Raw genomic sequence first — 121,896 nt, 5'->3', positions numbered from 1 at the left:
TCCTTCCCACAAAAGTCCCTGACCCTTATCCACTCACCCACTATGACCTCAGGCAAATGACTTCATTTCTCTATTCTTCCACAAACTAAAATGCTACAGTTGACAGCTCTTATTAATAATAATAATTATTATTAATGATAATAATAATGGTATTTGTTAAGTGCTTACTATGTGCCAAGCACTGTTCTAAGTGCTGGAGTTGATACAAATCATTCAGGGTGGACCCAGAGGAATGATGCTGCGGAGGTTTGCTGTTGTTCCAGCTTATAGAAAGCATCCATCCATTCAAGGGAGAAGAACTCAAGTCACCCTAAACTTATTCAACTTCAACTCTATTCAGACTACATTCAACTTAGAAATGTACCGTTTATTTTTAAATTTCTCAGTGTACTGCAACACAATTTGACATCACACACACAGAGTTCCATATTTGGTAATTCTGGATCAGATTATTGATGGCATTCCTGTAAATTCCATGGGCTTTAAATCTTCTTTCTCCCAACTTCCCTTTCCATCAAGCTTACCTAGAAATCATAGATCATTAAAGACACATATAATGTACATATTCACAAAGAATGACTATCAGTGCAAATATGTGGATTTTCTGACAGCTTGCTGCCCCCCCATTTTCCCTTGCCTCCTCCTACCTCACCTCGCTACTCTCCTATTGCAACCCAGCCTGCACACTTCACTCCTCTAATGCCACCCTACTCACTGTATCTCCTTCTCATCTATCTCCCCACTGACCTCTCTCTCATCCACATCTTGCCTCTGGCCTGGAAAGCCCTCCATTTTCATATCTTACAGACAATTTCTTTCCCACCCCCCACTCCCAAAAGCCTTATCAAAGGTACATCTCCTCCAAGAGGCCTTCCCTGAATAAGCCCTCATTTCCTCTTTTCCCACTCCCCTCTGTGTCACCCTGACTTGCTTCCTTTGATCTCCCCCCTCCCAGCCCCACAACTCTTATGTACATATCTGTGATTTTATTTATATTAATGTCTGTCTCCCCCTCTAGTTTGTTAGCTTGTTGTGAGCAAGGAATGTGTGTGTTATATTGTTGTCTATCCTCTCTCAAGCGCATAGTTCAGTGCCCTGTATAGAGTAAGTACTAATAAATGCGAATGATTGATTCCCCCTCACCTCCCATTTCTCCCTTCCCTTAACCTGTCCCCCTGAGGTACCATCCTGGTAATTCAAGTCACTCAATGGCTAGTTCAACCGCAAACCAGAGACCAGGATGAACATCCCCCCCCCTCAGTCCCACAGCATTTATGTGTATATCTGTAATTCATATTAATGTCTGTCTCCCCACGTCTAGACTGTAAACACATTGCAGGCAGGGAATGTGTCTGTTTATTGTTGTATTGTGCTCTCCCAAGCACTTAGTACAATGCTCTACACACAGAAAGTGCTCAATAAATACGATTGAATGAATGGTGTCAGTCTAGTCTTTGGTTTAATAATAATAATGGTATTAAGCACTTACTATGTGCCAAGCATTGTTCTAAGCTCTGGGGTAGGTACAAGATAGGTTGTCCCACGTGGGTCTCACAGTCTTCATCCCCATTTCACAGATGAGGGAATTGAGGCACAGAGAAGTGAAGTGACTTGCCCAAGGTCACACAGCAGACAAGTGGTGGAGCCAGGATTAGAACCCACGTCCTCTGACTCCAAAGCCCAGACTCTAATCACTGCTAGTGATTGAACTAGCCATTGAGTGACTTGTAATTCCCACCTTCGGTAGCATGTTCATGTTAAGGCAATTTACATTAGGTTGGAAAGGGGGAAGATGGGGCAATGTTTAAATTGAACTGTTTATAGATTGTCCAGGCCCTTTGCTTTTTTTTTTTTTGATGTTTATTAAGCACTTACTAATTGCCAGGCAATGTACTAAGCACTGGGATAGATACAAGATGAGCAGGTTGGATATAGACCATGTCCCACATGAGGCTCACAGTCTGAATCCCTATTTTCCCGATGAGATAACTGAGGCACAGGGAAGTGAAGTGCCTTGACCAAGGTCACCCAGCTGATGAGTGGCAGAGCCGGGGTTAGTACCCAGGTCCTTCTGACTCCCAGCCCTTGTTTTATCCACCAGGCCATGCTGCTTTTTGCTTCTGTTTCCTCCCCTCAGCCACTTTGGGATAATTGGGAGCCTATCCTCTCAGAAAAAAACTCAATCACCAGCTCAGACCCTTGCTCTCAACTATTTTAATCGATCCCTTGAGGAAGGAGACATTTGAAGCTATTGGCTAAAATGCAGATTTAGGATTATTGATGCACTTCCCCTCTAGACTGTAAGCTCATCATAGGCAGGGAATGTGTCTATGAATTTGTTATATTTTACTCCCCCAAGTGCTTAGTACAGTTCTCTGCACACAGTGAGCACTCAATAAATACAATTGACTGACAGCTGACTATACAGAGGCTGGCCTTCCCCAAACCTCCTGTGTGCAGAACACTGGTAGCCAACTGCAGCCTCTCCCTCCTCCCCACAGGCAGCATCCGATCCGTCTCCTCATTCTTAGGGAAGCGTAGGTGGGCTCTTGCCAGCTAGAGAAGATCAGCAAGGGCTGCTCCAAAAGCCGGACCGCAAGTAGTCCAGGTTGGCAAACCGCAAAGCTCAGTGGGAAAACTAGATACTGCTTCCAAGGGGTGAGAGCAGCAGTGGAGGCTAGTGAGTGGGGCTGCAAACCTACCACAGTCGGGGGCCAGGCCCCAGTACCAGAGGAACAGTCTGTTTCCTTCTGGGGGAAAAGCAAATGAACTCCTGATTGACTAATGTCTTCCCGGCCAGAGCTCCCTGCCAACCCCGAAGCCACGAGTGGAGGGAGGGGCGGAGGTGCATTCAAAGGGCTGACTTTTTGCTGTGTAAAACTCGACCCCCCTCTCAGGGTCACACCTGGAGAGTTTCCAGGACTCTACCAGTCTCGACTACAGGAGGGAGAGTCAAGCAGAGGCGTGAGAAGCAGCATGGCTTAATGGAAAGAGCCCGGGCTTGGAAGTCAGAGGACATGGGTTCTAATCCCGAATCCTCCACTTGTCTGCTGTGCGGCCTTGGGCAAGCCACTTAACTTCTCTGTGCCTCAGTTACCTCATCTGTAAAAGGGGGATTAAGAGTGGGAGCCCCAAGTGGGACAACCTGATTACCTTGTATCTACACCAGTGCTAAGAACCGGGCTTGGCACATAGAAAGCACTTACTAAATACCATAATTGTTGTACCCATTCCATTTCTAGCTTGGGCAGCGGCTAGCAAGTGGAAGGCAATCTACTACAAGTCAAAACTCCCCTGTGCTGGGCAGCAGCGGCATGGGAGAGAGTCGAGAGTGGAGACCGAAGCTTACTGCGCAGAGGGAGGCAATGGTAAACCCCCATCCGTATTTTTACCAGAACAATTGCAGATGGAGGTGGGGTGTTCTGGGAGAGAAAATAATAATGATGGCATTTGTTAAGCACTTACTATGTACAAAGCACTGTTCTAAGCGCTGGGGAGGATACAAGGTGCTCACGTAGTCCCACGTGGGGTTCACAGTCTTAATCCCCATTTTACATATGAGGTCACGGAGGCTCAGAGCAGTTAGGTGACTTGCCCAAAGTGACACAGCTGACACGTGGCAGAGCCGGAATTAGAACCCATGACCTCTGACTCCCAAGCCTGGGCTCTTTCCACCAAGCCACACTGCTTCTCAATAATGGTATTTGTTAAATGCTTACTATGTGCTAAGCACTGTTCTAAGTGCTGGGGGAGATAGAAGGTAATCAGAGGAACTGAGGCACAGAGAAGTTAAGTAACTTTCCCAAAGTCACACAGCTGACAAGTGGCAGAGCCGGAATTAGAACCCCTGACCTCTGACTCCTAAGCCTGTGCTCTTTCCACTGAGCCACACTGCTGCTCAGTGACTCTGCTTCTCAGAGAAATGTGTCCATGGCGTCTCTATGGGTCGGAGGTGACTCGACGGAATAAGACAAAGACAAAAATCTTGACTCACCAGGGCTGCTTTTAAATTGCTGAGGGGTTGCTGAGGCTGAGGCATAGCGCACATCAAGTTTCGCATCTCTGCCGGATTATCCATCCTGTTGGCCATCTGTGGGGACAAACAACATCATCGTGGCAAGGAGGGAGCCTGGCCACTCCATCAGGCAATCAATCAATCAATCAGTTAATGGGCTTGATTGAGTGGTTTCTCTGTGCAGAGCACTGTCCCCAGGCTTGGGAGTGTACAATAGAATAATCAATCAATATATGATATAAATTGAGCACTCCCTAAGAGCAGAGCACTGTATTAAGTCCTTGGGAGAGTACAATGCAACAGACTTAGGAGACACATTCTCTGACCACAGACAGCAGGATGACCTAGTGGAAAAATCACGGGCTTGGGAGTCAGAAGACCTGGATTTTAATCCTGGTTCTGCCAATTACTTGCTCAGTGACCTCGGGCAAGTCACTTAACTTCTCTGGGCCTCAGTTTCTTCATCTGTAAAATGGGGATTAAGTACCTCTTCTCCAACCCCCTTAGACTAGTGAACGCTTTGTGGGATAAGGTCTGTGTCCAACTGATAAACTTATACCGCCCCCCCCCCCCCCATATACTCCAAACCATCCCTACCTTCAAAGCATTATTACGGTCACATTTCTTCCAAGAGGCGTTCCCTGATTAAGTCTTCTTTTCCCCGGCTTGCTTTCCCTTCTGCGTCATCTAACACCTGGATCTGTGATCTTTGGGGATTTGGTATTCAACCCACCCTCTACCCCACAGGACTTAAGGACATACATTTAAAGTATATATTATAATTTATTTATATTAATGTCTGTCTCCCCTCTAGTCTGTAAACTCATTATGGGGGGTAAAGTATCTGCTAATTCTGTTGTATTTTCCTCTTCCAAGTGCTTAGTACAGTGCTTGGCACATAGTAAGTGCTCAACAAATACTACTGATTGATTTACCTCAGCACTTAGTAGTGTTCTGCATGTAGTAAGTGCTCAATAAATACCATTAATAATTGTTTAACAAATACCATAAAAAAGTGAATTTACAGTCTAGGATAAGTAAACATGATCTCTGCACTCAAAGAGCTTACCATTTAGCTGGGGAGAGAGGCATTAAAATGAAATACAAGTAGGGGAAGCAATGGAGTACAAGGATCTGCACACTCTGCTCCTCTAAAGTCAACCTACTACTACAACTAGTAATAATAATTATGGTATTTGTTAAGCCTTCACTATGTGCCTAGCATTTTGCTAAGTGCTGGAGTAGATACAAGATAATAATAGTAATAGTACTTGTCGAGCACTATTTTCCACTCACTGAACTAAGGGCTGGGGTAGATGCAAGATAATCAGGTTGGACAGAGTCCCTGAGGCACAGAAAAGTGAAATGACTTGCCCAAGGATACACAGCAGCAAAAGGTGGAGCCAGAATTAGAACCCAAGTCCTTCTGACTCCTGGGCCAGGGCTCTTTCCACTAGGCAGCACTGCTCCCCAACCTACTCTGTGTACCTCGATCTCCATCTATCCCACCCCAACCCCTGGCCCACATCCTCCCACTGGCCTGGAACTCCCTTCCTCTTCATATCCGACAGTCCACCGCTCTCTTCACCTTCAAGCCCTCCGAAAATCACAGCACCTCCAAGCGCCTTCTTTAATTAAGTCCTCATTTCCCCTTCCTGCCTTTCCCTCTGTGTCATCTGTGCACTCAGTTGTGTACCCCATAAGCACTTTGTTACTCACCCCAGTCCCACAGCACTTATGTCCATATCCTTATACTCTACCAGTTCCCCTTATTTCCTGTAATATCCATTTGCCCCTGTAAGCTCCCTGTGAGCAAAGTCATGTTTAACAACTCTACTGATTTGTACTTTCCCAAACAGTACAATGCTCTGAACACAGTAAGCACTCAAGAATATCATCAATCGATTGAAATAAACATACCACATACAGGTACAATCGAGGCCTTCCCCACTTAGCCTCTCTTTTCCCCTGCTTGCTCTGCCTTCTGTGAGGTCTTTGCATTTCAATCTATGACCTTTGGACACTTGATACTCACCCCACACCCACTCCCAACCCCACAGGATTTATTTACAATTATTTATTCATAGTAATGTCTGTCTCCCCCTCTAGATTGTAAGCTCCTAATGGGCAGGGAAAGTGTCTGTTAATTCTGTTGTACTCTCCCAAGCACTTAGTACAGCGCTCTGCACATAGATTTTTCAGAACAATTGTTCTTGAGGAGGTTTTGTCTATCCATTGTTCAAAGATCTGAGACTCAATTAATTTCCAGCCTCCCCCACCCCTAGTTGTTTGTGACCCCTTGTAAATTTCAAGCCAAAATCTGTCCTTTGGCCTGCAACCCTCCCTCTCATGCCCACCCTCCTCCCACCTTCTGGATGCTGTAAGAGGAAATGAGATCATGACTGTAATGTCTCTGGACATGCTTGGAGAACAATAGCAAATAAGATAGAGAGAAAGAGAGAGAGAGAGAGAGAGAGAGAGCAATCTTGTTTGTCAGGGATCCTAGTTGCTTATCTCAGTCTGTCATATACAGCAGAGACCCTCCAGGTTTAAAACTGCTCAGTCTTCAATCTACCCAAACTTTAGTTTCTGCTGCTCTCCCTCTAGTAGAGAGATATACTTTGTTTTTTGTTAAAGACCTTTCCTCTGCATGGGAATGAGTCTCTCTTCAAATTCTTCAGCTGTCTGCAGTATGCATTTAATCCATTCATCAGTCACTGGAATCGCTCCATTTATGCTCACTGAGTGCAAAGCCCTGAACTAAGCGCTTGGACAGGTACCACAGAAGGAGCTAAATCCATGTTCCCCGCTCCCTCTGGCACCCCCAAGGCAAAAGAAGAAAGAGTGTGAAGCCGAGATTACCTCTGGGAAAGAGCTGCCCAAACCCTCCAAGTCCCTCTTTCCCCCAGGGCGCAAGCCATGGGACCAGTGTTGGCCGGAGCCCGTGTCCGCAAAGACGACGAGCAGAATGAAACCAGTTAGGAAGCCTGGGTGCAGCTTCATTCTGGAAAATAAGAGACGGTAAACACCATGCACTAATACTCCCGGGGAGGATGGGTACGGGGACACATTCCACTCTGCCAGGTGGGGGATTTCACCTCGTCCGTTGGTAAGAAAAAGGTGATGGCAGGATGAGGAACGTTCCCTCGATGATGCACATTGGTCTGGACCCAGGGCATGTGGGACCAGAGGAAGGGGTTGTCTGTGTATGTGTGAGGGCTGCAGTGGAGTGGGGAGCCCTATTATGGGGTTCTGGGAAGGCACCGTCTTCTCGCCCAGCACCATCTGGCCTGGTCAGTTCCCACACCTGCTTGCACTTGTGTACGTGTTTTTAAGCTCTGTTATTTCCTGTAATTTATTTCAATGTCTGTCTCCTCTCTAGAATGTAAATTCCTTGAGGGCGAGGATCTTATCTATTAACTCTATGGTACTCTCCCAAGCACTTAGTATGTTGTTCTGCACACAGTAGGAAATAATAATAATAACAATGTTGGTATTTGTTAAGAGCTTACTATGTGCAGAACAGTGTTCTAAGCACTGGGGTAGATACAGGGTCATCAGGTTGTCCCACATGAGGCTCACAGTCTTAATCCCCATTTTACAGATGAGGTAACTGAGGCACCGAGAAGTTAAGTGACTTGCCCACAGTCACACAGCTGACAAGTGGCAGAGTCGGCATTCGAACCCATGACCTCTGACTCCCAAACCCGTGCTCTTTCCACTGAGCCACGCTGCTTCTCAATAATAATGTTGGTATTTGTTAAGCGCTTACTATGTGCAGAGTACTGTTCTAAACGCTGGGGTAGATATAGGGTAATCAGGTTGTCCCATGTGGGGCGCACAGTCTTAATCCCTTATTTTTCAGATGAGGGAACTGAGGCACAGAGAAGTTAAGTGACTTGCCCAGAGTCATACAGCTGACAAGTGGCAATTCTGGGATTTGAACCCATGACCTTTGATTCCCAAGCCCGGGTTCTTTCCACTGAGCCACCCTGCTCAATGAATATGATTGATTGATTGATTGATTCAAGTGGGAGGAGCTGGACTTGCCCCGGGGATGAGGTGAGTCAGCACCGTAGCACCCCCTCTCCCCTCCCCACCACCCAACTCTGCCTCCATCCTTGCCCTAGCCCTGACCCAGCCCCAGCCCTACCGCCAACCCCAGTTCTGCCTCCATTCTTGCTCTAGATCCTTGCTGTAGCACTGCCCCATCCCAGGCCGCTGCCCCACATCCTTTCCCAGTTTTAGCTCTGACCCTGGGCCCAGCCTATCTCCTGCCCCAGCCCCACCCCCTAACCCCAGCTCTACCTCCATCCTTGCCCAAGCCCGGTCCCAGGCCAGGCCCCAGCCCCACACCGGCCCCAGTTCTGCCTCCGTCATCTTTACCCTAGCCCAGCCCCAGCCCCTGCCCCAGCTCTAGCTGTGACCCTGGCCCTGGGCCCAACCCCTAGCCCCCATCCCAACTCCATCCCTGCCCTGGCCCAGCTTCAGCTGCTGTCAGCATGTTTCCGAGGGTCCACGTAGTCCAAGCCTCTGGACCAGGAGAAAAGCCTGTGGTCAGTAACGGACCCCACCGCTGCCCGTTGCCCACACGATCAGCCCCAACTCACCTTTAAGGATGCCTCGCAGTCTCAAGCTCCGAATGAGCCCCTGATGTGGGGCAGGAAGGGGTCTGAGCCTCAGCCTGAGCCTCAGCCTTGGCTTGGGCCTGAGTCTCAGCCTGAGCTTTCCTGTTGCACTTCGATTCTGCAGAGCCCTGCACCCTGCACTCCTCCCTGTCCTGCCCACTTCTTCTTATAGGGCTCCACCCCTGTGGCTCCCGGCTTCCCCGCTGGCAATCAGGCAGGTTTGGGAGGAGAATCTGGACTCCTGTTTCCCCGGTTAATCCTCCTAAATCTCCTAATGGTGACCATTATCGAAGACCTCCTGGTGCATCAATCAAATTCAGCATAATCTTGCAGCGAAATCCTTCCTGAAGCTTTTCTAGTGCCGATTCCACAGATAAGTGAAAATTTAGCTGAGTTGGGTTTCCTTGCCCAAGTCTGGCACTATGCCATTTTGAAGGAGAGCTACACAGATCCCTAGGCTAATTTAAAGTGGGCAAGATACACAAAAAATAGTTCCATATTGAAATGCCTGGTGACTTTTCAAATATAAAGATAATCTCTTTAAGGACCCATGTGAGAGACAAAACAAGCACTTTTCCTGAAATATATTACAATAAATAAAATTCCCTAATTTTGCATAGGACTGAGCACTCCAGTGCACTTTACTGATATTGTCCCACGCAACTGCCTCTCTCCTTTAGAAGGACCGACATCTCCCGGAGATGCAGCATGGTGTAGTGGATAGAGCACGGGCCTGGGAGTCAGAAGGTAGTGGGTTCTAATACTAACTTCACCATTTGTCTGCTGCGTGACCTTGGACAAGTCACTTTACTTCTCTGGGCCTCAATTCCTTCAGATGTAAAATGGGGATTAAGACTGTGAGGCTCATGTTGGACAGGGACTGTATCCAACCTGATTTACTTGTGTCTACCCAGCCCTTAGTACAGTGAATGGCACATAGTAAGCACTTAACAAATGCCATAATTATTATTATTATGTTGTCATTCCAATTTTTATAATGGGAGAACATAGAGATGGTAAGTGATTTTCCAAGGTCAATCAATCAATCAGTGGTATTTGTGGAGCACTTACTGTGTGCAAAGCACTATAGTAAGCACTTGGGAGAGTACAATAAGAACAGAGTTGATAGACACGCTCTCTGTGCACAGTGAGCTTGTAGTTTAGAGGGGGAGACAGACATTAATATAAATAAATAAATTATAGAAATGTCCATAATCACTGGAGCTGAGGGTGGTGTAAAGACCAAGTGCCCCTAAGGGTATAGATCCACATGCATAAACAATGAAGAAGGGAGAGGGGGTCAGTGAAAGAGGGCTTAATCAGGGAAGGCCTCTTGGAGGAGATGTGATCACACAAGATCCGCCCTTTCCTCTCCACCCAAATGGCTACCTTACTGCTACAGGCTCTCGTTATATCCCGGCTAGACTACTGTGTTAGCCTTCTCTCTGACCTCCCTTCCTCCTCTCTCGCCCCGCTCCAGACTATTCTTCACTCCGCTGCCTGGCTCATCTTCCCACAGAAACGATCTGGGCATGTCACTCCCCTTCTTAAACAACTCCAGTGGTTGCCTATCGACCTCCGCTCCAAACAAAAACTCCTCACTCTAGGCTTCGAGGCTCTACATCACCTTGCCCCTTCCTACCTCTCCTCCCTTCTCTCTTTCTACCACCCACCCCGCACGCTCCACTCCTCCGCCGCCCACCTCCTCACCGTCCCTCGGTCTCGCCTATCCCGCTGTCGACCCCTGGGCCACGTCCTCCCGCGGTCCTGGAACGCCCTCCCTCCTCACCTCCGCCAAACTGATTCTCTTCCCCTCTTCAAAACCCTACTTAAGACTCACCTCCTCCAAGAGGCCTTCCCAGACTGAGCTCCTCTTCTCCCTCTACTCCCTCTGCCACCCCCGCTTTACCTCTCCGCAGCTAAACCCTCATTTTCCCCTTTTCCCTCTGCTCCTCCACCTCTCCCTTCCCATCCCCACAGCACTGTACTCGTCCGCTCAACTGTATATATTTTCGTTACCCTATTTATTTTGTTAATGAATTGTACATCGCCTTGATTCTATTTAGTTGCCATTGTTTTTACGAGATGTTCTTCCCCTTGACGCTGTTTAGTGCCATTGTTCTTGTCTGTCCGTCTCCCCCAATTAGACTGTAAGCCCGTCAAACGGCAGGGACTGTCTCTATCTGTTGCCGACTTGTTCATCCCAAGCGCTTAGTACAGTGCTCTGCACATAGTAAGCGCTCAATAAATACTATTGAATGAATGAATGAACAACCAGGCAGTCAAAGAGTAATTATTGAGCACTTATTTTGTGAAGAGAGGTGTACAAAATACGTGGGGAAGTAAAATAGAGTTAAAATACAGATCTTTGTCTAACTAGGAGACAAACATAAAATAATTTTTCTAAAAAGTCATTCTGCTCAACCCGCCTCCATCCTCAAGAACCTCCGGTGGTTGCCCATCCACCTCTACATCAAACAGAAACTCCTTGCCATCAGCTTTAAGGCACTCAGTCTCCGCTCTCACTCTTGCCAATCCTCCTTCCTCTTCCACTACAATCCAGACCAAATGACCAGAGGTAAAAGGAAAACCAGGAGAAAACGAAGGTTTGACAGTGTTTTCAGAAAAAGCTAGTGGTTCACAGTGTCAGAGGCAGCTGAGTGGAGGATTAAGATAGAGTAGAACCCATTAAATTTGGCTGGGGCAGATACTGCCCACTTGTACATCTGGGACAGTGGAAAGAGAAGAAGCCTGAGAGTCAGAGAACATAGGTTTTAATCCTGCCTATGCCACTTGCTTGCTATGTGGCCCTGGGCAAGTCACTTAATTTCTTTGTGACTCAGTTTCCTCATTGATAAAATAGGGACTCATTACCTGCCCTCCCTCTTATTTAAAGGCCTCTAGGGCATTCATTCATTCAGTCAGTTAAATTAAAGATAGGATGCATCTGCATTCATTCATTCAATCGTATTTATTGAGCACTTACTGTGTGTAGAGCACTGTACTAAGCGCTTGGAAAGTACAATTCAGCAACAGATAGAGACAATCCCTGCCAACAACCGGCTCACAGTCTAAAAGTGGGGAGTGAGACGTCAAAACAAGTAAACAGGCATCAGTAGCATATTATAAATAAATAGAATTATAGATATTTACACATTATTAATAAAAATAAGTAGAATTATAATTAAAATATGTACATATATACACAAGTTCTGTGGGGCTGGGGGAGGAGGTAGAGAAAAGGGAGCAGGTTGGGGCAATGGGGAGGGGAGGAGGAGCATAAGAAAAGTGGGGCTTAGTCTAGGAAGGCCTCCTGGAGGATGTGAGCTTTCATTAGGGCTTTGAAGGGGGAAGTGTGCTAGTTTGGCAGATTTAAGGAGGGAGGACATTCCAGGCCAGAGGTGGATGTGGGCCAGGGGTCGACAGTGGGACAAGTGAGAATGAGGCATAGTTAGAAGGTTAGTACCAAAGGAGCAAAGTGTGCTGGCTGGCATATAGAAGGAGAGAAGGAAGGTGAGGTAAGAGGGGCAAGGTGATGGAGAACTTCGAAGCCAATAGTGAGGATGGGGGAGACATGGCATGTTTGAAGCAGAGGGGAAGAAGCCATTAGAGAGTGAGTGCTTAAAAATGGAAGTTAAGGAGGGGAGGAGGGAAGGGGCCAGAGTTTTCATAAGATGAGCAGGAATGGGGTCCCAAGCACAGGTGGAGGGGGTGGCACTTGCGAGGAGGGAGGAGATCCCTTTTGAGGATACTGCTGAGAAGGATGGGAGAGTAGTGGAGAAGGTTGAGAGTGGGGAGGATGGAGAAGGGGGAGGGGGGACTTTAGGGAGCTCAGACCTGATGGTGTTAATTTTCATAATGAAGTAGGTGGCCAGATCATTGGGGGTGAGGGATGGAGGAGGGGGAGGAACAGGGGGCCTGAGGAGAGAGTTAGTGTCCGGAACAGTTGGTGGGTGTGATGGGCAAGGGTGTCAATGAGGGAAGAAAAATTGTTTTGCCTGGCAGAGGAGAGAGCAGAGTTAAGGCAGAAAAGGATAAAGTTGAAGTGAACAAGGTTGGCTTGGTATGGGGTGGCAATCAAGTGCTTAAAGGGTACAGATCCAAGTGCATAGGTGACACAAAAGAGAGAGGGAGTAGGGGAAATGAGGGCTTCCTCAGAGAAGGTCTGTGGGGCAAAGACCCTGGGATGCTTACCTGAGCACCTGAGCTGTAGTAAAGTCCCCTCCCCACTGGGGGGATACAAAGTAATCAGGTTGTCCCACCAGGAGCTCACAGTCTTAATCCCCTTTTTACAGATGAGGTAACTAAGGCCCAGAGAATAATAATAATAATAATAATAGGGGTATCTGTTGAGCATTTACTATGTGCAGATCACTGTTCTAGGCGCTGGGGGGGGATACAAGGTGATCAGGTTGTGCCATGTGGGGCTCACAGTTTTAATCCCCATTTTATAGATGAGGTAACTGAGGCACAGAGAAGTGAAGTGACTTGCCCAAAGTTACAAAGTGGCAGAGCCAAGATTAGAACCCATGACCTCTGACTCCCAAGCCCGTGCTCTTTCCACTGAGCGACACTGCTTCTCTATGTACAGTACTGTACCAAGCACCTGGAAGAAAACAACGTAACAGAGTTCGTAGACATGTTCTCTGCCCACCAGAAGCAATCTAATCAATAGTATTTACTGAGCCCTTACTATGTGCAGAGCACTGTTCTAAGCGCTTGGGAGAGTATGATACAAGAGATAAGCAGACACGTTCCCTGCCCATGATGAGCTTATAGTCTAGAGGGGAAGAAAGAAATTAATATAAATTATAGATATGTACATAAATTATGTGGGGCTGAGGGTCCCGGCTCCGCCACTTGTCTGCTGTGTGACCTTGGGCAAGCCTCTTAACTTCTCTGTGCCTAAGTCAACTCATCTGTAAAGTGGGGATTAAGACTGTGAGCCCCAGGTGGGACAACCTGATTACCTTGTATCTACCCCAGCACTTAGAACAGTGCTTGGCACATAGTAAATACCATCACCATCATCATCGATAAAGCGTTCAAATCCAAGTGCAGGAGTAGGGAGAGGAAGTAGGGGAAATAAGGACTTAATCTTGGAAGGTGCCTCGGAGGAGAGGTGCTTTTAATAAGGCTTTGAAGGTGGGGCGAGTTATCGTCCATCAGATATGAAGGGGGAGGGCTTTCCAGGCCAGAGAGAGGATGTGGGAGAGGGGTCGCCCGGGAGATAGACAAGATCGAGTACAGTGAGTAGGTTGGTGTTCGAGGAGCGACGCGAATGTTCTGGGTTGTAGTAGGAGAGTAGTGAGGTGAGATAGGAGGGGGAAAGTTGACAGAGTGCTATAAAGCCAATGGTAAGAAGTTTCTGTGTGATATGAGGGTGGATGGGCAAACACTGGAGGTTCTTGAGAAATGGGGAAACATGGACTGAGTGTTTTTTTATTTAGAAAAGTGATCTGGGCAGCAGAGAGAAGTATGGATTAGGCTTTCCATTGAGACAGTGAGTAGGCAGAGAATGGCACCTTGTAGAGAAGCAGCGTGGCTCAGTGGAAAGAGCACGGGCTTGGGAATCAGAGGTCATGAGTTTGAATCCAGGCTCTGCCACTTGTTAGCTGTGTGACTGTGGACAAGTCACTTAACTTCTCTGTGCCTCAGTTGCCTCATCTGTAAAATGGGGATTAACTGTGAGCCTCACGTGGGACAACCTGATTACCCTGTATCTACCCCAGCGCTTAGAACAGTGCTCGGCACATAGTAAGCGCTTAACAAATACCATCATTATTATTAGCTTCACTGCTGCCAGGGTTGATGCCCTCCAACCTCTCTCCAGGACTCCAGGATCTTCACTCAAAGCTCTGGGTTTTACCTGCCTCACTGTCACATAGCAAAAAAAAGACAAAGCCACTTACGAAGCCCCTGTACCTGCCACACCATTAGCACAGATGATAAAGGCCTTAAAATGAAGGGAACCTCAGCTCCAGAAGTGGTGGGGCCCCCTGGGTTCTTCACCCCCAACTCAGGCACGCCTCAGGAGAGTCACCTCTTCATCAAGGGATTGGATCTAGACTGTAAGCTCCTTGTGAATAGGGAACATGTCTTCCAACTCCATTGTATTGCATTCCCAAGCGCTTAGTACAATGCTCTGTACACAGTAAGCACTCAATAAATACTGCTAATTGATTGGAGATGCTTAGGGAGCACAGGTAGGTTTTTTTTTTATCATTGCTGAGTTAATTCATTCAATCCTATTCATTGAGCGCTTAATGTGTGCAGAGCACTGTACTAAGCACTTGGGAAGTACAGTTCAGCAACAGAGACAATCCCTGCCCACACGGACTCACAGTCTAGAAAGGGGGAGACAGACATCAAGATAAGTAAAAAGGCATCAGTAGCATCATTATAAATAGAATTATAGCTATAAACACATCATTAATAAAAATAAATAGAATTATAAATATGTACATACATAAACAAGTGCTGTGGAGCAGAGAGAGGGATAGAGCAAAGGGAACAAGTCAGGGCGATGGGGAGGAGGAGCAGAGGAAAAGGGGGATTAGTCTGGGAAGGTATCCTGGAGGAGGTGAGCTGCTGAGTTCTGTTTCCACCCAAAAAGCTGAGAGCTGTATCAGGGCAGACCCGTTTGGGTCACTGCAATCCAGAAAAGAGCCAAAACCTTGAAAACCTCAGGAATCAAAGAGGCAAAATCAAAAATAGCACCAAGCACTGCAGACACAACAACTTGCCAAGGGAACATTGCAGAGTCAGATTTCACTGGATTCAGCATCACTTGCACCTTCAGGTAGGCTTAACCATTGGCATCTTTTTCCACTAAGGAGGACAGTTCAGTATACACAATTTTACTGTACATTCAGCCATGTTTCTTGTATTTTCCTCTCTGGTGGGTTGTTGATTACAATTGCTTTTAGGAACAGAATAAAATGGTATTTGTTAAGTGCATACTATGTGTCAAACATATTCTATGAGCTGAAGTAGATACATGTTCGTCAGGTTGGAGACAATCCTTGTGCCACATGGACAGTCTTGGTGGGAGGGTGGAGGATTTAATACCCGTTTTACAGATGAGGTAACTGAGGCACAGAGAAGTTAAGTGACTGGCCCAAGGTTACACAGCAAGCAGTTGGCAGAGTTGAGATTAGAACCCAGGTCCTCTGACTACCAGGTCCGTGCCCTGTCCTTCAGGCCGTGTTGCTTAATGGAGTCTTTTGAGTCCTGCTCAAAAGACTCCACTCACTTTTGTCCATCAGAAGGTGAAGTCCTAGTTGAGAGGCCACTTAAATCATAAAAGCAAAACTATGCAAAGTTTTCTGTTATTAAAATGAGACTCAAAATCAGGGAATCAAACAGAGGACTCAGATCCATGTAGGGCTGTGAGTTGGAATGGTCCAATTTGAAGTCAGGTGGACTCAGCTCTCTTCTTGGCCCTGCTTCTGATGTCTTGGGGGCCTGGGACAGTTTAGTTCTTTGCGTCTTAGTTGTTCCTTTCTGGAGAATGGAGTTGATGCTTTTTCTCTACATAGCCTCCACATTTAGTCCTTGAACAGGTTCAACCATGGTAAGCACAGTCCGCTATTCAAAAGAGTATACCAGGAAGTTTGTGCTACTTAAGAGGCCTATTCCTCTGTCAACTAAATTGCACTGAGGTCATGAGGGTGTTTTGATGATCTTGCCATTCCAAAGTTGTTAATGTTCCAAGTGATGGTAGAATCCAGTGAGCTCAGGTGAAAGTGGGAAACACAGACTAAGTCAGAAACAGTGTAGCCTAGTGGAGTGAACTTGAGCTCGGGACTCAGAAGGTTCTAGTCCCAGCTCCACCACTTGTCTGCTGGGTGACCTTGGAGAAGTAAGTCACTTACCTTCTCTGTGTCTCGATTATAATAATAATAATAATGTTGGTATTTGTTAAGCGCTTACTATGTGCCGAGCACTGTTCTAAGCGCTGGGGTAGACACAAGGGAATCAGGTTGTCCCACGTGGGGGCTCACAGTCTTCATCCCCATTTTACAGATGAGGGAACTGAGGCACAGAGAAGTTAAGTGACTTCCCCACAGTCACACAGCTGACAAGTGGCAGAGCTGGGATTCGAACTCATGAGCCCTGACTCCAAAGCCCGTGCTCTTTCCACTGCGCCACGCTGCTTCTCTTATCTCATCTCATCTGTAAAATGGGGATTATGACTGTGAGCCCCACATGGGACACCCTGATTACCTGTAGCTACCCCACCGCTTAAAACAGTGCTTGAGAGCTCACCTCCACCAAGAGGCCTTCCCAGACTGAGCTCTCCCCCTTCTCCCTCTGCTTCCCCTCCACCCTCTGCTCCTCTCCCTTCCCTCTTCACCTCCCCTCAGTTGAGCCCCCTTCCCCTCTGCTCACCCTCCCCACCCCACCCTCTGCTCCTCCCCCTCCCCCTTTCTCCTTCCCTTACCACTGTCCTCATTTGTATATATTATTTATTACCCTATTTATTCTATTGATGAGATGTACATCCCCTAGGCTTCAAGGCTCTCCATCACCTTGCCCCCTCCTACCTCTCCTCCCTTCTCTCTTTCTACCGCCCACCCCGCACGCTCCGCTCCTCTGCCGCCCACCTCCTCGCCGTCCCTCGGTCTCGCCTATCCCGCCGTCGACCCCTGGGTCACGTCCTCCCGCGGTCCTGGAACGCCCTCCCTCCTCACCTCCGCCAAACTGATTCTCTTTCCCTCTTCAAAACCTTACTTAAAAATCACCTCCTCCAAGAGGCCTTCCCAGACTGAGCTCCTCTTCCCCCTCTACTCCCTCTGCCATCCCCCCTTTACCTCTCCGCAGCTAAAGCCTCATTTTCCCCTTTTCCCTCTGCTCCTCCACCTCTCCCTTCCCATCCCCACAGCACTGTACTCGTCCGCTCAACTGTATATATTTTCGTTACCCTATTTATTTTGTTAATGAATTGTACATCGCCTTGATTCTATTTAGTTGCCATCGTTTTTACGAGATGTTCTTCCCCTTGACGCTGTTTAGTGCCATTGTTCTTGTCTGTCCGTCTCCCCCAATTAGACTGTAAGCCCGTCAAACGGCAGGGACTGTCTCTATCTGTTGCCGACTTGTTCATCCCAAGCGCTTAGTACAGTGCTCTGCACATAGTAAGCGCTCAATAAATACTATTGAATGAATGAATGAATGAAGTTTTTGTTTGATGCAGAGGTTGATAGACAACCACTGAAGATTTTTGAGGAAGGGGATGACATGCCCAGAACATTTATGTAGAAAGATAATCAGTGCAGCAGAGTGAAGTATAGACTGAAGCGGGAAGAGACAGGAGTTTGGTAGATCCGAAAGGATGCTGATGCTGATGCAGTAATCTAGTCAGGGTATGATGAGTGATTGTACTAATGTGGTAGCAGTTTGGATGGAGAGGATCTTGTCGATGTTGTGAAGGTGAGACCATCAGGTTGTGATGACGGATTGGATATGTGGAGTGAATGAGAGAGTGGAGTCAAGGATGACACCAAGTTTGCGGGCTTGTGAGATGGGAAGGATGATAGCGCCATCCACAGTGATGAGAAAGTCAGGGAGCAGACAGGGTTTGGGAAGGAAGATAAGGACATGTTGAGTTTTAGGTGGCGGGAGGACATCCAGGTGGAGATGTCCTGAAGATGTCCCTTCTCTCTTTCTACTGCCCACCCCATACACTCCACTCCTCTGCCACTCACCTCCTCACAGTCCCCCGTTTGTGTCTGTCCCGCCGTCGACCCCGGCCCATGTCCTACCTCTGTCCTGGAATGCCCTCCCTCCTCACATCCACCAAATTAACTCTCTTACCCTCTTCAAAGCCCTACTGAGAGCTCACCTCCTCCAGGAGGCCTCCTCAGACTGAGTCCCCCTTTCCCTCTGTTCCTCCCCCCCTCCCCATTCCTCCTTCTCCCTCCCTCTGCTCTTCCCCCTTCCCCTCCCCAAAGCACTTATGCGTATTTGTACATATTATTTATTACTCTATTTTGTTAATGATGTGTATATATCTATTATTCTATTTATCTTGATGATATCTACACCGGACTACTTGTTTTGTTCTGTTTTGTTTTGATATCTGTCTCCCCCGTTTTGACTGTGAGCCATTGTTGGGCAGGGATTGCCTCTATCTGTTGCTGAATTGTACATTCCAAGCACTTAGTACAGTGCTCTGCACATAGAAAGCACTCAATAAATACTATTGAATGAATGAATGAATGAATGAATGAATGCGAGCCTGGAGGGAGAAAGAAGAGGGGAAGAGATGTAGATTTGGGCATCATCCACATAGAGATGATAGTTGAAGTCACAGGAGCAAATGAGTTCAACAAAAAGTGAGTGTAGATGGAGAAGAGAAGGTTACCAAGAACTGACCCTTGAGGAACCCCTATAGTTAGGGGATGGAAGGGGGAAGAGGAGCCCTCAAAGGAGACTGAGAATTAATGGCCAGAGAGATAAAGAGGAGAACCAGGAGAGGACGGAGTCAGTGAAGCCAAGGTTGGATAACGTGTTAAGGGGAAGGGGAAGGTCAACAATGTTAAAGGCAGCTGAGGAGGATTAGGATATAGTAGAAGCTGTTGGATTTGGCAAGAAGAGAGTTATTGGTAACCTTTGAAAGGGTGGTTTCCATGGAGTGGAGGGGACTGAAGCCAGATTGGAGGGGGTCCAGGATAGAGTAGGAGGAGAGGAATTCGAGGCAGCGAGTGTAGATGACTCATTCATTCTTTCATTCAATAGTATTTATTGAGCACTTACTATGTGCAGAGCACTGTACTAAATGCTTGGAATGTACAATTCAGCAACAGATAGAGACAATCCCTGCCCAATGACGGGCTTACAGTTTGACAGACTCGCTCCAGGAGTTTGGAAAGGAAAGGTAGGAGGGAGATGGGGCAAAAACTAGAGAGGGCAGTGGGATCAAGGGAGGGTTTTTTGAAGCAGCATGGCTCAGTGGAAAGAGCAAGGGCTTGGGAGTCAGAGGTCATGGGTTCTAATCCCCGCTCTGCCACATGTCAGCTGTGTGACTGTGGGCAAATCACCTTACTTCTCTGTGCCTCAGTGACCTCATCTGTAAAAATGGGGATTAAATTGTGAGCCTCACGTGGGACAACCTGATTCCCCTGTATCTACCCCAGCGCTTAGAACAGTGCTCTGCACATAGTAAGCGCTTAACAAAGACCAACATTATTATTATTATTTTTTTTAGGATGGGGGAGACATGGCATGTTTGAAGGCAGAAGGGAACAAGCCATTGGAGAGTGAGTGGTTAAAGATGGAAGTTAAGGAGGGGAGGAGGAAAGGGCCAAGAGTTTTTATAAGGTGGGAGGGAATAGGGTCTGGAGCGCCTGTGAAGGGGGTGAGAGAAGGGAGGAGATCTCCTCTGAAGGTACTGCTGGGGAGGATGGGAAAGTCGAAGGGGCTGGAGGAGGATGGAGGTAAAGACACAGGGACTGTGTCTGATGGAATTATCCTGTGAGCTGGAGTGCCAATGGTCAAGTATTTCTACATGTTGCAGAGAGGAATGGGCAACCACTGGGGGTTTTTGAGGATTGAGGAGACATGTACAAAAAGTCATCTTAGAACAATGAGTTAAGTACAGACTAGAGGGGAGACACAGGAGGCAGGGACATCAGTGAAGAAGTTGATGCAGTCATTAAGCCAGGATATGACAAGTGCCTGGAGCAACAAGGCATCAGTTTAGAATGAGAGGAAGGGGAGAACAATGAAGAAGAAGTTGCCAGCTCCATAGAAGTTGTCAGTTCCAGCTCCACCTCCTTTGCTGGGATAAAAGGGATGCTATCTTCAGTCTTCAAATCTCCTCTGAAGAAACTGCTGGGAAGTATGGGAAACTAAAGGGGGGGGTTGAGAGAAGGGGGCGGGGAAAGGATGGAGAAGGGGGAGTTCGGTGACTTTGGGGACCTCAGACCTGATGGTATTCATTCATTCAATCATATTTACTGAGCACTTACTATGTGCAAAGCACTGTACTAAGCGCTTGGAATGTACAATTTGGCAACAGAGAGAATCCCTGCCCAACAACGGGCTCACAGTCTAAACAGGGGAGACAGCAAAACAAAACAGAACAAAACAAGTAGTCCAGTGTAAATATCATCAAGATAAATAGAATCATAGATATATACACATCATTTACAAAATAGAGTAATAATATATACAAATATGCATGGGGAGGGGAAGGGGGAAGAGCAGAGGGTGGGAGAAGGGGGATTGGGGAGGGGAGGAGGAGCGGAGGGAAAGGGGGGCTCAGTCTGGGAAGGTCTCCTGAAGGAAATGAGCTCTCAGTAGGGCTTTGAAGAGGGGAAGAGAGTTTGGCAGAGGTGAGGAGGGAGGGCGTTCCAGGACAGCGGGAGGACCTGGGCCAGGGGTCGACTGCGGGACAGGCATGAACGAGGGACCGTGCGGAGGTGAGTGGCAGAGGAGCGGAGTGTATGAGGTGGGCTGTAGAAGGAGTGAAGGGAGGTGAGGTAGGAGGGGGCAAGATGATGGAGAGCTTTGAAGCCAAGAGGGAGGAGTTTTTGTTTGATAAAGAGGTTGATAGGCAATCCCTGGAGGTTTTTGAGGAGGGGAGTGACATGCCCAGAGCATTTCTGTAGGAAGATGATCCGGGCAGCAGAATGAAGAATAGACTGGAGTGGGGAGAGACAGGAGGAAGGGAGATCCGTGAGGAGGCTGATGCGATAATCCAGTCGGAATACTATGAGAGCTTGCAATGGCAAGGTAGCAGTTTGGTTGGAGAGGAAGGGGCGGATCTTGGTGATATTGTGAAGGTGAGACCGGCAGGATTGGATGTGTGGGGTGAATGAGAGAGCAGAGTCAAGGATGAAGTCGGTGGCTAGATTACTGGGGGTGAGGGAGGGGAGAAGGGGAAGAACAGGGGGCCTGAGGAGGGAGGTAAATGTCCGGAACAACAGCGGGGTAATGGGCATGGGCATCAATAAGGGAAGAGAAATAGTTTTGCTTGGCAGAGATGAGGGCAGAGTTAAGGCAAGAAAGGATAAATTTAAAGTGAACAAGATTGGCCTGGTGTTTAGACTTCTGCCAGCAGCATTCAGCAGCTCAAGCAAAAGAGTGAAGGAGGCGGCCAGTGGCAGCGACCAGGGGCTGTGGGTTAGTGGTACCAGAGCGACGGAGGGACAGGGGAGGGAGGGAGTTGAATAGAGAGGGTGGGGTTGAGAGCATCACTTTGGTCATCAAGAATGGGTAGGGTGGGTAGGGAATTATTATTATTACTATTAATAGTAATGGTAGTAGTAGTAGTAGTGACAGTAGTAATAGGCATAGAAAATCCTTGCCCACAAGGAGTTTACAAATTAATTGCTTGTCCAAGGACACACAGCAGGCAGATGGCAGAGCTGGGCCGACCCCTAGCCCACCCCTGCCTCTGGCCTGGAATGCCCTCAATTTGACAGATAATGACTCTCCCCTGCTTCAAAGCCTTATCCAAGGCCCATCTCCTCCAAGAGGCCTTCCCAGACTAAGCCCCAACTTTCCTCATCTCCAGCTCCCTTCTGTGTCACCCAGACTTGCTCCCTTTGCTCTTCCCCCATCCCAGCCCCAAAGCACTTATGCACATATCTGTAACTGTATTTATTTGTATAGATGTCTGTCTCCCCCCCTAGACTGTAAGCTAGTTGCGGGCAGGGAATGTGTCTTTTTATTGCTATTGTACTCTTCCAAGAGCTTAGTACAGTGCTCTGCATACAGCAAGTGCTCAGTAAATACAGTTGAATGAATGAATGAATGAATGAATGAATGAATTAGAGCCCAGGCCTTCTGATTCCTAGGCCTGTGGTCTTTCTACTGGATCACCCTACTACTGCCTTAAAGCTGGTGTCAGAAGTTTCTGTTTGATGAGGAGATGGATGGGCAACCACCGAAGGTTTTTCAATGAGTGGGTTTTTCATATGCGGACAGTGTTTTAAGGAAGGGATCTGGTTAGCCATCTGTGTTTACAGCATCAGAAATTGCACTCCATGGCCTCTTCCCCAAAAGGAAATGACCTTAAGGCTGAAATCCCCCAGCTTTTGTGCCAGGACAGTTTGGCTGCTCCAAGTCAGGCCCAGCTAGGATTCTACACTCTGCAGTTCCAGTAAACATTCCCATAGTTTAAATAATAATAATAATAGCAATTATTATGGAATTTGTTTTTTTTAATTATGGTATTTAAGTGCTTACTATGTGCCAGACACTATATTAAGTGCTAAGTGCTTACTGTGTGTTAATGATAATAATAATAATGATGGTATTTGTTAAGTGCTTACTATATGCCGAGCACTGTTCTAAGTGCTTGGGGAGGATACAGGTGGTCAGGTTGTCCCACGTGGGGCTCACAGTCTTAATCCCCATTTTACAGATGGGGTAACTGAGGCACAGAGAATTGAAGTGACTTGCCCAAGGTCACACAGCTGACAAGTGGCAGAGCTGGGATTAGAACCCATGATCTCTGACTCCCAAACCCAGTCTCCTTCCACTGAGCCACGCTGCTTCTCTAAGCACTGTTCCAAGCACTTGGGTAGATATAAATTAATCTGTTTGGAAACAGTCCCTTGTTCAACAATGGGCTTTGCTCTAAGTAAGAGAGAGAATGTATTTGGAATCCCCATTTTACAGATAAGGAAACTGAGGACCTGAGAACTGAAATGACTTGCCCAAGGTCACAGAGCAGGCAAATGGTGGAGCTGGGATTAGAACTCAAGTCTTCTGACTCCTAAGCCTGGGCTCTTTCCACTGGGACACCCTGGGACAATACCCATTAATGGTCTGACAACCAAAAGTCTAAGCACTAAAGCAGCATGGCTTAGTGGAAAGAGTCCAGGCCTGGGAGTCAGAGGTTGTGGGTTCTAATCCCTGCTCCACCACTTGTCAGCTGTGTGACCTTGGGCAAGTCATTTCACTTCTCTGGGCCTCAGTTACCTCATCTGTAAAATGGGGATGAAGACTTTGAGCCCCACGTGGGATAACCCAATTCCCTTGTCTACCCCAGCACTTAGAACAGTGCTTGGCACCTAGTAAGCACTTAACAAATACCAACATTATTATTATTATTATTCATATTAAAGCATGCATGCAGGCATCTCAATTTGCCACAGCAAGTTCCTCGTATTTTTCAAATATTTAATTAGCTTTGCTTTCCAGGCCATTGTCTGTAGATGTAATTTTGATGAAATCGCAGTAGCAGGATTATGTGAAAAACCACTCTTCATTAATCTTTTAATCAGATTAAAATAGATTAAAAAACACTCAAAAATTAAGTGAGATGACTCGGTGATTTTGCTGAACAGACAGATAATCCATTTTTCCTTGATGTGAAATCACAGCAGGAAAAACTCATGTCTGACTCTTCCTAACAAGTTGTGAGAAGATTTCTGAGAGAAATAATACCTAGGAATAATACCTAGGATTTCTGAGAGAATAATACCTAGGAATAATACCTAGGGGTGCAGCATGCTGAAAGCCAAACTTATTTGTAACTAATTTTCTATGTGATTAAAATTAAGTAACGAAATCTATTTCCTTGAACTTGGGTAAAAGTTTACAATGTTTTAAGGAAACAGTGGAAGTGGATTTGATGAGCACAGACAAATATGGGAGGCTTGCATAGTTAGTGAGTTAGCAAAGGAAATCTTGGAAACTGATCAGGGAGGAACACGATCATAGGAAAACAAGAGAGTTTCTCAACCAATTACTACCACCATGCCTTTCTTCAGAGGTGGAGTAAAGAAAGAATAAAGTATTTTTCCTACCCAAAGGTACAGAGGGTAACCCTAAGATACCCTTAGAGGGTAACCTTTAAATGCAGAATGCATCTTAGTCTTACAAGTATTATTGAAGAGAAGCAGCATGGTTTAGTGGACAGATCATAAGCCTGGGAATCAGAAGGACCTGGGTTCTAACCCCACTCCACCATTTGTTGGCTCTGTGACCTCGGTCAAGTCACTTATATTCTCTGGGCCTCAGTCACCTCATCTGTAAAATGGGGATTAAAAAAAAAATGTTGGTATTTGTTAAGCGCTTACTATGTGCTGAGCACTGTTCTAAGCGCTGGGGTAGACATGGGAATCAAGTTGTCCCACGTGGGGCTCACAGTCTTAATCCCCATTTTACAGATGAGGGAACTGAGGCACCGAGAAGTTAAGTGACTTGCCCAAAGTCACACAGCTGGCAGCTCACACAGCTCACAGCTGATTAAGGCTGTGAGCCCCACATGGGGCAGTGACTGTATCCAACCTGATTAACTTGTATCTACCCCAGTGCTTAGAACAGTGTTTGGCACATAGTAAGTGCTTAACAGGTACCATTTATTGGAAATGGCTTCATTATCCAGGCAATCGGCCAACTAATCAATTGTATTTACTGAGCACTTACTGAGATCAGGGCACTCTACTAGGTATTTGGGAAAGTACAACACATTCCCTGTCTACAGTGAGCATACAGTCTAAATGGGGAGACAGATATTAATATAATTATGGATATGTATGTAAATGCTGAGGGGCTGGGAGAGGGGATGAATTAAGGGAGCAAGTCAAGGTGATGCAGAAGAGAGTGAGAGAAAAGAAAAGGAGAGTTTAGTTAGGGCAGGCCTCTTGGAGATGTGCCTTCAATAAGGCTTTGAAGGAGGGGAGAGTAATTGTCAGATTTGAGGAGGAAGGGCATTCTCGGCCAGGGGCAGGACATGGGTGAGGGGTCAGTGGCGAGATAGATGAAATAGATACAGTTGAATAAATTGGCATTAGAGGAGCAAAGTGTGTGGTCTGTGTTATAGTAGGAGAGTAGCGAGTTGAGGTAAGAGGGGACAAGGTGATGAGTGCTTTAAAGCCAATGGTGAGACGTTTCTGTTTGATTCATAGGTGGATGGGCAATCACTGGAGGTTCTTGAGGAGTGGTGAAACATTGACTGAATGTTTTTGTAGAAAAGTGATCCAGTCAGCAGAGTGAAGGATGGACTAGAGTGGGGAGAGATAGGAGGCAGGAAGGTCAAAAAGGAAGTTGATGTGGTAATGAAATAATAATAATAATAATGTATTTGTTAAGCACTCACTATATACCAAGCACTGTTCTAAGCGCTGGGGTAGATACAAGGTAATCAGGTTGTCCCACAAAGGGCTCACAGTCTTAATCCCCATTTTACAGATGAGGTAACGGAGGCACAGAGAAGTGAAGTGCCTTGCCCAAAGTCACAGAGCTGACAAGTGGCAGAGTCGGGATTAGAACCCATGAACTTCTGACTCCCAGGCCCGTGCTCTATCCACTAGGCCATCCTTGGTTTAATGTGGTAGCACTTTGGAGAAGAGATGGATTTTAGTGATGTTGTGAAGGTTAAACTGAGAGGATTTAGTGATAGATCAAATACATGGTTTGAATGAGACAGAGTCAAGGATAAGACCAAGTTTAAGAGCTTGTGAGATAGGCAAGGGCAAAAGGATTTACTGACACATTCTCTCCCAATGCAACACTGGAATTCATTAGCTTCTTCTCTCCCTCCCACCCCCTAACTGTGGGAGTCCATCAAGGCTGTTCTGGGGCCCCTTCTATTCTCCATCTACAACCACTCCCTTGAAGGATTCATTCACTCCCTTGGGATGATTCCCAAATCTACCTTTCTAGCCCCGATTTCTCTCTTCTCTGCAGTCTCATATTTCCTCACCTTCAGGATAGCTCTACTTGGATGTCTTGCTGACATTTCAAACTTAAACATGATCAAAACAGAACTTCTCATCTTCCCACTCAAACACTGTCCTCCCCGAGTTTCTCATCACTGTAGAGAGCACCACTGTCCTCCCTGTCTCACAAGCCCATAACCTTGGTATAATCCTCATCTCTGTCACGTTGCCAAAATCCACCCTTTCTTCTTCAACTAAACTACTACTATGCTGATCCAACCACTTATTGCTTTAATTATTGCATCAGCCTCCTTGCTGACCTACCTTCTTCCTGTTCCTCCCCACTCCAGTCCATCCTTCGCTCTGCTGCCTGGATCATTTCTCTACACAAATGTTCAGTCCATGTTTCCCCACTCAAGATCCTCCATACCACTGGCTTCAATCAGCTTGCCTCACTGATGAATTGCTACAACCCAGCTCGTACACTTCACTCCTCTAACACCAACCTATCCACTGTACCTTGAACTCACCTAACTGGCTGCCAACACTTTGCCTCTGCCCTCCCTGGAACTCCCTCCCCCTTCATATTGGACAGACTACCACTATCTCTACCTTCAACGCCCTCCTAAAATCACACCTTCCAGAGACCTTCCACGGCTGAGCTCTCATTTCCCCTCCCTTCCCTTCCCTCTGCATCACCTTTGATCTTGGATCCATAGCTCTTGACCAGTTGATACTCAGCCCACCCTCAACTCCATGGCACTTCTGATCCTATCCTTACACTCTTCTATTTCCCCTATTTGTAATTTTAGCTCCTCCTGGGCAGGGATCAGGTACTTTCCCAAGTGCTTAGTACAGTCCTCTTCACAGAAGTGTTCCGTAAACATGACTGACTGAGAAGAAATTTTCCTGGTTACCGTCTACTTGGAAACAAGTGCTGATTTCAGAACCCAGTGAAGAAATACGGGCAGAATGACCGTAATTTTAATTCAAAAGCAAGAAACGAAACTGCCCGTTAACTTTTCAGATGGTTTTTATTGGTGCAGTTTACATTAGACTTGAAATCTGCAGTGTCTGAGCATATCCTCCTGCATTTTAAAGTCACGTCAGAAGAGGTACCTATTTTTCTCTTTTTCGATGAATAAACAATGCATTCTATAATTACTGAAAATAGAGTACAGCAATGAAATGGAGTATTTAAATATAATTTATACACATACTGATTATGAAAATAGATCTCTCAATACAATATTCTGCTTCTGTTTGGTAAAAAAAACAATAAAGCAAAGAAAATAATTCACTTTTTAAATTGCTTTCCAACACCCCTGGAGCTTTGGTCTTCTCTCCTTCTGCATACATCACCCTACGCAAACACAGTAATGTTCAGGAAAGCTTTGCATATGTAGAGAAAAATAAACTCCATAAACATCTAACATGCCAGGTTCTTAGTTGATTTCTCCAGACAGGGTGGATCTGTTGAGAGGACTCTCTCAGAGGGTTAAGCCACGGCCAGAGGCCAGAGCCCAGACAGGGCCAGGCCAGGCCAGGCCAGATCCTTGCTACGCACCTGCCAGATGCTTCCCAGAGGCACCAGCCTCCAGTTTTCTCTTTCTAAAAAAACAACACAAAAAACAAGACAAAATCCGCAGGTGCCGATATGGGGGTAGGGAGGTGGGGCAGTGGGGCCTGTCTCCTGGGCATGGCCACCGCCTGCCAACTGCTAATTGTTGAGTTCCTAGCGGGGCAATTTAACCCTTCACTTCCCACGGTCCAGTTTTAGCGGCAATGATAGTTTTGACTCCCAAAGAAGGGCTGATTACAGAATGCATTTGATTTTTCAAGTGTAGAAGACGGGATGGGAGTCAGCACTAGGTTTCCATGAGTTAGTCAGCATCTGAGGCCACACAATGTTGTTCAGGCCCCAGCCTTATTTGGTTTAGAAGGTTCTGAATGTGCTTGTTGAATGGCAGATGGACTAACTAGGGTGGAGCAAATCAACTGGATCTTTTGGTGACTGGTGGAACTTGGCCAGAGTGAAAAGTTGTTTAACGGCAAACCACAAGGAGTCGTGTAAAACAAACCAGAAGCTTCACAGAAGCCCCTCAGAGAGTCTGGCCAGTGTACATGTGGAGGGATGGAGAGGGGAAGAGAGAGAGAGGGAGGGGGAGAGAGAGAAAGAGACAGAGAGACTTGCCACACAAAATAGTCCCAATCCATCCCATTGCTCCCAAACACACACATTAAAGTAATTTTCCTCAGTTGTGGAGAACTGAGAACTTCTTTTGTTTCGCTGCTGCTCTGCCCTAAAAAAAATGAGCATTATGAAAAATACCTGAAGAGAGAGGCTTGCTGAGCTTGGCCCCAACATACCCATATTACGTGACAGTTTCTACAGGTCAAAATAAGCCAACGGTGGTAACTCTAACTCTAAAGCTAACTGTAAACCTGAAATTTGTCTTGCTGCATGAAATTGAAGTTTAAGTATTTATATTGCATCTACAGACTTAATAAATATAATTGCATATGTTGTGCTTTTCATAAATTAAAATCCTCCAATGCTCTTCAAACCGAGAAGTTGTTTCCATAATACACCCGTTTCAAAGCAAAAAATAATACTGACCATCACTGGTTAAAAATGAGCAGACCCTCTTACCCCAGCTCACCTGAAAGACAGCAGTAGAGTTGATTTTCCCTACATCTACAGAATAAATGCTGTCCCCTTCTAACTGGGGATGAGGGGAGGGAGGTCAGAGATATTTCCTTAGGCACTACTGAGGATGTTCATTATCATCTAATGGATTTTTTAAAATTCTCTAAACAGTTCTGTTCCTGCTCTGCGGATGAGCAGGAGAGTGAGGGGTCACTGCTGTGAGGATGCCTCTCTTCTTCCCGAGTAGGTGGCCATCCCATCGGCTCCCCCAGGTTCTTATCGGACGCTCTGGGACATGTGGAGGGGCGTGAGCATCTCTTCAAAGATCGCCCCCTTCACGTTGGAGCCTCTCAAGTTGGCTTCTTGGAGATCACAGCCAGACAGGTCACAATTCTGAAATGCAAACCCCAAATTCCTTTTAGCATGAAGAGGCCTCGGTCTACTTGCTGCTTCCCATGTGATTGTGACACTGTGCCGAATGACAGTCAAACTGCAGAGAGCACCAGGTGAGCTCCAAACCTACGAATAATCATGGTGCTATTTGTTCAACACTTACTACTATGCACTGTTAGCACTGTACTAAGCCGTGGGGTCATTACCATGTAATCAGGTGGGACACAGTCCCTGGTCCACATGGGCCTCACAGTCTAAGCAGGAGGGAGTACAGGTATTGAATTCCCATTTTACAGGTGAGGAAACCCAAGCATGAAGACGTTAGGTGATTTGCCCAAGGTCACACAGCAGACTCGCGGCATAGGCAGGACCAGAACTCAGGTTCTCTGATGTCCAGGCCTGTGCTCTTCATTCATTCACTCATTCAATCATATTTATTGAGTGCTTACTGTGTGCCGAGCACAGTACTAAGCGCTCGGAAAGTACAATTTGGCAATACAGAGAGACATTCCCTGCCCACAACAGCTAACGTTCTAGAAGGGGGCAGACAGACATCAAAGCAAGTCAACAGGCATCACCTCACAGGTCCTTTTTGACATTGGCCAGGAGAGGTGTAAGAAAGCAGAGGAGAATAACATCTACCAACAGGCAGAGGAACTGATTGCTACACTTTCCAGCAGCCACGGGGGCTTCCTGGGATGACTTTGCTTCCATCCACCTCTGTTGTCAAACCAAGAGTTTATAAGGGGCCTCTGCCGGCTTTTCCTTGTGACTTGGCTGCTGTAATGTAGTGAGTTTCTCCATTTGCCTCAGCAATTTTACAGGAAAACAAGCCTGAGAGATGAGGGTGGTGATTTACACTGGGTTTGTCTGTTTTTTTCCCTTTTTTCGGCAAACACTTTAGAGCAAAATTTCCAATGGAAGCCGGGTTCCCTAGCCCAAGTTACGGAGCCTCTATCGCTGAGGCCAGGGACTTAGATAAGGCTACTCAAACCTATAAGAGCTGCTCATCTGCCTTTGGGATTTGTGATTTATTTCTGAATTTGTGACTTCCACTTTGAATCCCTTCCTGAATTGTTTCAAGGGTATCAATAATTAGTAATTATGGTATTTGCTAAGTGTTTACTACGGGTCAAGCATTGTTCTAAATACTGGGGTAGATATTCCACAAGGGGCTCATGGTATCAAGGCAGAGTATTGTGGTCTAGTGGAAGGAGCACTTGCTCCCTTATTTCTTTGTCCATCTCATATCACTAACACTTCCAGCCCTGAATCACCTCCCCAGTCTGCCTCCTTCCCTCTTGGGCATGAGCCGCAGACAGCTGCTGGAGGAAATCTAGATGGCAGGCTGAACTCGTCCACTTCAAGTTTATCCCTGCATGCGTTAACTCTGTCTCTCCTCTGCCCGACAAAATGATTTCTCCAACCTACTGACACCCACACCCATTGCTCTCGCCAGCTGTTGCAGACATTTGATTCCCTCTTCAAACCCCTGTCCCCCTGCCTACTCCAACCCTTGCCCCTAATGACCTGGCCATCTACTTAATTGAAACCGTTAGGCATGGTCTCCCCCAAAATCTCCCCTGTCTCTCCCTAGACCCTCTCCACTCATGCCCCTTCTTCAACTCTCCCATCTTTCCCAGCAGTATCTCTAGAGGAGATTCTCCTGCCTCCTTTCAAAATCCACCGCCTCTACCTTTGCATCCAACCCCATCCCTTCGCACTTTCTTCAACTGCTCACTCTCCAACAGCTTCTTCCCCACTGCTTTCAAACATGTCCATGTCTCCCCATCTGTCAATCCATCACTAAATCCTTCTGGTTCAACCTTCAAAATATTGCTAAAATCTACCCACTACCCTCCATTCAAACTTCTACCACGTTAATCCAACCACTTTTTGGATCCCATCTCGATTACTGTCTCAACCTCCTTGCTGACCTCTCTGCCTTCTGTCTCTCCCCACTCCAGTCCACATTTCACTCTGCTGCCCAGGCCTCCATATGACTTTACCCGAGTTGCTCAGAGGGACCAGAGAAACCTGGAGAGACTGGGACTAGCACCCCTGTACCCAGGAAGACCTGGGGCAGTGTTGGCTTCAAGTTGTGCAGTTTAGGGCCTCATCCCCATTCTAGGCCAACCACTCTAGTCTTAGAGAAGCAGCATGGCCTAGTGGATAAAGCATGGGCCTGGGAGTCAGAAGATCATGGATTCTAATCCTGGCTCTGCCACTTGACTGCTGTGTGACCTTGGGTAAGCCACTTCACTTCTCTGTGCCTCAAATTACCTCATCTGTAAAATGGGGATTAAGACTGTGAACCCCACGTGGGACAACCTGATTACCTTTTATCTTCCCCAGCACTTAGAACAGTGCTTGGCACATAGTAAGTGCTTAACAAATATCGTAATTGTTATTACTACTATTAGGTCCATATCTGAAAGGAGCTGGCAGGGCCGGGGGGAGCCGGGGTGCATGCGATGTCACTGGTCAGCCTGGGAAACGGTGGTCAAAAGGGCGAAGGAGTTTGGTTGTCAATGAACAGACTTGGGTTTAAAACCTAGTTGCAAGCCCATTCTAAAAACCATGAAAACTAAGTCTCCCCATGGCCCATCGGATACCAGGCATCAGTGACATCATCACAAGGCTGGGCCCTTCACAGAGGGATGAGAGAACTCCTTATTCCTACTGGGAATGATGGCTGCTCTCCAGCTCCCACCTCTAGAGCGTAAGCTTGTTGTGGACAGGGAATGTGTCTATTGTTGTACTGTACTCTCCCAAGCGCTTAGTGCAGTGCTCTGCAAACAGTAAGAGCTCAATAGATATGAATGAATGAATGAATGAATAGAGTCTAGTGTGCCACTGTCTAGTGCCCGCTGCCCATGAAGTGAGATGAAGGGAGTGGAGCAGGGCACAGACTATCTGCCTGGGGCCCAGGCCCAGACCCAGACCCAGTCTGAAGACACAGGATAATGCCGGCTTCCCCACCTGACTGTATTATGATCTCCAGCTCAACAAAAGCTTTTGGCCTTTCTGTAGCAAAACACCTGCCTAGAAAGAAGTTAAACAAGTTGAAAACCTCGGAGTTGGACAGCTTCTGATAAAAATTACAAGACTGCAGGCCCAAGTTAGGAGAGATGTAAAAGAAAAACAAACAAAAAAACACCAAAAAAAAGAAAAAAGAGCCAAATCTCCAAATAGGACATTAATATCTATTACCTGTAAGATGAAATTCCCAGTGACATCCACACTTGCTGAGAGGCTCACTTCCCAGGATTGCTGGGGGACCTGCCAGCTGATTGTTAGGATCTCTGCATTCACTTACCAACCCCTGTCCCCTTCTTGCCTCTCCCCCACCCAAAACCGATCACTCACCTCTAAATCCGTCCCTGCCAGAGTTGCTCCTCTAAGGTTACAGTTCTTCAGCTTTGCGTTTTTTAACGTAGCCACTCGGAGGTTAATTCCTGTCATTTGACTTCCTTCCATATCCACCCCTTTCAGATTAGCACCTCAAAAAAAAAAAATCCTGTCAACATCAACCACCTATATTAAACTTCTGGGCAAACTGCAATGATGAAACTTAAAAAAAAAAAACAACACCTCTCTATGTGAAGTTTAATGTGTCAGGCAGTGTTGGAGCTCCTCAGAGATAGGCTAAATCCACTATTAATGCAAACTTGGGAGAGCATGGCCTTATCCTCCATGCTTGTTCACACCAGTGTTTCTCCTTTTGGGATTCTCCAAGGAAAATGATTTTTGTTGGCCAAAAAGGCAGCCGTTAATAGAAGATACTAAAGGTAAAACTCTACTAAGCAGTCATTCATTCATTCAATAGTATTTATTGAGCGCTTACTATGTGCAGAGCACTGTACTAAGCGCTTGGAATGAACAAGTCGGCAACAGATAGAGACAGTCCCTGCCCTTTGACGGGCTTACAGTCTAATCGGGGGAGACAGACAGACAAGAACAGTGGCAATAAATAGAGTCAACGGAACACCGCCCCTCCCAGCTTTGGACTGGTACAAGACTACAGTGGGCGTGGGTAGAACCTGCCTGGGCAATTAATCACCTGTGGGGATCAACGTACAATATCTGTCGGCCTAGGCCCATCACTCCTACACCACCGTCACCCCAGGCCTTCAATTTAAGTCTGACTTTCCTTTTAAAAAAGATGGGGAAATACGATCTTACCTTCCAAATTGGCCTTAAGGCCCGAGGGATCTTCAAAATTACATAATTTTAGAGATGCTCCTTCAGCATTGGAACAAAGCATCTTCACACCCTGGAGGTTTGCACACTGGTAGAGAAATAAGAGCCAGTTATGCTATAAGGAAGCTCAAGGATAAATCATGGTTCAAATAGTAAAAAATCATCTTACGATTCAAGAGAAATGGGTAATGCTGCTTTTCCTTGCCTCTCACATCTCTCGAAACACCGTCCCAAAAAGCAAGAGCTGGTCCCTGCTTTTTAATCTCATCCCACACAGATACCCATGAGTGAGAGCTACTTCCTAAGGAGAAAAACTTTCCAACAGGAACAGAAAGTCCATATCCATAGAGAAGCAGCGTGGCGCAGTGGAAAGAGCACGGGCTTTGGAGTCAGGGCTCATGAGTTCGAATCCCAGCTCTGCCACTTGTCAGCTGTGTGACTGTGGGCAAGTCACTTAACTTCTCTGTGCCTCAGTTCCCTCATCTGTAAAATGGGGATTAAGACTGTGAGCCCCACGTGGGACGACCTGATTCCCCTGTGTTTACCCCAGCGCTTAGAACAGTGCTCTGCACATAGTAAGCGCTTAACAAGTACCAACATTAATATCTTGGGCAAATTGCTTCACTGCCCTGTGCCTCAGTTATCTTATCTGTAAAATGGGGACTAAGACTGTCAATCCCCTATGGGGCATGAACCGGGTCCAACCTTATTCTACCCCAGCGCTTAGTACAGTGTCTGGCCCAAGATAAGCACATAACAAATACCATAAAAAAAAGTAATGATAATGGTACCTGTTAAGTGCTTACTATGTGCCAAGCAGTGTGGAAGATCTAGAATAATCAGGTTGGATCCAATCCCTCTCCCACATGGGGCTCACAGTTTAAGTAGAAGGGAGAGAGGGCAGGTACTGAATCCCCATTTTCCAGAAGAGCAAACTGACCCCCAGAGAAGTGAAGCTGCTTGCCCAAGATCACAGAGCAGGAAAATGATGAAGCCGGAATTAGAACTCAGATCCTCTGGCTCCCAGGCGAGGGCTCTTTCCACTAGGTTGTGCTAGATTCTGAATTGAGGCTTTTCACCAAGTTTTTTTGTTTGATTTTTCATTGTAGAGGTCAGAGAAATAAAAAGTAAAGCTCCTAGACCTAAGAGCACCCTAGCAGAGCTGTAAGCAAGGGAAAGAGAAGGTGTGGGGAGGAGCTTGTCCTTGGCCTTCCTTAGTTTGTGCTGCTCACAGAGAAAATGCCTGGGAGGCCGCAAAGACTGCCATTTTTGCCATTACCATGACTACGAAAGGTGAGGGAGCCAGCTGCGTTGCAGTCTACCGTGCACAGGAGCATGGAAGAATGTGACTTCTGCAGCAGAGACTTCCGCCTCCCAGGCCCTTTGGCCAGCCTGGTCTCTCGTGGTTACCTTGTGATTACTAGACCTGTTTACTGCCTGCCCAGAGGACAGCTCGGCTGCTAAGCTAGCCACCACAGAAGGAAATGGCCAGGCAGTTGAGGGCTAAGGACACCCATGAGTCACAGGAGTGATGACTGGCCTCCTGCTGGCCCTGTTTATTTAGCCTAATCCATGCCCAGAGGACAGAGATCCTGGAACTCACCATCTGGTGTGACTTTTTCTTGCCAAACCCATCTGAATCTCTCCCTACTCAACAGGACAGACTTATCAGAGCTCCTTGAGATTGTTGCCCAAGGATCACACGGTGCCAGTTAGGACCATTTGCTGTTTTCTGCTGTCTTTTCTTGCTTGTCCCCCTCCTCAGCGGGGGGTGCCATCGAGGAGAGGGAAAGCCCCCGAGAGAGGCGCTGGTGGAGCGAAGTGACAATGAGGTCAAGTTTCGTTGTGTGGCTCCATATGGGACCTCCCTCCCCTGCTGCCTCCTCAAGCTGAGCTTCAACCTTCTCCCCTTGTCCGGCGGCCCAAAGCCGCGAGACAGTTGAAGGGAAAGGATGAATGGTGATGGTTAAAGGAAAAAAAGAGAAGGCAACCACAAGTGAAAGACTGAGGATTTAGAATGGGAAACAAGTGTTACAAAGAGAGGGCATGAAAAGTTGCCTGGACAGATAAGCTGTCTTTCCATCCCAAGGGGAAGTTTTAATTTCAGGGGCAGTTTTAAATTCGGCTTTGTTTGGTTTCTGAAGCGCTCATCTGCATGTGATACTCAACAAGTTCCAGACTCCAGATTCAGACCCTGCCATGTAGTTAAGGCCCCAACCCCTGCAAACTTACAGTCTAATGAAATGGAAATGCAAAGCCTCCACCTTGAAAAAGGGACCGGTCCTTACATCAAGCACTGATCCTGAGAGATCGGCTCGCTCAAGATTTGCACAGCAGAGGTTGGCGTGAGCTAAGTTGCAGCGACTTAAATTGGCCATCTTGAAGTTGATGTATCGCAAGTCCAAACGAGAAAGATCAGCACCGCTGAAATTCAGCCCCTTCAGAAAGAAACAAAACAGAACATGTGGGCTGCAAGGGTTAAGTCGGCTTCCAACCGGCTACTGATCCTCCTCCCTTTCCCACTTGGGACCAGCCAGCGGTGCAGGGCGCTTTGCCACTGCACGTGAGCTGGGCCAGTTTCTAGATGTGGTAGGACCGAGATGGAAGAGTTCATCCTTGTGCACGGGTGCTCCACTACGTCTGTGTGTGCACGTGCGTGTGGGTGCACCCAAGGCAATGGCAGGGGCGTGGAGTGCCATCTGGGTGGTGGTTGGAGGTCCCCCTGGAGCCGCAGGGGCTCCCTTGGCAGGTCAGAAGCCTGGGGCAGTGGCCTCGGGACCTGAGATCTAGGCTGCCGGGCCCCGTCCGGGGGGTCTTTAGAGGAAAACCTTCCAGTCCCCCCTTCTCTGGCAGGGCCAGATGTACACTGTGGGATTAGGATATCACATGACCTACTAGAGAAGCTGAGAAGAGAAGCCTGCCCACCTAATTGGCAGGCCCCCGGGTCCCCCAGCCCACCCCATCGCTTTGCCTGAGTAAAGTGCTTCCCTGGAACTTGTTCTTCCGTTCCTTCTGCCCTGATGACTCCAGGGAAGCAATCCCTGGGAACAACTTGAGTGGGATAATGGGTTTATTACACACTACTGTAATTTTACACGTGAGCTCCCTTAGAGGGGGACTCCGGTATGTGCTTTCTGACGCTGCCTCTGTTTCCTAGGAAAGCCGGTCGGATGGTACCTATTTATTCACCAAAAATCCCCGGGGCTGGAGTCGGGGGCGGGGTGTGGCTTGCAAGAGAGGGTCGGCTTTTTAGGTAGTACTGTACGTATTCTAGCACAAAGCACCCCTAGAGGGCCGGCGTTGAAAAAGCACACATCATCTCCACGACACTGAGGAGTCAGTGGAGGGAGCTGGCATGCACCCCGTTATTTTCTGTCGAGACGAAAATTTGCAAATGTTGATTTCCCAGTCAATGAGCTCTTTGAGAGATTCCTGAGAGCCATCAATAACCACTACAGGAAGCCTCTTTAGCCAGAGGATGCAAAGACAAAGGTACCTGGCAACGCAGCTCGGATTTGGTCGGGGTGGCGAGCAGGAAACGGACAAACTCCTTTCGGGATATTGGAGAATGGTCCTCTGCTGGTTGAGAATTCTTAGAGATACATTGGGAGAAGCTTGCTCAGTACACTTCCTTACACAGTTGTGGCAAGTGTTACAATAGTCAAAAGATTTGTAAGTAATAATAATAATAATAATAATGATAATAATGATAATAATGATGGTATTCATTAAGCAGTTAAATGAAAGCAGTGTGAAACGAGTTACCTTTATCGCTACTTCTAAATGTTCAATCAGTGAATCAATTCCAAAAAATCTGGCTTCTTCTAACACACCTACCCAAAAACAAAAATAAGTGACATTTGTAAGACTACATCCTATGCTAATATATTTCTTTTCAATTCTCTAAGTCAAGCTCTACGGGGGAGGTACATCAACCACTTCCTGGATGTCAAATATGAAGCACTGTTTCAAGCATCGAACAATACTGCTGATGTTAAACAAGGAAGACTAAAAGAACATAAACAGATAAGATGATCGCTCAAAACACCTTCATAATAATAATAATAATTGTGGTATACCTTCTGCATCACCCTTGCGTTTAGGTCTGTATCCTTTAAGCACTGGCTATTCAACCCACTCTCAGCTCCGCAACACTTATGTATACAACATAGTTCAAATTAACTTCTGTCTTCCCCTCTAGACTGTACGCTCCTGAAGGGCAAGGAATAGGTCTACTAACTCTCCCAAGTGCTTAGTAGAATGCTCTGCACACCGTAAGCGTCAATAAATACCATTGATTGGTTATACAGATGAGGAAACTGAGGCATAGAGAAATGACTTACCCAAGGCTACATAGCAAATTAATTAGAAAATTAATTGTCTGTCAGATTTGAGGAGGGAGGGCATTCTAGGCCAGAGGCAGGACATAGCGAGGGGTCTTCGGCAAGAGATGGGCTGTACCTGGGCTGGCCTCAGGAAGGTTTTCCCCAGGATAACAGACCTTTTCTGGGTCTTCACAAATCCAAGAGAAACTAATCATCAATCCTTTCCTCCTCTGCCCACTCCCTCCTGCCTTGTATGATAAGACAAACTGTCCCTGGTGCGTATACACACACACATGCACATGTACTTATTTGCTCCTCCCACCTGCCGTCCCCTGTGACCATCCCCAGTGACCATGCTCAACTCCCGGTTGAGCAGCTTACCACGGTAAAATGTTTTTTGTGCAAATTTGTTAAGGGGAAAGGGAAAGCTTCTGAAAAGGGAATAAAATATCCACAAGAAGAATTTCAGTTGGCCACTGTCAAGTTATTCAGTAGGCTAATCTTCCAATTACATATTCTGTTTCACAATTTCCACTGTTTTGGACTGCCAGACACTATTACAGCAGGCAAGAGAATTTTTAAAGAAACCCTTGCACTGCATTTTAAGCCCACCACAGTTAAAAACAGCATTTTCAGAGGCTTTATAGTAATAGCTGTAAGATTTACCCAATAAATTAATGCCATCATTTACAATGAGTTGTCCGTGACGCAGGTAATTCAAAATCGGTTCAAAGTACTCGGGACTGCGGTCAATTAAGAAAGCTCCTCTGTGATCTTGCTTATTTCCCCAGGCATCTGCAATCACATTACATTGAAAAAAAACCCATGGTAAGATTTGGGGGAAATAAAAATTGACTATCTTCTTATCACCAACAGAGGCAGATTCTTGCTTCAAATCAGTGTAACAATGAAAATGAACAGATCCTCCCATTCATGAACATTACAATGCACTCACCTTTGTCTTTGAACATGTGGGCCAACATACTATCAGGCTCTTTATTTACTAAAGTGCTCCTGAAAATTCAGAAAAAATCAGTCAATTTGGAAAGCATTCAATAAAATGCCTTTTGTTAAAATCCTTCTAAGTGGCTCTTCCTTTGGTCTAATTTTTGATATAGTCTCCTAATGGGGTACGCTTTATCGCCTTATATATATATAACCACTGCTTCAGCTTTCTTGGGCAAATGCATACAACTTGATAGTTAAAATAATACAGTCTAATCCCAAATATGAAGTTAGTATTAATGATAATAACAATAATAACAACAGTAATTGTAGTATTTATTAAGTGCTTACTATGTGCCTGGAACCAAAATAAATGTTGGGGTAGATAAAAGATAACCAGATCAAACACGGTCCCTGTCCCACTTGGGTCTCACAGTCTAAGTAAGGGGGAGAACAGATATTGAATCCCATTTTACAGATGAGGAAACTGAGGCACAGAGAAGTGACTTGTCCAAGACACGGAGCGGTTAAGTGGCAGATCTGGCATTGGAACCCAGGTCCTCTGACTCCCAGGCCCAGGCTCTTTCCACTAAGCCGTGATGCTTCCCTAGTGATTAAGATGATTTTGCTCTGAAGGGGGCAGTATGCACTCTGCAGTACGAAACACCCTTTTCTATAAAATGGCACAATTAATGTTTTAAACTTCTGATGACCTCAGAATGAATTAAGAGTTGCTTGAACTTGAGAATGAGCTGAAACTGTTTTAAAAAGCACCCATTTTCAAGATGTGAACTGTGAGTTCTGGGGGAAATTTTTCCTCCATTTTACTTCAACAGAAAAGGTCAGGTTCGCGTCCTGAAAATGTATGTTTCTTCAAGTTTGGTTTCTGTTCAAGCAACACTTGAATTGCTGTGGAGACAATGAGCAATCTATATTCATTCAACTCTTCTCCAGAGAGATCGGGCAAGTAGCACTTCTACCGTGTGGTTGTAAAGTACCGCCCTCCGACATTGAGCGTTAGCCAGTCTGTGTGGGACCCCGTTAGTCCTTCGGGGGTCCGGGGCTCCGTCGGAGTGTCCGTCGGGGGGTCCGTTTGAGGATCTGTTGGAGGTAGATAATCAAAGTCACGCAGGCCCTGGCACTGGCATGGGCTTTTCCTAAAGACCACCGAGGGCCTGGAGAGATACTACCTAACTGATCTTCACTAGAGGACAACCATCCGATTCACTTCTTCCTAGAACCCTTTGCTTCTTCTGTCAGAGGCAGAGATCCTGACTTGGATGGACCTGAGATCTGATTTATGAAATCCAAAGGAAGAAGGCTACTACCCTTCTCTTTATCTTTGCTTCTCTTCTCCCATCTCTTTACCATTGAAGAGATGGGAAAACAAGAACAAAGAGTTCAATGCAAACTTAAGTTTCTGTAACTCGCTAAATGATACTAAAACTTCTCATATTTCATTCCAAGAATTCTTCTTTCTTTTTTAGTAACTGTATTTCACTTGGTTCAGGAATACAAGGGTCTTTCGATGGTTGACTCCTGCCTCTCTGCCCTGTGTCACTTGTTTCCTTTGGAGGAGGATTGTCAGGGAAAACTCAGGTGGGTATAAATGTCTTCCAGTATCTGCTACAATACCGAGGGAAAATATGGGTCATTTGAGTAGAGAAAAAAATAGTTTTGATTGTAGAAAGTTCTTTTTTAACCAAGTGCCTTGTGACCATCCAGGTATTTCAGAAACACGAGTGACCCACTCTCAGCTCAAATAGTCTCTAATTTTGAGGGAAAGGCATCATGAAGAGCCATATACCTGAAGTATTCAGAACCAAGTCCTAGATCAAGAAAGTTATTCATTGTCAACCTTGATCAAAACCCTTGTGTTAAACTTATATTTTCTTTTTATCTTAGGGGAAAAGTTTTTTTTAACTTTTAGCACACTTACCAATAAACGGTTCTCCTTCACAAACAAACAGAACATCATCATCTCTGAAAAATAAAAACAGGTGTCAGCATTGCCATTTATATAGCAATCTGTTTCTTAAAAAGACTGGTATTTGTTAAGGGCTTACTACGTGCCAGATACTGTAGTAAGCAGTGGAGTAGATACACGCTAACTAGGTTGGACACAGTCCATGCCCCAAGTAGGGCTCACAGTCTTGATCCCTGTTTTACAGGTAAGGGAACGGAGGCACAGAGACGTCAAGTGACTGGTCCAAGGTCACACAGCAGACATATGGTGGATCTAGGATTATAACCCATGTCCTCTGACTCCCAGGCCTATGTTCTTTCCACTAGGCCACAGCACTCCTCTTTTTGCATAGTGCTTTATAGTCCTAACTCCTTTATTGCCATTGTTCTTGTCTGTCTCCCCCGATTAGACCGTAAACCCGTCGAACGGCAGGGACTGTCTCTATCTGTTGCCAACTTGTTCATTCCAAGCGCTTAGTACAGTGCTCTGCATATAGTAAGCGCTCAATAAATACTATTGAATGAATGAATGAACTCCTCAGAATTGGGAAGCAGCATGGCTTAGTGTATAGAGCACGGGCCTGGGAGTCAGAAGATCATGGGTTCTAATCCCAGCTCTGCCACTTGTCTGCTATGTGGCCTTGGACAAGTCACTTACGTTCTCTGTGCCTCAGTTACCTCATCTGTATAACGGGGATTAAGACTATGAGCCCCATATGGGACAGGGACTGTGTCCAACCTGATTTGCTTGTATCCACCCCAGTGCCTGGCACATAGTAAGCGCTTAATTAATACCATCATTGTTATAACTGTGTGTTCCAGAATGGTTTAGCTATACCAGTGAGGCTCAAGTAACGTACCCAAAGGTAAGGCAATGAAGCAGTGCTTCATTCAGAACATCCTGTGATGTTCAAGTTTTTTGTCCCTCATTCAGCCCACTGAGCTAAATTGTCCCTTCTTTAGCAGCAGGAATATTAGTATTTGAGCATCATGGGGTCGAATCCCAGCTCTGCCACTTGTCAGCTGTGTGACTTTGGGCAGGCCACTTAACTTCTCTGTGCCTCAGTTACCTCATCTGTAAAATGGGGATCGAGACTGTGAGCCCCAGGTGGGACTACCTGATTACCTTGTATTTACCCCGGTGCTTAGAACAGTGCTTGGCCCATGGTAAGTGCTTAACAAATAGCATAATTATTAATACAATTTAGGATGCTGGGAAATGAATCTGGCAGGAATTTTTTTCTCTTTATTGCTGTACTGTACTTCCCAAGAGCTTAGTACAGTAGTCTGGACACAATAAGTGCTCAATACATACGACTGACTGAATGAATGAATGAAAGCTTGTGGGAGCCTGTGGGAATTTAGGAGAGATTTGAATACGGGGAGAGCTGTGATCAAGTGCTTGGTGTACAGCTCTGTATGCAGTGGATTGATTGGTCTTTCCAATGTAAGGAGCGAGGGACAGCTAGAAGGGTAGCTCAGGAGGAAGAGAGCAAGGTGAGAAGTGGTGGGTGAAGAAAGCAAATATAATTATAATAATAATAATAATTGTGATATTTGTTAAGCGCTTACCATGAGCCAAGCACTGTACTAAGTGCTGGGGTGGATACACGCAAATCGGGTTGGACACAGTCCCTATCCTGCACGGGGCACAGAGTCTTAATCCCCATTTTACAGATGAGGTAACTGAGGCACAGAGAAGTTAAGTGACTTGCCCAAGGCCACACAGCAGACAAGTGGCAGAGCCAGCATTAGAACCCAGGACCTTCTGACTCCTAAGCCCGTGCTCTATCCACTGTGCCATGTATATGTTGGGTGGGGTGAGTGGGCGAAGAGTATGGAGGGCAAATTGTCAGGGACTTTATGCTGATGTGGAGGGAATCAGAATTCCAGCGGAGTATTTTGAGGAGAGGAGTGATGTGGGCCACATTGGTAAGATGATCCTAGTAGCTTTTTCAGTTTCAAGAGTTAGATTTTAAGCTCCTTGACAGTAGGGATCATTTCTACTTACTTCTGTTGTCCTCTCCCAAGTGCTTAGTACAGGGATCTGCACAGAGTAAGCACTCCATAAATACTATTGATTGGAAAAAAAAATCAATTGTATTTATTGAGCACTTACCGTGTGCAGAGTACTGTTCTAAGTGCCTGGGAGAGTACAATACAGCAGAGTTGGTAAAACACACTCCCTGCCCACAACTAATCATTCATTTTGGATTCGCCTTCTCCCCGCTTCAAGGTGCTGAAATATTCCCAGGGAGCTGAATGAAGTCTTCTACTAAACTCTTCCAAGTTTGCTGATAATTATCCTGTGCTCTTCTGATGAAATACAGCTTTCATCTTCTATAACAGGGACTAGGAGACCTAGTGCCTCCCTGACAGGCCTTCATGGAGACAGAGGGGTTTTTCTTTGGTCAGAAAGGAATTTAGGTAGGAGTGCAGCCCAATCAACTATCCCAAGTTAGAATTTAAGAGTCAGCGGAACAAAAAAAGCCTTCCAAAAGCTACATCATAATCCTCCCCAAAGCAGGTGTTGGCTGTAACTTTTGGACCAGCTTGAAAATCATTTTTAGAAAAAATGCCATCATCTCCTTTAACCTCATAGCATAAAACTCCATGTCTAGATAGAACAAAGTGAAGTTGCATACCCAGAGGTTTTATTTCTTTCTGGCCGACAGTGGAAGAAAGATTGAACGCCACACCAAATCAATCCTCCTCCTTCATCGGATCTTTGCGGCAATTCTCCTTTGAGCATTTAATTTATTATCCCTATTCTTAAGTAGCTGTTGGACGGCTGGAGAAACCACAGAGTAGGAACTGGCAGCAATACTGACCAAACAAGTTACCTGATCAAAGCGATATCGTCAATCAAGCCACCTTTTCCATTGTACACACTTGTGGCTTTTATTCCTAGCTTATTGCTGGCTACAGAGAGTAGGTCTGATAGCGTTCCATAAACGGCAACCACCTGAAAAAAGAAAACAGGAAAATGAGCAAAATGGAGACACCCAATATGCAGAAAAATCATTTATCATTACCCCACGAGTTGAATCTCTCCTACTTGAATCAAGTAACGAGTACGACTGAGCAAGTCGCCAGTCTGTAAACAGAATCCATCTGTGTCTTTTGGCTTGGGGCCTTGCCTTTCTTGGCCTCTGCCTCTCGGTCTCATGGGTGCCCGCGGGCTAGGTGTGTGATTCCCTTGGGTACGGGCCCCCAACTCGCCAGGGTGTGGGTTGGTGGGCTCGCACGCCTGCTGTGTCAGGGTTGTCCCCATATGGTTTTCTGTGTTCATGCCTTGTTATGTTTCTCTGAATTTACCCAAACCCTTCCATAACTTAGTGTCGTACGCGGTCTGCAGAGCTTCCAGTAATAATGACATCCGTATGCTCACCACCTGTTGCTGTGTGAAGGAGCTTTTCCTTCTGGTTTGAATCTCCCCCTTACATGTTTCGTGACTCTGAAAACTTCAGTCACACCCCCTTTCAGCCACCTTCTTTCTGGAGCAAAGAGTCGTAATCTCTTCGGTCCCCTCTGCTCACCAAACTGCCCCCTTCTACTTGTCATTTTGGCGGCTCTTCACTCTTCCTTCTCTGAATTGTTCGGTCCTCCCCGAGCCCTGGCAGCCAGAGCCTGGGATTTCCAGGGGGAGGACATAGAGAGGCAGGAAAACTGAGGCAGAACTTCCGGTTTAATTTTCTAAAGCTTTCCTGGTTATTCTTTCCCTGCCTCTCCCCCCGACACGCTCTCAGCCTCCAGCACTGTGTTGGGCTTTCTGGCTGCTGCTGCTGCTATCTATCACATCAGTGTGAGACTGAGGGTATGAGGGTATGGCCACCAAAGATCCTTTTCTGGATCCTGAATGGCAGCTTGTAACTAGAGCTTACATGATTTTGCACCTAAATGCATTTTCTTGCACTGGCTTGGTCATGCACATTGAATCTCTAGACTGTAAGCTCATTGTGGGTACGGAATGTGTTTGTTAACTGCTACACTGTACTCTCCCAAGTGCTTAGCCCAGTGCTTTGCACAAGATAAGGAGTCAATAAATACAATTGAATGAATGTGAATGAATGTCTCCCACTCTTTCTCCCCACTTTGCTCTATGGGGGTCTTCCGGCAGTTGTCACCCCCATCGATAGGGGTGAGCATGGAGATATTTACCATTCCACAAAATCATTTTCCTTTGACCTCATACTGAGCCACAGGGCCTACTCCAGCATTCTTTAGAATGACTTTTCCAGACTGTTTCTTGCTCCGTGCACATAGAGGCAAAGGGGAAAAAGAGCTGGGACAAACCGAGTGTACCCAGCTCAAGTCTGCACTGGCGTTCTTTGTTTGACTTATGCCCTCGGCCAGCCTCCCCAGACCCAGAGACCATTTATACAGCCGATTTAATGGGAGGCTCTACTTGGACAAATGTTAGCTTAAACCTTTACGAGCCAGTAGAATGCTTGGAAAAACACAAGTTTTGGCTACGGCCGGATCTTTCTGATTCGCTTACATTGCACCCCCTGCCCTAGGGCCTCTGGGTTTGGCAGACTTAAGTGTAGTAATGATATTTATTGAATGTCCACTGGGTGCAACGTACCATATTAAGCACTTGGGAAAATACAACAGAAGCATGAGACACATTCCCTGTCCATGAGGACCTTAAAGGAATCCAACAGCTAAGAGTGAGTCCTCCATTAAACTGGCCAGAGGATCACTGACTACAGAAGGTGGGAGGCAGAAAAGATGTAATATTCCCTAAAGCCAATGATACTCTATTAACCCACACTGAAATCCCTTACCTCCCCTAGACCCTGCCCACCCCCCACCCCAACCTGCCCCATTCTAGTATGCCTCTCCCAATCTGCCGGCCACTACTTGGAACGAGGGCATCCATTTGGAATGGCCTCCACCACTTAAACCTGTCTGTGTGACCTTGGGCAAGACACTTGACTTCTCTGTGCCTCAGTTATCTCATCTGTAAAATGGGAATAAATAATAATAATAATAATAATGATGATGGTATTTGTTAAGCACTTTCTATTTACCAAGCACTGTTCTAAGCACTGGGGTAGATATAAGGTTAGCAGGTTGCCCCAGGTGGGGCTCACAGTCTGATCCCCATTTTACAAATGAGGTAACTGAGGCCCAGAGAAGTTAAGTGACTTGTCCAAGGTCACGCAGCTGACAAGTGGCGGAGCTGGTCTTAGAACCCATGACCTCTGACTCCCAAGTCCGAGCTCTTTCCACTAAGCCATGCTGCTTCTCACTAAGCCGAGATAAAGACTGTGAGCCCCATGAGGAACAACCCAATTACCTTGTATATACCCCAGTGCTTAGAACGGTGTTGGCATATAGTAAGCACTTAACAAATACCATTATTATTATCATTATAGCTTTTATTCCGAAGGTGGGTCCGAGTTCCACCACCCCCCTTCCTAACCTGACCAAGCGGTCACATTTTAAAAAAAGGGAAACTGAAAAGACTTGGAAGCCCATCCAGGGCCAGTGCCTTTGGTGACCTGAGACTTCCTGAGAGAAGGGGGCAGCCGGACAGGCTGGAACCCAACGGCTGTGCTTGCGATGGAATGGTAAGTAGCCAGCCACGGCGAGGTGGCCCATCTTCTTATTTCTCGTCATCTCGTTCTCATATTTTGAAGGCGGGGAGGAAGTGGGGGCTGGGGAGCACTGACTTTGAACCTTTCTAGGCTGTAGCTAGCTGGCTGTTTGCTAATGCTCTTGAGGGCTCAGCACAGGGCTCTGTGCCCAGTAAGCGCTCACTGAACACCAATGATTCATTTTATTTAAGGCAATTTTCCAGAAAAGGCATGGTGCGTTTTACAGCAGCGGGAAGAACAAAAGGCCCACGGAATACACAGGTCCCCCCATTTCCAGAACGATAAGCTGTTGAAGAAGTTGCGGTGGCGATAAATGCCACACGTTTAGTAAAAGAATAATTCACTTTGGGCACCCAGGATTCTCCTTGTGACTGACGCCCTAACAAGGAAAGCCATTCCATCCCTAGAACAACTGACACCACCGGTAAGAAAGAATCCTCTGTGTGGTCAGGCCAGTTAGGAGGTATATACTCTGACTGGCAAATTCTTCTTTGAAGCAAAAGTTTTCCTGTTACAGCAGTTGTGGCATGTGAGAGTTCATAAATTCGTGCTTGTTATCAAAGCCCTGAGAGTTCTGACCTGCAAAGTGCGGTGACAAGGGAAAGGAGCTCCAAGGGACTCAGCGGCACACAAGGGTAAAGCAGTCATGCACCAAAGATAATTATAGCATGTGTGTATATATCTTTCTATACAGATATAGACATACATACCTACTTATCTATCTAGATAAGCAGCAAGTTGTAGTGGATAGAGAATGGGCCTGGGAGTCAGAAGGTCACAGGTTCTAATCCCAGCTCTGCCACTTGTCTGCTGTGTGGCCTTGGGCAAGTCACTTCACTGAGCCTCAGTTCTCTCATCTGTAAAATGGGGATTGAGACTGGAGCCCCATGTGGGACAGGAACTGTGTCAACCTCGTTTGTTTGTATCTCCACCCCAGTTGTCCTTCAGAGGAAACACCACTGATGGGAAATTCACCTCTAAGTACATGTGCTCGATAAAGGCCAAGACAGGATGCCATGGCCCAGCCCTTACAGCGGCAATGGCGATCCCTTCCCCTCTCTCCCAGGGCTGGCCCAGGCCAGAGAAAGGTACAACCTCCCAACTCTGGAGACTAGGCTTGCCTGCGCTGCTCCGCACGGCCGTCGCCCTCGCCCCCCTCGAGCTTGCTCGTCATCACCACCCCGGTCAAGGAGATCCTTTTTGGATCTGCAGCTTTTGACCTTACTGGGTTTTTGGTCTGTGGCTTTTTAGTTCATGAAGCCTGGCCAGTCCCAGTCTACACATTCATCTTAATGCATCTTAATTCATCTTAATCTTAATGGGAATTGAGACTGTAAGCCCCACATGGGCCAACCTGATTACCCTGAATCTACCCCAGCACTTACAACTGTACTTGGCACATAGTAAGCACTTAAAAATACCATTATTATTATCTTAAATATGTCTTCGCAGATTATGGGCAGGGTACGTTTTTGCTGATTCTGTTGTATTGTCTCTACCAAGTGCTTAGTACAGTGCTCTGCACATAGTAAGCACTCAATAAACAGCACTGATTGATTATTCAAGTGCTTTGAATTACTTTAGAAGTTAAAATATCCCCCCAGAATGAACCGCTTGGCTTTCTTAGAGAGGCAGCAAGGCCTAGTAGAAAGAGCATGGGTGTGGGCAGCAGGTCACCCACTGCTCTGTGACCTTGGGCAATATCTAAACTTCTCTCGGATTTAGTGTCCTCCGCTGTAAAAGGGGCACAGAACACACTGTGAGTCCTATGAGGGGCAGGGTCCTAGGTCCAATCGAAGCAACGTAGCCTATTTAGACAGGACACGGGTCTGGTAGTCAGAAAGATCTGGCTTCTAATCCACGATCCACACTTGTCTCCTGTGTGGGCTTGGACAAGTCACCTCACTTCTCTCTGCCTCGGCTACCTCCTCCTCTGTAGAATGGGGATTAAGACTGCGAGCCCTGTGTGGGACGGTGACTGTGTCCAACCCAATTATCTTGTATCTGTCCCAGGGTTTACTATAGTGTCTGGCACATAGTAAGCACTCAACAAACACCATTATTATTATTATTATTACCCCTGCATCTGGCACATACTGCTGTTTCATAAATGTTACTATTATCATTATTATTCTGAATGATCGAGAGGCACGTAGCCTTGACTGTGCACTGCGTCGTTTCCCTAGGATGTCTCACTGAAACCCAGTTTTCCTGTAATGTGGGGGTCGCATTCTTGCAGATGTACAGTGCCCCTCCATCCACACGTCCCCTTCTTCCAAAGTCACACTGTGCTATCATGAGGCCAATAGCCAACATGGGAAAAATACGCCCTAATCGTGCCAAGGTAGGATTAACCCACAGTGAAAACTCATTAAGAGGACCACAATCGGTTAATCAGTAATAATAACAATAATAGTAATTGTGGTATTTGTTCAGCGCCTACTGTACGCCAAGCACTGTTTTAAGCACTGAGGTAGATACAAGATAATCAGGTCCTACATGGGACTCACAGAGTAAGTAGGAGGGATCTATCAGTTGAGAGTATTTACTAAGCACCTTCTGGGAGTAGAGCACCTTACTGCAGAAGCAGCGTGGCTCAGTGGAATGAGCCCGGGCTTGGGAGCCAGAGGTCATGGGTTCCAATCCCGGCTCTGCCGCTTGTCAGCTGTGTGACTTTGGGCAAGTCACTTAACTTCTCTGTGCCTCAGTTACCTCATCTGTAAAATGGGGATTAAGACTGTAGCCCCAGGTGGGACCACCCGATCACCTTGTATTTCCTCCAGGGCTAAGAACAGTGTTTCACACATTGTAAGCGTTTAACAAATGTCACCATTATTATTATTACTAAGTAGTTAGTAGAGTACAACAGAGTTAGAAGACACAATTCCGGCCCTCAAGGAGCTAGAGCCTAGGGAGGGAGACAGACATAAGCTCGCTGTGAGCAGGGAATGCGTCTGTTATATTCTTGTGTTGGGACTCTCCCAAATGCTTAGTACAGTGCTCTGCGCACAGTAAGTGCTCAATAAATACAATTGACTGATTGACTGAGAAAGGAGAAATTGATATTTAGGTGTGTAAGTATTTAGGGGGTCAATATGTTTGGGAGTGTTTGGTGGGCGTAAGGGCCTACGTGGTGCAGAAGCAGCATGGCGTAGTGGATAGAGCACAAGCCTGGGAGTCAGTTAATGGGTTCTAATCCCGGTTCCACCACTTGTCTGCTGGGTGACCTTTGGCAAGTCACTTCACTTCTCTGGGCCTCAGTTACCTCATCTATAAAATGGGGATTGAGATTGTGAGCTCCATGTGGCACAGGGGCTGTGTCCAACCTGATTTGCTTGTATCCACCCCAGAGCTTACTACAGTACCTGGCACATAGTAAGCGCTTAACAAATACCACAGTTATTACGTGCTGAATGGTGTTTGGGAGTATACGCCTTTGGGAGAAGAAAAAGAAATCAGGGAAGGCCTCCTGAAGGAAATGGGAAAGGAGTTTCAGGCAGGAGTAAGGGTGGAAGCAAGAAGCTGGAGATAGATGAGATCAAGGCACAGTTGAGTAGGTTAACTTGACAAAAACAAAGAGTGCAACATGGTAAAATGGGAAGCCTAGAAGGTCCCAGGTTGTTATTATTATATTTGTTAAGAGCTTACTATGTGCCAGGCATTGTGCCAAGCGCTGGGGTGGATATAGGCAAATCGGGTTGGACACAGTCCCACATGGGGCTCACAGTTTCGATCCCCAGTTTACACATGAAATAACTGAGGCATGGAGAAGTTAAGTGACTTGCCCAAGGTCACAGAGCAGACATGTAGCAGAGCCAGGATTAGAACCCATGACCCTCTGACTCCCAGGTCCCTGCTCTATCCATTAGGCTATTCTGCTTCTCTTTTCCCTGGCTTGCTCTCCCGTCTGTGTCATCTACGTGCTTGCATCTAAGACCTTTGGACATTTAATATTGGCTCTACCCTAATCTCACAGCACTTAAGCACATATCTTTAAATTGTATATTATAAATTATTTACTTATATTAATACTATTAATGTATGTCTCCCCCATCTAGCCTATTAGTTCACTTTGGGCAAGGAACGAGTCTACCCACTCTGTTGCAGTATACTCTTCCAAGCGTTCGGTTCCTCGCTCTGCATGTAATAAGCGCTCAAAAATATGATTAATTGGGAGAACCAACTATATGCAACTTATAGAAATTGTCACCCAAATCTCAAAAGGCCTTTAGGAGGTCAGTGGTCAATTTTAATCTAGCAGAAAAGAAGCTGCCCCACCAGGGCCTTTGAGGTTGAGTTAAAAAGCCCCTAGTTAATACTTGAGATAACATCCAAAATGGAACTCCTCATCTTCCCACCCACACTCTGTCCTACCCCTAACTTTACTATTTACCACCATCCTCCCTGTCTCACAAGCCTGTAACTTTGGAATTGTCCTCAACTCATCTCTCCGTTCTCTTTTCATTGTATTTGTTAGGCACTTACTGTGTGCTCTGCACCATTCTAAGCGCTGGGGTAGATGCAAAGTCATCAGTTTGGACACAGGCCATATCCCACATGGGGCTCACAGCCTTAATCCTCATTTTACAGTTGAGATAACCGAGGCACAGGAAAGTTAAGGGACTTGCCCAAGGTCACACAACAGACAAGTGGTGGAACGGGGATTAGAACCCAGGTCTTTCTGACTCCAGGCTCGGGTTCTAGCCAATAGGCCATGTTGCTTCACCATTCAAACCATATATTAACAACAATAATAATGTTGTTATTTGTTAAGGGCTTACTAGGTGCAGAGCACTGTTCTAAGCGCTGGGGTAGATACAGGGTAATCAGGTTGTCCCACGTGAGGCTCACAGTTAATCCCCATTTTACAGATGAGGTCACGGAGGCACAGAGAAGTGAAGTGACTTGCCCACAGTCACAGAGCTGACAAGTGGCGGAGGTGGGATTTGAACCCATGACCTCTGACTCCCAAGCCCGGGCTCTTTCCACTGAGCCACGCTGTCTTCAATCTATCTCTGTCTTCTATATTCCATCTGCCTCCACAACCTGTCACTTTGGTGACTTTCTCATCATTCTGCATTTCCCCTGCACTTGGATCTCTACCCTTTGAGCGCTTGATAGGAGCTCCGCCCTCAGCACTTAGGAACATACCTCTAATTTATTCATTTATATGTCTTCTCTTCTAGACCGTAAGCTCCTTATGGACAGGGAACATGATCACCAACTCTGTTGTACTGCACACTCCCGAGCACTGAGAACAGTGCTCTGCGCACAATAAGCGCTCAACAGATACAACTAATTGACCGACTTCTATCTTCACACATCTCTAGACCGTAACCACACTATGGGCAGGGAACGTGCCTGCTAATTCCACTGAACTGTACTCTCCCAAGCGCTTTGTAGAGTGCTCTGCACATAATAAGCACTCAATAAGTACAACTGATTGATTGTTTGAAAGATCATGGGCTTGGTAGTCAGAGGACCAAGGTTCCAATGCTGGCAATGCTACTTATCTGCTGTGTGACTCTGGGCAAGTCCCTCACTTAACTTCTCTGTGCCTCAGTTCCCTCAACTGCAAAATGAGGATTCAATTCCTGCTCTCCCTGCTACTAAGATTGGGAGTTCAATGTGGGACCTGATTCTCTTATATCTATCCCAGTGCTTAATGAGTGCTTGGCACATCGTAAGCATTTAAACACCACAATTATTAGTATTACAATATAGAGTTGGTAGACATGTTCCCTACAAACAGAAACTCCTTACCATCAGCTTTCAAGTACTCAACCGGCTCCCCTGCTCGTAACTAATGCCAACCTAATGCCTCTCTGATCTCCCACCCTCCTGTCTCTCCCTGCTCGTCTACCCTGCACTCCGCTGCCCGGATCATCTTTCTACAGAAAGGCTCTGGGCATGTCACTCCCCTCCTTAAAAACCTCCAGTGGTTGCCTATCAACCTTTGCATGAAACAAAAACTCCTCCCTCTTGGCTTCAAAGCTGTCCATCCCCTTGCCCCCTCCTACCTCACCTCCCTTTTCTCCTTCTACAGCCCAGCCCGCACGCTCCGCTCCTCTGCCGCTCACCTCCTCACGGACTCCCGTTCATGCCTATCCCGCCGTCGACCCCTGGCCCACGTCCTACCGCTGTCCTGGAACGCCCTCCCTCCTCACCTCCGCCAAACTCACTCTTCCCCTCTTCAAAGCCCTACTGAGAGCTCACCTCCTCCGGGAGGCCTTCCCACACGGATCCCTCCCTTTCCCTCTGCCCCTCTTTCTCTCCCCATTCCTCCTACTCCCTCCCTCTGCTCTACCCCCTTCCCCTCCCCACAGCACTTGTGTATATCTGTGTATATTATTTCTCTATTTTATTAATGCTGTGTATATAATCTATGATTCTATTTATTTATCTTGATGGTATTGATGCCCGACTACTTGTTTTGTTTTGCTGTCCGTCTCCCCCTTTTAGACTGTTGGCCTGCTGTTGGGCAGGGATCGTCTCTATCTGTTGCCGAATTGCACGTTCCAAGCGCTCAGTACAGTGCTCTTCACACACTAAGCGCTCAACAAATACGATTGAATGAATGGATGAACCTCCTCACTATACCTTGATCTCATCTACTTCAATGCCAATCCCTTGCTCACGTCCTCCCTCTGCCCTCAAACTCCCTCTCATTTCATATTAGACAGACTGCCACACTTCCCAACTTCAAAGCCTTATTAAAATCACATAGTAATAATGTTGGTATTTGTTAAGCGCTTACTATGTGCCGAGCACTGTTCTAAGCGCTGGGGTAGACATAGGGGAATCAGGTTGTTCCACATGGGGGCTCACAGTCTTAATCCCCATTTTACAGATGAGGTAACTGAGGCCCAGAGAAGTTAAGTGACTTTCCCACAGTCAGCTGACAAGTGGCCGAGCCGGGATTTGAACTCATGACCTCTGACTCCCAAGCCCGTGCTCTTTCCACTGAGTCACGCTGCTTCTCTAGCATCTCCTCCAACAGGCCTTCCCTGAACGGATTCTCATTTCCCCTGGCTGTACTTTCTGTGCCACATTTGCACGTGGAGCTGTACCCTTTGAACAAGTGATAGTCACCCCATCCTCAGTCCCACAGCACTTATGTCCATATCCGTAATTCATTTTAATGTCTGTCTTCCCCTTTAGACTGTAAGTTACTTGTGGGCACGGAACGTGTCTAACAACTCTGATGTAAACTCGCAAGCACTTGGTAAAGCGCTCCGCACAGTACGTGCTCATTAATACCATTATAGGTTAACTGAGCACTTATTAAGTGCCAGGTACTGTACTGAGCATTGGAGGAGATACAAGTTAATTTGGTGGGACACAGCCCCCATCCCTCAGGGGACTCTCAATCCAAACATTTCCTCACTCGGCTTCTCCGTTTTAGTACAACCAGATGCTACCCAGCTGCGTCTACCCACTATCTGAATATTAGAAATTTGTTTTGGACAGGCACAGACCAAACCAACTTCCACCCAAAAAATTCAGTTGAGTAAGCGTTGCTTTCTCCATGGAAACTCATTTTATCACACAGTCTTTTAATACATTTTCTGCCACAGACTCACTCTCTCAAGAGAATTTGAATATTTTCAGCAGGGGTTGCGGGGGGCCAAATCTGGCCTACTGCAACTCTGGAAGAAGTTAGAGTGCTAATCAGCCATCACCCCCCACCTGAGGAACGTAAAATCCCCATTTCCGTAGGTCGGTTCTTTACTAAACGGCCCGAATCCTGACAACAAAATACACCCGAGGCTTGGGCTTGCTGTGCGAAGTAGCTGAGGGAAGAGGAGAAAACGATGTGGGGTGGATCCCTCGCTACGGGGTGGTCTTGCCCACCTCGGAGCTGGTTCCCAGCCACCCATAACCCACTCGATGGAGGCCGGGCAAGCATCGCGGCGGGGGCGTTTTCAGGGACCAGGAGGGAGGGGATGCAAGGGAGGGAGGGGATGCAAGGTTCCCCCTGGGGTGGGGGCATACTCGCCCCGGGGTGATGGACGTGCACCCCCACCTCTCCCACTGGCATTGACTGAGCACCTCCTGGGAGAGACGCAGACAACAGAGTTGAAAGACACGTTCCGTGCCCACAACGCACTTACACTGGGGCCCAAGCCCGGTGCCATCGCCCCCTGCCAGGTCGGCCCGTCTTTGGGGCTGGAGAGCCACCGCCCACCAAGAGGCACCCTAACCAACCCCCCCCCTAGGAGAAGCAGCGTGGCTCAGCGGAAAGAGCATGGGCTTTGGAGTCGGAGGTCATGGGTTCGAATCCCGGCTCTGCCGCTTGTCAGCTGGGTGACTGTGGGCAAGTCACTTCACTTCTCTGTGCCTCAGTGACCTCATCTGGAAAATGGGGATGAAGACTGTGAGCCCCATGTGGGACAACCTGATTCCCCTGTGTCTACCCCAGCGCTTAGAACAGTGCTCTGCACATAGTAAGTGCTTAACAAATACCAGCATTATTATCATTATTATTATTAGCCCCTCGCCCCGACACGACCCCTCCTCCTCCCTGGCGCCTTAGCCCCACGACCCCATGGCCCCTGCAGCCTCTGGCCCCCATCCCCCCCACGACCCCTCTTCCCCAGTAACCCCTTCTCTCCACGTCCCTTCCTCCCTGTAGCCCCCATCCCCCCAGGCCCCCTTCTCCTTTTCAGCTCCTTACCCCCAAGCCCCCCATCTCTCCTCTAGCCCCCGTCCCATCCCCCTCAGGCCCTCTCCTCCCCTGTAGCCCTTTCTCCCCTTCACCCTCGATCCCCCAACTGCCCTGTAACCCTTTCTCCCCAGGCCTCCTCCTCCCCTTTAATAATAATGTTGGTATTTGCTAAGCGCAGAGCCGGGATTGGAACCCATGACCTCTGACGCCAAAGCCCGTGCTCTTTCCACTGAGCCACGCTGCTTCTCTTAATAATGTTGGTATTTGTCAAGCGCTTACTATACACAGAGCACTGTTCTAAGCGCTGGGGGAGATACAGGGTCATCAGGTCGTCTCACGCGAGGCTCCCAGTTAAACCCCATTTGACAGATGAGGGAACTGAGGCCCAGAGAAGTGAAGTGACTCGCCCACAGTCACACAGCTGACAAGTGGCAGAGCCGGGAGTCGAATTCATGACCTCTGATTCCCAAGTCCGGGCTCTTTTTCACTGAGCCACGCTGCTTCTCTTGCCCCTATCTCCAAGACCCCCCCCCCCATCTCCCCTCTAGCCCCGATCCCCCCAAACCTCCTCCTCTTTAGCTCCTTATAATAATAATATTGGCATTTTTTAAGCGCTTACTATGTGCAGAGCACTGTTCTAAGCGCTGGGGGAGATAAGGGGTCACTCCTTCCTCCAATAGTATTTATTGAGCGCTTACTAGGGGCAGAGGCGCTTGGAAGGGCCAAATCGGTCATCGGGTTGTCCCTCGTGAAGGCTCCCAGTCTTCATCCCCCTTTTCCAGCTGAGGCCCCTGAGAAGCAGCGTGGCTCAGTGGCAAGAGCCCGGGCTTGGGAGTCGGAGGTCACGAGTTCGACTCCCGGCTCTGCCCCTTGTCCGCTGGGTGACTGTGGGCGAGTCGCTTCCCTTGTCTGGGCCTCAGTTCCCTCATCTGCCAAATGGGGAGGAACGGGGAGGCTCCCGTGGGGCCACCTGATGACCCCGGATCTCCCCCAGCACTTAGAACAGCGCTGGGCACAGAGTAAGCGCTGAACAAATACCGCCATTATTATGACTGTGAAGTGAAGTGACTTGCCCACGGTCACCCGGCAGAGGCGGGGATGGGAACCCATGACCTCCGACTCTCCAGGCCGGGCTCTTGCCCCCGAGCCCCGCTGCTGCTTCTGCTCCAGGCCCCTCCTGCCTTTCAGGTCCTTCTCCGCAAGCCCCGTTGCCCTGCCCCGCGCTGGCTCACCTTGCCGTTCTTGGGGCTGCCATTAAGGAAGAGCGTGACCCGCCTCATCGCGCCGCCGCCGCCAGCGCCGCCGCCGCCGCCGCCCCCCCAACCCCTCCCTCCCTCCCGCCCCCCACCCGGAACCCGGCCTCGCCGCGGCCCTCACCCTTCCCCGCCCCCCTCCCGGCCTCCCCCCCACCCTCCCCCTACCCTCCCCCCCCTCCCCGCTCCCGCCGGCTTGATCGACGGCCGCCCCGACCAATGGCCGCCGGCCCGGCCCGCGCCGGGACCCATGGCCGCCGGGAGAGGGCGGGGCTCGCGCGGGGGGCGGGGCCGATGGCGCGGCCGTAGGAGGGGCTCATTTGCATGGAGGAGAGGCGGGCGAGGGCCGGCGATCGGGCCCGCTGATTGGGCGTCGGCGGGCGCGTGTCTCGGCGCCGATTGGCCGGCGGGCTGCATTTCGAAGTTCGCCGCGGCCCTCCCGCGCGACGCGTCGAGCCGCGTCGCTCCGCCCGCGGAGGAGAAAGTAGTCCCTGCCCGGCCGGGGCCGGCGTGACCCCCCCACCCCGACCCCGGGGGACCCCCCCCCCACCCCGGCCGGGCTCCGGGGGAGGAGGAGGAGGAGGCGGGGGGCCCCGGGGCAGGGGCGCGCGGGGCTCCGGACCGACGGACGAGGCCGAGGACGAGGCGGCGGAAGCAGCAAAAGGAGGAGCACGTGGTACGAGGGGGCGGGGCCGGCGGGCCGTTTGAATGGGAAGGCGGCGGGGCCGCAGCCGCCTCGGGAGCCCCCACGGACGCTCAAACGGTAAGAATCGCCACGATGGTGGTCTCTCTTAAGCGCCCGGGGAACCCTCGATTCGACCGTCAGCCCGTCGAAGGACTTGCAGCCAGAGGTCGTGGGTTCGAATCCCGTCAGCTGTGTGGCTGTGGGCAAGCCACTGCTCGGGGCCTCGGTGACCTCATCTGCGGAATGGGGATGCAGACTGTGAGCCTCCCGTGGGACCACCTGAGGACCCTGGATCTCCCCCAGCGCTTAGGACGGTGCTCTGCACAGAGTCAGCGCTTAACAAATACCAACATTAAAGGGCAGGGACTGTCTCTATTTGTTGCCGACTTGTCCATTCCAAGACCAGAGTCAGCGCTCCATAAATACTATTGAATGAAGGAATGGAAGACGCCCCTGCCCCCCTTCCCTTCAGCTAAGCCCCCTCCTCTCCTCTCCTCCCCTCCCCTCCGCACTTAGGCCTGTTTGTATAGATTATTTATTCCCCTATTTCTCCTCTACATGACGCGTGCATCTCCTTCATTCTCTTGACCTTGATGATGTTGTCTTGTTTTTGTCCGTCCGCCTCCCCCCTTTTAGGCCGTGAGCCCGTCATCGGGCCGGGATGGTCTCTCTCTGTCGCCCAATTGTCGGTGCCAAGCGCTTAGTCGAGTGCTCTGCACAGAGTAAGCGCTCGATAAATACTGTTGAATAAATGAATGAATGATGAATGAATGCAAGTCAGAGGTGGTGCATTCACTCATTCGTTCGTTCAGTTGGAACGTCTACTTGGTTCGGCCGCCCGGCTCATCTTCCTGCAGGAAGGCTCTGGGCCTGTCACTCCCCTCCTTACAAACCTGCAGTGGTTGCCTGTCGACCTGTGCATCAAACAAAAACTCCTCCCTCTTGGCATCAAAGCTGTCCATCCCCTTGCCCCCCTCCTACCTCACCTCCCTTTTCTCTTTCTACTGCCCACCCTGCACCCTCCGCTCCTCTGCCGCTCACCTCCCTGTCTCCTGTTCTCGCCTATCCCACCGTCGACCCCCGGGCCACGTCCTCCCGCTGTCCCGGAACGCCCTCCCTCCTCACCTCCGCCAAACTACCTCTCTTCCCCTCTTCAAAGCCCTGCTGAGAGCTCACCTCCTCCAGGAGGCCTTCCCACACTGAGCTTCCCCTTTTCCCTCTGCTCCTCCCCCTCTCCCCAGTCCCCCTTCTCCCTCCCTCTGCTCTTCCCCCTTCCCCTCCCCACAGCACTTGTGTATATTTGTATATATTATTTTTCCTCTGTGAATGATGTGTATATATCTATGACTCAATTTACCTTGGTGGTATTGATGCCTGACTACTGCTTTTGTTGTCTGTCTCCCCCTTTTAGATTGTGAGCCCGCTGTTGGGCAGGGATTGTCTCTATCTGCTGCCGAATTGTACATTCCAAGCGCTTAGTACAGTGCTGTGCACACAGTAAGTGCTCCATAAATGCGATTGAATGAAGGAATGAATGAATGGCCCCCTGGCGAGCTCACTTCCTCCAGGAGGCCTTCCCAGACTGAGGCCTCTCTGCCCCTCCTCCCCCATTCCCCCTACCCCCTTTCCTCTCCCCACAGCACTTGTGTAGATTTGTATAGATTATTTATTACTCTATTTTGTTAATGATGTGTATGCATCTTTGCTTCTATTTATCTTGATGATATTGACACCAAGTCTACTAGTTTTGTTCTCTGTCTCCCACTTCGAGACTGTGAGCCTGTTGTTGGGTAAGGATCGTCTCTAATCTGTTGCCGAATTGTACATTCCAAGGGCTTAGTACAGTGCTCTGCACACAGTAAGCACTCAATTAATACGATTGAATGAAGGAATGAATGAAAGCTGCGGGCCGTGGGCTAGAGGAAACCTCTGGGGAAGCCAGATGGCGAATAATAATAATAATAATGATAAAAATTATGGTATTTGTTAAACGCTAATGGAAAGAGCCCGGACTTGGAAGTCAAAGGTCGTGGATTCATTCATTCAATCACGTGGTGATAAAATAAATAGAATAATGAATAGGTACATATATACACAAGTGCTGTGGGGCGGGGGTGTGTGGTAGGAGCAGAGGAAAAGGGGGGTTTCCGTCTGGGAAGGCCTCCTGGAGGAGGTGAACTTTCTAATCTACTTGTCAGCTGTGTGACTTCGGGCAAGCCACTTAACTTCTCTGTTCCTCAGTTACCTCATCTGGAAAATGAAGATTGAGTCTGTGAGCCCCATGTGGGACAACCTGATTACCTTGTATGTACCCTAGTGCTGAGAACAGTGCTTGGCACATGGTAAGGGCTTAAGAGCTATAATGCTATTTATTTATGTTAATGCCCGTTTACTTGTATGGTGGTATTTGTTTGTTAAGCGCTTACTATGTGCCAAGCACTGTTCTAAGTGCTGGGGGAGATACAAGGTAATCAGGTAGTCCCACCTGGACCTCACAGTCATAATCCCCCTTTTACTGATAAGGGAACTGAGGTACAGAAAAGTTAAGTCACTTGCCCAAGGTCACACAGCAGACAAGTGGCGGAGCCGGGATTAGAGCCCATGACCTCTGACTCCCAAGCCTGTGCTCTTTCCGTGTGTGTGTCTATATATCTATAATTGTATTTATATTGATGCTACTGATGCCTGATAACTTGTTTTGATATGTCTCCACCCCCCCCCCCAACCCCCACCCCTTTCTAGACGGTGAGCTCGTTGTGGGCAGGGATTGTCTCTTTGTTGCTGAATTGTACTTTCCATGTGCTTAGTAGAGTGCTCTGCACACAGTAAGCTCTCAGTAAATACGGTTGAATGAATGAATGAATAAAATGGGGATTAAGAGTGTGAGCCACATGGGGGGACAGGGACTGTGGCCAACCTGATTAATGTGTATCTACCCCAGCACTTAGAGCAGTGCTTGGTACATAGTAAGCGCCTAAGTACCGCAATTATTATAATTCCCCTATCTCCCTCTTGTGTCTCTGTGTCAGTTCCCACTCCCTTCTGCATTCCCCTGACTCGCTCTCATTGCTCTTCCCGTGCCACCCCCCCGCCCCAGCACTTATGTATAGGTGTATATATCTATAATTCCATTTATGTATATTGATTCCTTTTACTTGTATTGTTGTCTATCTGCTGAACTGAACTTTCTAACCGCTTAGTACAGTGCTCTGTAAACAGTAAACGCTCAATAAATGTGAATGAATGAATAATAATGATGGTATTAGTGGCCCTTTCCATTAAGCCACGCTGCTTCTGAATGAATGAAGTGTGTCTCTTTCCCTTCCCATCCCCTGATCCTGGCCCAGATCCTAGGAGAGGCACGGGTGTCCTGCTTGGCCGGGTGTCCTGCTTGACTTTCCCATCCCACCGGTCACAGTGCACATTTTGGAAATGGACATCATGTCAGCGGGGAAGGATTCTCTCCGAGGCGAGGAGCCCATTACTAGCAGTATTGGTAAATTGGATTTACATGTCTTTTTAATCCTGTGAAATTGTACCTGCGGAATTTTTTTTTTAAAATTAGTATTATTGTTTTGTTTGCTCCTGGCGTTTGCCACTGTACGTTTCAGGAAGCCCACCTCTGGCCAGTGGACAACATTTTCTGCCTCAAAAATCGGAAGCAGACACGATCCTCACAAGAGATCAACCTGTATTTAAATCCCCGCTCAATTTTGCTACTCTAACTGTAGAGCAACTGGGAATTACACCAGGAAGTTTTACCAATAGCTCTCCAGGTAAGAACCAAAGGTGGATTCTCATGGTTTTAGGGTTTTAAAATGCTTCTTAAGAAACCATTTTGGCCTTGTGGGTAATTCACCAAATGGAGGCAGTGAGTCTTGTGAAAAATATGGCTCATCCGTGGCTCAGTGGAAAGAGCACGGGCTTGGGAGTCAGAGGTCATGGGTTCGAATTCTGGCTCTGCCACCTGTCAGCTTTGTGACTGTGGGCAAGTCTTCTTCTCTTCGCCTTCTCTTCTTCTTCACCCTTCTCTGTGCCTCAGTTACCTCATCTATAAAATGGGGATGAAGACTATGAACCTCTGGGACTATGGGACAATCTGATTACCCTGTATCTACTTTAGCGCTTAGAACAGTGCTGTGCACATAGTAAGTGCTTAACAAATACCATCATTATTATGATTATCATAATCAACTCTTTTTAATGATATTCATTAGCTGCTTATATGTTGCCAAGCACTATGTTAAGAGTTAAAGTAGCTACAAGATGATCAGAGTTGTAATGGCCCCTGAACCACGTGGGACTCACCATCTCAGAAGGAAGGAAGGTGTTCTAGCCCTATTTTTTAGATGAGGAAACTGAGGCCCAGGTTACTGGCCACAGTTACACAGCAGGCCAGTGACAAAAGTGGGACACGAACCCAGGTCTCTCAACTACTGCAGTGCCTTTTCCACTAGGCCATGTTGCCTCCTAAACTTATCAAATTCATTTTTATTAAGACATTTAATCTTTGTGAATTGTGACTTGCTCGAGTAGTTGCATTATTATAAACTGAGATGTAAGCTCATATGGGTAGGAAATGTGTCTCTTTGTTGTTGCACTGTATTCTCCCAAGTGCTTAGCATAGTTCTCCGAATGCAGTAAGTGCCCAGTAAATACGACTGAGTGAATTGTAGGGCCTGAATGTCCCCATTAATTGGGTGTTGGGAAGGTGTGTTGGAAGTGTTTAGTGGAATGACTTTAGAGTAACTTTGGAACAAAAAAAGGGAGTAAAAGAGGAGGGAGTGTACATGTGATCAGAAATGCAGTTGGGGCTTGGAAAGAAATACAAATGAGGATTGAGAGCACGCAGGGAAAGTAATGTGCTCTGGTGGAAAAAGTACACGCCTAAGGAATCAGAGGACCTGGGTTCTAAGTCCGACTCTGCCATTTGTCTGCTCCGTGCCCGCGAGCAAGTCACGTAATTTCTCTGTGTCTGTTTCCTCGACTTTAAAGTGCTTATTCAATACTTAAGACTGTGAGCCCTATGTAGGGCAGGGACTGATTAACAGCGTGGCTCAGCGGAAAGAGCATGGGCTTGGGAGTCAGAAGTCATGGGTTCGAATCCCACCTCTGCCACTTAGCTGTGTGACTGTGGCAGAAGAAGAAGTCACTTAACTTCTCTGTGCCTCAGTTACCTCATCTGTAAAATGGGGATTAAGACTCGTGAGCCTCATGTGGGACAACCTGATTACCCTGTATACTTCAGCACTTAGAACAGTGCTCTGCACATAGTAAGTGCTTAACAAATACCAACATTATTATTAACTTGTATCTACTCCAGTGCTTAGAACGGTGCTTGGAACATAGCGCTTAACAAATACCATTTAAAAAAAAAAAAAAGGAAGGAAGAAGTCCATTCACCTTCAATCATTCAATAATATTTTAAAAAATGCTGCCTGCTAGGTGCAGAACACTGTGTTAAGCACTCTGGAGGTGCAGTAGAAATGGCAGACATGATCCGTCATTTACCTCACTGACCTCGCCATGCTACCCCCCCACCCCAGGACTTGTGTATATATGTACATATCCATAATTCTATTTATATTAATGCTTGTTTACTTGTTCTGATGTATATCTCTGTAATTCTATTTGGGTTGATGCTGTTGATGCCAGTTTGCTTGTTTTGATGTCTTTCTCCCCCCTTCTAAGACTGTGAGCCCATTGTGGGCAGGGATTGTCTCATTTTGTTGCTGAATTGTACTTCCAAGCACTTAGTACAGTGCTCTGCACACAGTAAGTGCTCAAAAAATACGATTGAATGAATAATGAGTTTACATTTAAGCAGAAGAAACAGAGATGGTTCCTCAATATGCTTTTTGGCAACATGTCTTCTCCTTGGCACATACCTATGAAGGAACCTTCCCTGTTTCTGCTCTGTAGGGGTCTGTGTGGGCTTGGTTAGTGTAAAGGGGACTTTGGTGGATCCTGGCCTGAGTGTTGATGCTCAGAGTGATTGAAGGTGGGCCCAAGGGAAGCCACTTCAACTTGGAAGGACTTAAGTCAGCAGTTAGTATGGTTGGAGGGGATTACTTCCTCTTGGGGCTTTGAGTAACTGCCAGGAAAGGGAGGGTCCCCGAACCAAGCCTGGACGAGAGGGCCTTATTCACACAGGACTGGGCATGTGTTCAGGCCTGATTCTATGGACGGGTTCTGGAGATTTGAGGCCAGTCTGTGGTTCAGTCCAGAAGCAAGGGGCCCGCTGCTGCTTCGGTTGAATCCTGTCTGGATTTCTGTGACCTGGACCTAGGTCTGTTCCGATCTCCTGTTGGCCCAGTAGAAAGAGCACTGCCCTGGGAATAAGAGGATCCAGTTCTGCCTGCTGTAGCTGTGCTGTCGGCGAAGTCCTCTGACCGATCTACCCAGTGGTCGGGCCTGGGAGGAATCTCAAAATGCCTGGCTGCAGTTGGCCAAGAGTGCGGCGACTCCTGGGCAGCTGCTGCTTGGTCATGGTGCTCGGGCACAGCATTGACCCAGTCCTGTGCTCGCTTTGGCCGTCAGTGGGTCCCACACAAAGACGCTTTGCCCGCATCCTGCAGCGGGGTGCCCCATGCCCGCTTGCTTGTAGCACTCTGTGCCCCTCCACGAGCATAATTGGTAGGGATGAGCGGGTGAGCGACGCTGCACACACCACTAACACTGGAGTGTTTTCCTTTATGCAGGGGCTCAATCCCTGAGATTCTGGCTCAGGACATCTCAGCACATTACATTCTTCACTGAAGTCTTCATCATTCTTTTCTACAGGGCTTAAGACATTGTGTGTGCGCTCTGTATTTCAAGGCAAATGATGAAAATGTAACATTTTATTTCTTTCCCAAATGTACACATTAAAAATCCAGGGAAATCTCCATACTTGCTAAAAAAATCCAGACGGCGTTCTACAATTGGAACAAGAGGCTCTCCTGAAACAAATCATCTTATCCGCTACATTGCTCAGCAGAAGAATTTAAAGAGTGCAAACAAATCTCCATTGGCCCAGTCTCCCTCTTCAGCCCAGGTATGGATCCTCTTTTGTAGTTTTAGCTGATTTTTAGCGATCTTGTGAAGGTTGAATGGGTGGGATATTTAGACATCGAGTAAGTGGGTCAGCCAACGCCAAGATTATGGGCTTGGGAGACAGGGAGGGTGGTATTGTCTACAGTGTCAGGAAAGTCATTGGGAGGAAAGGGTTTGCATGGGAAGATAAGTTCTGTTTTGGGCATGTTAAATTTGAGGTGTCAGCAGGACACCCATGCAGAGCAATCCCGAAGGCAGAAGGAAATCTTAAACTGCAAAAGGGAGAGATCAGGGCTGGAGCTGTAGATTTGGAAATCACCTGCATAGAACTGATAGTGGAAGCAATGGGAGTGAATGTGTTCTCCAGGGGAGCGGGTGTAGATGGAGAATAAAAGGGGACCCAGAACTGAGTTTTGAGGGACTCCCACAGTTAAGGGGTGGGAGGCAGAGGAGGAGCCCGCGAAAGAGGCTGTGAATGAGCGGCCAGAGAGTGAGGAGGCATCCAGGAGAGGACAGTGTCAGTGAAGCCAAGGTGGGGTAGTATGTCCAGGAGAAGAGGGTGGTCGACAGAGGTAAAGGCAACTGAGATGTTAAGAAGGATCAAGATGGTGAACAGTCCATTAGATTTGAGGAGGAGGTCATTGGTGACCTTTAAAGGGGCAGTTTCTGTGGAGTTGAAGGGGATGGAAGCCAGAATGGAGGGGGTCAAGCAGAGCATCGGAGAGCAGCTGAAGAGAGGGAGCAGTGCATCTTCTGAGAGAGGCCAGATCGAGGCACAGTGAGTAGGTCGGTGTTCGAGGTGTGAAGTTTGGAGATGGATAGGGAGACTTGTGAAGAACAGTTTGGGGTTTTTGGCTTTTTTTGGCTTTTTTGTTTTTGTAACAAAAATGATCCCAGCAGCAGTTGAAATATGGACTGGAGTCGGGAGAAGGAGGGCGGTTAGTAAGGAGGCTGATGTAGTATGTGAGGTGGGATATATAACAAGTGTTTGGACCAGCGTGGTAGCTGCCAACCCTGATATTTTGTCCTCTCCCAAGCGCTTAATACAGTGCACACAGTAAGCACTCAATAAATATGATGATTGATTGACTGGATTGAGGGGAAGTGCCTTGCTTTGGTGCTCCTGCTGTTTTCTGGCTCTGGATTGAGTTTTGCAAAGAATGGGGGAAAGAAGGTCTTTCCACTCCCCTTTACGAAGCCACTCTGAGCATCGTACTCAGTGAGGACTCACCGGCTGGTATCTGTTGTTGCTGATCCTGCTGCTGCTCGAGGATTCACGTGTTCTCTTCCGTGACCACAGGCTGTGTCCGCTCTTCCTGTCGGGCTATCTCATAACGCGAGCCGTTGGGCACTGGGGAGCGGGTGCGGGCGCGTGAATGGTGCCGTGCCAGGCATCACCACTGCAACAGACATAACTGAAGCTCGTGCCCTGCTGGTGGTAGAGCATACATTTCCCCTCTTCACCAGTGGTGCTTGAGCAAGGCTCACCCGATTGGCAAGGGGCTGGAAAAAGTGAAATTGCACATGGTTCTCTCTTGGTCCTTTTTTCCAAAGCTCTTCACACATACTCTGTCTCCCTTCTCTTAAATGCATATGACTTTGATCAACTGATTTCGATGCCACACATTTGCAGGACTTCATTTAAAAATATTATTGTAGTATTAAGCACCTACTACATGCCTGAGCCCTGAGGCAGTTGCAGGATAATCAGATCGGGCACAGTCCCCATCCCACAAGGGGCTCTCAGTCTAAGGAAAGGAAGGAGAGCATGGATATTATCCCTATTTTACAGATGGGGAAACGGGGGCCCAGAGGGGTTGACTTCATTTATTCAGTTAATTTATTTGTATTTATTGAGCGCTTACAGTGTGCAGAGCACTGTACTGAGTGCTTGGAAAGTACAATTCAGCAACAGATAGAGACAGTCCCTACCCAACAACTGGCTCATAGTCTAGAATGGGGGAGGTAGATAACAAAACAAGTAGTCAGGCATCAATGGCTTAGTCCCCCAGCAGGCCTGGAGGGAATGAGGCAAACCATTAGAACTCAAATAGTCTCGATTCCCAGACCAGTGATCTCTTCATTGGCCACTTTGCCTGGACTTTTTGCTTCTAAACAGTTTTTGCATGTATTACCCTTTAGCCCCTAATTTTTCTAAAATCTGTCCTTTTGCTGTATTAACCAAAGGGTCCCTGTGAACTAATAATAATAATAATGTTGGTATTTATTAAGCGCTTACTATATGCCGAGCACTGTTCTAAGCGCTGGGGTAGACACAGGGGAATCAGGTTGTCCCACGTGGGGCTCACAGTCTTAATCCCCATTTTACAGATGAGGGAACTGAGGCACAGAGAGGTTAAGTGACTTGCCCACAGTCACACAGCCGACAAGTGGCAGAGCTGGGATTCGAACTCATGAGCCCTAACTAGAAGCCATGAGATGACCTGTCACTTTTTGGCCCTTATTATTTCTCCAGGCAACTTTTGGAAAAATTGAATAATTTACACCAAATTTAAAATGGGTGTAAGACTTCTGGTATTGGCCAATTACAAGCACTCAATACTAAATGTGTGTTTACATCATAAAGGGCCCAGTTACATCACAGAAGCTTAAATGAATTTCAGGTGCTCCCTTCTGAGCAGAGTTAACAAAATCATGCAGCTTTTAACCAGATAACATCAACCATGGCATCAAGGTTTTAACATCGATCTTCCTTCTCTTTAGAATGTAAAGGAGGTAATTGGAAAGGCTGATTGATGTAGTACTTCGTCTTTATGGATTTCCTTTTTCTGTTTTTAAAAAGCAACCTTTCAATTCAGTATGTATTTTTAGGGGGAAATCTAAAAGCCCTACTGAGAAGCTCACCTCCTCCAAGAGGCCTCACTTTCCCTCTCCTCCTCCTTCCCTACCCATCGCCCCTACTCCTTCCCTCAGCTCTACCTCTTCCCCTCCCCACAGCACTTATGTATATTTGTGTATATTATTTATTACTCTAATTAATGATGTGTATATATCTGTGATTCTATTTATCTTGATGGTATTGATGCCTGGCTTGTTTTGTTGTCTGTCTACCCCTTTTAGACTGTGAGCCCGTTGTTGGGCAGGGATTGTCTCTCTCTGTTGCCCAATTGTACATTCGAAGCGCTTAGAACTGTATTCTGCACACAGTAAGTGCTCAATGAATATGATAGAATGAATGAATTTAGTATTTTCAGAAGGGAAAGCATTAAAAAATAGAAATAGAGGGGAGATAATTTTGTGCCATCAAACCCCTCCAAAGTTAGAGAAGCAGCATGGCTTAATGGAAGGAGCACGGGCTTGGGAGTCAGAGGTCGTGGGTTCTAATGCCCACTCCACCACTTGTCTGCTGTGACCCTGGGCAATCCACTTAACTTCTCTGTGCCTCAGTTACCTCATCTGTAAAAATGGGGATTAAAAAATGTGAGCCCCATATGGGACAATCTGATTACCCTGTATCTACCCCAGCACTTAGAACAGTGCTCTGCACATAATAAGTGCTTAACAAATACCATAATTATTATTATCAATAGAAGTTCTTAGTAACACAAAGGAAGAGGAGAGTGTTTAAGTTTTGTCTGAGTTTTCTTTCGGTATATTAGTCACCACGATATGGTGAAAGAGTTTTCTCATTTACATTTTTAACAAACTCTTAGGGATAGAAACTTGGAGAAAAAAACCACGCTGCAATAAATGAACTTGTAATTCAATATTCAATAGTATTTATTGAGCGCTTACTATGTGCAGAGCACTGTACTAAGCGCTTGGGATGAACAAGTCGGCAACAGATAGAGACAGTCCCTGCCGTTTGACGGGCTACAGTCTAATCGGGGGAGATTAGAGAAAACCCCAAATCCCGAAGTTTAATTTTGCTCACCAAATCTTTTACCAGTCTTAGAAATAGTGATACTTTGATAATTCATGGCTGTCTCTCTGCCTAAGGTTTGGAGGAGTTAGTCCTTTGGTACATATTGAGTGGTCAATGTACGTGGAGCACCTTGATGACTTTCTTCAGGTAGTAATATAAATAAATTAGGGATAAGTACAGAAGTGCTTTGGGAGCAAATCCAAGTGCAAGGAGAACTCAGAAAGGAGAGAGAGAAGAGGAAATGAGGGCTCAGTTGGGGAAGGCTTCTTGGAGGAGATATGCTTTTAATAAGGCTTTGAAGATGGGGAGCATGATCATCTGTCGAATATGAAGTGGGAGGGAGTTCCAGGCCTGAGGGAGGATGTGGGCTAGGAGTTGGCAGCGAGATACATGAGATCGAGGTCAGGGGGTAGGTTGGCTATACATGAGATTGAGATCTGGGGGAGGTTGGCTTTAGGGGAGTCAAGTGTAGGGGCTGGGTTGTAGTGGGAAATTAGAGCGGTAGGGAAAGAGGGGGCAAGATGATGGAGAGCTCTAAAGCCAATGGTAAGGAGTTTCTTTTTGATGTGAAGGTGGGTGGCTAACCCCTGGAGGTTCCTGTGAAGTGCGGAACCTTGGGCCGAAGGGTTTTGTAGAAAAACGATCAGGACAACCGTGACCCCAGGAGAGACAGAGACTATCTGATCTTATTGAATTGAATCTACTCCAGCACTTAGCCTACTGACACCCACACTGTAGCAGGCTTGAACCCCATTCAGGATACACACCCCCAAGCCACCTCTGTGGAGACTTGACTACTTTCTATGCTACCTTTTAAACATCAAGTCCCTTAAACCCTGAGCCCCATGTGGTTACCTGATTACCTTATATCTACCACAGTGGTTAGCATATAGTAAGCACCTAATAAATACCTCGACTATCATTATTAGTATTTTCCACTTTTCCCCCTAGGCTATAAGTCATGGTGGGCAGAGGACATAGCTACCAACTCTGTTGGATTGACGCCCCTAAGCACTTAGTACTCTGCATACAGTAAGTGCTTAAAAATACCATCAGTTGGTTGACTGAAGTGGGGAGTGGAGGGAGGTCAGCAAGGAGGTTGATGCAGTAATCAAGACTGGAGAGGATGTGTTAGATAATTAGTTCCTAAACAATTGAGGGTTAATCTTAGAAAACACCTTTTTTATGTTTTACTTTTTTTTGTACTTGTACCTTGCGTGAGAGTCTCTAATCACAGGAATAGTTACTCAATTCCCAGAATATTTGGAAAGGTTAAGCAGGTTGCCATATCTTTGCTTTTATTTCTGTTGTTTCACCTTTTTTTGAGCCTAACACAAGTGTTAAGCCCTGAAGTCTAGTCTAGGGCCACCTTATCTGTCTGCTTTGCCTATCCTGTTGATTGATTGATCAGTTCTGGATCCAAACCAGTCATTGTGTGTAGCTGATTGTACTGAATATGGTTTTGCTTGAACTTCACTTTGTCATTACACAGGCCTGCCACTTTTCCCATCGAAATGGTGTCTCATTAAAAGAGCAAATATCTGCCTTCCAGTCTGTTTTTCACCCGATGGAGGAAAACGAAGGAAAGCCTTGCTTTTCTGGATTTTTGGAGGAGGAGGAGGGAGAATTCCAGGTGACAGGCTACGGTAAGTAAACCAGTTTTTGTTTTTGCCCGAAGTCACGGTCTAGTTAACGAGGCCCTAGAAATTTTGGTCAAACTAGTTTTTCAGGTAAAAAAAAGTCAGTGACCACACTGAAGTATTCATTATTCATCCATTCATCCATTATTAGATTAGATTAGATTAATAATTCATCCATTATTAGAAGAATGTGAAACTGCTACCCCTACCGCTCACCTTCTTATTGTCTAAAATGAGGTTGGAAGTAAAGTTTAATTTTCTGGCGATTTGGTTCACTTTTAACGGTAGTTGTAAGTTCTTAGCAGACAGATCAAAGCTAACTCTCTATCCCTTTATGTGCTATTATGGTGATGCCCTTTAACTGGTTTAGCATCTAACGTTCCAAGGTTTCACTGTGACCGCTTGGATCGGAGGCGAATCATCCCAAGTGACTGAGGCTTTTCATGAGGTGGCCGGTGGGTCTGTTGAGGCCTCCATTTGGTGCGCCCTGCCCTGCCCTACCCATCCCGGCCAGGGACTGGGTCCCAGTTGAGGGAGACTGGACCCCTGTGGTCGCCGTCAGGAAGGCCTGGGAGTGGCAGCCGGCTGGGGCCCTGTCCTGACCTCATCTTCAGGCTGAACCCCAGAGACTTGACTCCTGCAAGGCTCCTGTGGCCAGCACAGAGATGGAATGCATGTGTATGCTTCCTAGGAGAGCCAGGGGTTTGCCTTCGTCCCTCTGCCAGCCTTTTGTGGTGTCCCAAGTATCTCCTGAGTGTTGGGTGCAGATCGAGCCTGCGGGGCTGCGGATCGAGAGGTTCTGGATCGGGGCTCTGCCCTCAGGGCCTCCAGGCGGTGGGGCAGAACAGGCTGGAGGTGGGACCGGGGGCCTACAAGTGGTCATCATGTTGGCCCAGTGGGGCTCGTGGGTATCGCCGGCCCCTGCTGGTTTGGGTTTACCCTGACCCAAATGGAATTTCCTCTGGGAAGATTCTTTATGGAAAGCAGCGTGGCTCAGTGGAAAAAGCCCGGGCTTGGGAGTCAGAGGTCATGGGTTTGAATCCTGGCTCTGCCACTTGTCAGCTGGGTGACTGTGGGCAAGTCACTTAACTCCTCTGTGCCTCAGTTACCTCATCTGTAAAATGGGGATTAACTGTGAGCCTCACGTAGGACAACCTGATTACCCTATATCTACCCCAGCGCTTAGAACAGTGCTGTGCACATAGTAAGCGCTTAACAAATACCAGCATTATTATTATTATTATTAAAGCATGAGAGTAGCTGGACATCAGTTGCTGTGTGCGCTCCTTCTCCTCCGTGAAACATATAGCAAATTCCTTTGGGCCACCAAACCCCCATACAGCTTGCTTGCTTGCTTGCTTGCTTGCTTGCTGACTTGCTTGCTTTCACTGGGACATACAACTGTCTGCCACCTGACAGTTACTGCTTCTCCTCTGGAATTTGGCTTTGGTTCTGTAACCCAGGTAGTATAAGACAGCCACTCTGCTCCCATCGAAGTCATCCACCTTAGGTCTCTCTCAATGCTGTAGCACTGGAATTTATGGAAATAAGTTTTCCACTTTAATTTCCCATAGTGACCACTCTGCTTCTGTCTTTTTCTGAAATTTTCTTTTCGCTTTTGACTTCAGAAAGAATTTTAACCTTTACTTGGCTTTAGAGAAATATTCAGAGATTTTGGTATATAAACCCACTGTTTAAAAGTGGATTGAAAGAGCAAATGTACTGATCCGTCGATCGTTCTCTCTTATGAAATGCAGTTAAGAATGAAAGCCCAAGAAATAGTGGAGATTTTTCATCAAAGCGCCGGCGAGTGTCTTACCAGCAAGATTTAAAAGAAAACACCGTTAGTGGTGAAAACAAGCTGGCTGTCATCCCGAAGGACTGCAGAGTGACTTTTTCTGAAGGAGCCAGAGCTAGTGGCGTGGACCAATCTCTGGTAATGCCCTTGCACAAAGGAAGCAAAAGCAGGGGGTTTGGGGTTCTGCCTAGGTCATCTACCAAATCAATCAAATGCTGCGTTTCTCTATGCCTGGACCAATTTCAGTAGATTAGGAGTGGTTCCCAAGGATTTTTTTTGTGGTATTTATTAAGCACTTACTATGTGCCAGGTACTGTGCTACGCACTTGGGTAGATAAGAAATTAGGTTGAACATAGCAAATATTCCATATGGGGGATCACAATCTTAATCCCTATTTTACAGATGAGGTAACTGAGGCCAAAGAAGTGAAGTAACGTGTCTTAGTTGGTAGAGCATGGACCTGGGTTCTAATCCTGACTGCCACACATCTGTTGTTTGACCTTGGGCAAGTCACTTAACTTCTCTGGGCCTCAGTTACCTCAACTGTAAAATGGGGATTAAGACTGTATGCCCCATGTGGAACAGGGACTGTGTCCAACCTGATTAACTTGTCTACCCCAGTGCTTAGAACAGTGCTTGGCACATAGTAAGCCCTTAATAAGTACCGTTATTAATACTATTATTGTGTGACTTGCCTGAGGTCACAAAACTGGCACGTGGCAGAGCTGGGATTAGAACCCAGGTCCTTTGACTCCCAAACTTGTGCTTATTCCACTGCGCCACCTTGCCTAGGCTCATAAGATGTATCATACTTTCTCAAGCACGTCGGACAATGCTCTGTGCCTAGTAAGTGTTCCTGAGACACCATTGATTGAGTTCTCATTTCAAATTTTGCCCTCCTAAATGGCCACATGGAAGAAGTATTTAATTCAATGAGGTCTTGAAATTGGTCAAAATACAGTCTCTGGAATGATGATATAAAAACACCAGTTATGCCATTATGTTCTAACTTAATTACTGTTCTGCCCCAGATTGATATTCCCACCCTTCACAATCTGGCACAGTCAAACTCAATGGGATCAAAAGGCATTTTTGCCTTACAGTGTCCTTCCATCCTTGTGGTAACAAGTAGTTGAGTGCTATGATACAAATTGGGAAACTGATGAGTCTGTTGAGTTGGGGAGCATTGGAGTTTGGGATGAGAATTAAATGAGTAATTGAAAGTATCCCTGAACCTTTTATAAAGCCTAGCATGAGCGTTGTGACCGGATTCCCATTTGTGCTAGTGATTTGCTGAAAATAAGGTGTGTGTTTTTTCTAGAAGTCTTGTGATGAGCAACCCAGCGTTGCTCAGTCTGGATGTTTCCATTTAGGAGCTGTTCCATTAGCAGATCTCTCAGGGACATTAAATGGTAAGACACTTATTTCTTTGTTTTACTAAGCAGTCTGTCTTAAGTCAGTTCCTAAAGGAAATGAGGTGGTATTGTTTTAGCGTGAAGGGTGATCTGTTCTCCTGGTAGAACAAACATGCTGGCAGTGTAAAGTAACTGAAAAGTGGGGGTCGTTTTGTTTCCACATGAAAAGTCAGGTTTAAGAGTCTTCCCATCCAAAGGTTTGCTGGCGAGCTTGGGGGTTGGTGGGCGTGCAGATCACTTTCATAGGCCTTCCAGCTAGGACAGGCCCCGGCACTCGCCTTCTCCATGGTGTGAAACAGTGGGAGGGGATGGTACCCCATGGGAAACTCTGGCCTTGCTTCCTTTCAGGGAATATGTGAATTGGACAAGCTCTTTTGGTCGATCAGTTGAGGAGATGATTTGGTTTTTAAAGTTGTCTGAGGGAAGGAACCAGCAAACTGAAACTGTCTGGGAAAACCCAGCCCAGTAATAGGTCTCCAGATATAGCAAGTTGCTCATGCAGATACTCCAGGCAAGGTGTATGCTCAATCAATCCCTCAACTGCATTTATTGAGTGCTTACTGTGTTCAGGGAACCATACCAAGTGCTTGGGAGAGTACAACACAATACAACAGACACCTTCCCTGAAAGGACCCACGTTTTGTCAATTATGATTCTCCAGAGAATAACCAAGGTGGTCTGTATAGGGAAAGTACCAATTGCTAACACTTTCCGAATGGAAAGATACTGGATCAGAGTATTAACTGAGTGCCCACTGTGTACAGAGGTCTGTATTGTGTGCCTGGGACAGTATACTAAGAGTAGTAATAGTAGGTTTTATTAAACATTCTTGGGCGCTGAACTAAGTGCTGGGAAGAAATAGCACATGTGAGAAATAAATACCTGCCTTCCCCCCGGACTGTGAGCCCATTCATTCAGTCATATTTATTGAGCGCTTACTTTGTGCAAAGCACTGTATTAAGCACTAGGGAGAGTACAGTGTAACAATAAACACACATTACCTTATATATATTTGTGTGTGTATATGTATATACAGAGTGCCTGAGGCGATCCCATGCCCAGGGAGATAAGAATTAGTTGGGAAATACATTCTGCAGGTTGAGTGTTGTTAAGTCTTTGAGAGTGGGGAGGGAGTTCCTGGGCGGTGGTCAGGGTGGGGGTGGAACAGGTAGGAGTGTTGTAAAGAGACACTCAGAGATTCCCGATTGAGAACCTTGATTCTATCAGTTGGTAGACATGCCCCCTGCCCCCAAGATGGACATTTATTGCATGCTTGCTCTGTGCAGAATCTTGTACTAAGCACTTCTGAGGGTACAGTAAAGTTAATACCTATGATCTGTACCCTTGAAGAGCTTACTGTCTAGTGGGGAAAAAGTCAGTGATCAGAAGTTTCTGTTTGGTATGGAGAGAAAGAGGTAGCCAGTGGAGGTTTTTGAGGAGGGGAGTGATGGATTCTGAAAGGTGTTTTAAGAAAATGACTCAGCCAGCTGAGTGTGAGAGAGTCTGTAGAAGAGAAGCTAGAGACAGGGAGACCAGCAAGGAGGCTGCTACAATAATACAGCTGGAGTTTATAAAAGAGAGCTGTGAGTCCAGCAGGTCCAGTGGTGAAGGGTACAGGGACATGTTGGGGGCAGGGAGAGTGTACTCTCCCAAGTGCTTCAGTATAGTGCTCTGCTCTGAGAGGGCACAAATATCATCGATCGGAATCTCAGGACATTGCCGCCCAGGTCATCTGGAGTCCAGTCAGACCAACGCTTCCCAGTGATCTAATTTGTAAGAGCCTCACACTGCCACAGCCTCGAATCCTTTCATAGCCGTGCAGGCTCAGGGCCCGTGGGAGCCTGGGCCTGGGGAGGAGGAGACACGGAGGATGTCGGGGTAGGAGGAAGCTGGTGAGGGATGACGAGTCACTAGGACTTGGACTTCCCAAGCACCTAGTACAGTGTGCTGCACCAAGTGGACGCTCAGTAAATGCTGCTTGCCGCTATTCTGATAGTTTCAATTTTGTAGCATGCTAGTCGGCAAGGTCACCAGTGCTGGAGGAGGGGGGCCCATGAGGTGGTTAGCGGCATTAGTTTGGTGAACCACTGGGCATGGGAGGAGACTTAATGTGGAAAACAGAGCTATTATTCTTTTGAAACATTATCTAGTTTGCAGCTGATTTTTCCATACATTAACTGTGAGGAAATGTTTTCTTCCTGTTGGAAGGTTATTCCCTTGATTTTTTTGTTTTGTTTCCAAACCATTTATTTTAAAGGAATTTTAGTTAACTTGGGAGCAAATTTTGATTAAGCCTCTTCCTAGAAGTGAGAAGGTAAAACTCTGGATTTTGGGTGCTCTCTGAAACAATATTGAGTATTCTGGTGTTTCATAAATTAACATAGTTTTCAGGTTGAACTGTTTTTAGATATATAAGCTGCTCCAGTACAGTGCCTGGCACATAGAAAGCACTTAACAAATGCCATAATTATTATTATTATTCCTTTTAAATGTATTTTTTTAAATGGAATTTGTTAAGCATTTGCTTTGTGCTAGACATTTTACTTAGAGCTGGGGTAGATACAAGCTAATTGTCAATAAGTGCTCCATTAATACTATGGACTGATTGATCCTGGGCTACTCCGTTAAGAACTAAATGTTGGAAGTGGAATACAGAGAAACTTTTGTTTCAGAGAAACCAACTTGTCATTATGAATAGGGGGTGAAAAGGGGGCTGCAATTTTAGGGGTGAGAGCAGTGTGAAGCCGGGCAGGAAAGTCTCCAGTAGTGTCAGATATCTGTGTCATTAACTCTTTCATCTTTAGGCCTCCAATTCAATTTCTCAAACTTCTTTTGACTCTTCTACATCAACTTGGAACTGAAATGAGTGGAGTAGGGGTGAACATTGTGATTGCCTTCTGGATGCAGGATGGGGACTCCTGTCAAAGCTACAAGGGCATACTAACCTTGACATTAAGCAGAATTCATTGTATCTCTTGTGCCTTCTCTTTCTACCCTCAGTTCCCAAACTTTTTAATCACTAGAAGCACAGCTAAGTAAAATATCTTTGTGGCTGATTGGCGTGAACCATTTTGAAAAGTCCTAACCTGTTTGCCCTCTTCCACTTTAGACAAAACCTTTTTGAAAGAAAATAATTTAGAAAGGCTTCTTAGCCAAACTCCTTTCAATAAAAGCATTATGAGATTTTTTTTGCATCTGTGATTTTTTTTCTTCTTCATATCAGCATAAGGCACATATCCTTATTAATCATTGAACCATATATGTAACTTTGAAGGGGCTGGTGCCGCTGGCTCTGTACTGGAAGAGATTTCAAGTAACGAGGCATCAAAAAGTGTAAAGAGAGTTAAGATGGAAGAATCACCGCACCTGGGAATATTGAAGGAAAACATGTTGCCAAGTACCCCATTGTGCAAAAGGGAGGTTACAAGTCATTTCACCCTCCGCTCGGTGCTCAAGAAGACCCCCGTTAAGTCGTTATCTGGAAGTTGGAAGGTGAAGTGATTTTATTTTTTTACATTTCTATAAACAAGGAATTTGCTTGCTATAAAGCAGCCATTTTGATTTTTAAAAAATTGAAGGAATGAGTTAGATAAAACAGGAGGAGGAACTGACCCATTGTGTAAATGGAAGTATGTACTTTTTATAACTGGAATTTAGCCTTGTAAATGGATTTTGCATTTTAATTGACCCATGACAAGTGTTTATTTGGTTACTGGTCTCTTTATACTATATACCTCCTTCACACCAAGTGACAAGTCAATGAGTATGACTGGTACAGCCCAAAGTGCCCCAAAGTGTTGCTTAGCAAGCAAAGTTCCAGAGCAGCCCCAAATGTTGGAGACCATTGCCACCCTCATTGAAGCTGCCTCCTTAAAAATACGTTTTTGGGGATTTGTTTTATCAGGAACACCGATGGGCCACTTGTGAAGATGGAAGTCAGCCTTTGTCCTTCTCGAATACGGTGAAAGATTATGAAGAGCTGAAAAGTGGTAATTTCACATTCCTCTGTGAGCCTGTTTATCCATTGTTTTATTGTACATAAGATGACCTGGTTGATAATGTGACATCTTTGCCTTTTGAGCTTTGGCACTTGGGCACTGAGAGTTCCTGGAAGGAAAGGTGGCTGGCTCCTGGGCTGTGACATTGAACCTGGCAGGGCCCCGCTCCCACAAGAGCAATTTGGACTGATTCCTCCACCACCTCTGAGCTTTTTGGATCATTCTTTTGTTGAAATTATAATGCTATTTTTATTTGTGCCCTATTTTGCTTTATAATCCCTTTCTTCAGAATAATCATCAGTCTTTTTTTTTCCTAATCTTTGACATTCATTTCCAATTGCTCTCTCTTCCAAATCCTAAGAAAGTTTTTCATCAGAAGTGCATGAAGCTTTTGGATTGATGTTTTTTAGTCTTATTAGTATGTTAATATTTTCCATATTTTCTACGTTGTTGACTTTCCAGATGGAGGGGAAGCTGGCATTCTGATCACCCAAAAAACGTGGCAGAAGAAGGTTACATTTGGAGAATACTTAAGCCCGGAAGTATTTGATGAATCTCTGCCTGCAAACACTCCATTACGAAGAGGAGGAACCCCTGCCCGTCAGCAAGATTTGAGAAACTTAAGTCCTCCAGAGCCACATCTTTTTCCTACAACAGACGCATTGGCTCAACTAAATTTTGATGATGATGAGTCTCTGGTAAGTGTGACTTTGTTTTTCCTTTGTAGGAAATCTCCATACTTTGCTCATTGGCAGAGAAAATTAGACTGTATTCTTAGCCAGGGTTCTCAGATCTGCCCTCTTTCATTGACATGATAGTTTCCATTAATGTTTTCTGCCACCCGTAAACATTTTTTAAATGGTATTCGTTAAGCGTTTATACTATGTGCCAGGCATTGTACTAAGCACTGGGATAGATACAAGCTAATCAGGTTAGACACAGTCTGCGTCCCTTATGGAGCTCTCAGACTTAATCCCCATTTTACACATGATGAAACTGAGGCACAGAGAAGTTAAGGGACTTGCCCAAAAGTCACACAGCAGACCAGTAGCAGAGACAGGATTAGAACCCAGACCTTCTGACTCCCAGGACTTTGCTCTATGCATTATGCCACACCACTTCTTGTTGCTCTATATTTTTCAGTAGGGCTCACTCAAAAGTGGGCAGTAATTAAGCCATTCTGTTAGCCAAGTCATTGGACAAAATAAATCTTTGTCAAGCCAGCCAAACAGTATAACCAATTTTGATAAAGTCATTTGATTTATTTAGAAATAAATTGTTCGAATAGTAATTGTGGTATTTAAGTGCTTACTGTATGCTGAGCACTACCCTAAACACTTGGATAGTTACAACATAAGTAAATAGAACCTCACAGAGAAGTAAAGTGGCTTGCCCCTGATCATACAGCAGACAAATGGCGGAGCCGGATTAGAACACAGGTTACCTGACTCCCAGGCCCATTGCTCTTTCTGCTAGGCTATGCTTGTGTGCTGAATTTTGAAGAAACAATTTTGGAGTTGTTAACAGAGTATACAGATCATGGAGTAATGAACCTTGTTCTTGTCTCCAAGATATACAAAAGGAGTCATTCCTGAAGGGGCAAGACAATCTATTGATGGGATATATTCCACTTTTAGGTTGGCAGCACCGTACTTGCTTATGTCTTCAGAAGAGTTCAGGAAATCTATGTCCCCTATTATTTTAGTATTTCCCTTATCCAGAATTCATTTTACTGATGATTTCCCCCTCTAGTCTGAAAGCTCCTTGCAGACTGGGAATGTGTCTACCAACTGTGATTTATTGTACTCTCCAAAGTGCTTAGTATAGTGTTCTGCACACAATAAGCACTTCATAAATGCCATTGATTGAAAAGTCTACTTTTTCTGCTTCCAAGTATTGGTTTGGATTTTTCAACCTTTCATTCCTTGAGTTTCCTCTGCTGGCTGATCAGGATGGACAGCCATCTGGTCTGGGGGGCTACTTGGAGTGGGCAGGGGCCAGTGGGATGGGGGAGGAGGGGTGGAAGTCCTCTGGTAGAAGCTTCTGTCCGGCTCCTAGACATCCTATGGACCTAGTCTCAGGGTGCAGGGTGCCCGTGGCAGACGTGAACGTGGCATTGAGAAGATCTTAGTGGCTGAGCTTGGGTGGCTGGTTGGATCTGGCCTGCAGTTCCTGTTGTCCACTCTTGAGCTTATCCACTCTTCTGGCTTGGGTGATGAAGCATTCAAGAAATTTAGAAAGCTACTGAGAATATTTTTCAGGTATGACTTTGAAACGTCTAATTTCCCCACCCCGTCTAGGGAAACACCGAGCAACTTCAAGTATCTTGTGGTGTACCTCCTGTTGGAAGTTCTCCATCCTCAGAAATTCTTAATGGTAAGTTTTGAGAGAGAGAGAGAGAGAGAGAGAGAGTTTCCAGAACCAAGAGTTGTAGAGGCTTCATAATTTTGGTGTGTGCCTTGTGTCAGTTGACCCTTGTTGAGCTGCTTTGGTTGGTGATACTTCTGAAGAAACTTGTACTTTTCCAAGCACTCAACACAGTGCTTATCCAACCTTGGCTTCACTGCCACTGTCCTCTCCTGGTTCTCCTCCTATTTCTGACTATTTCTTCTCGGACTCTTTGCAAGCTCCTCCTCTGTCTCCCATCCTCTAAAAGAAGGAGTCCCTTGAGGCTTAATTCTGTATCCCTTTGTATTCTCCATTTACACCCACTCCCTTGGAGGACTCATTCTCTCTCCCATCTTCAACTACTATCTCTATGTAGATGATTCCCAAATCCCTCTCTCTAGCCCTGATCTTTCTCCTTCTCTGCAGTTTTGCATTTCCTCCCACCTTAGGACACACCTACTTGGTTGTCTCACTGACATCTCAAATTTAACATGTCCAAACAGAACTTCTCATATTCCTACCCAAACTTTGGGGCTCCCAGCCTTAATCCCCATTTTACAGATGTCAGTCAGTCGTATTGAGTGTTTACTGTCTGCAGAGCACTGCAGTAAGCAATACAATAATAGACCCATTATCTGCTCACAACGAGCTGACAGTGTAGATGAGGTAACCGAGGCACAGAGAAGTGAAGTGACTTACCCATGATCACACAGTGGACAAGTGGCACAACTGGGATTAGAACCCAAGTCCTACTGACTCCCAAGCCCATGCTCTATCCACTACACCATGTTGCCTAGTAATGACGGTATTTGTTAAGCGCTTACTATGTGCCAAGCACTGTTCTAAGCGCTGGGGTAGATAAAGGTAATCAGGTTGTCCCACGTGGGGCTTACAGTCTTAATCCCCATTTGACAGATGAGGTAGCTGAAGCACAGAGAAGTTAAATGACTTGCCCAAGGCCACATAGAAGACAAATGGTGGATCCGGGATTAGAACCCACAACCTTCTGACTCCCAAACCAGTGCTCTTTCCACTAAGCCATACTGCCTCTCAGTCAGGAATCTGATAATTTGGCTGTGCCTGATTTGATCAAAGGAAAAGACATGTTTGGGACATGTCATTTATAGTTTTTTTGATAAGTTGTGGATATATTCCCCCTTTTTTCCTTCTGGAATTATTCTATTGTAGTCGATCTCCCATGCTTGATTGTAAACTCTCTGAAGGTAGGGATAATGCCTATTCACTCTATTGCACACTTCCTCGTGCCTAGTACAGTGCTTTGCAATCAGTGCAGTACTCAAATATGGATTGACAACATGTTACTTTGGAGTACAGAATGTTGACATAGAATAGTCTTTTACTGCTGTCATTAGAGTGTAAACTCTTGAGATACTGTATTTAAAGAATCCTGGAGAAATGATGATAATAATGGTATTGAGTGCTTACAATGGGTCAAACACTGTAATATGCACTGGGATGGATACAAGATAATTAGATTGGGCACAGTCCCTGTCCCACTGAGAGCTCATAGTCTAATTCACAAAGTAAGCACTCAGATAAAATCAATGGTATTTATTGAGCGTCTATTGTGTGCCGAACGCTGTACTAAGTCCTTGGAAGAGGACCACACAACAGAGTTGGTAGGCACAGTCCCTGCCCACAAGGAGCTTACCAGCCCATAGGGAGAGCTTAGAGCCTAATGTAAAGGGGGCCGACGAGCCTTCCGCCTGCCCAGAGACTGACTTAGGCCTGAGGGCAAGGGTGGTCGCTGTCACTCTTCAACCTCCGTAGAAGCCCCCCTCTGGCACGGTCGAGGATACGTTGTACATACGGGAAAGTTCCTGAACTCGACAGCTGGGCTTGGATGCTGCTTAGTCAGTCGGTCAGTCGTTGTACTTATTGAGCACTTAATGTGGGCAGAGTTCTGTACCAAGCGCCTGGGAGAGGACGATACAACAAAAAACAGACACACATTCCCTGCCCAGAACGAGCTTATAGCCTAGAGGCTGAGGTGGTGTGGGATGTGATGGGGGAACACGTCTGGTGAGAGCCTGGGCCCAGCCCCTGCCATTCCTGGGGGAGCCGGAGCCCTTGAGAACCTGACGAGCGAGACAGTCATTTTAGTAGGGATTTTATAGGAAATGAAGGCATGTTGGACTGCCTTATGCAAGAAGGAATCTCTCAACCTAAACTTGGCCAGCTGTCTGAGAGCCCATCAAATGAGCCGTTACTGAATACAGAGTCAAAGGGCAGTACTCTTCCAGTGAAAGGAAGCCTGAACTAAGAACCTGACAGAATTCAGGCAGTCGCCTAGAGCAGTTGCACTCATTCATGCTGGTGTTGCATTGCCATCAGAGAAAGCATCTGTATGGGTATTAAATAAAAGTTCCAAGCTCCCTGGCTTGGAGACTGTTCCAGAAGGTGGAATGAGCTGGACCAATCAGGTATCAGGGGGTCCATCACAACCATCCACCTCTCTCAAGGAACCCCATCCCCCTTCATCTCAAGTCACTTCACTTCTCTGTGCCTCAGTTTTCTCATCTGTAAAAAGTGGATTGGGACTGCGAGCCCCACATGGGACAGGGACTGTATCCAACTCTATTGGCTTGTATCCATCCCAGCGCTCAGTGTAGTGCCTGGCACATAGCAAGTGCTTAACAAGTATTATTATTATTATTATTATTACATCTAACAGACTACCAATCTTTCCCTCTTTAAAGTCTTATTAAAATCACATCTCCTCCAAGAGGGCTTCCCCCTATGCACCCTCCCTTCTGCATTATCTGCACACTTGGATTTGTGCAGTACAGTTTCTGCATACAGAGAGCGCTTCTTTAATTAATTAATTAATGATGGTTTAATTAAGTGATTAATTGATCTCCCTCCACCCTGAATCCCAGAGAAGTTGGACCACAGGCCCGGAGTGGTGTGTTAGGAGAGGTGTTGGTTCTCTCCCCAGCCTTTGTTGCCTGCTTACCAATCCTACCCTTGTGGGAATGACATGTGGGGTGGAGTGACTAGTTTCCTCCCACCCACTGAATGCCTCCATGTGCCTACAGCTGACTGCTTTGCCCTGCCTGTGCTGTGATGCCTCTGGGTTCCATGCAGGGCAGCCACCGTGGCTGCAACTCCTCTGTGATTGTCTTTCTTAGTGCAGTGTATGGATGAGAACTGGAGGGCAGGATCTCCCTCTTATCTAATTACCGATCGGTGGTCGGCGGGAGCAGAAAACAGCATCCTCCCTACACTCTTCCTCGTCCCATAAACACACCTACACCTAAGTGTCCAAGCTCCAGAGGAGGACAGTGAAAGAGTACACAGCTGGCTTCACGACTAGAATACACACCCGTCAGCATCAGGCAGAGAGCAAATGGGATCGTCCACAAAGCACCTAGACCTTCCGGGTGGCCTTCTGGGCTCATTTCTACCAGGCCCAAGCCAGGCAGGGCCTTGCCCTTATGGTTTGGTGCATGAAATGGTTTTCCACAGATACTTGCAGAAGTTGGGCTTGTTCCGGCGTTCCAGGATTGATCCATTTAGTTAACCTGTTGCCTCCTTGCATGCCTCCTTTTCCCGCACTGCTGCTCTGGATAGCTGCCTTATAACCATGTTGGTCAATAGAAGGGAAAATCGATGCTTCCTCAAACACTTGATCAAGCAAACTCTTCTTTTAAGTACCAAGGCTACAGGTTAAGTAGCCCAGTTTTCAGCATGCCATTTAAGCAGATCACCTACTGTGTCCTGGTCTAGTGAAGAGATGGCATTACCTTTAGTGTCAAATGATTAGTGAATGTTGGTTAATGTTTCAAAGAGAATGTACATCTTGTGGTTTTTGAGTCACTTAATTAGAATGTTTGCTTCATTTTTACTTCTTCAGAAACCAAAATTTATAATTCACCAAATAAAGATGAAAGTACTTCTCCCCTTAAAGATGCTAGAATAACACGGTCCTCCTCCAAAAGGAAGGTAAGTTTGTCATTGCTGAACTATTTTATTATGCATATTGATTAGTATTTTAATATTTTATTCTTCTTTTCACGTACACAACCCCGAAATCTCACAATACCCGAATTTATACATACTGTGACTGTCACCCTAGCTAATCCACACCTCTGGGAAGGGACTAGAAAGCCATCCGTTGGTGAGAGCGGAAAAAGGAGAAATACAGTAGACGCAGGAACCCTCTCTGCAAACATCCAGAACTTCTCGAAGCTGCTCATTTGCTTGTCTCTCCCTGTTAAAGAAAAACTGCCACGAAATGAGCCAGTTGCTATCTAAAGGCTTAGCAAGAGGAAAGCTACTGTGCAGCAAGTGTCAGTCCAGGAGCAGGACCGTTGAGAGTAAGAACTCAGGCAAAGAAAAAGGGAAGAGCCAATTAAAAAGAAGGGCAGACATGTTTTAGAGCGAATGGGGGCTGAGAGAAAGGGTCCAGAGAGGCACAGAAGTGAAGATATGCTGCAAGTTTTCTTGCTGGGAAATTAAATGTGGCCCTGGGAAGAAGGGTCGGTTAGGGCTAAGAGTTGGAAAAGGACTCTATTTAAAAGGCTGTTGCCTAAGACATCAGTATTGGTGTAATTTTTATGCTAAAAGCAGAGGGTTATTTTGATTCTGTGTAGATCTCTTTTGCTGAGGCCAAACCGCCTCACTTGTTATCCCGAACCCCTCTGTATTCCAGGCCGGTCATGGCCTCCACAGATTTAGGAGGCCCTTGCCAGATCCCTTTATCATCGGATAGGCTGAACTCTGAACTTTTTTATATTTGCCTTCTGTGGTGTTCTGTATTTCTTTTTCATCTCTGCTACTACGTCTGTCACCAAACCTTTCCCCACCCTGTTTTTAGGTTCTGAGACCCCAAAGAGCCAGAATCTGGTCTAAGGCTCAACTGTGTATTTTTTCCCCAGGGTTTGGGGCAGTGCTCTGCGCAGAGCAAGGATTTACTTCCATTACTGCTAACCTGGGTGTCCAACTTAAGCAAAGAGGTTAATGGGGATAGTGGGACTTAGACTTGCTGGAGAAAGTGCTGCTTGGAAATAGGGAGGAGAGAAGTGGTGAAAAATCTTTCTGAAAAGCCTCTGCTGACGTCCAGGAGCCGGCCGACTGGCTGGACCCTGAATGTGCGCACCCCTTGGCATTTCTGGGACTCTGAGTCAGGAGGTGATGGTGGTAGGTAATAGCCCCTGTCCTGGGAAGGAAAAACACAAGGGTGTTAGCATCCAGGAAACATCTCCAGATATTCTCGCCTTGCTCTCTAATTTTGGGAGTCACTTTGGCCAGGAGAAGGGCTGGGGGAATGCCCAAACCATCACCCCCACCCTTGAGTTTGCCTTTAACATTATCTTAATCCAGTGAAAGTGAAACTGGTATTTCCTAGTTGCCTTGAAATGATCATGATGCTTTCCCTGTTCTGTCCCAAACAGGTTCCTGTTTATTAGCTATTGACACTTTATTTAATCAATCAGTGGTATTTATTGAGTGCTTACCATGCACAAAGTACTAAGAGCTTGGAAAGTACAGCGCAACAGAGTTAGTAGACGTGATCCCTGGCCACAAGGAACTTAGTGTCTAGCCGGGGATAGGCATTAAAATAAAATGAGGATTAGGGAAGTAGAATATAAGACCATTTATGTTTGTACTGTGAGGTTGAGGTGAGTATCCGAATGCTTCAGGGTCACATAGTCTACACGGAGGGGAGGGCAGACAGGGGAAATAAAGGGCTTAATCTTTAGGATTAAAGAAGACCTCTTGGAGGAGATTTGGTACTGGGAAGGTTTTGATAATGGAAAGGGTGGTGGGCTATCATTTATGAAGGTGGAGGAAGTTCCAGGCCTGAGGGAGAATATGGGCAAGGGGTGGGATAGATGAGATCGAGGTATAGAGGGTAGGCTGATAGCAGAGGAGAGGAGTGGGGTGTTTGGATTGGACTGTAGTAGGAGATCAGAGAAGTTAGGAGGGAGAGAGTGAACTGATTGTCCTTAAAGTCAGTGGGGAGGGGTTTCTGTTTGTGAAAGTGGAGGTTCTTGAGGAATGGGGACGCAGGGACTGAATGTGCTTTCTGAAAAATAACCTGGGCAGCAGAGAGAAGAATGCTCCATCACTAAATCCTATAGGTCCCACCTTTACAATATCACCAAAATCCTCCCTTTCTTCTCCATTTTAACTGCTATCATGTTAATCCGAGCATTTATCCTATCCCACCTGGATTACTGCATCAGCCTCCTTGTTGACCTCTCAGCCTCCTTGTCTCTCCCCACTCCAGTTCATACTTCACTCTACTGCCCAGATCATTTTTCTACAAAAACATTCAGTACATGTTTCTCTACTCAGAAAATTCCAGTGATTGCCCACCCACCTCCACGTCAAACACGAACTCCTCACCACTGGCTTTAAAGCATTCAATCACCTTGCCCCATCCTACCTCACCTCGCTACTCTCCTACTACAACCCAGCCAACACACTTAGCTCCTTTAATGCTAATCTCACTGTGTCTCGATCTCCCCTATCTTGCCACCGACTCCTTGCCCATGTCCTGCCTCTGGTCTGGAAGGCCCTCCTTCCTCAAATCCGACAGACAATTATTCTCTCCCCGGACAAAGCCTTATTGAAGGAATATCTCCAAGAGGCCTTCCCTGATTACGCCCCCCTTTTCTCTTCTCCTACCTCCTTCTGCATTGCCCTGACTTTGCTCCCTTTGTTCATCCCCTCTCCCGGCCCCACAGCACTTATGTACTTATCTGTCATTTGTTTATATTGTCTGTCTCCCCCAACCCCCCAAGACTGTAGCTCATTGTGGGCAGGGAATGTGTCTGATATTTTATTGTACTCTCCCAAGTGCTTAGTACAATGCTCTGCACACAGTAAGCACTTATTAAATACTATTGAATGAAGTATTAATCGGAGTGGGGCGAGTTGAGAGGCAGGGAGCTCAGGAAGGAGGAGCATAAAAGAAATGATGAAAGCTTGGATCAGCATGGTAGCAGTTTGAAGAAGAAAAGGACGGATTTGAGCGATGCTGTAAAGGTTGAACTGAGTATTTGGTGACAGAATATTTGAATTAGAGAGATGTGTTGAGGATGCTGCCATGGTTATTGACTTTTAGGACAGGGTGGGCAGTAGTGTTGTCTACAGTGAAGGGAAAGTCATGGGGAGACAGGTTTTGGGGTGGGAATATGAGGAGTTCTGTTATGGACATGTTAAGTCTGAGGTGTAGGCAGGATATCAAAGTACAGATATACGGTAGGCTGGAAGAAATGTGGGTCTGCAGAGAAGGAGAGGTCAGGGATGGAGGGAGAGATTTGGGAATCATCCCTGTAGAGATGTAGTTGAAGCCGTGGGAGCAAATGAGTTCTCCAAAGGAGTGGATGTAGCTGGAGAATAGAAAGAAAACCTAAACTGAACCTTGAGGCACCTCCACAGTTAGGGGATGGGAGGCAGAGGAGGAGTCTGTGAAAGAAAACTGAGGAGTCGGAGTCAGAGAAATAGGAGAACCAGGAGAGGACAGTGTCTGTGAAGCTAAGGTCAGATAATGTTTCCAGGAGAAGAGAGTGGTTCATTCATTCATTCAGTCAGTCACGTCTCCCCCATCCTAAAAATACCCGCTCTTGACCCCACTTCCCCCTCCAGTTATCGTCCTATCTCCCTACTACCCTTCCTTTCCAAAATCTTAGAACGAGTCGTCTACAATCGATGCCTAGAATTCCTTAACTCCCATTCTCTCCTAGACCCCCTCCAATCTGGCTTCCGTCCCCTCCACTCTACCGAGACTGCTCTCTCTAAGGTCACCCATGACCTCCTTCTTGCCAAATCCAATGGCTCCTACTCCATTCTGATCCTCCTTGACCTCTCTGCTGCCTTTGACACTGTCGACCATCCCCTCCTCCTCCATACCTTATCTCACCTTGGCTTCACGGACTCTGTCCTCTCCCGGTTCTCCTCTTACCTCTCTGGCCGGTCATTCTCGGTCTCCTACGCTGGAGCCTCCTCCCCCTCCCATCCTTTAACTGTTGGAGTTCCTCAAGGGTCAGTTCTTGGCCCTCTTCTGTTCTCCATTTACACTCACTCCCTCGGTGAACTCATCCGCTCTCACGGCTTTGACTACCATCTCTACGCAGATGACACGCGGATCTACATCTCCACCCCTGTCCTCTCCCCCTCCCTTCAGGCTCGCATCTCCTCCTGCCTCCGGGACGTCTCCACCTGGATGTCGGCCCGCCACCTAAAACTCAGCATGAGCAAGACTGAGCTCCTCATCTTCCCTCCCAAGCCCGGTCCGCTCCCAGACTTCTCCGTCACCGTGGATGGCACGACCATCCTTCCCGTCCCGCAGGCCCGCAATCTCGGTGTCATCCTTGACTCGTCCCTCTCGTTCACCCCACACATCCTATCCGTTACCAAGACCTGCCAGTTTCACTTCTACAATGTCGCCAAGATCCGCCCTTTCCTCTCCACTCAAACGGCTACCTTACTATTACAGGCTCTCGTTATATCCCGGCTAGACTACTGTGTCAGCCTTCTCTCTGACCTCCCTTCCTCCTCTCTCGCCCCGCTCCGGTCTATTCTTCACTCCGCTGCCCGGCTCATCTTCCTGCAGAAACGCTCTGGGCATGTCACTCCCCTTCTTAAACAACTCCAGTGGTTGCCTATCGACCTCCGCTCCAAACAAAAACTCCTCACTCTAGGCTTCGAGGCTCTCCATCACCTTGCCCCTTCCTACCTCTCCTCCCTTCTCTCTTTCTACCGCCCACCCTGCACGCTCCGCTCCTCTGCCGCCCACCTCCTCGCCGTCCCTCGGTCTCGCCCATCCCGCCGTCGACCCCTGGGTCACGTCCTCCCGCGGTCCTGGAACGCCCTCCCTCCTCACCTCCGCCAAACTGATTCTCTTTCCCTCTTCAAAACCTTACTTAAAAATCACCTCCTCCAAGAGGCGTTCCCAGACTGAGCTCCTCTTCCCCCTCTACTCCCTCTGCCATCCCCCCTTTACCTCTCCGCAGCTTAAGCCTCATTTTCCCCTTTTCCCTCTGCTCCTCCACCTCTCCCTTCCCATCCCCACAGCACTGTACTCGTCCGCTCAACTGTATATATTTTCGTTACCCTATTTATTTTGTTAATGAATTGTACATCGCCTTGATTCTATTTAGTTGCCATCGGTTTTTACGAGATGTTCTTCCCCTTGACGCTGTTTAGTGCCATTGTTCTCGTTTGTCCGTCTCCCCCAATTAGACTGTAAGCCCGTCAAACATCAGGGACTGTCTCTATCTGTTGCCGACTTGTTCATCCCAAGCGCTTAGTGCAGTGCTCTGCACATGGTAAGCGCTCAATAAATACTATTGAATGAATGAATGAATCATATTTATGGAGCATTTACTGTGTGCAGGGCACTACACAGTGTCGAACAAGCTCAGAGGTCAAGGTTGAGCTGGAATAGTTTTGTCCTCTAAACTGTAAGCTCCTTGTGGACCAGGATTGTGTCTGCCAATTTTGTTGAATCATACTATCCCAAGCATGTAGTACAGTCCTTTGCACATAGTAAGCTCTCAGTAAATACCATTTATTGATAGAAAGTTATTTGAATTTATCCGTTATCATTGCAGTAGTAAATATTAAAATATAATGACAATCTTTTCATATCATTAACAGATTGAAATAACACATTCTTCAAAACAGTTTAGCATTAAAAAAGAGAATGCCAACAATTCATCAGAAATAGAATCCAAAACTGAGAAAGCGATGAAGCCCAACAGAAAGAAACCTCATGGTCCTAAGGGCAAAACAACATCTCAGAAAATTCCAGTAAGAGACCATTAAAGCTTCCATTTCTCTTCTTTCTAACTTGCTTTTCTTTATCCGGGATGCAATAGGGGTCAAGGACAGTCAGTCTGGATAATGATGTTTCACTTATGTAGTGTCATTTATCTTGTATATTTTATTGAAATATGTATCAGTAAATATCAATATGTGATAATCATGTTTACAGACTGGATTATTGTGTTAGCCTCCTCTCTGATCTCCCTTCCTCCTGTCTCTCCCCATTCCAGTCTATTCTTCATTCCGCTGCCTGGATCATCATCTTACAGAAACACTCTGGGAATGTCACTCCCTTCCTCAAAAACCTCCAGTGGTTGCCTATCAACCTTTGCACGAAACAAAAACTCCTCACTCTGGGCTTCAAGAATCTCCATCCCCTTCCCCCTCCTACCTTTCCTCCCTTCTCTCTTTCTACTGCCCACCCCACACGCTCCATTCCTCTGCCACTCGCCTCCTCACTGTCCCCCATTCATGCCTATCCCGCTGTTGACCCCTGGCGCACATCCTCCCGCTATCCCGGAATGCCCTCCCTCAACTCCGCCAAACTCTCTTCCCCTCTTCAAAGCCCTACTGAGACCTCACCTCCAGGAGGCCTTCCCATACTGAGCTCCCCTTTCCCTCCACTCCTTCTCCCCTCCCCCCTTCTCCCACCCTCTGCTCTTCCCCTTTCCCCTCCCTTCAGCACTGCTTATTTGTGTATATTATTTATTACCCTATTTATTTTGTTAATGAGGTGTATAACTCCATGATTCTATTTATCTTTATTATGTTTTGTTGTGTTTTGTTTTGTTTTGCTTTGCTGTCTCTCTCCTCCGTTTAGACCGTGGGCACGTTATTGGGCAGGGATTGTCTCTCTCTGTTGCCGAATTGTACATTCCAAGCGCTTAGTACAGTGCTCTGCACATCCCGACTCTGCCACTTGTCAGCTGTGTGACTTTGGGCAAGTCACTTAACTCTCTGTGCCTCAGTTACCTCATCTGTAAAATGGGGATTAACTATGAGCCTCACGTGGGACAATCTGATTACCCTGTATCTGTCCCAGTGCTTAGAACAGTGCTGTGCACATAGTAAGCGCTTAACAAATACCAACATTATTATTATTATTATTGTTATTATAGTAAGCACTCAATAAACACTATTGAATGATTGAATGAGTTTGTAGAAAAGCACTGTGTAAAAGTGGGGCTCTGGTGGTGCCAGGGGGAGCGGTCGGTGGAGCAGGGCAGTGGGAGTGCGGGCTTGTCCTGCAAAGACCCAGATAACTAAGTTACTGTTACAGGCTCTCGTTATATCCTGGCTAGACTACTGTGTCAGCCTTCTCTCTGACCTCCCTTCCTCCTCTCTCGCCCCGCTCCAGTCTATTCTTCACTCCGCTGCCCGGCTCATCTTCCTGCAGAAACGCTCTGGGCATGTCACTCCCCTTCTTAAACACCTCCAGTGGTTGCCTATCGACCTCCGCTCCAAACAAAAACTCCTCACTCTAGGCTTCAAGGCTCTCCATCACCTTGCCCCTTCCTACCTCTCCTCCCTTCTCTCTTTCTACCGCCCACCCCGCACGCTCCGCTCCTCTGCCGCCCACCTCCTCACCGTCCCTCGGTCTCGCCCATCCCGCCGTCGACCCCTGGGTCACGTCCTCCCGCGGTCCCGGAACGCCCTCCCTCCTCACCTCCGCCAAACTGATTCTCTTTCCCTCTTCGAAACCCTACTTAAAACTCACCTCCTCCAAGAGGCCTTCCCAGACTGAGCTCCTCTTCTCCCTCTACTCCCTCTGCCATCCCCCCTTTACCTCTCCGCAGCTAAACCCTCTTTTTCCCCTTTTCCCTCTGCTCCTCCACCTCTCCCTTCCCATCCCCACAGCACTGTCCTCCTCCGCTCAACTGTATATATTTTCGTTACCCTATTTATTTTGTTGATGAATTGTACATCGCCTCGATTCTATTTAGTTGCCATTGTTTTTACAAGATGTTCTTCCCCTTGACTCTATTTATTGCCATTGTTCTCGTCTGTCCGTCTCCCTCGATTAGACTGTAAGCCCGTCAAACGGCAGGGACTGTCTCTATCTGTTGCCGACTTGTTCATCCCAAGCGCTTAGTACAGTGCTCTGCACATAGTAAGCGCTCAATAAATACCATTGAATGAATGAATGAATGAAGTTTTTCCAAGATGCAGCAGGGCCCTTGTGCGCCGAAAGGCTGCCTCGGTATCTGGGTGCTGTTGGGTGGGTCCAGGACCACCAATCCTTGCTCAGAGACTTGTTGCTGGGTTTCATCTTGAGCCAGGTGGTTCTGTTCCTTCTCAGACTTTCCTTTTAAAAAGTAAAGATTAAATTAAAATAATGGATCTGACCTCTTAATTTGAGAACAAATGAATTAGAATAACTATGAAGCACTGTAAAAGCTGATTTGCTGATTTTTTTAAGAATATATATACATATATTCTTCAGTGGGTGTTTATATGTATGTGTATATATATATATATATATATATATATATATACTGCCTCAGTAATGCTATTTTACATTTCTCAGATGTTAAGAAGTGGCAAAAGAAGGAAAGGAAAAGGAAAGAGAAAAGTAGAGAAATCTTTGTATGGGAAAAGAGAGATGGCTTCCAAGATACCTCCCTTAAGTCCAATTCCTGAAATCCCTGAGAGCCCCGGAGCAGCAGCATCACCTCACTTCAAAAGGCCAGAGAGTCTGTGCTCTTCAGGTATTCTGCATCCTTTATGTCTCAACCTCTCAGTCCTCTTTTCCTTTACAGCTAAGTGTCCCTCATGTTGTCTTGGGCTTCTAATCTTCACAAATAGATTATTTTCAAAAGGAGATGAAAGGGAGTTTTACTGAATGGTCACTGTTTGCAGAGTATGTAATAAGTGCCTGGGAGAGAGCAATACCGTTAATAGACATGATCCTTGCCCTCAGAGAGTCTACTGAGGGGAATTATAAAACCTTTAACTGAGGACAAGTCTCAACCGAAAGATTGCTCTCCCCACCTTCAAAGCCTTATTCAAATGACACCTCCTCCAAGAAGACTCCCTGACTCCCCCCTATTTCCTCTCCCTCTTTGTCGCCCTTCCTCTTGGATTTGTACCCATTAGTCACCCCACCCTCAGCCCTACAGCATTTAGGTATGTATCCATAATTTATCTTGATAGGTCTGTTTCCCTCTCTAGACTTAGAGAAGCAGCGTGGCTCAGTGGAAAGAACACGGGCTTTGGAGTCAGAGGTCATGAGTTCGAATCTCGGCTCGGCCACTTGTCAGCTGTGTGACTGTGGGCAAGTCACTTAACTTCTCTGGGCCTCAGTTACCTCATCTGTAAAATGGGGATTAAGACTGTGAGCCCCATGTGGGACAACCTGATTCCCCTATGTCTACCCCAGCGCTTAGAACAGTGCTCAGCACATAGTAAGCGCTTAACAAATACCAACATTATTATTATTATTAGACTGGAATGTGTCTACCAACTCTGTGGTACTGTACTCTCCCAAATGCTTAGTACAGTGCTCTGCGCACATTAAGCACTCAGTAAATGCGATCAGTTGACTGTTGATCGGTCAATCGGTTTCGCATGACGGGATGTTTTCTCTAAGCAACAGTTTCTGGGTTTTCCTCATTGATTCCTGATGGATGCACGTACTTTCAGGCCCTTGTGGGACAGTGTAAATTGCCATTTTGGGTGAAGTCACTTGAACCGTGTCAAAGGAGGTGGGGACTGGGTTGGGTTCTAGGGACTGGGTTCTGCCAAGGCTCTGCACTCTAGATCTCATCCCGGAGATAGAGGTGGCTCTTCGGGAACCGTCGTGTGTGCGGCCTGCTTGAGGCTGGGGATGGAGCAGCATTCACTGGGGTAATAATAATAATATAATGATTATGGTACTCGTTAAGCACTTACTATGTGCCAAGCACTGCTCTGAATGCTGGGGTAGGTAGAAGTTAATCAGGTTGGACATAGTCCCTGTCCCAGAAGGGACTCGGTCTTAATTCCTAATTCACAGATGAGGGTACCGAGGCCCAGAGAAGTGAACTTACTTGACCAAGGTCACCCAGCAGACATGTGGTGGAGCTGGGATTAGAACCCAGATTCTTCTGACTCCCAGGCCCGTGCTCTAGCCACTATGCCACGCTGCTTTTCTGTAGCAGAGGAAGGGGTTAAGTCTTGTACCCCTGGAGTCTTGGCACCGATGCTACATCTGGCCACCCGGCTGAAGGAAGCCCAGCCAGTGGGGGCAGACTGGCCGTGGGGACAGGGCACAGCTGTCGGCATGGAGGCCTGGCATTGCCAGACTGTCCTTTGCTTAAGTGCTCACAGACCTGCGAGCAAGCTGCAAGTCTGGGCCCTGGGTCTCTGTCTGTTGGGCCTGAGCCGTGCCGAGAGGTCTGGCTGGAGGGGCGAGGTGCTCGCAGGCTGACTGTAACTTAGTGTTCTGAAGTCTGCCTACATGTCTGATTGTCAGGCAAATGAACTCACATTTGACTCCATCAGCACAGCAGGCTGTTCATTATATATCCAAATGGATGGCTAAACATCTCAAAAAAGAAAATTTCATACAGAGTGTAAGGATCACTGTTAGTAGTATTTATCAGTGCAGTAAAGGTATTTATTAAGGGCTTACTGGGTACAGAGCACTATACTAAGCTCTGTGGGAAAATACCAGGTGAAAATTAGACACGTGCCCTGATAGCATCCAGATGGCTTTTAGAAGATTTCTTGGGAGTATCTGATCTTGCTTTGGGGTCTTTCTTGAACATGTCTTTTTCCCTTGAGCAAATCAGGCACAGCCAAATTACCAGATTTCTGGCTAAATGAGGAGCAGCGTGGTCTAATGGATGAAGCAAGGGCCTGGCAGTCGGAAGGACTTGGGTTCTAGTTGGCTCTTCCACTGTCTCCTGTATGACCTTGGGCAAGTCACTTAACTTCTCAGTGCCTCAGTTTCGTCATCTGTAAAACGTGGACAAAGAATGTGAGCTCCAAGCGGGACATGGACTTTGTCCAACCTGATTAGCTCGTATCTACCCTAATGCTTAGTAAAGTGCCTGTAAGCGCTTAGTACAGTGCTCTGCACACAGTAAGCGCTCAGTAAATATGACTGAATGAATGTAAGTGCTTTAACAAATACCATTTAAAAAAAAAAAGTGGGAGTCAGGATGGTAGGCATGCACGCGTTTTGCCACTGGGTGGCAGTAAAGAACGACCTCAAAGCAGAGAGTGCATTCATTCATACAATCGTATTTATTGAGCACTTACTGTGTGCAGACACTGTACTAAGCGCCTGGGAGAGTACAGTACAACAATAAAGAGTCACATTCCCTGCCCAGAACTAGCTGACAGTCAAGACGCGGGGAGAGTTAGCACTAGAGATCATTCAACCGTGTCACAGACCTTCGGGGAGAAAAAGGAAAAAAAAGAAAACTAGCATTTGTAAGTGTGTGGGGTGGAAGGTGGGGGGGGCAGTGCCAGTTTCACCACCCAGTTAAGATATTTATGGACTTAATGAGATCTGGAGGCAGTTTTAAAATTGGATGAAAGGGCTAAAATGTTAATTTTCCATCATTAGGTTTGAATTAAGTTGAATGCCTCTTGCTAACTTCCTAGATTATTTCAACTTCAACATTCCGTGTGACAAGCCTGTGAGTCCTGAACTGAGAGAACCTGTTGAAAGAACCAGAAGGAAATCTCTCCCCCAAAACAATATGAAAATGGAGGATTCCAAGACCTTGCAGACAATTTGGGGCTTTGATGAGTGCAGTATGTCAGGAGTAGAGGGAGCCTCTCCTGTCACTCCCCCAGTTGGGGACCCGGCTCCTACTCTGAGTCCCTCTACGGCCAGCGGAAGCATTCGAGGAGAAAACCGTGGCCCAGTCCCCTCTTTGGATCCTCAAAGTCCTGACTCAGGGGCGAAGGTATTTCCTAGAGCCGTGAAATGATCATGATGATTTCTCTGTTCTGTCCCAAACAGGTTGCTGTTTATTACCTACTGATACTTTATTTTATTTAATCAATCAATGGTATTTATTGAGGGCTTACTGTACACAGAGGACTAAGAGCTTGTGAAAGTACAGTACAACAGAGTTAGTAGACATATTCCCTGGCCACAAGGAATTTACAGTGTCTAGCCGGGGACAGACATTAAAATAAATTGGGGTTGGAGGAAGTAGAGTATAAGAATATGTACATTTGTACCGTGAGGTTGGGTTGAGTATCCTAGTGCTTAAGGGGTGCACAGCCAAGTGCGTAGTCGACATGGAGGGGGAGAGTGGCTAGGTGAAATAAAGGGCTTAATCTGGAAAGACCTCTTGGAGGAGATGTGATTCTAGGAAGGTTTTGATAGTGGAAAGGCTGGTGAACTGTTGGATATGAAGGGGTAAGGAGTTCCGGGACTGAGGGAGAACACAGGCCAGGGGTCGGCAGTGGGATAGATGTTGGGATCGAGGTACAGAAAGTAGGATGGTCTTAGAGAAGTAGAGTGTTTAGTTTGGATTTTAGTAGAAGATCAGTGAGTTTTGGTAGGAGGGAGAGACCAAGCTGATTGCCTTGAAGCCATTTGGAAGGAATTTCTGTGTGATGTGGAAGTGGGTGGGCAACCACTGTAGGTTCTTGAGGAATGGGGACATAGGGACTGAACGTGTTTTCTGAAAAATAACCTGGGCAGCAGAATGAAGTATGGACTGGAGTGGGATGAGATAGGAGGCAAGGAGCTCCGTGAGGAGGCTGAAGTAGGAAATTATGAGGGCTTCCATCAGCCTGGTAGCAGTTTGGATGGAGAAGAAAGGATGGATTTTAGCAATGTAGTAAAGGTAAAAGAGTATTTGGTGAAAGATTAAATATTTGAGTTGAATGAGAGAGATGAGTCAAGGCTATAGACTTGTGACATTGGGAGGAGAGTGGTGTTGTCTACACTGATGGAAAGGCTGGGGAGAACTGGGTTTGAGTGGGAATATGAGAATTAGAGAAGCAGCATGGCTCAGTGGAAAGATCAGGGACTTGGGAGTCAGAGGTCATGAGTTCGAATCTCGGCTCTGCCACTTGTCAGCTGTGTGACTTTGGGCAAGTCACTTAACTTCTCTGTGCCTCAGTTACCTCATCTGTAAAATGGGGATTAACTGTGAGCCTCACGTGGGACAACCTGATTACCCTGTATCTACCCCAGCGCTTAGAACAGTGCTCGTCACATAATAAGTGCTTAACAAATACCAACACTATCTATATGAGTTCAGTTTTGGCCATGTTAAGTCTAAGGTATGGGTGGGACATCTAAATAGAGATATCCTGTAGGCCGGAGGAAATGTGGGTCTGCAGAGAAGGGGAGAGGTCAGGGATCGATAGAAAGATTTCAGAATCACCCATGCAGAAGATGCTAGTTGAAGCCATGGGAACAAATGAGTTCTCCAAGGGAGTGGGTGTAGATGGAGAGTAGAAGGGTGTGCTAAATTGAACCTTGAGGCACCCCCACAGTTGGATGGTGGGAGAGGAGGAACCTGCAAAATAAAACTGAGAAGGAGCGGTCAGAGAAATAGGAGAACCAGTAGAGGACAGTTAGATAATGTTCCAGGAGAAGGGGATGGACCACAGTGTTGAACCAGCTCAGAGGTCAAAGGTTGGGATGGAGTAGTTTGTCCTCTAAACTGTAAGCTCCTTGTTGTCCAGAACTGTGTCTGCCAATTCTGTTGTATTGCTTTCTCCTAGGCACAGAGGTACAGTGCTCTGAGGGGAGTAAGCACTCAATAGGTACCATTGGTTGAGCGATAGGAAGTTCTTTGAATTTGATTTGATTTGTTAAAATTGCAGAAGTAAATACTAAAATATAATGTCTTAGTCTTTTCATGTCGGTAGCAGTTTGAAATAACACATTCCTCACAACAGTTTGTCAACATTAAAGAAGAGGCTGCCAACAATTCAGCTGAAATAGAATCCCAAACTGAGAAAGCGATGAAACCTAATAGAAAGAAACCCCAAGGTTCCAAGGGCAAAACAACATCTCAAAAAATTCCAGTAAGTGAGTGTTAAATGTTCTATTTCTCTTCTTTCTACCTTTCTCCTGACAACTTATGAAGGCAAGTAAAAGCTCCTTTATCTGGGATGTAAGAGGGGTAGAGGACAGTCAGTCTGGATAATGGTGTCTCACTTAGACTATAGTGTCATTAATCATGTGCACTTTATTGATATATAAATATGTATCTACCTATCTATATATATATCAAACTATATATCAAAATATGTTTGTTTACATTTGTAGAAAAGTGCCGTGTAAAAGTGTGGCTCTGGCACCGGCGGGAGCGGTCAGTGGAGCAGGGTGGTGGGGATGTGGGCTTGTCCTGCAAAGATCCAGATAACTAAGTTTTTCCAAGATGCAGCAGGTTCCTTGTGCTCCAAAAAGGCTTCCCAGGCTACTGGGAGCTGGGGGGTCAAGGAGGACCAGTCCTTGCTCAGAGACTTGTTGCTGGGTTTCATCTTGAGCCAGCTAGTTCTGTACCTTCTCAGACACTCCTCTTTTAAAGTAAAGATTGTCAAAATAATGGATCCTGGCCTCTTAAAGTGAGAACTATTGAATTGGAATAACTGTGAAGCACTGTAATAGCCGATTTGCTGGTTTTAAAAGAATATGTATATATGTTGCTTCTGCCTCAATTATGCTATTCTGCATTTTTCAGGGATTAAGAAGTGGCAAAAGAAGGAAAGGAAAGGGAAAGAGAAAAGTAGAGAAATCTTTGTATGGGAAAAGAGAGATGGCTTCCAAGAAACCTCCCTTAAGTCCAGTTCCTGAGATCTCTGAGAGCCCTGGAGCAGCAGCATCACCCCACTTCAAAAGGCCAGAGAGTCTGTCAGGTATTCCGCATCTTTTATATCTCAACCCCTTAATGCTCTTTTCCTTCACAGATAAGAGTCCCTGGTATTTTCTTAGACTTTTAATCTTCACAAATAGATTATTTTCAAAAAGGAGATGAAAGGGAGAGTAGCATCAATCAATGGTATTTACTGAATGTTCACCGTGTGCAGAGCACTGTAATAAATGCCCGGGAGAGAGCATTGCCATTGGTAGACATGGTCCTTGCCCTCAGAGTTTACAGTCTAGTGAGGAGAATGATAAAACCTTTAACTGAGGACAAGTCTAAAGCCAGCCTATCTTTCAACTGACAGATGATTGCTCTCCCCACCTTTAAAGCCTGATTCAAATGACATAAGTCCTCCAAGGGGATTTCTCCGACCGGTTTCTGACTCCCTCTACTTCTCCTTTCTGCATCACCTTGCTCTTGAATTTGTACCCATTATTCACCCCACCCTCAACCTCACACCATCAATGTATGGATCCCTAATTTAATGTCTGTCTCCCCCTCTAGACTCGAATGTCTACCAACTCTATGATATGGTACTCTTCCAAATGCTTAGTACAGAGCTATTTACACAGTAAGCATTTATACAACTGATTGATCTATTGATTGATCAGTTTGCACATTGGGACGTGCTCTAAGCAACCCTTTCTGGGTCTTCCTCATTGATTCCTGCTGGGCGTGTGTATTTTCGGGCTCTTGGGACAGTATAAATGGCCATTTTGTCTGGAGTCACTTGAACTGTGACAAGGAATGTGGGGGCTGGGCCATCTCTTAGGTGGGCTTGGGTCCTGCCAAGGCCCTGAACCCTAGATCTCACCCCAGAGATAGAGATGATCCTTTGGGAACGATTGTCTGTGCGGCCTCCTTGAGGCTGGGGATGGGTTAGCAACTGAATTCACAGGCTGACGCATTACGCCTCCAAATGGATGGCAGAACATCTCAAACAACAAAGTTTCACACAGAGCCTAAGAATCACTTCAATCGGTAGTATTTATTAGTGGCAGTATTGGTATTTGTTAAGGGCTTACTCGTTGCCGGGCACTATACTACGCTCTGGGGGAAAGCACCAGGAGAAAATTAGGCTTCTAGATGACTTCTAGGAAGTTTCTTTTGAGTGTCTGATCTTGCTTTGTGGTCTTGAACATGTCTTTTCCCTGGATCAAATGAGGCACAGCCAAATTACCAGATTTCTGGCTAAGTGAGGAGCAGCATGGCCTAATGCTTGGAGCACGGGCCAAGGAGTCAGAAGGACCCGGGTTTTAGTTTCAGCTCTGCCACTTGTCTGCCGTGTGACCTTGGGCAAGTCACGTAACTTCTCTGTGCCGCAGTTTTCTCATCTGGAAAAGGTGGACTGAGATTGTGAGCCCCGTGTGGGACATGGACTGCGTCCAATCTGATGAGCTTGTCTCTACTTAGAGAAGCAGCGTGGCTCATTGGAAAGAGCCCGGGCTTGGGAGTCAGAGGTCATGGGATCTAGTCCCAGCTCTGCCACTTGTCAGCTGTGTGACTTTGGGCAAGTCACTTAACTTCTCTGAGCCTCAGTTACCTCATCTGGAAAATGAGGATCAAGACTGTAAGCCCCAAGGGGGAACCACCTGATCACCTTGTATCCCCCAGCGCTTAGAATAGTGCTTTGCACCTGATCACCTTGTATTCCCCCAGCTCTTAGAACAGTGCTTTGCACCTAGTAAGCACGTAACAAATGCCATCATTATTAGTGTTATTACCCTAGTGCTTAGTACAGTGCCTGGCCCAGTAAGGGACCCGGCAATGGGCAAGGACTGTCTCTATCTGTTGCTGATTTGTCCATTCCAAGCGCTTAGTACAGTGCTCTGCACATAGTAAGCGCTCAATAAATACTACTGAATGAATGCATGAATAAGGGCTTTAAGAAATACCATTTTTCCAAAAGAGGGGAGTGAGGATGGTAAGCCTTCTTACTTTTTGCCACTCGGTGGCAGTGAAGAGCTGCCTGAGGACGGAGTTGGCAGGAGAGGTCGTTCAACTGGGTCACAGGCCTTCCGGGAGGAGAGGAAAAAAGGAAAACTAGCATTGGTAAATGTGACGTGGGCCACTGCCAATTTCACCCCCCCTCCAGTTAAGCTCTTTCTGGACCTAAAGGCGTCTGGAGGCAGTTTTAAAATTGGTCGCATGGGCTAGAATGTAAATTCTCCATCTTTAGGTTTGAGTTGAATTGAACGCTTCTTTGCCATCCTCCTAGGTTATTTCAACTTTGACATTCCGTGTTACGAGCCCACGAGCCCTGTGCCGAGAGAACCCGTTGAAAGACCCAGAAGGAAATCTCTCCCCCAAAACAGCATGAAAATGGAGGATTCCAAGACCTTGCAGACAATCTGGGGCTTGGAGCGCAACGCATCGGGAATAGAGGGGGCCGCTCCTGTCAGTCCCCCGGTTCCTACTCTGAGTCCCTCCAAGGTTGGAGGAAACATTCGAGGAGAAAACCGTGACCCAGTCCCCTCTTCGGAGCCTCGAGGTCCCGGCTGGGGGCCGAAGGAAGGGTCCGGGAGCCTCTCTGGAGCCCAAGGAGGCCTTTCGGTCACTGATCCCGAATCAGCCCTTCCCCCTCTCCCCGTGCTCCCCCTGCCGTCTCCTGCCACGGTCCCGCCTCAACCCGGTGGGACCCCGGCGCCCCCCGGGGGAGTCGCAAGCTCAGTGAGCGGTAGTCCCAAGACGTCTTTAACCGAACCTGGGGGAGGACAGGAGACCAACATCTTCACAGATGGGTGGAGCGTGGAATTAGAAGAGCCAGATGGGGTTGATGTTCAGGAGGGCATGGAGGAAACCGCAAGCCAAAGTTGCCAGGAATTTGAAAGAGAAGAATCGGCAGAAAATCGCATGGTGACGAGTTACCAGAAACAACTGAGGAGACGTAGAAGAAGCTCTGTGTATTATCCAGATTATGAAAGTGTCCACATTGAAGGTGGAAATGAACATCCTGGTTCCCATTACAACTCCTCAACCGAAGAACTGTTTTTGGAAGGTAATTCAGACCTATATAATAATCTAGCCTACTCTATAGGACAGGCCCTCGAGCCAGGGCAGGCTGATGAAACAAGAGTAAGGCGGAGTATGAGGCTGCAAAAGGGTTCAGACAGTCAGGGACTTGTGTGGATTTCGGACCCAAACGCCACCTCGCTGAGCTCTCTTCAGAAAACGAACAGGAGGACTATATGTGCGTCCCACGGCAGAGACTATGAAACTATCCACAGGCAAGAATCCTGTGTTCTGTTCTCTACATCCAATGAAGAAAACTCTGAGACTCTTTCGGTTGGAGGTTCTTCTCATGGGCTGAGAAGAAAAAGCTTTTGCTCATCTGCTTTTTTACAAACTGGAAAGAAGCCCCAAACAAAAAGAGCTGGAAGAGCAAGTTTGTCTTACACAAATAAGAAAAATCGCTCAAATGACTGTGAAGTATTGGAGAAAAAAAGTGGCTGCTGAGATTACCAATCGTTCATTAGAAGTGGGCAGGTAACTAAGCTTGAAATCTTCTTTAGTCACAGTCTTGGTTTTGCCTCAGGATTTTCACAGTTTTGAGAGATGTCAAGCAAATCCACTACCAATAGGGAAAAAAAAATCTTTTTATCTCTTTCCTGATGAGGACGATCACCTTTCATTTTCATTTCCATTTGAGTGAACCATCTTGTGACCATCCCTGAGTGCCCCCTGCAACTAGCCAGAGAACCGATGGTTATGGCAAGAAATGAGATCGAACAATTAAGTGAACCCCAGTACCTGTGGCAGCCATGGAGTAGAATTACTGAGGCTTCAGATAAGGAGAAATGACTTCTGGAGGCTAGAAGATGTCAGCATGTTCTGGTTACATTTAAAATTAATAAAAACAATACAAAAGGGTTGCTCTGAAGCGAGTGGATCATTCATTCAACTTGTTTCCCTACGGAATTTAAATGAAAAAACCTAAACGGATGGGCAAGTATTAAATTCCTCTAGGCTGCCACACTTAAGCTGTTTTGGTAGCATGTTTTGCCTACCTGGAGTGAGACGAGCAGGTTACGTTTTGCCTCAGATCTAAGCAAATCTAGATATCCAGTGACTTGGTTTTAGAAGAAAAGCATTTTGGTTAGGACTGTATTACAATTTGAGATGAAAGCATTGTTTTCCTTTACAAGAAGATAACCTTCCCTCCTGATTTGAAGTAACTCGCCATGGAAGACTTAGTGATTTTCTTAAAAAGTGGGCCACAGATCACTCAGCATGGCATAGTTAACTTTGGAGTTTGGCAAGTTCCTGACTCCCCCTGGAGAAATTCCCACAAAGTCATTTTATTTGTAGTTAGCAGCCAACAGTGAATCAATAGTATTTATTGAGTGCTTACTCCGTGGAGAGCACTGTACTAAGTGCCTGGATTGTTCACTAGAGTTCCAAACCCGAGCCACAGATAAAATGCGATTTGGGCTCTCGTAATGGAGATTTAATCTCTCTCCCTCAGCTCCTTGAACAGCAAAGGAACACAGTTTGGTTCTAGTAAATCCCATGTGTGAATTTAACCTCTTAAGTGTATATTGAATCATTGTTTCATTGAACAGTTACCCTGAAATTCTTTTCACTCTCTCCTCCCTCCCCGTCACCACCCTCTCCATGATAGCAAAAACATGTTAACAAATAAAGCTCTCTACAAATAACACAACAAGGAAGAAAGCCCCCTGCTGCAGAGTCGGGCTCTCCTTCCTCCTGGGGAGCCCGTAGGTCTGGCACCCCTGCTGTTCCAGACTAATGTATTTCACATTAACACTCAGGGCCAGCCCCACTTTTCCATCTACATGGCGGAGTGTCTAGCAGTGTCCGGAGAACTCTTGCTTTCTATTTCCCTGCCTGCTGTTTATGGCTTTAATATCTGGTTAGCAAACCCTTTGTCTTCCAAAGTTAACCTGTCCATTGCACTGTGAGCTCCTCATGGTTTTGGTTGTCAAAAAACCAAACATATCCTCTGGCCTATCTTAGAGAATGTATCCATTTGTTTTACTTCAAATCGTTCAGCTTGGAGTCCAAGAAGAATTGTGATTGCCGAAATGTGAACAATCCAAATAAAGTTCAAATTTCTCCGAGTTGATGTGGGGAGGGGTGGGGGGAGAAGTTTGTTTTCTGATCTAATGACTGCTCTGTAAACTTGTCTTTTTAGGACTTAAAGCTGGAAATAAAAAAAAAAAAAAGTACACACTCCTTAAAGTGGTTTGCTTCAAAATAATCACATTTGATTTTTGTCCTAAAGACCGTTTTCTCCATCAGAAGTGGAGAATTAAAGGAATTTAGAAGTGGTTTCATTTAGCAAAACCTTTTTGCACTGAATCATTCAATTGTATTTATTGAGCACTTTCTGTGTGCAGAGCACTGTACTAAGCAGTTGGGAGACTGCAATACAGTATACAGACACCTGGCCTGCTCATAATGATAGTGTGTTGGCGGGGGAGGCGGGGACGAACATTAATATAAATAAATGAGAGATATGTACATAAGTGTTATGGGGCTGGGCAGGAGGATAAAGAAAGGGACCAAGTCAGGATGACGAAGAAGGGAGTAAAGAGGAAAGGAAGGGCTTAGGGAAGGCCTCTTAGAGGAGATGTACCCTCAATAAGGATTGGAGGATAATTGTCAGATTTAAGGAGGGAGGGTGTTATAGGCCAGAAGCAGGACATGGGCTAAGGGCTCAGCAGCGAGATGAGTGAGATGGAGGCACAGTGAGTAGGTTGGCATTAGAGGAGCAAAGTTGTATGGGCTGCGTTGTAGGAGGTGAGGTAGGAGGGGGCAAGGGGATTGAGTGCTGTAAAGCCAATGGTGAGGGGGGTCTCCATTTGACGCGGAGGTGGATGGGCAACCACTAGAGTTTCCTGAGGGGTGGGGAGATGTGTCCTGAACGTTTCTGTAGAAAAATTATCTGGCAGCAGAGTGAAGCATGGACTGGAGTGGGGAATAATTTCGAAGCATTTAAGGTTTTTGAATGAATATGGAGGGGGTTTTTTTGGTCAGCTTGTTAATGAATCATTGACTAAATCTATTGCATGTTCGTATGATCTGCCTTTTGCCATCCTCCTTCATAGATGCTTGAGTTGCTTGAAATTTCAATGGTGCCAAAATGGAATCTTCTACCCATGAAAACTTCCCTGGATACTGGGACAGGAGAATCAGTAGTCCTTGTGAGGCAAGTTCTTATTTCCCCCAGAAGGTGGCAGTATGCCATGCAGTTCCTGGGCACAGTGTATCCGTGTACACAAATCCAGGACAACACCTGTTTGTCATTGGCTTTGGTTAGAATTTCTCCAAATACTGCATTTATTGGCACAGTCGTGGATGATCCCAAAACAAGTTGTTTCCCAAGAAGAATCTAATAGGGGAGAGCCATACTTTTAAAATCTTCCTTTTTTGAGGCAGGGTTTTCATATCATGTTCCAACTTTCTGCAGTCTTGCTTCAAATTGTTCAAATTTGGCAGAAAATTGCTAAATAAGTCCAGACTCTTCTGCAACATCTGTTCGATCTCTCTGATCATGGACCACGAATCTGGCCGACCCATGCTATAGAAGGCCAACAGCACTCAATCAGTTGTATTTATTGAACTCCTCATTTTCCCATCCAAATCCTGTCTTCCCTCTGACTTTCCCATCGCTGTAGAGAACACCATCCTCCCTGCCTCACAGGCCCAAAACACTGGCGTTAGCCTCAACTCATCTCTTTCATTCAGTCCGCATGTTCAGTCTATCACCCGAATCCTGTCAGTTTTCCCTTCACGACATTTCTAGAAGTGCTTCCATGCTGATCCTAGCATTTGTATCTCTCCTTGACTACTGCACCAGCCTCCTTGCTGACCTCTCTGCCACCTGCCTCTCCCACTTCCAGTCCATACTTCACTCTGCTACTTGGATCATTTTTATAAAAAAAAAAAAAATCTAGACCCTGTCTCCCCACTCAAAAAACCTGTGGTTGCCCATCGAACTCCTCATTAAACAGAATCACCTTACCATCGGCTTTAAGGAACTCAGTTGACTCTTCACCCCCATCCCCCTCCCGACCCCCCTTACCTCACTGATCTAGTACAACTCAGCCCACACTTCTTAGCTCAAATGCCCGTCTACTAGTCTGTCTCTTCACTGATTCCATGCCTACCCCCGACCCTGGTCATCACCCCTTTTATTAACACGACTATATTGTATCATACTGTGTCATGTTGCTATATTAGCACTACCGTATTGTATCATACTGTATCATGTTGCTATATTACCGATTTCGTTTATTACTGTTTATTGTTGTCAGTGCTGCCACCCACCTCTCTGGCCTCGCCATGTCCCTCCTCCCCCCCTCCCCCCTCCCGCCCCTTCCTATCCTCCCCTTCCCCTTCCCCTCTCTTGCTCAGCTCTTTCACGTTCTCTCCTCTGTCTCCTCCCCCCCCCCCCCGCCCTAGAACCCCACTTTACCAGCGCTATCCCTCTTCCCTCTCCCCCTACTCTTCCCCCTACCAAACCCCTTCTTCACCCCCTCCCCCCTTCTCTCTTCCCCACCCTTGCCCCATCCCAGTCCTCTTGTCCCACCGCCACCCCTCATCCCCCTCTCCCCGTCCAGGGCCCCGCCACCTCCTTCCCATCCAAACCCTCCCCTCCCCCCGCCCTTCCCCCCCTCCCCCCCTTGCACCCACAGCTACTTTCAAGTGTGGCCTCTGGAACCCCCGCTCTATTACAGGTAAGCTACCTTTCATCCATGACCTTTTCCTCTCTCGCTCTCTCCTCCTCCTCGCCCTTTCGGAAACGTGGCTCTCTCCCGAAGACACGGTCTCCGCCGCCGCTCTCTCCGGCGGAGGCCTCTCCTTCTCCCACTCCCCCAGACTCACCGGTAAGGGAGGAGGCGTCGGCTTCCTCCTCTCGCCCCGTTGCCGCTTCCGCACTATCCCTCCTCCCCCCTCCCTCTCCTTCCCCTCCTTCGAAGCCCATATCGTTCGCCTCTACCACCCCCTCCAGTTACTTGTCGCCGTCATCTACCGCCCTCCCGGTCCCACCTCCGACTTCTTCAACCACCTTGACCCCTTTCTCACCTTCCTTCTCTCCTTCTCTCTGCCCACTCTGATCCTCGGAGACTTCGACATCCACATGGATGTACCCGACGACTCCTCTGCCGCCCGCCTGCTATCCCTCCTCGACTCTGCCGACCTCCTCCTCCACCATACCGCGCCCACTCACCGACTCGGTCACACCCTCGATCTCGTCATCTCCTACCGCTGCACTATCTCCTCCCTCACCAACTCTGAAATCCCTCTCTCTGACCATAACCTTCTCACCTGCCTCATCTCTCACACTCCCTCCCCCTGCAAATCTTCGCTACTGCCCCACAGAGACCTCCGCTCTCTCGATCCCATCCGTCTTTCCAATAGCATCTCTCCTCACCTTGCCGCCCTGTCCTCTCTTCCCACTCTGGATGATCAGGTCTCCGCTCTCGACTCCACCCTCTCTACTCATCTCGACTCTCTCGCCCCCCTTTCCCTCCGCCGCTCTCGCTCCACTAACCCACAGCCCCGGATCACCTCCTCCGTCCGCCTCCTACGCTCCTATGCTCGAGCTGCTGAGCGCTGCTGGAGAAAGTCCAAGCACCAAGCCGACCTCACACACTTCAAATTTATCCTTTCCTGCCTTAACTCTGCCCTCTCCTCCGCCAGGCAAAACTTCTTCTCCTCCCTCATCGACACCCATGCCCGTCACCCCCGCCGATTGTTCCGGACTTTTAACTCTCTCCTTAGGCCCCCTGTTCCTCCCCCTCCCCCATCTCTCACCCCCAATGATCTGGCCAACTATTTCCTCACGAAAATCAACACAATCAGGTCTGAGCTCCCCAAAGTCACCCCTCCGCCTCTCCCCTCCCCCCCACCAACCCCCTCCCCTACTTTCCCATCCTTCCCTGCAGTATCCTCAGAGGAGATCTCCCTCCTCGCAAGTGCCACCCCCTCCACCTGCGCCTCGGACCCCATTCCCTCTCACCTTCTTAAAACCATCGCCCCTGCCCTCCTACCTTCCTTAACTTCTATTTTTAACCACTCAATCTCCAAGGGCTCCTTCCCCTCTGCCTTCAAACATGCCCACGTCTCCCCCATCCTAAAAAAACCCGCTCTTGACCCCACTTCCCCCTCCAGTTATCGCCCTATCTCCCTACTACCCTTCCTTTCCAAAATCCTAGAACGAGTCGTCTACAATCGATGCTTAGAATTCCTTAACTCCCATTCTCTCCTAGACCCCCTCCAATCTGGCTTCCGTCCCCTGCACTCTACCGAGACTGCTCTCTCTAAGGTCACCCATGACCTCCTTCTTGCCAAATCCAATGGCTCCTACTCCATTCTAATCCTCCTTGACCTCTCTGCTGCCTTTGACACTGTCGACCATCCCCTCCTCCTCCATACCTTATCTCACCTTGGCTTCTCGGACTCTGTCCTCTCCCGGTTCTCCTCTTACCTCTCTGGCCGGTCATTCTCGGTCTCCTACGCTGGAGCCTCCTCCCCCTCCCATCCTTTAACTGTTGGAGTTCCTCAAGGGTCAGTTCTTGGCCCTCTTCTGTTCTCCATTTACACTCACTCCCTCGGTGAACTCATTCGCTCTCACGGCTTTGACTACCATCTCTACGCAGATGACACACAGATCTACATCTCCGCCCCTGTCCTCTCCCCCTCCCTTCAGGCTCGCATCTCCTCCTGCCTCCAGGACATCTCCACCTGGATGTCGACCCGCCACCTAAAACTCAACATGAGCAAGACTGAGCTCCTCATCTTCCCTCCCAAACCCGGTCCTCTCCCAGACTTCTCTATCACCGTGGATGGCACGACCATCCTTCCCGTCTCTCGGCCCCGCAATCTCGGTGTCATCCTTGACTCGTCTCTCTCGTTCACCCCACACATCCTATCCGTTACCAAGACCTGCCGGTTTCACCTCTACAATATCGCCAAGATCCGCCCTTTCCTCTCCACCCAAACGGCTACCTTACCGTTACGGGCTCTCGTTATATCCCGGCTAGACTACTGTGTCGGCCTTCTCTCTGACCTCCCTTCCTCCTCTCTCGCCCCGCTCCAATCTATTCTTCACTCCGCTGCCCGGCTCATCTTCCTGCAGAAACGATCTGGGCATGTCACTCCCCTTCTTAAACAACTCCAGTGGTTGCCTATCAACCTCCGCTCCCAACAAAAACTCCTCACTCTAGGCTTCAAGGCTCTCCATCACCTTGCCCTTTCCTACCTCTCCTCCCTTCTCTCTTTCTACCGCCCACCCCGCACGCTCCGCTCCTCCGCCGTCCACCTCACCGTCCCTCGGTCTCGCCTATCCCGCCGTCGACCCCTGGGTCACGTCCTCCTGCAGTCCTGGAACGCCCTCCCTCCTCACCTCCGCCAAACTGATTCTCTTTCCCTCTTCAAAACCCTACTTAAAACTCACCTCCTCCAAGAGGCGTTCCCAGACTGAGCTCCTCTTCTCCCTCTACTCCCTCTGCCATCCCCCCTTTACCTCTCTGCAGCTTAACCCTCTTTTTCCCCTTTTCCCTCTGCTCCTCCACCTCTCCCTTCCCATCCCCACAGCACTGTACTCGTCCGCTCAACTGTATATATTTTCGTTACCCTATTTATTTTGTTAATGAATTGTACATCGCCTTGATTCTATTTAGTTGCCAGTGTTTTTCGAGATGTTCTTCCCCTTGACTCTATTTATTGCCATTGTTCTCGTCTGTCCGTCTCCCCCGATTAGACCGTAAGCCCGTCAAACGTCAGGGACTGTCTCTATCTGTTGCCGACTTGTTCATCCCAAGCGCTTAGTACAGTGCTCTGCACATAGTAAGCGCTCAATAAATACTATTGAATGAATGAATGAATGCCTATGTCCTCCCTCTGGCCTGGGGCTCCCTCCCCCTTTGTATTCTACTGAACACCACACTCCCCACCTTCAAAGCTCTACTAAAGTCACATCTTCAAGAGGCCTTCCCAGACTAAGCCCTTACCTTGTTCATCCTCCCTTCTAAGCCTCTGCACTTTGATCTGTACCAATAAATCAATTCTTTATTGAGTGCTTACTGTGTGCAGGGCACATAGTACTAAGCGTTTGAAAAAGTACAGTATAGCAGTTGGTAAACACATTCCCTGCCCACAAGGAGCTTATAGTCTAGAGGGGGAAACCAGCATTAATATAAATTATGGATTTGTACGTAACTGCCATGGAGATGAGGGTGGGGTGAATAATGTGTGCAAATCCAAAAGTACGTGGAGTTCACCTGATCCCCAGCCCCACAGCACTTATGTACATGTCTGTCCCCCCACCCTAGACTATAAGCTCCTCATGGGTAGGTATCATGTCTAGCGACTATTGTATTGTACTCTCCCAAGTGCTTAGTACAGTGCTCTGCACACAGTAAGTGCACAAATGCATGAATGACTTTATTGAACACTGATTGTGTAGATCACAGTACTGAGCACTCGGGAGAGTGCACTGAAATTCCTAGACATGATCCCTGCCCTCAAGGAGCTTACAAACCAGTCGTAATTTTCATGGCGTCAGAGTGGACTGGGAGGGAGACATGAGCACTTGGGGCCTTCCATTTGCCTTGATCTGCTGCTGCTTGGTATATTCCGGCTCTGCTACTATCAACAAGGAAAAGCAGCGTGGCTCAGTGGAAAGAGCACGGGCTTTGGAGTCAGGGCTCATGAGTTCGAATCCCAGCTCTGCCACTTGTCGGCTGTGTGACTGTGGGCAAGTCACTTAACTTCTCTGTGCCTCAGTTCCCTCATCTGTAAAATGGGGATTAAGACTGTGAGCCCCACGTGGGACAACCTGATTCCCCTATGTCTACCCCAGCGCTTAGAACAGTGCTTGGCACATAGTAAGCGCTTAACAAATACCAACATTATTATTATTATTATTAACAAGGCTGCAACAGGGCCTCTTTCATAACTGGGCGGAAAGCAGAATTATAAAGTACGAACAGGGCTAACTCAGTGAACTCCAAAAAATTTTCTCTGCTTAATGCTCATCTTTGGCATTCCAAGGAGCAAAAAAACTCCTAATCAAAAAAAGTATTAGCCTTGAATCTGATTCTGTGTGTTTCAGGCTGGTGTCTATTGCTTTTTGAATACTAGGAAGGGAAAAGGGGGAGAAAACATTTCAGCTGTTTGCTTATGTATGTGTGTGTATCTCAGTGCTTTAAGACTGTAAGTAATTAGGCATTAATTCAATTGTATTTAAGCGCTTCCTGTGTGCAAAGCACTGTACAAAGTGCTTGGGAGATAGCACTATAACAACAAGCGGACACATTCCTGCCCACAATGAGTTCTCTGTCTAGAGGGACTTTGCAAGATAAAGCTGGTATGTAACTTGCCTCCATTCTTGTAACGTAATTTGGCAAGTCAGCATCTGGATCCAAGAATAAATATCCACTTGTACCCTAAGTTCTGATGCATTACATACTGGGAAACTTTCAAAAGTTTGGAAATTACAAGCTCCATAATTGCCTTTTTGTGTTGTTACTTTTTGCATTCTGTCACTTGGATTGTACAAAGAGGAAAAACAGATGAGCCCTTACGTTCTAGAAATATGCAAGTTTGCAGGGTCAAAGGGGCAGGCAGGGATTTCACCACAAATGTTCTACTAATGACAGTTCAGTTGGCTAAGCCCTTTCTTCCATCCCCCATTCTTCCTCCAACCAAACTCTTCGCACAGAACATATGGAGAGTAAATTAACTTATTTAATATAAATGATTTAAGAGGGATTCTTTTGGGGAGGGGCAAGAATAAAGGTGGTTTTAAAGTTGCCAGCATCCTCAATCAACACCGTTCATCACTGTTTTTAAACAGTGGAAAAGTAAAATTGAGCAGAAGTAAAAAGATAAAGCTTCGAAGGCAAGTTTTCAAAATGGCAGATTTCAAGAATACCCACACCTCAGTGATGGGAATAAAAGCTTCTAAATACCATATTTTAAGTGATTATCATCTTTTATGCTCCAAGTCCAGTGCAGCTGACAAATGCTCTATTCTCATAGATCCCGCTTCCCCTTCTGTAAAATAGTTTTGGATCAAACCAAGTGCTTCACTGTGTGGACGAATACTTGGCTCGAGTGGCTGTAGGTTTTAGAAGCAGAGATGTGTCTTTCAGTGTTCCCTTCACCACTTCAGTTTCCCAAGGAACCGGTATTGCCAGGGCTCTGCTGACCTCGTGCACGATGTCGGTCAGTGGCGAGGGAAGGGAGAAAGAAGCCAGGTCAACCTCAGCACCGTGAAAAGCCTCAATTGATCAGAAATACTCTAGCAAATGCCTTCGTCCTCCTAGACACGTTTCGAACAGTGGAACGGCTTTTTGTCGCCGGAGATAGAGGAGCCTAGCTGAGATCCTATATCCAAAAGCCCATTAGTAAGCAATATGCAGAATGTCTTGAGAGGAAAGGAGGCAGGGTTGGTTCAGATATCAGGTCTGTTCCCTGTAGGTAATGTGCATTTTATCTGTATTCTTGGACAGGAAGACTAATGTGTTAATTTTGTAATTAAGTCTTGTAAATTGTGCATAACTGAGCAATAAACTACTTCAACCAATCTGTTTGGAAAAAAAGTCGGTGTGCCTTGCGAATGAAGATTCAGAGCATACTCCCTAAGTCAAACCTGAAAAACCTGGTGTTAGTCTTGGGTGATTTCCAGTGACCCTTTGACTCCCATCTTCCTGCCCCCTGCACAGATTTGGAACCGGTCAGCCATTTTTGTTTTTGGAAGGGAAGGAAGACAGATATAATGAATGGCTTTTATTGTGCAATATTTCAACTCCTTCTGACTGCATTTGGATGGGATGGAAACTGTTCTGCCCTGTGTCCCAGCCAAAACAAACAAAACCTATTCCCTAAACCTGGATGTGTGTTTCTCTCAAACTGGCAGTAGTTAGAGCTCCGCTCTCAAACAAGAATTTAGTTTGACAATTTTTAGCCCTTGTTCAGCTGAATGTTTGAATAGGTCACAGCCAAAGCAAATACGAGGAAAAAATTTAAATATACATATTTACAGCTTGCAGGTGGCATTCATTTTTTTCTTTTTCATAGTTTGGGTATTGGTTTTAAGTAACTCCAATTTTTTTTGCCCAAATTTTGGATTTTTGTATTTTACTGTTTCCGTTATATTAAAATGAAATCGTCTCCCAGAGTGGCAACTAAATGAAAATAAATTCTTCAAGGGTCCCTGAAGGGCGATAAATGTTGAGGTCCAAGGTTTTAAGTATTTAGGGGCTACCAAGAAGCTGAGAGTTCTAAGAACATGAGACCCAACAAATGTGCAATAAACCGGACCCCCCCTCCCCACCCCCTACCCCCCACTGACAGCAGTTAGCAGATATTGCCGCTGTTTCTGCCATCCACAGAAATCTGGTTTCAATGCCTTCTTTATCATGCAGCCTCTAATATTGTTTACTATGGCTTCCTCCTCCAATCATCTTTTTTCCCCCTATGGATCCTTGCAGGGCAAGCGAGATCATTCATTTTGGAATGCACCGTCATGTTTTATGGTCCTGACAAAATATATTATTAATTACAATAATAACTTTTAATTTATAGTTACCTATGCCTAAAGGTCTCTAGGTGCCTCAACCGAGAAGAACTCGAAACGTAAATTACCAAGCCAGGCAGCCTGCCCAGATATTTCACAGAGTGGGTGAAAAATCCCCCTTCCAGGGTAACTCCTCTGAAAAACTAAAATGTGAACTTTCAACTACTTACTTGGTTTAACAGTATTGGGCATTTGTGAGGCTGGATGGGAGCCCGGGAGGTGCTTGGATAATTGCATCGAAGGTTTTAATGTTGCAGATAAAAATCCTACCGGAACTGGGCCCCGTAGTGCAAATTGGCTCCTCGAATCCTATTCAGTAATCACCCAAGTCGAATTATGCTGCAATAAAGTCCGGTGAGGGCTGTGTCCCGGGCAGATAAATCATGTGGGGGAGCGGACGCGGAGTTGTTTCGGAGGCCTGGACCGTGGGGAGTGGAACGGGTTTGAGCTCAGTGGGTGGGTTCTGTGGGGTTCACAGCTCTGGGATGATATGTTAGAACCCGCCCACCCCGCTGTTGGGGGACACAGAGCCCAGAAGAGAGGCCACAGGAAACCAGTGGAAGACGCTTGTGGGGGTGGGACTCTGTTTTTCTCTGTCTAAAATGTACTAAAACCCTCTGGACTAGCGTGCTTCACACTGGCTTTTGTTGGGGGCGGTTTGGCCGTGGATCCCTTAAGAGTGCAGTGGGCCTGGTGGGCACCGGGGGCAAGTTGGAGTTGGACGAAGAAGAGAATTTCCAGGATTTGGATCAAGTCTCATGCCATGCAATATGGCCTATTGGATAGAGTACGGGCCTGAGAGTCAGAGGAACTTGGGTTCTAATCCCAGCCCTGCCACTTGTCTGCTGTTAGACCTCGGGGAAATCACTTCATTTCTCTATTCCTCAGTTACCTCATCTGTAAAATGGGGATTAAGACTGTAAGCCCCCTTTGGGACAGGGACTGTGTCCAACCCGATTTTCTTGTATCTACCCCAATGCTTAGTACAGTGTCTGGCACATAGTAAGCTCTTAAAATATATCTCAATTATTATTATTGTTCTGAGGGCGGAGAGGGTGTTTTTTCATCTCAGTCCATTTCTTTGGAGATTTGAGATGATCAGTTGGCTACTATTGGGATCTCTTGCTTAGTCCAACTGGAGTCTCATGCCAGTACCCATCGCAGTTTTTCGTGTGAAGGGTCGCGTGTCTTCCGTCTAGCCTCACGTGGCCCCACTTTCCCTCTGGACTGTCGGGCCCAGTCCCTCTCACTGACCCCATGTCAGTCCAAGTGTCCCCATTGCTCTGGCTCTCAGCGTGTCAGCCGGGATAGGAGAAGACAGATCGCAGCCGACTCCCATCTCCCTGACAGCTGGACCACGGGGCAAGTTAGAGGGGTTCAGGCCGAGGTAAAGCCAGAGGTTTGGGCCTCCAGTAGGGATGAATCACGTTTACTCTTGGGTTCTGCTCCATTTGCTTTTTGGCCTTTGCCTGGTTGCCTGCTTTTGATTGCCTGGCTTTCTCTCACCCCTCCTCTGCTTTTGACTGAAAACTCGGTGCCCACTGGGGACAGAGCCCCAACCACCATGTTCCTCCTGGCTTCTTTGGGCTCCTGCCTCACACCGATTAGACTGTAAGCCTGACAATGGGCAGGGATTGTCTCAATCTGTTGCCAAATTGTACATTCCAAGCGCTTAGAACAGTGGTCTGCACATAGTAAGTGCTCAATAAATACTTTTGAATGAACTATGTGAGGGTTCCTCTGCTTGGCTCTGACCCCTGAAATTAAGCCTTTTTTGCTTTTGGGGGGCTAGGGGATGGAGCATGCAGGAAAGGGGGCAAGGAGGATGCTGGTAAACTTCTTGTGGACAGGGGATCTTGTCTTTCAACTCTGTTATATTGTTCTCTTCCAGGGGCATAGTAAAGTGTTCTGCACACATTAAATGCTCAGTAAGTACAACTGATTGATGCTGGTGGCCTGGCATACCTAGCAAAAAGCCTCCACAGCATGGCATGTACTCCCTCCCTATTAGCTGGTCTTGGGCTAGTCCTTGGTTTGTGCCACTCTCCCTCCCCACCTTCCACCCTCCACCCCAGGCCCTCGATTTCATTTCCTGGTACTGCTACTGCTCCAACTCCCCAGATCAATCAATCGAGAAATGAATGGTATTTTTTGAATACTTACCATGTGCAGAGCACAGACCTAAACACTTGGGAGAGTATAATAGAATAAGTTGTCAAAAACGATATGAACATTCCTTAGTTGATGCTCCTAGAGCACTTCAGGGAGAGGTGACAATAATAAAAATAATAATGATAATGATGGTATTTGTTAAGCACTTTCTATAGGCCAAGCACTAGAGTAGATACAAGGTAATCAGGTTGTCTCACATGGGGCTCACAGTCTTCATCCCCATTTTACAGATGAGGTAACTGAAGCATAGAGAAGTTTAGTGATTTGCCCAAGGTCACACAACACATAGTGGCAGAGCCAGGATTAGAACCTCCAACCTGTCAGAAGTTTAGGACAGCTCTGGGGAAGTGTGGGTGAGGGTTGAAGGTGCACCACCCTTTAGGTCTGGCCCACTGGTGCCCCTGCTCATGGTGGAGGAGCCTCAAAGGGGGCAGAAAACATTGGTCTGAACCCAGGGAATGGTAGCATCAGAGCAGAGTGGGCCCTAGTCAGAGTTGGCTCGAGGTTCCTCATCCCTGCCCAGCCTGTGCTACCTTGGCTCGGGAATTTGATCCTCTTGCAGACCCTGATCCCCATGGGAGGCCTAGCATCAGCCAGCCACTCTCATGAAACTAGCAAGGACTTCCTGCAGCTTGGCCTCTCCCTGCTCCTGCTTGCAACAAATGTTGGTGGTGGGGGATGGGGGAGGCTCTGGGGAGCTGGGTCCCTCCCATCTTCCTCCCCTTCCCCCTGTCTCTAGGAGTGGCATCTGAGAAAAGCCTTTTATTAAGGAGCTGTTTATAGACTTGACTCTTTCCTTCTCCCCAGCCTCTTTCTCCTACCATTTGGCTTCTTGTTTGCTAATTAGCACTTTCCAGCTGGGCTGGGCTGACCTGGGCTAAGCTCTGAGGCCTGAGGCGGGCAGAGGGACAGGAGGCAAAACTATATTTACTCCATTTGCTTACCTGAGTGCCAAATTGCTGAGGGTATGAAGACATGTATCCAGGCTCCTCTGCCCCGCACCACACACCCCTCTGTATCCCCACCATCCCTCACTGTCTCCTTCCTCCTACCCCACTGACTCCCTCCCTTCTTCCTTCTCCACCTTTCTCCCTCTTTTCCTCTCTCTCTCCCTCTCCACTCTGTTCCTCTCACTCCCTCTTTCCATCCCCATTCTCTCCTTCCCTCTCTCCCTTCCTCAATCATTCAATCAATTGATGTCATTTATCGAGCACTTAACTGAATGCAGAACACTGTACTAAGGGCTTGGGAGAGTACGACAGTTGGTAGAGTGGTAGGCATTTTAGTAGATATGTTCCTTCCTTCCCCACTCCCTCCCTTTCTCCCTCCCTTTCTCCCTCCCTCTCTTTCTCTCCACTCTCTCCTGTGTCCCCCCCAACCCTATCCCTCTTCCTCCCTACTTCCCCACTTCCTTACTTGCTTCCTCCCTCCCCATCCTTCCTCTCCCTTCCGCTTTCCCTGAACCCTCTCTACCCCGCTTCCTTTCTCCCTCCCTCTCTCTCCCCCGGCTCCTTCCTGCCTCTTTTTTCCACGCCGCCCCCCCCCCCCCCCCCCCCCCCCCGGCCACTCTCCCCTTTTCTCCCCCTCCCTCCATCCAATTGAAAGTTCTTTCCGTTTCTCAAAACCAGCTAAGAGAGGTACGGGGCAAAGAATTATTCAACTCAATTACCAACATCTCAGGCTCATCCCAGGGATCAAGATGGCAAGATTCAATGAACGATCTGCTGGACCCCAGCATTCCTGACCCAGTGTCTGAAACTCTGCTGACAGGCAGCAGCCCTGCCTCCACCCTGCCCAATCCCTGCTTCTCGCCATTGCATAGAAGTCTGAAATCCTTCAGGTTCGGCAGGTCAAGGGCAGGGGCGATGAGGGTGGTGGTGCCCCACTCCCCACCCCCAACATAGACACACACACACAGGCCCACCAACTCTGTGTCTGTGAGCCCTGAAGCACAGCCACAGCAGCCATTGGCTCCTTGGAGCAGAGCTGCCCGGCCGGGCCACCCAGCCTCGTTCCCTGAGAGCCCTGCTACAACCAGGCCAAAAGCTGTTGGACAATATTAAGATGTTTTCCTAAACCTTGTCCCCAGAAAGATACTCTCTTTCGGGAAGAATGTTGTCCCCGGAGCATTACATCATGAACTGGTTCAGCTCTTGGAGGAAGAAATTGGACCCAATAGTCGATCATCTCTTGAGGAAACATACTTAGGTTGTTAAGTATTCCCACCAGAAAACCAAGAAACAGCTTCTATATTACTATTCTGTCCACATTTGACCTTTCACCTTTTTGCAGCTGACAAAGTTTTTTTCTCTCTCTCTTGCTTTCTTTAGAGCCTTGTTTTTGGTTCTTTTCCTCCTGCCTCTCCCCAGCTCCTCTCCCTCCCATTCCGCCCTCCCCAGCCCTTTTAAAAAGGGAAATCTGAGCCCTTGTCATTTTTCCATTCCAGGGCTTCCTTCATCATGTGAGCTTGCTCTAGGAATCTACTCTAGGTCTGGCCTCAGAGGGCACCATGGTGCCTGCCTATCTGCCTGCCCACCCGCCTGCCTGCCTTCCTGCACACCTGCCTACCCTCCTCCTTGCTCACCTGCAGTGATGACAGCTGCTGAAGGTCTTGCCGTAAGGGACAACCCAGGGCTTGAGTCTTCTGCCTGGTGGGGGTGTGGGCAGAATCCTTCAGTCTCGGGGAGGGAGCCAGTGCCACCCTCAGAGATGGAATCTGGGCAGATCAGGCCTGCCCTGGCCATGGATTGGATTGCCTGGCTGGTAGGAACTGCTTCCCCAATAAAGGTGGAGGAGATTGATGAGCCATCCTCTAGCCAATGAACAGGGCAGTGGGAAATGTGGGCATTGTTTCTGTTTCAAGAAGAGCGGTCGGGGAGAGAGCAAGAAGCCAGGAGCCAGCCGTTGGACTGACATTGCCTGCAAATGTAACTAGGAATGCCGAGGGCAGAGGAGAAGGAACAGGGCAGCGGGAGAGGGCGGGAGAGGGAGGGCAGGGAAGGGCTCAGCTGGGACACTGAGAAGCGGGAACCAGTCACTGGGAGCAGCCCTGCTGGAGGTGGCTGCCTGCTCTCCAAACGCTGCTTCAGTTTTACCTGAAGTAGATTGGTCTTTTCAGGCTGATAGAGTCTCCAGGCGATAGACTGTCATTCAGCCAAGCAATCAATCATATTTATTGAGTAAAACTGTGTGCAGGGTACTGTACTAAGGGCTTGGGAAAGGACAAAACAATATACCAGATACAATACCTGCTCACAACAAGCTTACAGTCTAGAGGAGCTTAAGTAATCTGGTAAGGGTGTAAAACAAAGATGTACCTGATCGCCTTTCTGTTCATCCTTTATGCCGAATGCATAATGATAGAAGCAGGATTGGATGAAGATGACTGGGGAGTAAGGATTGGACAAAGGAATATAAACAACCTTCGTTATGCTAATGAAACTACCCTGCAAGCAGAAAGTGAGGATGATTTGAAGGGCTTATTTTTAAAAGCGAAGGGGCAGAGCAAAAAAATGGGTCTCCACATGAATATCAAGAAAACAAAAGATCATGACAAGTGGAAGTTTTAACACATTTATAGCGGATGGAGAGAAGATTGAAATAGTTGACAATTTTCCTCTCCTGGGATCGATAATCAGTAATAAAGGAACTAGTAGTCAAGAAATATGCCAAAGATTAATGCTAGGAAGATTTGTTATGAAGACCCTGGAAAGTCATGAAATGTGCAGATATAACAATTGCCACAAAAATACAAATTGCCAGTTCCATGGTGTTTCCAGTATGAATCTGAAAACTGGACAGTGAAGAAGCAGGATAGAAAGAGCATCGACTGTCTGGAAATGTGGTGTTGGAGAAAGCTTTTGAGAATACCACGGACTACCCGAAAAACAAACAAATGGGTTTGGGAGTAAATTAAGCCAAAGTGGTCTTTGGAAGGTCAAATGGCTTGTCTCAGATTAGCATATTTTGGACACATCATCAGGAGGACTAATTCTCTGGAGAAGACACGAATGCTAGGAAATGTACAGGGAAAATGTGGACGAGGCAGACCAGCAGCTGAATGGATAGAAGCCATAACAGTGATAATGGAAGAACTGTTAGCAAGGTTATGGATTGTAGCAGAAGACAGGACATTCTGGAGAAAATATATCCATAGAGTAGCTATGAATCAGAAACGACTCGACATCTCTTGGTAATAATAATACTGTGTACAGTGCACAGGTCTTAGGGCTTGACAGAATATAATAAAACAGAGGTGGTAGACACGTTCCCTGCCCACGAGAAGCTTACATTCTAAAGGGGGAGTTTTTTTTTTAATGGTATCCATTAAGCGCTTACTATGTGACAGGCACTGTAATAATGTTGGTATTTGTTAAGCGCTTACTATGTGCAGAGCACTGTTCTAAGCGCTGGGGAAGACATGGGGGAATCAGGTTGTCCCACATGGGGCTCACAATCTTAATCCCCATTTTACAGATGAGGTAACTGAGGCCCAGAGAAGTTAAGTGACTTGCCCACAGTCACACAGCTGACAAGTGGCAGAGCTGGGATTCGAACTCATGACCTCTGACTCCAAAGCCCATGCTCTTTCCACTGAGCCACGCTGCACTGTACCATTCATTCATTCATTCATTCAATAGTATTTATTGAGTGCTTACTGTGTAAAGAGTACTGTACTAAGCACTTATTGAGGAGTGGCATGGCATAGTGGGTAGAACATGGGCCTTGGGCTATAATCCCGGCTCTGCCAGATGTCTGCCGTGTGACCTTGGACAAGTCACTTCACTTCTCTGTGCCTCATTTACCTCATATGTAAATTGGAGATTGAGACAGTGAGCCTCAAATGGGACAGGGACAGTCTCCAACTCGATTTGCATGTATCCACCCCAGTGCTTAGTACAGTGCTTGGCACATAGTAAGCACTTAACAACTACCACTATTATTTAGAGAAGCAGCATGGCTTGGGAGTCAGAGGACATGGGCTCTAATCCTGGCTCTGCCACTTGTCTCCTCTGTGACCTTGGGCAAGCCACTTAATTTCTGTGCCTCAGTTACCTCATCTGTAAAATGAGGATTAAGACTGTGAGCCCCAAATGGGACAACCTGATTACCTTGTATCTACTTCAGTGCTTAGAAGAGTGCTAGGTACATAATAAGTGCTTAACAAAACCATTATTATTACTAAGCTCTGAGGTAGATACAAGCTGATCAGGTTGGACGCAGTCCATGTCATGTGGGGTTCACAGTCTTTATCCCCATTTTACAGATGAGGCAAACTGAAATAAAGAGAAATTAAGTGACTTACCCAAGGTCATACAGCAGACAAATTGCAGAGCTGGAACTAAAACCCAGGTCCTGCCAACACCCAGGCCCATGCTCTTTCCATCAGGCCATGCTGCTTCTCAGAAATAGCATGGCCCAGTAGATAGAGTACAGGTCTGGAAATCAGAAGGACCTACATTCTAATCCTAATTTTCCACTTGTCTGCTATGTGACCTTGGGCAAGTCACTTCATTTCTCTGCATCTCAGTTCTCTCATCTGTAAAGTGGGGATTAAGACTATGATCCCCAGGTTGAATAGGGACCGTGTCCAGCCTCCATTATCTTGTATTTACCTCAGTGCTTAGTTTGATGCCTGGCACATGTTAAGTGCATAGCAAATGCCACAATTATTATTAAATAAACATTAGAATAAATTATGGACTTGGGCATATGCTGTGGGGTGAATATAGGGTGCAAATCCAAGTGCAAGGATGATGTAGAAGGGAGAGGGAATAGGGGAAATGAGGGATTAGTGGGGGAAGGCCCCATGGTTGGAGTTGAAATTTTAATAAGGCTTTGTTATTAAGGCCTTCACTTGCCATTTCCAGTTACACCAAATGGAACTTGCAGCATTTCTCAGTTCACTCCCTGTTTCAGCTCTACAGCACATGTGTTTAGACCTCACGACTTGCAGTGTTAGCTCGAGGGAAGGGGAGGGTGAAAGAAGGGGCCCATATATAAGTGACACTGAGAGAGCACCTCCCCTCCCCCCGCACACGCGCACGCACGCACACACACACACACACCCCCCCCACCTCCCCGTAGAATGGAGGACAAGCCAAGCCTATTTACCCTGAATGGATTTCTTGGTGAAAATGCAATGGGAAACAAGACCTGTGAGTTCTACCCCTGGCTTGGGATCTTTCTGGAGTCCAGGGATAATAATAATAATGATTGTGGCATTACTTAAGCTGGGCACAGTTCCTGTCCCACATGAGACTCACAGCCTTAATCCCCATTTTACAGATGAGGGAATTGAGGCTTAGAGAAGTGAAGTGGCTTGCCCAAGGTTACACAGGAAACATGTTGCAGTGTCAGGATTATAACCCAGATCCTCTGACTCTAAGGTCGTTGCTCTTTCCACTGGGCCATGCTATCATTTCCTGAATCTGGACTTCAGTTTGAAGTCTTCAGACTTTAATTGTTCTTTCTTTCAATCGTATTCAATTGTATCAGCTCTGCCTTCAATAAAAAACACTGCTTCATTGATTGCAGCCACCACACGTTCTATGACAATGAAACTGCTGGGTAGTCAGTCATTGCAAACAGATTGGTTAAAATAGTCTACAAACATAGTATCAGTCAATCAATGGTATTTATTCTTCATTTACAATGTGCAGAGCACTGAAGGAAGCACTTGGGAGAGTGTAAAAAAAGTTGGTAGACATGTTCCTTGACTACAAGGAGCTTACAGTCTAGAATGGGAGACAGATGTTTATATTAATTTACGAATATATTACACAAGCTCTGTGGGCTCGAGAGTGGGGTGGATATCTAGTGCTTAAAGATTATAGATCTAAGTACTTAGTTGATGCAGAAGGGGAAGAGAGTAGGGATAAAGAGGGTTTAAATGGGGAAGGCCTCTTGTGATTTTAATAAGGTTTTCAAGGTGGGGAGCATGGGCAAAATGGTGGTCTTTCAGGTATGAAGGAAGAGGGAGTTTCAGACCAGAGGAAGGAGGTGGACAAGGGGTTGGCAATATCTCATGAGAAATCCACCTGTTCATCTGTGCCTCTGACCCCACCCCTTCTCACCTTGTCAAAGTGCTTGCCCCCTCCTATCTTCCATCCCTGACTACCATCTTCAAATGATCCCTCTCCAGTGGCTTCTTCCACATTGCTTTCAAACATGCTCATGTCTCCCCTAACCTAAAACTCCCTCCCTTGACGCCACGGCTCTCTCCAGTTATCGCCCAATCTCCCTCTTACCAGTCCTCTCCTAACTCCTTGAGTGAGTTTTCTACACCTGCTGCCTCAAGTTCCTCTCCTCCATTTCTCTCCTTGACTCCCCTACCCCCCAATCTGGCTTCTGCCCCATTTAGTCTACCGAAATTGCCTTCTCAGGGGTCACAGATGATCAACTTCTTGCCAAATCC

At 46.9% G+C, this 121,896-nt stretch overlaps 2 protein-coding genes and 1 long non-coding RNA gene across 6 annotated transcripts; 1 reads left to right on the top strand and 2 right to left on the bottom strand.

The window, feature by feature from the left end:
* Positions 1 to 346: 346 nt before the first annotated feature.
* On the bottom strand, positions 347 to 4,091 carry LOC103166689. Its single transcript, XR_003759757.2, has 2 exons — positions 3,995 to 4,091; positions 347 to 524 (listed from the first exon to the last, which is right to left on the bottom strand). It is a non-coding gene; the product is annotated as an uncharacterized LOC103166689 (long non-coding RNA).
* Positions 4,092 to 27,282: 23,191 nt separating this feature from the next.
* On the bottom strand, positions 27,283 to 56,318 carry KCTD9 (potassium channel tetramerization domain containing 9). Its single transcript, XM_029066063.1, has 12 exons — positions 56,255 to 56,318; positions 43,592 to 43,713; positions 40,723 to 40,766; positions 39,764 to 39,884; positions 38,794 to 38,852; positions 38,505 to 38,633; positions 37,279 to 37,346; positions 37,010 to 37,105; positions 35,802 to 35,951; positions 33,496 to 33,601; positions 32,680 to 32,813; positions 27,283 to 29,310 (listed from the first exon to the last, which is right to left on the bottom strand). Exons 1-12 carry the CDS (start codon positions 56,300 to 56,302, stop codon positions 29,194 to 29,196), a joined length of 1,194 nt encoding a protein of 397 aa, XP_028921896.1. The 5' UTR covers positions 56,303 to 56,318; the 3' UTR covers positions 27,283 to 29,193.
* Positions 56,319 to 56,968: 650 nt separating this feature from the next.
* On the top strand, positions 56,969 to 101,633 carry CDCA2 (cell division cycle associated 2). 4 transcript variants are annotated; one of them, XM_029066392.2, is made up of 18 exons: positions 57,005 to 57,038; positions 60,308 to 60,456; positions 60,572 to 60,736; positions 63,839 to 63,996; positions 69,374 to 69,527; positions 71,279 to 71,457; positions 72,645 to 72,732; positions 76,010 to 76,227; positions 76,640 to 76,724; positions 77,196 to 77,431; positions 79,034 to 79,109; positions 82,999 to 83,087; positions 88,755 to 88,907; positions 91,450 to 91,630; positions 94,515 to 94,822; positions 96,783 to 96,911; positions 97,571 to 97,745; positions 99,972 to 101,633. In XM_029066392.2, exons 2-18 carry the CDS (start codon positions 60,393 to 60,395, stop codon positions 101,207 to 101,209), a joined length of 3,696 nt encoding a protein of 1,231 aa, XP_028922225.1. In that variant the 5' UTR covers positions 57,005 to 57,038; positions 60,308 to 60,392; the 3' UTR covers positions 101,210 to 101,633. The 4 variants fall into 4 exon arrangements, with proteins under 4 accessions (XP_028922226.1, XP_028922225.1, XP_028922224.1 ...); XM_029066391.2 differs by having other exon boundaries at positions 57,006 to 57,038; positions 72,642 to 72,732; XM_029066393.1 differs by lacking the exon at positions 60,308 to 60,456 and having other exon boundaries at positions 56,969 to 57,038; positions 72,642 to 72,732.
* Positions 101,634 to 121,896: the final 20,263 nt, after the last annotated feature.

This window comes from Ornithorhynchus anatinus, chromosome 5 (assembly GCF_004115215.2).
Source record: "Ornithorhynchus anatinus isolate Pmale09 chromosome 5, mOrnAna1.pri.v4, whole genome shotgun sequence".
Taxonomy (NCBI): domain Eukaryota; kingdom Metazoa; phylum Chordata; class Mammalia; order Monotremata; family Ornithorhynchidae; genus Ornithorhynchus; species Ornithorhynchus anatinus.
This window is presented reverse-complemented; position numbering and strand designations above follow the sequence as displayed.

What these genes read in the sequence shown, in the direction of transcription:
- KCTD9 (XM_029066063.1), bottom strand. Translation starts at nt 56,302, where the DNA reads ATGAGGCGGGTCACGCTCTTCCTTAATGGCAGCCCCAAGAACGGCAAG. An exon ending in TGATGGCATTAATTTATTGG is followed by an intron (nt 37,347 to 38,504) that starts GTAAATCTTACA and finishes GTTTTTGGGTAG; the next exon opens with GTGTGTTAGAAGAAGCCAGA. An exon ending in CCTTAAGGCCAATTTGGAAG is followed by an intron (nt 32,814 to 33,495) that starts GTAAGATCGTAT and finishes TTTTTTTTTGAG; the next exon opens with GTGCTAATCTGAAAGGGGTG.
- CDCA2 (XM_029066391.2), top strand. Translation starts at nt 60,393, where the DNA reads ATGGACATCATGTCAGCGGGGAAGGATTCTCTCCGAGGCGAGGAGCCC. An exon ending in TTTTACCAATAGCTCTCCAG is followed by an intron (nt 60,737 to 63,838) that starts GTAAGAACCAAA and finishes TTAAAAATCCAG; the next exon opens with GGAAATCTCCATACTTGCTA. An exon ending in CAACATCTCAGAAAATTCCA is followed by an intron (nt 88,908 to 91,449) that starts GTAAGAGACCAT and finishes TACATTTCTCAG; the next exon opens with ATGTTAAGAAGTGGCAAAAG.